A 144,179-nucleotide genomic window follows, 5' to 3' on the forward strand; every position below is an offset into this window, starting at 1 on the left:
AAAAGTAGCAGAGATACCAAGTGCTTGGGCCCTGACACCCAAAAAGGAGACCGATATGAAGGTCCTGGCTTCTGGATTTAGCCTGGACCAGTCTGAACGATGGCAGCCATCTGAGGAGTGTATCAGCAGATGGAAAATCACTCCCTATCTTACCCACAATGCCCGTAACTCTTCCTTTCAAAGAAGTAAGCAAATAAATCCCTCTTGAAAAATGATTCTTGCAAAGGTTGTCATTTTACCTAGATTCCACTTCCAATGCAGGAGTATGAAAGAGCCTCGCAACTTCGCCCAGGCATAAGTGAACCTTGGCCTTCCCCTCAATCAAAAGCAACGAGGCCTGCCCTGTAGTGAGTCTCAACATGCCATCAGATCGGTCTGTAGGTCACAGTGGGTCCTGTGGCCTCATCCTTTGGTGTGCCAAATCCTTTCACAGACAGAGGCCTCCAGTGAGCTTGCTATGAAGTCCAAAAGCTGTCTTACAAAGTTTAAAAGGAATAAATGATGTCCATGTAAGAGCATTCCAAAAGCGTATCCATAAGGAAACAGGAAAACCTAGAACATTCTGAAGATCCTCTGGAAATAGGTCACATTTCCATTTAGGGGATGAAGAACAACTTCCCACTTGTAATCTTATTAGATAGTGTTGTAATTAAAATGTCTTGTCAAAATACAAATCTAGTGATACTCGGAAGACATCAAGGTAAAGTGGTTGGGTTCCTATTTTTAAAGTCTTAGTTTAAAGTTGGTTTTAAAGTGGAATTCGTTTGAATGACATATATGAGGGGCTCAAAAGAGAATCCGGATTTCCCAAACAGATCATTTGTTGTATTCTGAAAGACAAGCTAACTAATAGGAATCCAATTTTACAGAACGAGGTTCTAGTCAAATCTAACAAGTGAAACTACGGCGATTACAGCTGATATGTCAAAAATGGCCTTGATCTAACGTGAAACCCCTTCCAGTGTGCTTTACGATTTAAAACTATCTTCATGAAAAACACATATATAAGATGAAAAAGAAGAACTCTGACACTATCTACCCTAATACCTGGATTGTGAGCTGATCAATAAATCCCCTTGGAACGCTCCCCTGGGTCTCCACCCTCCCTCTTCCTTCCATTCTGAATCTCCTACGTTCACCTTGGACAAAAGCAAACCTGAGGTCTAGGCAGTCGCAGTCACATCCAGACAAGCTCCGTGGTTTAAAGCGAAACATGCTTATCCCTGTACCTTGACACAAGCAAAGTTTCAATACAACAGCCTCAACTATTGGCAGGATCAACTGAAGATGATCACTTCTATGCTGAAATGGTTCATAATGCAACCCTTTTAAGTAACAGCAGAAATTCGATTTAAAATTGATTCTTTGAATAAGCATTTTGCTTTTGTAAGGATCTTAAACACCAAATAAATTGAAATAAGATGATCTATATTGTCATATACTCTCGCTTGTTCAATAAATACTCATAGTGTACCCAACGCATGCCAAGAAGTGCTTGGCACTAGACAGGGAGAGTAAGAAGTACCCTATACCATAATTCTCCAAATAATCACATTTCTTAATAAGGTAATGAACAGCTGCTTGAGAAAGGTAAGTACCTTCACAGAAATCTATTCCACGGATGGGCATGCAAGAGCACTCCTAGTTCACACATTTGTGTTGCCTTGCTGCATAGAAATATTCTGTTCCTGGGTCTGCTTGCATCCAGCTCAGAGAGCTATCCCATGGGAAGGGGATTTGGGATCACTGGTTCACCATAACCCAGAAATCTCCAAGAACTAAAAAACTGAAGTTGCCCCAATTTATATGAAGGAGATCATAAATCCCACCAAGTCAGATCCTCAAAATACTTTGATTGGCACAGCTGAGCAGAAGAATTCTATCCAGTTCTGTGTCACAACTCTAACCACACAAGTCTTATTAGTTCATCAATACTTCCCAGTTCTGCTACCCTTGCCATTCCCAATATGCACACATTAGGATAAATCTTAAACTACCTTGGTATGTATTACCAATTACTAACAGATACGGATGTTATTGTTATTTTGGTTGCAATCAAATACAAAATCAATTCTGATTAACTTAAATGAAAACATAGTGGATGAAATAAATCATTAGACGAGGAAACCTTGAGAAAGAGAAACATAAACGCTCCCTGGAGTCCCCAGAACTGTGCCAAAGTTCTCACAAAGGAACTAATTTACTCCCAGGCTGACTCCACAAAGCCACGGGTCCCTGACCGTTCCAATCCACAATTCAGATTCATGGAAACCAGCTGGCCTAGCCCAGACAAATGCCCAGTTCTAGACCCGTCAAGCAGCAGGATCCTGTTTATCACGCTCATTGAGAGGTAAATGTCTGGGATCCAAGAAATTGTCTTTTACATTAAATATTCATCCTTTTTAATGAGTTAGGCTTACCGGCTTACCATGCTGCTTCTTTTTAAAGATTTGCTTTGGATATACAAAGTACAATACAGGACTACGTAGAAGCATCTGGAAGGCGAGAAGGAGGATGCACGCAGCATGCACCCTGACTCGCCACTCATCTCAGCACATAAAAGCTACGTCATGACTTTTTCTTCATCCTGTAAGCACAGGGAGCTATGAAAGTCACAGTCATCTGCAGCAATCAACAGGTCAGAATTCCAGAATCAACATTTTGGAGTGAGTTTACTCCAAAAAACTAGAAGCCCTGTGTTCCATTACATAGCCAACGGAGTGATTCTTCCGTATCTGTGATGTGTCCAATGTTACTTGGAAAAGAAGACATTGTCCTTCTTTGGGATGGATTAAAAACAAAAACAAATAAAAATCGTGACTCCAAAAGCATGATAAGGAGGAAGCAGTGACTCTAGATGGATAACATGAAGACTTCTTAACATGCAGGAATGGACATCTTGAAGCAGGAAGTCAATTTGCTGTCTGTGTTGGAGAGGCTACTTGATGAGGTAGGTTTTGAGTTACATAAGAAGACTTACACACAGGGAAAGCTTTGAGTCTAATGAGACATGACACTTGGAAAATGTAACAAAAAGAGTCTTGTTGAAAAAAAAACTCCCTGCTGATGAAATCTGAAATCAATATTGATGAATTTGGCTCGCCCAATTTCCACTGAGAAGAATGAACAGGGTTGGTAGAACACATTCTAGCTCTCTTTCCTCAGCATGCCAATAGTTTTTTTCCAGCATTCTTACAGACTCACATGTGGCATGCATTTATTATTTACAATACACACACAGGAAGCGCTTGATTGATGAGATAACCCCTTTTTCAGAAAGATCTTTTCCAAATGGGCCTTTACACTGGATGTGTTAAATGAAAGTACCATAAAGTAAGATATAGTTTTTCACCCTTATATTTTATTCCTGGTTAAAAAAATAGTAAAAAGGGTAATTTTTTGGTAGAGAGTAGGATGTGAATTATGGCTGCAGATAAATATAGACTGTGCCTCTATATTTTTTCCTTGCATGCTATCATATTGTGTACAATGTGTACAAAAATGTATACTAATGCAAAATATGAAGAGAGAGGAAGTGGGGGTGGGTGGGATGGGACTCTCTCCAGGTAAAACACATTAGTTTAAATTGCTATATTCTCAGGGATCTTTACCCATATTTAAATATTCACATTGTATTTTTACGTTCAATGAGAACAATGAACATTAAAAGTGGTTTTTGAAAGTTTAACTTTAAATGCTTTAAATTTAATTTGGAAACATTAGTGTTGCCATAATAGGAATGTTCTCATTTAGTGTTAGAAAGCAAATTATTTTTAATGATGTTTACATAGTTGACAAGGATGCATGCCCATATGGACCACCAATTAGAAAGGGTAGAGGGTTAGGGAAAAGTGGGTGAGACCATTGTTTCCAGATTTTTCTGTCCTCTTCCTGAATCTGAGGGAAGGGGAGAGAGAAGGGGAGAAGCCACACCCAGCATCCCAACCACCTCAGTTCCCTGGCGATGGGGAACAGCCACCTGATGTCATCCCAGGGTCCCTGACGTGGAGCATGCTCCGGGGGTTCCGCTCAAGTGGCTTCGGTAGTTCTGCAATGCTGTCGATGCCACCAATCCAAGGATGAGGAAATTATTCCAAGGTCCATTGGATGACATAGCCCATGTTAGAGTCTCCGTTCACCAATTATTTGTTGTCAGTGCTTGGCCGTGGTAATTGTCCAATTTGCTGTGCCTTCCTTCCTCTTCTATGGCACCAGATGTCCCTTGCAGGCCTCAATGGACTACCATATCTTCCATGTGCATCTGAGTATGGTGTCTACTGCTCCATCTATTTGTTTTTAAGTAGCAATGTCTAAATGCAGCTCTGCTGCTAGACACTTTTTAAGACACACATACAAATCATGCGCACACGTATCCATCTAGGAATTTCCTTTTCAATAAAATAAGTCTTTTCCCCCCAACCACTGCATTACACAAGGTTCCTTCCAACTGTACTCAAGGAGTACACTTCATGAAAAATTGTCTTCACAAAACATAGTATGTATGTGTGATTTTCATGTATGTTTATATGGGCATACATATGTATATATCATATAAACATATGCTATGCATATTAACTTTTTTTTTTTAAATTATTTATTATTTAACTTCAGTAATTACATTGTATTATGTGACACAGTTACATAGATACTTGGGTTCTCCCCACCCCTCCCCAAACCCTCCCACCATGGTGGATTCCTCCACCTTATTGCATAACCACAGCTCAAGTTCAGTTGAGATTTCCCCATTGCAAGCGTATACCAAACATAGAGTCCAGCATCTTATTGTCCCGTCAAGTTCAACGGTTTCTTAGGTATACCCTCTCTGGTCTGATGACAGAGCCAGCAGAGTATCATCCCAGTCAATTGAAAGCTCCAACATACCATCAGCAAAAATTTACATCATTATGGAATAATGATGTAAATTTATGCATATTAACTTTTACATATTACTACTGATGGAAAATTACTGATATGAGCATGTATTCATGTATGTGGTTTGTAAGCACATCTTAATCACCATCATTCTAAGTGGTTACATCTACTTACTCATGTATGTGACAGCTCTACAAGCCAGGCATTCTGAAGCAAGCACACGGAGGGATTTTCTAGCTTGCCTTTCAGGATGGCTGAGTCAGACTAAACATGCAGGGGGCACTGGAAGCAGCACCTTCATGCTCACACCCCATGCTATAGAACAGGGGCCAGGTAGTTTACCCTTGAGATGTTGTGGGCCACACAACAATCTCTCTTATCTATTCTTTTCCATAAAATTATTTTGAAGAAGGCTTATTTGTTTTATTGGAAAGGCAGATTTATGGAGAGAAGGAGAGACAGAAAGATCTTCCATATGCTGGCTCACTCCCCAAAGGGTGGCCAGCTAAGCCAAACCAAATCCAGGAGCTAGGAGCTTTTTCCAGGTCTCCCACAAAGCTGCAGGGTTCCAAGGCTTTGATCCATCCTCTGCTGCCTTCCCAGGACACAAGCAGGGAGCTGGATGGGAAGCGGAGCAGCCAGAACATGAACCAATACATCTGTGGGAACCTTGTGCTTGCAAAATGAGGATTTAACCACTGAGCCATCACACTGGGCCCCATAATAATCATTTTCAATGTCATTCATAAGTCATTACAGAAACAGCCCATGGGCCAGACCCGGGTGAGAGCAACTTACCAACTCTGCTTTATTGCCAAAATTTCTCACATAACATGAAATAACTGAACAAACTGGGGATTAGTTTCACAGACATCTTTGTTGAAGGCCCAGTTCCTTGAAACACTCGCTATTGACCTCTTCCTGAAGCTTGCCTTCCCCACCGCTGAATAACGCACGTGGTTGATCTCCCAACAACCCCGTTCCCAGAATGTGATCAGCTGGCCTCAATTGTTTGGTCCAGGATTATCATGTGACCCAAAAAATTCTTACCTGGCATAATCATCTCCATTGATGGTAGTAAAGGGCTTTGCATCAGATCAATCTGGAGGTTTTTCGATGGCCTCAATTTCTACATGAACTGCAGAAACAGGAAAAGCCATCCAGTCCTTTGGTGAGTGTATCCTGAAAACACCACAGCATTATATACTTAGATTTCTTGCAAAAAAAAGTATCATATTTTCCATGCAGTAACTGCCACATATACTGTTATCTGGCATTGTTTTCTGTTGCTTGCAACCAAAACTAATAACTTCTACTTTTCTTTAATCGTTTTTAGTTTTCCGATATTTTTGCACAGTAAAGCATTTTTAAGGACTGGCTCAATAAAGTTCAGGAAAATGCATTCTTTCACATGACTCAGGATGATTTTAGTTCATAAATAACTACTTATATATTAGAATGCACCTTTACAATAGATCCCAAATAAAATACGTTGTAGTTTACCAAGAACCCTTGTCCTCCTCACCTCCCATAGTCCAGTGGCAGTCATGAAATGGCTAGAACCTAGCAATGAAGGAAGTGCAATGATTTTTTTTTAAACTTCCACTTTTCCTACCCATTACCTGTATCAGTGATTGTGCCTTAGTAGTCATTGCACACATGCTGAGTTTGTTAAAGTGGTAAACTGAGGCAAAATACTGATTCAAAAAAAAAAAAAAAAAGAGTTCATTTAAGAAAACAATTCGCAACCTGGGCAACTTCAAGCCAGAAGTTGTTCAGCAGCTCCACCAAAGCAATGCAAAAGGAAACTGTGAAGCAATTTCCCATTGGGAAGCACCTAGTCAAGGAAATCTTCTCGAGTTGACTGACTCCAATTGGTCAGTCTTACACTTTTCTTTTTCATTGACATGGGTCTTTACAAAAATTAACTCCAGTGCAGTGAAGTTTGGCTCCTGTTTGCAGATCAAGCAAGGTTGACTGCAAATTCAAAGTTCTGAGACCCAGCCATAGCTGGCTCAGGGACTTCTCAGGCTTGATCTCTATTCTGGATGAACTTTAACAAGTTGGAAGAATGAATGAGTGTATCTCTTAATAGTTATGGTTTTTTTAATATCTAATAGTTAGGAGAACAATTTCTTTAAGCCTGAAACCCTCTAGAGAGAGGAGCAAGCAAGCATAGGTAGAGCCAAGGAAAAGAGAGTCCCAGCATTACTGCGTAACAGGGTTAAGCTGCTGCTTGTCCAGTTTGCATCCTGGCTGCTCTACTTCCAATTTAGTTCCTGGGAAAACAGTAGCAGGTGGCCCAGTTATTTAGGATGCTGCTAACATTTCTCAGTTTCAATTTGGCTAAGCCCATTCAGAGAGTGAACCCAGCTAACAGAAGTTCTCTTGTCTCTCTTTGTAATTCTGCTTTTCAAATAAACAAAATCAGTCTTTAAAAAAAAAAAAAACTAAAGCAGGAAATCAGGCCAAGGGGAGTCTATTTTTTTTTTTCCTGAATGGCTATGCTTAAATGAAAACACAGTGAATATGGCAACTAAAGGACTAAAGGAAAGTTTTTTAGTTTTGTGTTATTTTTACTTTTTAAAACAAATCAAGCAGCAACACTGCATACACAATTTCCAACTACTTTAGGAACATCAAGCAAGCTATAGAGTTACTAAGGGCTCTAACCCCACCATGTCTCCTTTTGGAAGACACGTAAGCAGTACACTTGCAGGGAAAATAGCAAAAATTATCATTCCATTTTGGAAAAAATATAGATTTTGAAGAATGGCCAAAAACCCAACAACCTTCCTGGTGAGATGAACATCACCAGCTGCTTTCCAGAGTACGGTTTCACCTGCCAAAGGAGTTGACTTACATGAATAGGATGCTATATGGCAAAGCGATTCTTTTAAAACGTTCATTGGTGTGTGTGTGTGTGTGTGTGTGTGTGTGTTTAAGTAATCACATGTAGTTGCCAGACATCTACCCTACATTGTTTTCCAAAGGGGCCAGCTTCATGGTGGCTCCCTGCAAGCAGGAGGTAATTCGCCATAAAGCATTTGGTGAATATAACACCTTTATAACCTCTGCATTCTCTCATATCTAGACTGAGGACTTTTTGTTTCAGAAACAGAACACCAGGCTACAGATGGTACCAGTTCCACATCTACTCTCATCCCGTTTTCTTCTACCAAACAAGGACGTACACATGTTCTCTTTCCCTACCCCTCCAAGTCAGCAGGTCAGTTGGATACAGTCCCAACAGAAAAGCTTTCAAACGCAGAGTTTGAAGGGATTTGTCAGAGTTTGAAGGTATTTTTATTGGAGCCCTCAGTTCTTTCATGACTGCTGCCCATCAGTTGCCAAACTACTTTCTCATGGGAGCCTTGTTTTTTTTCTGATCACACAGAATAACAGCTCTTTGGTACTCATTTCCTGAAAAAAAAATTACTTTTCAGTATCAGACTTCTCCAACAACCCTTTCTCCAGCCTCATCCTGCAAATCGATGGTGTGACTCAACAGGGTGATTTTCCAGGCAAGAATGACTGTAGTAGAAAACAAATAGGAGTGGAAGAATTGGCCAGTCCTTTCCACTGCATATTTATCATTGCGCATAAATCAGCATTGCAGTGGGTAGCCTCATTTAACAGAGAAGCGGTTAGCCAGGACAGTGACATAACATACTAACCAGGACCTGGGAGCTCTCCAAAAATAGGGGGAAACAGCATCCATGACCAGGCGTGAATCCATGTCAGTTAGAAGAGGAATGTGTAACATTTTTCAAAGGCTTTCAAAAGCTTCCATTTCATTGCAGGTGAGAGGCACTGGGGCATGCTTCAGACCCCCCATACAGATAACATCAGGCAGATTCAGAACCCTTCAAGTGGTCTTCCCCGGAAATCACTTACCATGTAGCCATGGAAACAAGTGGGAGTTCCACCAGTCACCAGAGCTATTCATTGTAATTACACATTCAGAGACCAAGGAAATTATCCCTACTCACAGTGCCAAGCCTGGCCAGTATCTCATTTAAAATGTGTTTTACAGACAGCATTCTTTGAACAGCACGGTAATCAATGATTGTGTTTCGGGGCCCTGGGAGTCAGTGTCAAATTGGTCAGTGCGGCCAAGAGTCCTCAAAATATTTGGTTCCTGCCCTTTCTCCAATGCATGGTTTTCCAAGCAAACAGTTCTAGGTCCCATGGGCAAATGACTAGGAATACAAATTAGATAGATAGATAGATAGATAGATAGATAGATAGATAGATAGATAGATATCACATATATATTCCTATTTATTTGTCTTGGTGTTGAAAAATCTTTCTGAACAATTGGCCGTCCCGAGAGCTAACTCAATGCTGAAAGCAGAGTTAAGAAATACAACTTTCTTATCCAAAAAAGGTTATAGGTTCCTAATTATCTACCATGGTTTTTTTTGCTCAAGCAGTCATCTTGTTGGATACCCACTTCTGCTCCTATAGACTCTGCATTCTGTTAACCACCTGCCTGATTTTCTATAGCCTGGGCTCACCTGCTCCCATTACAACACTGCTACACGTTAACATTAAGTTATCCTACTTTGCTCCAATGGCCTAGTGTCTTTCCCCGGTTCTTTAAAGAGTTTATGGAAAGGAACTTTCTCAAGTCCCCTTGCATATTAGGCTGCTATCAACCACATTCACCAGAGTGATATTCTATCACATTATATCAACTATAGAAGTTACTCTCTTTTGAGGCCACACTGCTGTGGCCCTTCTGACCAGTGTATTCCTCTTCATTTTGGTAAGCAGGGTACCCTTTAAAGTCTCAGTTGGTGGCTGGATGTTTTCATACATGTGATGTAAATCTTCCATTCTTTCCTGCCCACTTCCTCCAGCATTTTGAGTCCTCTATCTCCTAGAGCATCTCTGGTATTGGTCTCACTTACCAAGGGCAATCACTTCCTCCAAACTCTAGCAGCAATTCTGACTATGGTAGCGCCATCATCTTCTTAGGCCATCTTCTTAAGTCTCCTGTATCAGGAAGCTGCCCTTGTATTTCCTGGTAGTAGATGTTCACTTTCCTTCTTTTTGGCCCCTTGGTTATATCCTACAGCTTTTTGACAGTCAAAGCTCTTGAAATCTGGAAGAAGATGAGAATTCAAAAGTTTTGGAAATTAATCTGTGTATACAAATATACCACGTTATTTATTGCATTATAAAAGACATTCAAGTACCCATAATTTAAAGTAAATATTAATCTCAGGAATTTTAAAATGTCACTTAGATGAAAATGGATTTGCAGAGCTTTAATGATATGATGCATAAATAACTAAAGAAAAAAAGAAGAAAATATGAATTTTTCAACAGGCTTCAAGCATTATAATGGGAGGTAGGAGCCTTGCTCTACAAAACTAGTGTGCGCTTTTCAAAGGAATTCAAAGACATTTATTCCGCATACAAATCTATGACTTACTTATTTACTTACCATTTTGAAGTGGGAAAACCAACACCCACAGGGCTTAAACTATTTTCCAAAGCTACACTACCTAGCAAGTATAGGTCAGTGTAGGATCTTGGCTCTGAGTCCCAGCCATCTGGATTCTTAATCAGTATGCTCACATGCTTTCATTGATTAATAAGTGTCAAATTTAGACTTCAGGATGTTACCAAAATTAATCACTTATCTGTCATGAGGTCAGTTCTATTAACTCTGCTCTGCAGAGGAGAAAACTCTGACCAAGCATTTCTTTTGTTCAGGAAAGAGGTCCCCTGCTTCTCAATTACTTTACTAAGTCATCACGTCTGGAATTAAGCATCCTGACGCTATCAGTCATGAGCTAGGTGACACCATTAGTGCATTTGCTCTTGCTATAATCAAATGCTTGAGAGTGGGTAATTTATGAAGAGTAGCAGGTTGTTTTGGCTGACCATCCTGGAGACTGGAAAGTCCAGAATATGGCACCATCTGATGGGAATCTTCCTGCTCAGCCAGACAATGGTGGGGCATCAGTTTCAGGTCTCTTGTCTTCTTATCTCATAAAGTCCAGAAAGCCATCATGAAGGTTCCACCCTTGTGGCCTCATTTAATCCTCATTACCTCCCAAGGTCTTCACTTTCAAAAACCATTAACAGATATGAGGATAAAGTTTCCAATGCACAAAGTTTAAGCGGATGTGTGAAACCATAGCTATGACCTCAGACAAATTGCTTAGCCTTCACAAGTCCTGTTTTCCTACAAGCAAAACAGAGATCTACCTATTGGAGGAAACATTGATATGGAACTCCCTCTTCCCACAGGAAGAGCTCAACAACTGTGAACCCTCGTGTATGTCAACAGCATCACTGTTACATGATCATCGTTTTACCACTGTGAAGAGAATTTGTCAAATGTCCAAATAAGTATTACTGTTCAATAGAGGGTTGAACGAGCTTTTCACGGACCAAGTGAGTAGCTTTCCATTCTAATTGATTTCTTGGAATCTTTTAAAGTCATTTACTTGTCAATGGGTCTCCATGACCTTAGGTGAATTGATACAATGCTGAGTTCACAAATAATGCCTTAGGACCAAGCCTTACATTACAAAAGTCAGTTCTGTGGGAACCAGCTTTCCTGCTTCTATGGAAATCAACAGGCTGGCAGTACCAGCAGGCTCACATTCCCTTACAGCTCAGTCACCTTCCAGAGGCCCTGCCATCTCAGCAGAGAATAGGTTTCAGCCTACAAATCCGGGCAGTAAACAAAATATTCAGACCACAGCATTCAAAGAGCGGATAGGAAATCAATGCAGTTTCCGGAAAACGTGTCACAATCACTCACAATCCCTCTCCTGAACATCTTGCATTTCCCATTTCAGGTTCTCCTCTGGCCTGGCCTTGCCCTGCTGTGTGGTCCTAGGATTTAAACCCACAGAGAGTTATCAGTGACTCCAGCGCCTTCCCATTTTCTGCTAAGCTTGAGCAAGGGAGATGAGAGCGCCAGAGGAGAGTGAAGTGAGAGTTGTGCTGGGATGTCTTCCGGTGGCTCCTTCCCTTCCAGATCACCCTCATGGGGCTACCTTGTGACTCACAGTGTCTCCCGTACCAGACCAAGAGTCACTCTACATGGGTTTCAGGACTGTGGGTTCTTTCTGGCCCAGGGAAGGCTCCATGGCCACCAGTCCCTGGGAGTGGCAACATCAATGGCAATGTTCTCTGTCTCTTGGACAAACCTTTGCAAACATCTCCTTTATTGAATTGTCAACTACCCAGCTTGCATGTACTACCCACGTTCTGCTGGGACTCCAACTAATACAGTAAACAATGTTGATTCTTTCACTCAAGGTTCCATATTTATACCCCACCATACCCTCACCCAGTCTCTTTTATTCATGCTTAAGCACTCACTAATCTTAACACTCTCAGTGTCAGTTCTTGAAAACTCTTACTTACTCCAATGCTATTACCTCTGACACATAAAGACAATTATTATAATTATTACCAGGGCATAGTTCAATGCATCACTTAGCTACTCCTCCTCCTTCAAGTGCCGAGATTTAATGTTCATGTCCCAGTTGCTCCACTTCCAATCTGGCACCCCATTTGTGGTCTGGTAAATCAGTGGAGAATTATCTAAGTCCTTGGGATCTTGTACACACATGGGAGACCCAGAGGAAGCTCCTGGATCCTGGCTTCAGATCAGCTCAGCTCTAGCCATTGTGGCTACTTGGAGAGTGAACCAGCAGATAAAGGATCTTTTCTCTGTCTTTTCTTCTCTCTGAAGATCTGCCTTTTCAACAATAAACTGAAAGTTTTTTAAAAACTTACTACCAATCCATTCTTTTTTCTTGAGCTACCACTTGGTAGGAATTTACATGCAAGACTGATAAATTCAAGATAAGCCTCTTTTTTATGTTCAATCATTTCTAAACTGTTTAGATCCACACCTGAATTTTAATGGATGACACATCTTTCCTGCTGGAACTCAGCCTTAACTTTTCATCCTGTCCCCGTGTTAACTCTGTCCATGCTGTGGTCATAGCAAGCCTGATCTAGTCTATCCATGCCCTCACTCCAGTTAGTATTCTGACTCTTCTTATTACTTGACCATGCAAGCAAAGGACAAATTGCAAATGGCAATGGACCCAGGCCTATGGGAATTAGGACCTAGTGTTAACTCTGCCACCAGACAACATTGATACGTCACTTCCTTCCCGCTGAGAAGCTGTTTCGTAATTTATAAGCAGAAGGTAATAAAGAAAAACACAGGCAGTTTGAAAAATAAATAAATAGATAAAGGGTTACACCTTCACCTTCTAACACAGATTCCTTAACTTCTGCTTTCTTTTTGAATCCCTAAAGCTTTTGCCATGCACTCGCTCTGGCAATTTAATGTCCTTCTTCTTATCTTTGTACTAAGTATGTACCTATTTACTCTTAAATATAAGTATATATTGGTATACACACATTATGCATATTGACATATAAAATATCACATTATTGCTTTATTTACCATGTCTTTAAAGAATAAGTTATGCTGAAGCTGGAATCATTAGGTTATACTGGATATCTAACCATATCCACCCACTGTCCTACCAATTGCACACATGTCCTCCAAAAGCCTCGTTAACACTTCAAGTCATCAGTCTATTACAGATGCTGTTGGCTTTTAACCACTTATCAGAAATATGTCAGGTGTCAAAGAACATTTTGGGGACCTCTTAAAAGAGCCAAGTGTAACAGCTAACAAATAAAAGACCTGCCGAAGAATCAAGTTTCTTCTCCCCACATGTACCAAGTGTAATAAAAACATGAAATGAGCAGGTTGATTTACAAGGGGCACAGGGAGATAAGAACACTTTCTCAGCTTATGAGTTTAACAGGGATCTGGTTTCTGTACACACTCTCTGGCATTATTGGAGTTTTCTTCTCCCATAGTTAAAAAGTGGATCAATATCCCAGAGAGCCCAATCATCTGGCCACCTCGTGGTCTCCAGACTTGGAAGTATAACTTCTTTGTCTGGAGTCGAAAAGGGTGTGCAGAAGATGAGGTCTAATAATGCTGGGTGAGTCAGAGACAAGATTGTGCACAAATTTCCCCAGACTGCTCTCCAACAATTCTGGTTTTCTGCACACAGGTTGTAACATTTAAAAATGCTAATAGTATAGTTTGAGAGGAAAGGTTGCATGTGTTAAAAACCTGTGCCAAATGTCTGAACTCTAAGGAATAAACAAATTGTGTTTGCTATGATGCTATTCATGTCAAAATGCCCCCTCTCACTCCCCAAAGCTGGTAAGTATGGGCATGTACGTATTTTTCTGGGCTTTGACTCCAAATCAGGGGGGCACCAGTTACTGATTCGCTGGGTTGGGGTCTGCTGGCTATGATGCAGCTGCCTTCCCATGGGTAAATCCTGTCACCAAATGTACTGGACCTGAGTAAACAGTGACTTCACGGACAAGAGACGCCATGCGCGCCCTGTCTTGTGTCTCCATCCTACTCATCGGTTCATTTCTCATCTTCACAAAATGGATGCCGACTACTGGGGTTGCCGTCCTGCCATCCAGAAACATTTCTCACTGCTTTGCTGCATTCCATTTGCTGCTCCCTGGGCCCCCCACATCTTCCTCAGAAACAGGGAGAGCATGTTCCTTGAGAGGCTGCATAAAGCAAAACTGCTGTCTGTTGTAGCCTGATTCTTGACTAGGAGTCTCTCTAGGGCTGGAAGTCATGCTCTGCACATGTTTTTGAAAGTTTTGTTCCATCTCCTTCCGACTGTTTTCCAAGGTTGGTGTGGAATGATGCCACTGTAGCTTCTCATCTTGTGTTTTGCTCTTTTCAGAATATCCTCCCCATTCCTATCATAAGCATTTATCTAGTGCTTTGGGAAACTAATTGGACTTCTGCAATATGGAAATTCATGCTTCCTCCATTACAGAAAAAAAATATATTTTCTATTTGAAATATATATAATATACATATATATGTTCTTTTCCATTTACCCTTTTGAAAACGATATTACTTTTTCATAATAATTTTAAACTATTACCTTGAGTCAGTCTCTAACTTTCTACACCAATTCTGTAATGTGCTTAAGTACTCTCTCCTTTGGCTATCTCTTCATCCTTTTCCATACTTTCTAGGAGCAATCCTTAGCATCATCTTGAATTCTTCCTTTTCATGTAGATCTTAAAACTGTCATGGGTTCATTTTCTAACCAGTTTTTTCCTTCTGATTCCTCTCTCTGGAACACTGTTTTCTCATTTCATAGATATAATATCTCTCCTTATCTCTCCTTGTCTCTGACTCATCTGTTTTATCTCCACATTCCTGTTATCTCTTAGAGCCTCAGTCTATAGTATTTTTGCTAGGCTCAGCATTTCAGATTTTCCTTTTTTTTTTTTTTTTTAATCACGTGTTCACACCGAAATAGAAAGAATAAAAGCTCTACTTGCCTGAGCCAAGCTTGTAAGCTGCCAGGCTTTATTTTCAGGCTTCCTTCCCCATGACAGTATTCAGATGTCTTTTCTTCTAGGCCTGATCCTCCAGGGAAACACCCTCTAATTCCAGACTCAGAAGGCTGTGAGCGGCTGTCTTTACCTGAAACTGGATAATTCGTAAAGTCACTCTACCTGATATGGGATATTTTATAAAGAATAGACATTTATTTTGGCCCATGCTTCTTATGGCTGTGACATTCAAGATTGAATACCCACAACTCCTAAGGATCTTGTGCTGTTTTGATTCAGGATGGAAACTGGAAAAGCAAGCAGGTGCTTGTGAAAGAGGAAAAACACAAATGACAACCTCACTTCCCGACAACCCACTCTGGCGATAGCTAATGTAGTTAGTAACCTGACCATCTCGCACCACCACCCTCTCTCACTACACTAGGGACTTAGCCACAGGATGAGTTTTGACGAGGATAAACCACCTGCCAATGCTAGCACCTGCATTCCCCTCTAGAACCATCTTTAGCCCCCACATCTCTCCTGAACTAAGGTGAAAGGTTTTTACACCCCCATCTTCAGCAAGACACTTCAAAGAAAGACCCCAAAAGGGACCCATGGTGTCCCCTTTCATTTTCTTCAAAAATTCTCCCCCAATTTTTGCCCTGTCATGGTCCCCAACAACCTCCACATTGACCAATACAAAGGTCAGTTTCTTCTTCGCCATCTTACTCAATCCAATTCAGCAGCATTTCAGATAGCCTTTCCCTTAATTTTAACACTATTCTCTCCTGATGATTTCACTGTCTTCTGCACCTCACTGGCCCTTGCGGGTTCCTCCTTCTCTCCACACCTCTGGATGTTGAGGTACCCCAGGCCACAGGGCCCAGCTTACCCCTGTCCACACTTCCTTGGGAAGTGGAACCACAGTTCATCCTGTGGTTTCAGGTAGAATTTACAAACTGACATATTCCAAAAGTATATCCACATTTTTTAACTTCTTCCATGAAGGCCACATTTTTTTATATAAAACCCCTGCTAACCACCTTAGATATCTAAGAGGGGTGTCCAACAACATCCTGAAAACCAATTCCCAGTATTAGTTCCTACGCTCTTAAAAACCTTTTGCTCAGTAAATGGCACATTCATTCTTCCAGAAACTCAAAAATCCTAACCCTGTCCTTGACACCTGTCTTCCCCTCATTTATCACACCCAAACCATCAGCAATATCACCATCTCTGTCTTCAAAGTATTTCCAGAGGTAACTATTTCTTCCTGTCTTTTCCACCACCACGCTGGCCCAGGACATCATCAAACTTTATTATAGCACTTTCAGATTGCCTTTTTTTCTTTTATCCTTGCCCTTTATTCTCAAAATAACAGTCAAAGTCATTGCCTAAAATCATAAATTATATCATGTCTGAAGAAAACCCCCCCCAATGGCTTCTCATGTTACTCAAAGCAGAAGCTCAAGTGCTTACACCTGCCCTGAAGACCCAACACCTCCCCACTGTGCTATCAACTTCAATTATCTCTGTCCCCTTGCTGATTCCACTCCAGCAACGCAGACCTTCCGTAGGATCCGATAACACTCTAAGCAAACTCTCAGCTCTGGAAACTTGATCTTTCTGTGCCTTCTGTACAGAAGCTTCTTCTCTAATCTCTTTATGTGGCAACTGCCCAAAATCTATGCTGTCGATGGGGATTTCTCTGACTGTCCTATGCGGAACTGCAGTGTTCTCTCATATTGGTACATTCTGCCTCCTTTATGCTTTCATTTTTCTCTGTTAGATTTACTACCAACGAAACACTCTACCCAGTAGTCCAATGCCTATTCATTTGCCATCCGAGATGGGGGATATTTTCTTTGTATTTTTTTCTCTTTTCTTCCTATAATATTTACCAATAAGAGGCAATGCCTGGGGCTAGTAGATTGTCAATATATTTGCAAAAAGATGCATGAACAAATGAATGAATAAGAGAGAAAGGGAGAGAGAGAGACAAAGAGAGGAGAGAGAATACAAATCCAAATCACACAGCTCACTTGGCTCACAAAACCAGCCTCGCCTTCTGAGGAACCAGACGGGAATTTGTGATCTGCAAAAGCCCCCACCACCTCCTGGTCTCTTTGCTGACCATTTTCTTAGTCAGTAAAACCTTTCATCTCTTTTCCAGCTGCCCAGAGGGAGTCATTAAAAAGCGAGGCTAGAGAGACACTTCTGCCCATGTAGTTCCGCCGGAGGAACCAAGTCCTCCCTGGCAGAGCACCTGAAGCCTTCAGCTGGGTGTCTCCACAGGACTCGAAGGATGCGGCCTTCCAAACTTACTGAGGCTGCCTAAAGAAGGAGCTCCCCAGAGCAGCCTGACCTAGGGAAGCAAGGTTGTCACTGGGTTTTCCAGATGCACCAGAGCAAAGGCTGGAAGTCGAAGGTAAATACAGCAAAACAGAACCAGGGAGCGCCACGGGCGCTGCAATAGAGGATGCAGCCGCGGAGACAACAGACTTTTCTTCGAGGCTCTGACCACTGGGTTTGAAAATGAAATACAGGGAGCACCTTTACTCCATTTCGATGCCTCCCTGCTCCCTTCCACGGCCGAATTCTGCCCAAGTTCTAAGACCCAGGCCAGGAAAAAAAAAAAAAGTATCAGCTACCAAATCAAAATCCGCTCATCTTTCCTGAAGACATTGTTTTGTATCTTTAAAAAATGGTTTATATTTTTGACTTTAATAAACAGTTTCTTAAGTTCAGATGTCACGTCCATTGGGCATATAACCACGATTGTATCTGCCATGGTACTTTTGCCTGAAATAAGTCCTTAACAAAACCATCTTCAATAAACATACAAAAAGCAAAAACAGAAGGCAAGTAACGGAGAATTGGGAGTAATCCAGTGAGTGTGCTGGTGAACTGCGTAGTAAGAGCCACGCACTACCTTCTAAAAATGAGAGAAATAGCATACCAGAGCGGAAAAAAAATCCAAGCAATTCCAGCATGGTCCAACCATTAAGGGGGATTTCCAGAAGCAGGCTGCATGGCATGTGTTCCCCTCCGACTGCAAAGAACGGGAATGCGAGCGTCAACCAAGACAACTGGACAAAGGCAAGGGAGCTTTCACTAGGAAGGGCAAGACAGCAGCCTAGGCAGCCGGGATTACAAGAGTCCTAACACACTCACAGATGTGACACTTCTTAGGAGCTGAATATATTTTACAAAGGAGCACTGGTTTGGGGGAATGACGAAGGGTCTCTGGAATACCTCTAACACAAACCCTGTAACACTGGGCTCCAAAAACCCATTTGATACACAAGATCTTCATGGACTAATCTGAGACTCTAAAGTCCCTCTCAGCTCTAGAATTCAAAGATTTTCCATCTGTTGCACATCAGCAAAACATTTTGGCTGTGTCCAAGATGCAATCAACCTCAAAACAATTTTTTTTTTTAAAAAAAACCCATGTCTTCAACATTCTTTGGACTCTGTAATGGTTTAGCATAGCCAAGAAACATATGAACATTTAGGTGGCTCAACCTCAAAGCTTGGTACCTCGTATACCTCTTGGTCCCCAAGTACCCTCCTCATAGGTTTCCTGACAACACTATCATGTACCTGGAATCCCTTGTTAATGTATGTTCTCCTTAGCTCATGGAACTGTCTGGCCCACTTTGGGTAAAGCTACCAGTAAAAAGTTCTGAAATAGAAACCAGATGTACGCAGGCACCTTGGGATGTATGTATTATGAAGATGAAACAGACACATCCCTTCCCAGTTGGCCTCACCTCTTTGCTCCCCACCTGGTCATGTGGTGTGCACCTGCAATATGTTGACAAGGCTTTAGATTACAGAAGGAATGGTTATATTAGGTTCCAGGATGGCCTTGGGTTTTACTCCCAAGGGAGTTATGCATGTATCAAGGATTTTTTTATTCCCATCTCATGTTTATGGTGCTCCTGGCTTCCTCTTGCACGCAAGCTAATATTTCATGTGGACAAATCAAACCCTTGTTCCTTCCCTTTCTCCTTCCAATTTTTTTCTAAATTAATTACTGCCCACTATTAATTGTCAAAGAAAATATTAGGGAGCACAGAAAGAAATTATGCTTCTCTCTCTATAATTGGCCAGTTCTTTTAACAGGTGTATAAGACTGGAAAAAGATCTTCAAGCTATGGGCTAGAGGAAACCTCACATAGAGATTTCAATTCTACCACCACCAACAGCAACCATGAAAATGCCCGTTGAGCAAAGGAAAGGAAAAAGGAAAGCAGTGGGGTTCTAAAAAATCCCATGAAACCCAGATGCCACAGAGAGAGCCAAGTCAGGATGACAAATGATCTTTAAGCGCAATAAGCAGTTTTTATTTTAAAAAACCTCTCCTAAATTTATGTATTTGATAAGCAGAGAAACAGATAGATCAAAAGAGAGTGGCCCCTTCTGCTAGTTCACACCCCAAATACCCTTAAGGGCCAGGCCTGAGCTGTTCCAAAGCTGAGAGCCAACAATTTAATGCAGGTTTCCCGCATGGGTGATAGGAACCCAATTACTTCCACCACATTGCTGAAACTGAAATCAGGATCAGCTCCAAGTGCTCTGAAGTAAGACACAAGCAGAAATCTTCACCAGAATCTTAGCGGCAAGCTTGTTGCCTGCCCCTACTGACAAGAATTTTTGAATCAGAACATAGGATTTGATTTGATCTACAAATAAGAAAAGAATGAGAGAGCAAACATTTTGGAGAAGATCATCTTTACTGCATCTGTTATACATCATACGCTGAAAAAACCTGACCCATAAATTGTAAGCCAACCATTGTAAAGCCTTACTATGAGTTAAGCACTGTCTCTTTGCCTTGACTTATCTCTATTTTTAATAATCCGGATGTCATATCACAACCCTACGTGGATGCAACACTGAATTCCCTTGCCCCCCATGGTGACCAAAATGTTTCGCAACTCATCCCTTGGTAACAAGACTCTGCTCCCCTTAATGCCTGGTTGAGTGGTGACTTCCTTTGGTCCATATGAAATGATGCATCTCAACTTTCTAATCCTGGGCCCTGTGAGAATTGTAATTTCCATTTTTTCCCTTAAGCCCCTTAGAGGCCCTGTTAAAACTATTGAATAAGAAGCACACACCATATGGACAAGCTACATGAGAGAAGACCAAGGCCAATTCTTCCAGCTTATAACAGCAAATGTCAACCACGTGAGTGAATTACCAGAGAAGGACTGGTACCATCACAGCCCCTGACATCACAGAAGAACTTCCCAAATGAGATCAGTCAACCTACAGAATCATGACAGAACACGGGCTTTTAATTTAAGTCATTGCATTTGGGATGTTTTGCTTCACAACAATGCATATTGTAACCAGAATAATTTGTTCCTTTTCCTTGATAGTCACTTATGCTTATGTCTAAATATACATACATATACTTTAAGCACAGCTCTTGACTTCCAAACCTACATCATACTGCCATAGAAGTTACAATATGCATTGCACATCTAGGCTCCTATCAGCACAGTTAAACAGGAAGGCCCCCTTTTCTTAAACAAACTTCATAAGGTGCTGATGTCAACATAAACGCGTCTGGTGTCGGGGAGGGGAGGTGCTCAGGTGATGCTGAAAATGACTGGATTTGGGGGTATGACCCACTATCTTGATCCAGTGATACAAAGATAAAAGTCACAGTCTGTGTGTATTGCTGCTCTCTCCCAACCAGTCATTGTTGCTTGTCAAAGTAAATAGACTCGCCACTTTATAAGACTAAAAATGTCCTTAGCTCCAGATGGAAAGAAATATTATAAAATCAATGCCATAGGAAAAGGGAAACCAAGATATACAAGCACACAACATAAGGGGAAAAAATCATTATGTTCATGTTGTACATAAAATAACAATAATAGCAATAATACTAATGATGATGATGATGATACAAGTTAGGCATACAGGTCAGGTGACTCTATCTCATTTTGACAGCCTCCTGTACATGTTCCATACAGCAAAGTCTATAAGTCACATGGCCACCATAGAGCAAGGAAGTTAAAAAATTTTTTTTCTTCTATTGGTTCTCGCTCATTTTCTGTCTCTTTGCCATCTGTCCATCCAAAACTTGGATTTTGGAATTAAAGAATAAGAAGGTATACAGCTAGGTAGGCAACCAGCCTCAAGGGTATGTGTTTGCTGACCGTTAGTCACTTGGGCAAAATAACCCTTTCCATGAGCAAGTGATCAGGAGGAAAGGGTTCCCTTTGATTTTAGCCCTCTGAATTCACTCGCAGACTATGAACCTGATCAAGCATTGAAATATTTACTAAAGCCAATGCTCTGATTTGAATGTGTCCTTCAGAAGTGGCTACGTTAATCTCCAAAGTCACGCAATTGATGGCACTGGGAAGTGAAGCTTTGGAGCGTGATCAGGGTTAGACAAGGTGGTGAAAATGAACTTCTTCAGAAGAGAAACAAGCTTGTGTCTTACATCCTATGGCGCCTCCCACCAGGAGTAAATGCAGCGCGAGGGCCCTCTCCAGGAGCTGAGCAGTTGCCTGTGTCAAGTTCCTGAACTCCCCTGCCGTTACAACAGCCAGTCAAGTTAACCTCTAGTTCCTGCAAGTGACACTGGTCTCAGCTGTTCACTAAAGCAAGAGAAAGTGCGCAGAGCAAGGCAGGAGAGCCATTTGGATCAAAACAGAACTTCCAAACTTCTCTTCCCAATCTCCTAATGAAGTAATGGTCAAAGAGGAATGAAAAGAGACAGATCGATACCTTGCTGTATTCATTTTTCACTGCCCACAAACACCAACTTGATATTTTTTTCTTTAACATTTATTTATTTTTATTGCAAAAGGCTGATTTTTTTTACAAAAAGGAGAAAGATCTTTCATCTGCTAGTTCACTCCCCAAATGGCCACAATGACCAGAAAGGAACCTGTCCGAAGCCAGAAGCCAGAAGCCTCTTCCAGGTCTCCCACCTGGGTGCAAGGTTCAAGGACTTGGGCCATCCTCGAGTGCTTCCCTAGGCTATACACATAAAGTCGGATGCAAAGCGGAGTAGCCAAGGCATGAACCAGTGACTGCAGGCGCTTGTAGGTGGAGGATTAGCCTACTGAGACACCACATCAGCCCCATCACTTGATATTTTTAAATTTACTTCCCATTAGGAAATAAGTAGCTCCCTCACTTAAGATTTTTAACTTACCTACTGAATGGAGATTTAATTTAATATTCAGACGTTGGCCACTAGGGGTCACAAAGCGGAGGCCCCCTGTCAGCTTATCAATGTATCTCACTCAGTCCACAGTGTTCTGGAAATAATTGAAAGGCAGAGGTTTGGCCTCTGTGTTGAGTTACTGGTCAGTCTGGGCTTCCAATTCCTGGCTTCAGCTTCTGGCTCCGGCTTCTGGCCATGGTAGACCCTGGGAGGTGTCACCCTGTGGGGGCCCTGCATTCTGTTCCTGGCTTGGGACTGTGACTCCTAGTTCTAGCCCTCCGCTTAGCCCTGGCTCTTGCCAGGATAACGGAGAGAGATATCAAATTCAAAAACCAGAAGTTTTAGCTCAAAATTCTTGACTTCTGCCCTTTTGAATATGGCAATCGTAGCTCGCATCTGTGTATGACAACCATCTGTGACTGGCAGTTAGCTTATATGCAGTTAAGAACACAGTAATAAGGGTTGGTGTTGTGGTGTGGCGGATGGACCACTGCCTGCATTGCGGGCATCCACACGGGTATTAGTCCATGTCCCGGCTTCTAGTCTATTTGCAATTCAGCTTCCTGCTAACGGCCTGGAAGAAGTGAAGGATGTACCAAATACTCGGGTCCTTGTCATCCTGGAGGAGACCCAGAAGTCCCTGGCCCCTGGCTTTGGCCTGGCCCAGCCTGATTGTTTCAGTCATCTGGGCAGGTGTACCAGCAGATGGAAGATTCTCTCCCATTCTCTCTCTTTCTCTCTCCATCTCTCCCTTTTTTTCTGTCCTCCATCTCTTGCTATTTGTGTAACTCTGAATTTCAAATCAACAATTTTGTTAATGCATTCACAGACGGAGGCTAAGATTTATGATTGATCCTAGCCTTGTTTGAATTTATCCTCCATTTATTAGTTCACTGTAATAGAAATCTACATGAATCGATTCATCAAGGACTTCCTCAGGAGGGGTAGAAAGTAGCATAAGACACAGTCCTTGTGTTGAAAAATTTCACAAAATCTCAGAGAGCTGGCATTATAAAACAAAAACTTGGAAAAGTGTGATGATGTATACAAACGGTGGGCAAACAGCAAGTGGAGAATGATAATTCTGACGTAGCCAGAGATGTACAGAGATGTCTTTGTAATAAGAAAAAATAGGTAACAGATGTTAAAATAGCATCTAAGTGTCTGATCACATTTCTTCACTCAACCTTACATAGTATCTATCTTTCCTGTCGGGCAATTTCTGAAGCATTCTGCTATCAGCACATCAGACCCCTCAGCCTGCTAATGGAGCAGATTTCCACCACGAGGCAGAGGTGGGCAGGCGACAGAAATGAACCCTGACTGAGCGCTGTCGGCGTGCACTGTGTTGCTGGCCAAAGGACCCGACAGAGACGATCTCAGCTACTTTACTCTTCATAAAGGCCCAGGGAAAAGAAAGAAAAAAGAAAAAACAGAAAGAAACCTAAGACAAAGACAGTGAAGTGAGTGGCTTTCAGAGCGCTTACCTTCCCAATACAACATTTAGAAGCTGGCAGTTAGCTTGAACGTACGTGTGTATGGCAAGAGCATTTGTATTTACCACTACACAATCATCGGAACAACACATTCTATTCGTTTGTATTAGTTAGCTCACTTGATCCTAACCATCCTAAGGAGGCTGATCTGTTTCATAAACTAGAACTAATGAGTGATGTTTACATGTATAAAGGGTTGCCAAGTACGTGATGTGAAAATACAAGAGAAAAGAGATTAAGAAGTGGCCTGATCAGATACAAGTAATCACTAAAGCAAGAAAGAGGAACTCCCAGGATCCTGGGAGAATTAAAATACAACTTTAACTAGAATATAAGTAGCATTGCCATGGGAGCTCAGGGGACTGAGAGTTCCTGATGGACTGGAGGGATTCAAGACAGGCTGACTCGAGCGAAGCAGAGGACTCCGATCTGCAGGGACGGGCAAGTGGCAGATGTCCAGGTTCCCCCAGGAGTGTGAGTGGGCGATGGTGCATCAACAGACAAAGAATTCGGAGCATTGCAATCCAATGCAGCAAGAGCAGACGGCTAAAGGAGCAAAGCACTGAGGTTTTATGACATTTTCAACAGGCCGGGACATACTAGGGCCACCACAAACTCCATCGACTACTCTCCCGGGTCTCCGTGTGTTTGGCGCTTCTTTTGTGGTGGCCTGTTCTGCTTGCACAGTTCCCAGTGCTTGGCTCCACACAAAGTGATGGACATGAAGCCATTCAAGAGTTTTAAGCAACAGTATGCTGTGATGGGATGGGGATACCGAACATTGCAAGCTATTCAGCCTACCTTATAGCCATGATACAGAACTTACACAAAGGACTTTTTCCTCAAATCAAAATCGCCCACAACTTCATCTAAACAAATCAAGGTGTTGTATGTTTTGTTTCTTATCTGCAAGATCTTTCTCCTAACAGTAACGTACAACCTAATCTTGCCCTACAAAGGCTTGGGGAGGTAGTTTGTGGATGCTGGCAAGGTGTCGTTCATTTTTAACCTGTTATAAGGCCGTACTGCCTAAAACTCCAGCTTAGGACTAGAGATTCCTTGCACAGCAAATATGCTGATATTACCCTTTGCGCCTCTGGCTTTTACCTGACTGCTCAGTTGAGTTTATTCCCAAGGACTGAGAATTCACTACCCAGGGGTCCAAGCCTTAGTGCTGATGGTGTTTGGGGCCAAATAATTCTCATTTGGGGGATATCTTGTGCATCCAGGACTGTACAGCTGTAGCAGTTTCCCAAGGCCTCCACTTGCTGAATGGCAGGGCCATCTCCATGTCCCGCAGTTATGAAAACCAAAAAATGTCTCCAGACCATCGTTCCAGGTTGAGAGCCTCTGCACTAAAAATAATGCTAATTGTAACGTGCTCAATCCACATTTAAACATGGTGACTGGCACTGTAGAACAAGACATTAAACTGTTGGCTTCAGACACAGGCCTCTCATACTGGTGTGCAGGTGAGAGGTCAGGCGGCTCTACTTCTGATCCAGCTTTCTGATCATACATCCTGGGGAATGCAGCAAATGATTGCCCAAGACGGAGTACCTGGCTCTCGGCTTTGGACTGGCCCAGTCTCAGCTATGAGCATTTAGGGAGTAAATAGCAGGTGGAAGATTTCTCTCTCTCTCCACCCCACTTGCCTTCTTCCCTCTCTCCTTCCTCCATTTCTCATTCTCTGTCACTCTGCCTTTCAGACAAATAAAAAAATCTAGATAGATAGATAGATAGACAGACAGATAGATCTAAGTAAAGGGGCAAGCATTGTAGCATAGCTCACTCTTAAGACACCTACGTTCCATAACACAACACTTTTGACAGAATCTCGGCCTCACTAGTTTCCTGCCCAATGCACATCCTTGAGGCAATATTTGACAGCATAGGAACTTAAGTGCTAGACACGGATGTGGGAGACCTGGATCATGTTTCAGACTCCTGGCTTTGACCTGGCACATCCTTAGCTGTGGTGGGCATCTGGGGGGATGGTGTAATGCAGGAAAGCTATCTGTGTCTTTGCCTTTCAAATCATAAAAAATGGGAGGAATCAAGATAGCAGAATAGGGTAAGGACACATTTAAACGGACAGAAAAACATTTAATCAGGATGAAGCAGAGAGGACACATTCCAGGAAATAGGAGAGGACAACAGCAGAGGGGTACCTGGAGACTGACAGACACAGCAAAGCAGCGGACACAACAGTGTGGTGTTGCAGTGACTGATACTCCAGCGGCATTCAGCTAACGGTGATCAGAACTCCACCAGCAGCTGGAACTCCACCAGCAACCAGGTGGGAAGGGACTTTCACTGGGAGCTTGGGAAGTAAACCCAGACAAAGAACTGTCCGTCCTGCTGGTCCGTTAGATTTGACCAGGAGCAGAGACAGTGCAGCAGATCCCAGATGGGCGGTGCGAGAACAAGGTGGATTTCATAGCTCGGTCAACCCCCAAGAGCTGAATTGGGCACCGTTTTGCATAAGGAAGCAAAGGAAAGGGAAAAGACTGAGCATACGCTGAGCTGGGAGTGAACTCATTTCTGACTCAGTGAACTGCAGCAACGCGGCATTCTACAGGTTCCACCCAAGACAGGTCTGGGTAGCCCTCAGACCTGATGGCCAGCAGATCAAGAACTGAAGTAGTGGTACGTCAGGCGCCATTTTGCACACTGTGGCAATAGCTTCAGGACTGCAGAGGATAACAGTGAACTGCACATGTGCTGAGCTTGCAAGAACTCTCTGAGTTCCATGGATTGCACTGGTCCTGCAGGAAAATAATACCGACTGTGGCACCATACCGATCAAAATAGGTCCATGTGGCCCCCAGACCTAACGTCCAACAGGTTCTGACAAGATCAGCACCACCAACAACTTAATTATATAGGACACCTGGTCTCTCTCTAATCCTGGGACCTGCTCCAACTGGAAGTGGGAGAAAGGTTGCAGAGACGATGGTGTAGCCTCAGCACGGTTTCACAGCAGGTGGAGAGTGGTGAGCCAAGAGCTGGGGCTGTGGAGACCACGGTGGAAATCTGACATAAGAACCCAGACCTGGAACTTGCTGGAGGTTTTGGCACAATTGACTGCAAGCAAAAATTTGTGTACCAACTGCAATAAGTAAAGTCGCATTGTAGACCTGTGGGTGACACAGCTTAGAAACCTGCCCCAAGGAGAAGACTCTGCTAACCAGAAGTACAATGAGCAAGAGCAAAAGAAGAGACAAAGCACAATGAATATTATGGAAAACTCCCCTGCAAAGGAGCAAAACCCATTGCCAACCTCAGAGTTAACTGAGGAAGACATGGAGAAAATGGGGGATACAGAATGCATAAGACTCACGTTAAAGCTTCTGATAAAAAATGAGAAACACATCCAAGAGTTCAAAGAATTTAAGAAACCAATAAAGCAAATCAAGGCTGATACATCAGAAATTAAGAACACAGTAGAGTAAACTAAAAGTACAGTGGAGAGTCTCCAAAGTAGAATGAAGCAAGCAGAAGAAAGAATCTCAGAATTGGAAGATATTTCCTGTCATCAGGGGGAAGCAAGCAAAAAGCTGGAAGCAGAGCTGGATCAGGCCAAAAAAAGTATTCAGGAATTGAAAGATTATTAAGAGGCCAAATATAAGAGTTATGGGAGTCCCAGAAGGTGCAGAAAGAGAAACTGAGTTTGCAAATGTATTTAATGAAATAATAAAGGAAATTTTCCCTAATCTGGAGAAAGAATTGGGAAACAACATCCAGGAAGGGCACAGAACTCCCAACAGGCATGATCAAAAGCGATCTTCACCAAGACACATGATCTTCAAGTTCTCTTCAATTGAACATAAGGAAAAGATCCTTCTATGTGCACGTGAAAAAAATCAATTGACATATAAAGGAATGCCAGTTAAACTCACAGGAGATCTCTCACAGGAAACTACAGGCAAGAAGAGAATGGAGTGACATATTCCAGATTCTAAAAGAAAAAAATTGTCAGCCTAGGATAACATATCCAGCAAAGCTTTCTTTTGTCTTTGAAAATGAAATCAAATTCTTCCAAAGTAAAGAAAAGTTAAAAGAATTTGCCTCTTTCAAGCCTGCCCTACGAATGATACTTCAAGATGTTCTCTTGACAGAGAAGAGGAATAGCACCCACCAAAACCAAAGGCAATGTGAAGAACATTCCCAGTAAAATGACAACAGAAGACTAAACCAATGAACAACCCATTGCTAAAATGACAGGACCAAATTACCACCCATACATATTAAACTCTGAATGTAAATGGCTTAAGCTCAATCAAACGTCATGGATTAGCAGACTGGATTAAAAAACAAAACCCACCTATTTATTGTGTGGTGCAGACACACTTCACCAACAAAGATCAGCGGAAACTATATCGCATGGGTTTTGTTGTTTTCTGTAGGTTTCATCTCTTCAAAACCCTTTCTTCTGATTAAATCATTCAATGACTCGCAGATCATGCAGTGGTATCATTTTCTTCAAGAAGGTTCTTGATTTTCATTTCTTCAGCTACATGTTAGTCATTTAATAGCATGTTAATTAACTTCTTGGTGTTGTTAATTTCTTTTTCCTCCCTGATGTTGATTTTGTTTTGTGGCTCTTTATTTAAGGGGATGTATAGTAGCTGTGTAATGGAGACCATCGTATCTAGTAACATGTCATTTAATTTCATGGCATTGTAAATTCCTATTTTTCCTTCTATTGTTGATTTTGTCTTATGACTTTTCATTTAAGGGGATGTAGAGTAGCTGTGAAATGGAGACTAACATCCAGATGTGAGGATGCAGTGTGGTATGCATTTCTGCTTCCAGACAAAGATGGACTTACAATGAAACTGTTCACTATATCTTGACAATAGGATTCTGGACTCTCTACCATTGTCCATGCCTGCAATGATGGACATATAACTGTGTATGAAGAACTATATGTTAGTAATGATATAGAGGAACTAGGTCGGGGGGGGAATTGGGGAGGGGCTAAGGGAATATGAAACTGTATCATAAAATGATGATAATAATAATAAAATGTAAAAAAATCATAAAAAAATGAATGCAAAATGAAACTCTGCACATAAAGATAATATAAATGAAAACTGGGAAGAGACAAGTTACAGCAATAAAAAATCAGGGTCCTATCCCATGGCGAGTGTTTGGTTCCTTGAACCCAGAGCTGAAGTCCGCCTGGAGAGCAGTATTCTGGGCTTAGGTCCACACAAGCATCTATGAGTGATTCTGACATGACACAGAGCATCCCAGGTCTATTTTTATGGCTGAGGCTGCATGAAGTTTTCTAAAATCTGCTTAGATCTGATTGGATGGCCCTTTGAGTTTTCTATTCATCTGTTCACTTCAAATCTCTTTCATGCCTAGATTTTTTTTTCTCAGTGCATTTGTAACCCAGCCATCATTCTAGCCATATCACGAAGGATAATGTGGCTTTGCTTTAAGCCAACACACTCCACAGTGAATAAGCAGGAGGCTGGGATTTAGCTGAAGCTTCTGAAGGTTGTGATCACAGCAGGAGACAACAAATACTAGGACGCCCAGGCTTAGCTTCTTCCTCTGTTTGCAGACATAATGCTTTCCTTAGATCCTTGTCATTAAGTTAGACTTTCCATGCCAAGTGTGCCCTGCACTCAGCCCTGACTGCTGTTTGCAGTGGCATCTGGTAGCTGACAAAGACTTTAATACGCATCATCTGTTGCCACAGTAGCTCCAGGCATCAGCCCCTGTTAGGTTCCTGGAAGCATCATTCTATGAGCTGCTAGGAACCTGCCCATTTCCAGAGAGGGCTATCCTAACTCAAGAAACAAAGGCAGAGAGATCATCACACCGCACTCAGTGTTGCTGCTGCCAGCCAGAAGCCAAACTGCAATGTGCCATTTCCCCCATGCCAGCTGAAGAATTCCAACTCATCTTTTACTCCTCTCAGCATCCTGGCCTGCCTCACACCCGTCCAGCAGCCCAACACACCTCTGCTGACTCCCCACCCCCCAACCACACCCGTCACATGGAGTGATGGCAGAAGCATCTGACCAAGTCAGTTGACTTCTTGACCCTACCCAATCATTTGGTGGCTGTCACCGGGATACCAAATGTGAAGCAGAAGGTTGTCAGAGATGTGCCAGGTTCTGAGAGAAGTTCTGAGGGCATTCGAGAGCCTAAAGAGCCTCCAGGGATCCATCCATCTTCCCAAAGACTCTTGTGAACTGCCGTTTAGCATCAGGTGCGCCATCTTGAGAAACCATCCCACATTCCAAGCCAAATTAGTTTAATGTTCCCAAGTAAAAAGGTCCCGAGCCAGGTGGGGGATCAATGTACGTGTGCACCCCAGTGGAACTAAAAAGGTCTGCATGCTGCTGGGAGGGATTTATGGGGAAATTTATCACAGGTCCACTTATGTAAATTGTCTGTCCGTATGATAAGTTCAGTGGAAGCAGCAAGGCCAAGAAAGGTTACTGAGACCAAATGTCCTTCGAGTTGCCGCTTTGAGAAACAAGATATGCTTTATGTAGATGTTTGCATGTGTCCCAAGAAGGGGAAGAAAGGCAGAGGAAAAGAGAACAAACTTTCTCCCAGCATAACTCCTTTTGCCTCTGGGGACAAGTTCTGCAAACAGGGCTGAAGGCTGGAAAGCACAATGGGTTGGCAAATCTCGCAACACTGGAAGGGAAGAAGGTCTTCATATCAGATTCTTCACTTTTATCCCATTGGAGGTTCATGGATACTCTGAGTCCTTCTATACTGTAAAAACTCTCAACCATGGACAGAAAAGTGGAATACCAAAGCACAAATTTAGAAGTTAACCAGATGCAGTCTAATGCTGGCCCTGTATTCTTCTACCCAAACCTGCAACCATGAGATGGGTGACTCTGGCACTTCATTGGGACCTGGAGTGAAAGCCACTGTGGTGACCATGAGATGCTACATGAATTAGCCCCCTACTCTTTCTCCAAACTATTCTACTCTCCCTGGCTTCAGATCAGCTCAGCTCTGGCCATTGAGGCCATTGGGGAGTGAACCAGTGAAAGGAAATTTTTTTCTCTCTTTCTGCCGTTCCTATAAAATTTAAAATTAAAAAAAATAGAAACTTTTAGTTTGGGGTCCCCACAAGACCCTGAGACAAGAATTAAAGTCCAAATAATTTATCCGCATGGGAGGGGATGTTCAGGGATCTTGGTGTAAGTGTGGAAGAAAACAGGACAGGAAAGCAATTGAATAAAGGATTAATCATGAAGCCAGTTACCACTGTGGACACAGTCAGTAGGGTTAAATACCACAAGGAAAGGATGAGAAGATATGCATCACATATGCACAAGGGAACTGGGTTATTTATGCAGTGGTTCCCAATTGCCATTGGTTGAGCACTGTTCCTATCACTGACCATGCAAATAATGATGCATCTGAGGTCATTTGGAAGTCAGCCACCTATTGGCTAGGGCAAATGGGGCCCTTGGTTCCATCAATCACTTGTTCTTCAGGAAGTCTGGCCAGGACATTGGCTGAGGAGCCAGAGCAAGCCCAGTGTCTGTCTCTCTCTCTCTCTCTCTCAATTCTATTTCAGAATAGTTCTAAATTTACAAAACACAATCTGTGAAGTAGTAACACAAAAGAGTACCCATATGTCCCATACCTCACTTTCTCTATTCTGAATATCTCATTGGTACATCTGTCACAATTACTGAACCCAAACCAACTTCCCTATCTTTTAAAATCCAAACTCCTTCTCTCCTTCCTGCCTCTCCTAGACTCCACTGCTTCCTAAACCTGTTTGCATCTGCTTGAAACGTGTGAGCATCCCTCTGTCTCAAGAGTAGCAATTACTGGAGAAAGCTGTTGCTAGTTGCAAGAGGCAGTTATCACACACTAAAGAACTTTGTGAACTGGCTACTCAACTGCTAGAAGACTGAAATTCTAAAAATCTAGATTTTCTTTTTTTTCTGGAGAGCTGGTATACCCTCGGCCCAAAGCAACCCCATGGCTGATGTCAGTGTAAAGAGGGATCCAAGATGCATCCAGAGTGGACAGCTCTGCAGGATGCTGCGGGTAAAGGACTGGACGTGGGGAGGGAGGAAGAACAGGCCCACTCAGGGACATAGCCCAGGTGCCCAACAATGCCAGGCTCGACGCAATGTGGAGACCAGTTAAGTCTCTTCTTCTTGTTACTGACTTTTTTTTTCTTTATTATCCAAGTCATTTGAAGCCTCAAGCTGACTCTCTGTTTTGGCCAAGTTTGTTCCTCTCATAAGGATTCATGTGGCCTTGGAACTTAAAAGGGCACTTCAAGTCTTTTCAAGGACTACAGTTAATAAAGAGAAGGGAGCTGCTGAGTTCCAAGAACTGTATGGGTTGGGAACTGAGTGACTGCAGAGATGGGAAAACTGAGAGGTGGAACCCAACCAAAATCAAAATAAGAGCTGGGAACAGGGCTCCCCAGTTCAAGCCCTTGCTATATTAAACAATCATGTGTTTAGACAAGTGGACAGCAGAGGGTTGCGGGGTGGGGAGAGACTCAGGGATCAGTAAATGCAGGGAGAAAAGAAAATTTAGGTGAGTCTCCCCATTATTGTATCGAAATCCAACCTTCCTCATTTGTCAGGCAAACAGCTTACAAGTTGCATATAAGTCTTCTTTGAAGGGAGTAATTTTAAAACCATCCTAGCCTTGGGCTGCCTCTGGCTTGGTTGTGTGAGACAATGTGGTGTGAACAACAGATAGAAAACCTCATGCATTGGAGAACTGGTCTAATCTTGGAACTGCCTCCAGCTTTCCAAACAGAGACTGCATCCCACATCCTCATCCTGGGAGTTCACATGCCCACTAACCTGCAGGGGCCTAGAGAAGTCTCGCAAAAAGTGAAGCTGTTCCACCCTGAAGAGTCCACCAATGCAGAGCCTTGGACGACACCTCAGTTGCATGAAAAATGACTGATCTGAAGACCATGACTTGAGACTGTCCCTTCCTGGGTGATCCACAGACATTGAGAATCCAGGGACCAGTGCGGTACACCCACAGTGAATTGTTGCAACTATAACAGGGTCATTCAAAGAGTTGGTTTACTTTAGGCCTAAGGCAACCCATGGCTGAGATCAGAGCAAAGGGGGAATCCAGCATGTTCTCAACTCAGGAGAGGATAGCAAAACTGCCCCCAAAGCGCAGGAGCTTTACATAGTGAAGATGATTTCTTTTTTCAGCCATGTTCTTACTCTGTATGTGTGCACAAGAAACTCTGCTCAGCCTGGGCCAGCAGAGCCCCAGATGGTTGGTTACGTTTCTGTGTCAGCTGGACAGGGTTGCTCAGAGAGCTCTCAGGAATGCCTGGGGAGCTTGCTACAGCAGTCTTTCTGAGTGTGCCTACAAGAATATTCCACAAGAACCTACCATTTGAAACAGCAGGCTGAGTAGATCATTACCTTCCCTGAGCGTGTGGCAGCCATCATCCAATCCACTATCTCACCCCCTTATTTCATCTTGAGCTGGCTAGACAGAATGATAATGCTGAGCTTCTGATGGGTTTTGTCCCAGCCGTCTTATTACCCTGCTCACCAGAAGTGTACCTAAGGAACCCTACCAACCTGCTACGGCAGGATGTTTCTGACTGCTCACTGCTTTGTCCATGTGGAAATTCTTCTATCCTGAGACAAGATCCAAAACTGTTGACTTCTTTGTCAAAGTTTTCCCCAACCATGTGGTGTAATTACATAATATCATACATTAAAAATCCTAAAGATTGTATCCAAAAGCTATGAGAACCATAAAGGTCAGTACACAAAATCATCAATAGTGTTTTCACACACTGACCATGAACTATCCCTCAAACATCAAGGTAACAATCTCATTTACAACAGCCACAAAAACATAAAATACTTAGGGATAAATTTAACCAAGGAAGCAAGATTTATTGAGAATTATAAAACACCAATGAAAGAAACAGGACATACAAAAATAAAGGTAAAGATATCTTGTGTCCATGATCTGAAAGAATTGGCACTGCTCAAAGTCCTTACTACCCACAAGTGATCATAGATAAAATGCAGTCTTTGAAATTAAAATGACATTTCTAACATAAATATAAAAAAATCCTAAAATCTATATGAAACCCCAAAAGACCATGAATGGCAAAATCATCTTTAACTCAAAGAACAAAGCAAGAGGCATCATAGTTCCTGGCTTGGAAACATATAACAAAGCTCTGGTGATGAAAACAACATGGTAATGACATAAAAAATATACATCAACCAGGCTAGAGATCACAAATGAATCCACAGGTTTATGATCATGGGAGAAATTATTTGCAAATTATACATCTAATGAAGGATCAATGGCCCAAATTTATATGGAACTCAGACAACTCAGTAACAACAAAACGAAATAATCTAATTATGAAACTGGCAAATGAGCAGGAAAGACATTTCTCAAAAGAAGACATGCAAATGACCAACAAGTATATGAAAGGAGTTTCCACATCACTGATTATCAGGGAAAGACAGGTTAAACCATTAGAGACATAATATCATACCAGCTAAAATGGCTGTTATCAAAAAGATAAAAGAAAGAAAATGTTGAAGATTCAGAAAAAGAGGACCCTTGTATACTGTTGGAATGAATGTAAATTAAACAGCCATTACAGAAAATAGCATGGGAGTTTCTCAAAAAACCAAATATAGAACTAACTACCATATGAGCCAGATTTCTTATTACTGGTTACAAACCCAAAGGAAATTAAAAAATATATGTCAAAGAGATATTGGCATTCCCATGTTCCCTAAAATTTTATCCACAATAGCCAAGACATGGAATCCATCTAATAAAATCAACATGTGAATAAATAAAATGTGATTTATGTACATAACAGAATATCACTTAGCCAAAAATGAGAAGAACATTCTGGCATGCCAGCAATATGGATGAACCCAGGGGATATTCTGTTAACCAAAGTAAGTCAAGGGTGAAAATATAGCTAACACATGATCTCACTTATATGTTACATAAAAGGGAAAAGTGGAATCAATGGATCAGAGTAGAAAAGTGGTTATGGGGGAGTTAGGAATGGTGGAAGTCTTGTAGCATTAGGGTGCTGTTGAACAAGGTAACCAGATCTCAGTCACCTAGGAGGAATAGGTTCAAGAACTGCATTACACAACACTGATTGCCGCTAATAACAGGATACCATATTCTTTAGGTTTGTTAAGAGAACAGATTTTCAATATACTCAGAACATAAAAAAGGATTTTACATGTAATATGATGCATAGTTTAAATAGCTCAATTTAGCTATTCCACTATGTATACTTATTGTTGATCCTGTCATTTTTTAAACCTGAATATAAACGTCTTAAATTCATCAACCAAATGTGATAGATTAGTAGACTGTACTAAAACACAAAACACATCTATCTGTTGCCTACAGGAGACACATCTGACCAACAAAGATCAGCAGAAACTATAACTCATGGATTTAGATGTCTTTGTTTTTACTTTCATTTCTTCAAAGCATAAATAGAAATAGAAGCCCAGCAGCTTATCAGTGTGTATTCAGTCACCCACGGTATTGAATTCTTCTCTGGCTTGCAAGTCATACAGTAGCATCATTTTCTTCAAGAAGGTGCTTGATTTTCTTTTTCATTTCTTCAGCAACATATTAGTCACTTGGCAGCATGTTATTTAACTTTATGGCATTGTAAATTCCTATTTTTCTTCTTGCTGATTTTGTTTTGTGGCTTTTCATTTAAGGGGATCAATAGTAACTGTGCAATGGAAACTATCATATCCAGATGTGAAGATACAATGCAGTACGCATCTCTACTTCCAGATCAAAAATGGACTCCCGATGAAGCTGTTAAATATATCTTAACAATAGGATTCTAGACTCTCTGCCATTGTCCATGCCTGCAATGATGGGCTTATGGCTGTTTATGAAGAACTATATTATTGTAACAATATAGGGGAAATCAGTGTTTGTGTGGAGAGGATTTGGGGAGGTGGATAAGGGAAATCCCAGAACTTATGGATCTGTATCATACGATAATAATAATAATAATAAAATAATATTTTAAAATATCATGATATATCACAAATTAATACAATGTTTACTTATTAATAAAAATAAATAGTAAGTTGGAAAGCGTGTGAAATGGAATGCACTTAGTAACTTCCAGCTGTTTCGGGAGCCCAGCAGCTTATGAATGTGCATCCAGCCTGAAGACCACACTGAGCTCACCCAAAACTCATATGCTTACGTCCTAATCCACAATGTGACAATATTTGTAGACTGGACCTTTAAGTCCTAATTGGAATCAAATGAGACTGTGAGACTAGGACACGTATCATGGGAGTCATGTCCGTATGAGAAGATGCTAGATGGTGGCCGTTGGGAACGTGGGAGGACCGGATCCTCACAAGAGCTTCACCACACCTCTGACTCCCAGCCTCCATAACTCCACAGGATGAATGCCTGTTGTGGAACTCACCAACTTCACAGTATCTGGGGACAACACCCCTCGAAAGACTAAGACACAACCCCTGGAAGGATGTATACCTTTCCATCTTCCTCAAATACAAAAAAAATGCTTAGAGGACAGAGAAAGAACACTCCAACAGCAACAAAGCCAGGACCTGTGCTTGGCTCTGATGGAGTAAGTCAGCTCAGGCTGAGTCCTCGGAACACGTGACCCATCAACCACACCTGTGCCTCAATTCCTCTCCAACAGAAATTTACAATATGCTAGGATATGCCTTGAACGTCTGCTGCAGGCCTGGGGGACGCTGCAGGTGACAGAGAGAGGAACACGCAACCTAAAAGTCATCCTGGCATTTTCCGAAACTCCACGTTCAGTCACGCTCCGTGACTCAATTTTGAAAAGCAATAGATTGTTTGCCTCTAGTCAACTCCAGGTATGCTAGAGGTATCACAGGTTTCACCGAAGTAATAGAACATTCGACATTTCCAAAACTCCTTTGGGCATATACTTACTCAATTTTACATACCAAGTTATTTGATTTAACAAACCACAAAGAAGAGAATCTTCTTCTGGTGTCCCTTAATCATGAAAAAATAAATTAATTAATTTAACTGATTACCTTCTACCCTCATCTCTAAACTTCTTCGGTGTAAATTATCCATGAAGGAAAAAGGAATAAAGATGATGTTAAATTGTGCACGTCTTTATGTCTGAAACCAAGTAGACGTGCTTTATTCAATAATACTAAAGATGAAAATTAATTAGCTTTTTCTTAATTTTTTACATTTTCTTTTTAATGCTGTATACATAGCAGAGAGGGATGCATGCCCATGTAGACTTCCTATTAGGGTTCAGAGGGCCACAAATGGAACAATGTGGGTGGTACAAATGTTCAAGCTTTCTCTCTCTCTCTTTCCCTCTCTCTCTCTCTCTCTCTCTCTCTCTCTCTCTCTCTCTTCTGTGTCCTCAGGGGAAGTGGAGCAGGAGGCAAAACCTTGATGGTCAAAACCTCAACAGCACCCAGGGATGGGGAACAATCCTTTGGAGTCCTTAGGGAACTCGATGTGGGAGTGTTTCAAAGGCATTATTTGAGTGGTTTTGATAGTTCTGAAGCGTTGTTGGTATTGTTGCTCCAGGGTTGAGAAAATCTTTCCAATCTTTCTACTGGCTGATAAAGTCCACCTTAGTACATCCGGAGATCCAGGGATATGCTGGATCATTTTTTTTTTTTTCTTGGTTGGAGGGGCTTGTCTGACTTCTTTAGTTTCCAGGATCATATGCACAGTACCCTAAAGTATGGTTCTTTCAACAAACAACGTAACTGTAAAAAGTGTCCCCATCAACTGCTCCTTGTTTTCTGATGTAGTTGGGCCCACAAAGCATGAATTTCTGAGGCTCGGATTCGGATTCCCAGGGGTCAGCCACTTCCCTCTCAATTAGTTATTCTCTTATTAGTTAGTCCTGATTGCCCCCCTGGAAATCTTTCAAAGATCCTGATGCTGGAGCCACAGCAGGTTATTTAAATTGGAATATCTTGGGCAGCGGGGAGGAAGGAACCCAGACGTCAGTGACAGTCAAGTCCTGTGCATTCCAGAATCATCCAAAGGACATGGAAAAATCAGAGACACGCAGGCCCTGCCCTTTTTTCAATGAGACAGGTGATGCTGACAAACATGGTTGAAATCACTATTCTAAGGTCTGTCCTGTTTGAAAAGAAGAAAAAGATTCTTGTTTCTAGGTTAAGAAATGTCTCCTCCCTTTATAGGAAATCTCAAGCTTATCTGGAGAACAAAGATTCAGGTTAATCATCTAGATGAGGGTTGAAAAATGCTGAAAATAGCAACTCTTGATGTTATCAACCGTGGGTCCAAACCGTGGGTCCCAAGTAAATTCTCAGATCCAGAAATATTCTCCATGATTCTGAAGCCTAATATGGTTTAATACTAAAGAAATGGAGTCCTGTATTCTACATGGTGCTTGGGGACATGTTAAGTAGCGATCAGTTCAAGTCGTAATAAGCACCCGTGTCCGTGTGATCGCACTTTCTCAGTCTTGGCTCACCTGTCAGTTTGAATGTCTGGCAACACTCCACCCATGAGACATCAGCAGGAAAGCCCCCTACAGTTGTAACCATCAGAAATGCCTCCAGCCACCACCAAACGTCTCCTGGAGGTCCAAAGTGATGGCCACTTTTGTAGGAACTTTCAGATGAGATTTTTCCAGACTCTCCACGGGATGAATATGGAAAAAGTGAGGTCTCCCATCACTTTGTGCCTTTTTTAGGAAGAGAACAAGATTTAAACAAGACTTTGAAATGCTGGTCAAGGAAAAAACTGTTTCAAAGACACTACTCACAAAATATGTATCAATGTTTTTTATCACAAGACACAGAAAGTGTGGGTTTACTGTAATTAGGTTGAGATGTGAAAGTAAGTAACCAAGAGGATATTTTGTATACATACTTAGGCTATTCCTGTCCCAACTGCATACCGGAGGCAAATTCTCTGTAGGATATAATCACCACCCAGAAAGGTGAGAAATGACTGAGCTGGCCCATTGCAGACATCAAAGTTCTTTCAAATACCAATGACCCATAACTTAACTGTAAAGCACTTACAAATGCTTGGTTCTACTCTTCATGTTAAAGTAGTTAGAAATCATTTTAACTCCCCATAAAAAAAAAAAACTAGTAATGATATTATGAGTGTGGACAGGAAAGTTACATCTTCAAGAAAATGGAAACAAGTGATTTGACTTTTTCAAGGTGAATGATGTTATCTTAAGTTTAAAAAGCTAGCATGTTCTGCCTACTGGAACTCGAACGAGTATTGGGTTACTTACAGAGTGGCTTTGGTTGTGAACCGTGGGGAGACATTTCCATAGGGGTCATGGCCTGGTGTGGCTGAAAAGCCTGTCCTGTCATTTATCCCATTTTTTCCTCTGTGTGCTATTTTAGCTCATCCACTTGCGGGGGGGAAGAAAGGTACAGCAAGGGCATCATGGAACATAAAGGGTGGCCAAAGAGGAGGCAGAAACATCAGAGATCCAAATCTGCAGGTAGGTGTGGAAAAGCTCAGAGCGAGCTCAGCCTTTAATGCAAAGAAGAGAAGCAAGGCCACCGGCCAGCTGTGACCCCCCCTGTGTCTGAAATCTGCTTTTCAAGAGCTGAATAGAACTGCAAGCTTCATAAAGCTTCTTAATGTTGCAGAAGAAAACTAAGAACAAGAAATGTTTTGTTTGCCCCAAATCACAAACTTTAAAAAAAACTTTATGCAGAGGGGATCTGGTGAGCTAAAATACTCATATCCCACCTCAGGCGGCCTGGCTCCAGCTATTGCTAATGTAGACCCGGTAAGCAGCAGGTGCTGCTCCAGTGATGTGGGTTCTTGCTACCCACAAGGGAATCCTGGATTGTGATCCTTGTCCCTGACTTCTGCCAACTCCATGCTGGCCATTGCAAGCATTTAGGAGTGAAGAAATGGAAGGGAGTGCTTGCTCTCTCTCTCTCTCTCTTTCTTCTCTTCCACTTAGGTAAATAATTTAAAAAAAAGTTACATCCAAAATGGAGCATTTATACTCAACCACAATTTTACTAAGCCAAGTTCATTCTGGGGTTCGGATGAAACAGGAATCATGCCTATTTTTAAGAACTTGGAAATATCATGTTATTCTTTTGAATTTCATCAATTTCATTCAGGGAATGAGAATTATGTTTGTAAAGGTAAGTGTCACCTTTTGGTTCTAGCCGTATGTTTGTAGGGACCCAAAAGCGCAGAGGATTCACACCACATCACTTAAAAGAAGAGAGAGTACATGAAGGGACTGCCTTCACTCACTTCCGCTGACCCCACCCACTTGGAAGCCACCAGGCACCAGATCCCAGCTAACACAATTATGGGGATCAACAGCCAAACACTGCCAGTCTGAGCCAAACAGGAGAGAAAGGCTCATGGAGGATGTGTCATCAGTTCCCTGTGGAAATCAACCAGGGTGCACCATTCTCAAGGTAGTCAAACCCAGAGACACCCTGGACATGGGACTTGGGTAGGATCCTTTCCAGTGGGATTTTAAGATACTGCTGGGAGGCCTGGCAAGGTAGCCTAGTGGCTAAAGTCCTCACCTTGCATGCACAGGGGTCCCATATGCACCACAGTTCATATCCCAGCTGCTGAACTTCCCTCCCAGCGCCCTGCCTGTGGCTGGGAAAGCAGTTGAGGATGGCCCAAAGCCTTGGGACCCTGTGCCCATGTGGGAGACTCAGAAGAAGCTCTTGGCTCTGGATCAATTCAGTTCCTACATGGCCACTTGGGGAGTGAACCAGTGAATGGGAGATCTTTGTCTCTGTCTTTCCTCTATAAATCTGACTTTCCAATAAAAGTATTTTTTTAAAAAGACACTGCTGGGGCAATATGGGCACAGCTCAAAAGTGGTTTGTCAAAATGCAAAAATAACAGACCACAGGTAGAGCATTAGAAGTGGTAAAGGAATATTAGAATTTCACGGAAAGAATCATCACTGAAACAGAAATTAGCAAGAAGCCAGAGAAGGAAAAGCAGGAACCACGGGCCAAGGGGGTGGGGAGGAGATATCGAGGAACCCTTTCCAGAAGTAATCTAACTCACAGCGTGAAGTATGGAAGAAGAAAGAAGGTGGAGCTTCTTTATAGACAGGGCCAGGAAGCAGCGCGCCGGAAATGATGCTGTCTAAACAAACCTCACGCCCATCAATTGTGGTGAGTTGTAAGCAGGTGTAGAAATGAGCAGGGTGGTGCTGCTGTGACAGGTGCAAACAGATGCAGGCAGCAGGGCACTCGGTGAATGGAGAGCTGGACACAGACGAGGTATGAGACTCAACTACAGCGGGCCAAGTGCATCATAGCAAAGGGAGGCAGGAATGTGGTAGCGAGCATCACACACACCCAGATGAAGGTACAGTGAGGTAGCTCTTTTGCCTTGTTTTACAGATAGAGAAACAAATAGGGGAGCTGATGGTTCAGTGCATTGGGCATGAAGGCATAGGAAGGCAAATACCACTTGCCCTCGCATATGTAAACTGAAAAGCTGACTGCTTTAGAATCGGTACTAAAAAGTGGGGGTGGGAGGGACAGAACCTGACCACGGGATGCCAAGACACAATGACACTGAAGAATCAGGTTCTAGTGTTCTACAGCATGGCAGGTGATTACAGTCCACGGGTGTGCATATGTGTTGTATAGATGATAAGAACAAGAGAATTTACCAGCTCCAAACACAAAGAAATGTTTAAGAAAAAAGAAAGTGATGCTCACTCTGATTTGCCTACTATTTATTAGAGAATCACACTGCGCCCTGCAAATATCGACCAGTTATTATGCATGAATTGAAGGCAATTTTCAAAAGAATATGGGCACTAAGCTTAATTATAGTATCTTCCTCACTGACTACTTATAAATAACAAAAAGTTCTTGTAAGTTCATGTTTGCAAGGTGACAATATCTGATCAGTATCTGCTATGCAGTAGAATTTCAGGAATTGCTGGTTGTGGGTCTGATGTATTGACTAATCACATGGGTGATCCACGGAGAACCTGGATTTGATGCTAGACTGATCTATTTCCAAAACTCCTAAGTGTTTTTACTGCTCTGCTATGTTGACGTCTGTCCCACTTGGCACCAATATCCCTGTTGCTGCAGAAAGGCCTCTGGGTGCTATACCTCCTTGAAATTTGCTTAAACCACCCAGATCTAATTTTTTTATAGCCTCCAAAAGGACCTAGAAACACTCATTTGGATTCCTATGAGCCTCAGGTACAACAAGGAAGGGAATGATTGGTCCAACTGGGTAAAACTCAAGGTCATTGGAAGAAAGTGCTAAGTACAGTACCCGTGTTGGAGCTGATGCTCATGTAATTTCAGTTGGGCCTGAATCTGCCTCATCTGCGCAAAATGCGCACCTTGACCCCCGCACTTAGCCACTTTATATGAAATAGAGTTGCAAAACCTCTAACGTACAGCTAGCAAAAGTGGTAGGCACAGAATAGGCACTCCCTACCACCCACTCATAGGCTTGTCTATCCCCACGTTTGTCTACCCAACAATATAGATAGCCTCTAGACCACCTCAGCAGCACCATGAAGATCTATAAAGTTAGTAAATCTTAGGCTCCGGGAGTCTTCTGCATTTTGACCACAGACTAGACCATCAATCTCAGGCCTGCCATTCCATCAAAAACCAAGCTACAAAATTGGAAGTATCCTCAATTTGCAATTATACATCAAAAGCCTCTGATATCCTTCCATGAGATTAGCTATGGAGTAACTGACGCCCCAAAATTCATATCTTGAAGCTCAAATGTCCCAAGTAAGGGTATTTGCAGGACATGAGATATTTAGGGAAGATAATTAGACCATGAGAATGCAGTCCTCATGAATGAGTACCACTATAAGAAGAGACACAGGGAAGACTACCTCTTTTGCTTCCCACAAGGTGAGGAAACAGTGGTTTACAAACCAAAGGGAGGACACACCCTAGACATCAACCTGCTGGCCACCTGGTTTTGGACTTCCCAGACTCCAGAAGTATGAGGAAAAAATGTATGTTGCCTATGTCATCCATGGTATCTGTTACAGCAGCCAGAACTAACGCAGCATCCAACATTCGGAGGGAGAAACAGAGCAAGTCACTGGTTCTAAGAGATGCACCATGAATGGGAATGATTCAGCTAACAGTTCTGCACCTTGTGACTGGGCTCCCTGCAGCTCTCTGTAACTCCCTGATATGCTTAAAGCCAAACTTGAAGCAACTTTCTTTAAAAGTAATTCCAGAGCAGTACAGGTGCTGACGCATAACAACATCAGATCTCAGTCTTAATCCAAGTCAATTTGCAAACTAACTCAGGGAAGCTAAGTTGTATCTCAGCCTCAACTCCACTGCCTGCATTAAATGGGAACACTACCTCCTCCTTACAAATAAGATGTTTCAGGCACAGCACACACACACACACACACACACACACACACACACACACACATTGTCAGTAGCACAGTCACTCTGTGGTGCCAACAAGGTGTAGCAGCCAACTTGGTAATCTTGTCAGGCATCTGCCTGAGGGTACCCTACCCACAAACACCATGACAAAAGCAACGCATCATCAGGGGTGGATGACCTGTATGTCAGTGGACTGGAGGGGAGCGGGCAATGCAGATGGCAAATGACCAAGCAATGACCTCACCCCTGCACACTTTTCTCTTCTCTAAGCCCTCTCTGCTTCAGTAACTTCTCACATCCTTAACCTGCCTTGCTGCAAAGCCAGTCCTGCCAATGAGTCTTTTCTTCTCAACTGGGCTACACTCTCTTTGAAGATGAGGTTCTTCCGTGTCTTCCTAAATTTCTGGCTTAATGTCATGGTCATGAGAGGGAATGTTGCATTAATGACGTTCCAACTAACTGACAGTTTTCAGATTTAAGTCAATGTATAACGCTGGCCAATACGTTTTAAAAAAAAGAATATTATTTATCATGTATTATGCTGCAAATGCTTAAAAGATTTGGATCCTTTCTAAGATATTTTCTGGAAGGAAGTCAACTAAATTACAGCTGAAGAACTTTTCCACCCTCAGAATCAATGATGCTTTGCCATAAACAACCCCAAAGTCCCCCCAAAAATTCAGGTGATAAAAGTTAAGAAACGATCTCGTGGGAAGAATGAAGTATACTTAATATTTAATAATGTTATCCAGGAAATGCAACAAGGAATTCCCTGTGCTATTCAGATGGCCACAAGGAAACCATTCATCCTGCCAAGTCTCAAAAAATGGGAATTTCAGAATTACAGCAGAGAAGCCATGGTCAACAGAAAAAAAAAAAAAAAACTTAGCACAGAGAAAAGCTATCCTGGGACAGGAAAGTGGCCACAGAGAGACAGCTGTGGGGCGGTGTGGCAGGGGCAGTGAGGTGGGGGAAGGAAGGGCTTGTTTTTAAAGGTCACCAGGGTTAACAAGTAAAGCAAACTGATAGCATTTTTGCAGGACACACTGCCAAGCATCAAAGCCTTCCTTGTAAATCATCTGCTAAACGAGTCCCCTTGGAGCAGGTTCAAAGGCAGACACTAAGGAGCCATGGCCTGAGAACCAGCAGAAGAGGGCCACAGCCTGGCCTCTTTGGGGCAAGTGCCACAGAGTGCACGCCCAAGAGCCTCAGCAGATTCTGGGGCGAGAAAAACCCAGGCAAAGCTATATGTGTGTGCCTTTTGTGCTGCTGTGACGAAATACCGTAGGCTGGGTAACTAATAGAATAGAAGCCAATTTCTCCCCATTCTAGAAGCTCAGAAAACCAAGAACAGGACACAGGCAGGAGTGACTGCCTGCTCTCTTTGCCTAAGACGACACCTTATTGTTGCGTACTCCAGAGTGAAGAAATGTTGCCTCGTCACATGGTGGAAGGCAGGTGGGCAAGCTAGCCAGCCTCCCTCCCTCGGGTCCTATATGAGGGTACCTAATTCCATTCGCTGAGAAAGCACTCCCCAGGAGCCTGATCACCTCTCACAAACCCCACCTGTTAATACCATCACATGGGGAATGTCGAAATTTTGGAGAAGCCATTTTCAAAAGTGACCACGATTTCACCCAACTTACCAATTCCTCTCAGGGAAGAGGGTCTGTGTTAGGCTGTATGTGTTCGTTCCACTAAACATACACCACAAACTACTCTCAAACCAGAGTAGAGATTCATGCAAACTTCACAAGATGTTTTGCAATAATTATAATAATAGTGAACTCACAAGTTTCATGAGTGTTTTTGAATGAGCCAAATATTAGTTCCTCAACACGGTTTTATCCATTCTCAGTACAACCCTAGAAGGTGGGCACTATCACTGATCTGATGACAAGAATAAGAAAAGTGGGATTTGGGGTGGGGTGGGGGTTCCTGGGAACCTTTCTAAGTGGCACAGGCAAAAGGTGAACAAAGTAGGCTTTGAACGTAGACTAAATTCTTGGTCTTAAGAAGGTGAGACGAACTCCAAGAAGAGACTGCCAATCTTCAGTGGCTATCCGGGGGTCTCACTAACACTACAGGATCTCAGAATTCCACTCCTGCCCCGGTGTTTTGGATTCAGTGGAACTATGGTGATTCTAAAGCACTCTGCCTCAGTTTGGTAAAGTCTGGAAGCACACATTGCGTATAGCTGCATCATGCCACAAGCAGTGGAAGTTTCAGTGTGGGGCCGGTACAGTGGTGTAGCAAGCTAAACTTCTGTCTGCAGCACCAGCATCCCATACGGGTACCAGTTGGATATCCCCGGCTGTACCGCTTCTGCTCCAGCTCCCTCATTATGGCCTGGGAAATCAGCCGAGGATGGTTCAACTCCTCAGGCCCCCGAGCCCACATGGGAGACCCAGAAGCAGCTCCTGGCCATTGAAACCATTTGAGGAGTGAACCAGTGGATGAAAGACTTCTCTGGTTCTTCTCTCTGTAACTTTGTCTTTCAAGTAAAAGTAAAATAGTTTTTTTTTTTTTTAAAAAGTTTCAACCTGAAATTTCAAGAGTCGGTGCATCATCATATCATCATTTTTTACACTCAATAGCTTATTTTAATTGAAAATCTACAAACAGAATTAAAGCAAATTTTAAGGCGTATGAGGTTGTATCATTATGGTCTTTGCAAGAAATAACTTATAAGGGTGACAGGGAGAGCCCTGTGGCACAATGGGTTAAACCACCATGCAAGACACCCACAACCCATGTTGGATCGCTAGTTCAAATCCAGGCTCCTCCACTTCTCTTACAGCTTCCTGTCGCTACTTCCTGGGAAGTAGTAGCTCATGACTTGGTACTAGAGCTAGGCCCTCTGCTACCAAGATCGGAGATGCAGCGGTAGTTTCTGGCTTCTGGCGTTGGCCTGATCAAAGCCTGGTGTCGCAAACATGTCAGAAACAAGCTATCAGATGAAAGATAATTCTATTTCTCTTTCCATCTCTCTGCTTTGCCTGCCTCTCTACTTTTCAAGCATATGAAAGTAAATAAGTAAGCTTTTGTTTTTAATAGCACCTTTATATAATACTTGAGGATGGTTTTATATGGTCGGGAATAGAATGATTTTTGTCTGGTTTGTTTGGTTATTTTAACCCAGAAAGCTGTCTGCCTCTCCCTAATTGAGCTTTTAACGTTTCTGAGGATGTTTTTCATGCCAATGGCTCACAGGTTTGGCATTTTTTAAAAATGGATTTTCTAAGTAAAATTCCATCCAGAATTTGCTATTGCCACTGCTGATGTGTTTTTAATCAAGTACACAAGTCACGGCTGATAACACAGACATGACTTGGCTGAAACGCTGGTTTTCTAACTTGCCCTGCAATGAATACACTGCTCTTAGAAAAGCTGAGCAGTTATAATCATCTGACTTGCTTCTTAGGTCTAACAGTTACCATTCATGTTGAGTTTTAAAAGGGTCTATTAATGTTTTTAGTGAGGTAACAGCTTTTGGCTTGTCATTTAAAAAAAAAATTGATGCTTCCTCACACTGCACAAAAAAAAGGAAGCACAAAACAGGGGTCATACTGACAAGCTCCTTTCTACCCGTGCGCCCATCCGTGTGGCACACGCCAGTGTCCTGGCAGAGCTGTGCTGCTCCTCAAATCTGGATATCCAACCCCAGGAGGTGGCATTCACAAAGCCATGATTTACCATTCATCCTGCTCTATTGCAACAGTTATTATTATTATTTTTTTAACCATCACTGGCTATACTTTTCAGTTAATCCACATTGTAATAACTCCTGTCACCTCTCAAAATTCTACAACACTCAATACAAAAGTCCAGCCATTTATTGTGAAATCTGAATGTGGATATAAAGCTTCTCAAATTGATTCCTGACCACCTGTGCCAAGGTTGAACTTACGGCCTTATCAACCTAAGAGCTTGAGGCGCAGACTGGCGGCCATCAGTTCAAAGTGTGAACTCTCTTGGGCCCTGCTCAAAATTGCTTCCTAACATGTACTTTTGTGTAACTGAAATGCCTTGGCTTAAGAAAACGAAACTACTGTTGTTGTGGGGAAGCCTGTGGGACAGATGCCATGCAGGTTGAACTGAACAGGGGGTGCAACTGTCCTTTAGCAGCACTAGTTGGCTGATGACCTGACCACATACCCCCCAAAAAAAGCTTCAGGAATTTGAAAGTGACATCAATGCGGAGGTAAGGAGGTGCTCACCAGTCAACTTTAACACTAGGCTGTGGACACCCCACTTCAAAAGGGACAGTGTCTTACTGTCCTGTAACAAACAGACTGCATAGGGGCTGAAAAGCTACCCCTCTCCACTCTCTCTCACACACACACATACACACACAGAGATTTTTAATATGTTTACAATAACTTGGATTAGGGAAACTGTCCAAACCTTTTCTGAATTGCAGTGTTTTTCCAAAATCAAGTCACAAAAAAATGAATGGGCCAAGCAACAGACAAGATGTTTCACACTTCCATCATAATTCCCAGTGAATTGATGGGAAGGAAAAAAAAGTTGAAATGCTTGGAAAATTGACAAAGGAGACTACAAAAATAAACAAACAACATAAGCTTCTTCCAAATCTAAGACCATCATAATGCTGTTCAAGTGACTTGGAATTGCATAGCTTAAAAAGGGCTTCGGGCCCGGCGGCGTGGCCTAACGGCTAAAGTCCTCACCTTGAAAGCCCCGGGATCCCATATGGGCGCCGGTTCTAATCCTGGCAGCTCCACTTCCCATCCAGCTCCCTGCTTGTGGCCTGGGAAAGCAGTTGAGGACGGCCCAATGCTTTGGGACACTGCACCCGCGTGGGAGACCCGGAAGAGGTTCCAGGTTCCCGGCTTCGGATCGGCACGCATCGGCCCGTTGCGGCTCACTTGGGGAGTGAAACATCGGACGGAAGATCTTCCTCTCTGTCTCTCCTCTGTATATATCTGGCTGTAATAAAATGAATAAATCTTTAAAAAAAAAAAAAAAGGGCTTCAAAGAATATCTAATCAAACCTCCTTGTAGTATGAACAAATCCAGTAGATTATGAATGGCCCAAAGTCCTCTTGCTTCTTTTTCACTTAACATTAAGCCACACTTAAATCAAAGGCAAGCAAAAAGGAAGAGGGTCTGAGTCAGGAGCTTGAGCTGGCATGGGAGTCTGAGCACTCCACTACAGGACATGGGTAACCGCAATGACAGACCCTCTTCCTCTCAGAGACAACAGGCACAGCTCATGGGAATCAGCTCCTGCTGTCATATGGAAGAGGACCTGGTCCAGCTCCAGCCACTGGAGACACCTGGGAAATGAGCCAACAGATGGATACTTTCTCTCTGTCGCTCTCCTGACACTCCCGCACTTGCCCCTCAAATATTTTTTTAACCTTAATAAGAGAGTAAGAGATTGTCAGGACTTTTCCTCTGCAAAGTTAGCCTTGAAAGTATGAGTGAAGGATATGATTTCAACACAAAGGAACTGGAGGGCATCAGACTTGGATATAGAAGTCACAATGCTAAAGCATTGGGGAAAAACCGCACTGAAGCTGGGCTATTTTCAAAAGGCTGTAAGCAGACAGGTTGGAAATCGGCCATTTGATGTGCCTCAAAGACATCCTTAGAAACTACAGAATGTTGGACCAAGGAAACCCTAAACTCACCCAACTGAACACCCTCTTTGCTCTTTGAGGAAAATGAGGGTCGTGGAATGAAAAGAACAAGTTTATTCACCCATACAGCCAACCTCAAGCAGAGTCTGGGCCACAGCTCTTGTCTTCTTATAACTCAGATCAGGGTGCAAGCTGCCTTGCAGAGTCCACTCCAAATTGCAGACAGGAGACTAAAGTAAAGAAGTTGGATTGTAAGTTTAAAATAAGCAAGAAGATAATTACACAACTTGCTCAGCTCCATACCAGTAACACGAGGTGCAATAACTTCTCAGTCTCTGTGGAAACGCCATTGGATTTGGACTTGAAGATCCAGCTTCAAGTTCCGTCTCAGTTGGCCTCTCCGACCCAGTTTCCTCACAATCGGAATGAAAGATTTGGACTGATCAGGCCCCAGGGAACCAAGTAAGGAGGAAGTTGTGGGGAACCAGAGAGCTCCTGCCCGGACACGCGGCAAGGCCACAGCTGCTCTGAAGCAGGGTTCTGCCACCCACATGCCAAGTCTATAGCCTGTTTGGGAGAAGTCTGAAATCTGCATCCGAATATGCTTTTTAATCTGTTGGCAACAGATTGTTTTAGAAAAAGAAAACAGAACTTCTACATCTGACCAAGATGGTAACAGGATCACCCATACTTGTACACCTGATACAAAGACATACTCAGAATACATGAATCACTGTTTTTCAGGGAACTGCTAGCAGTCAACAAGGAACAGTGGCCTTTGAGAAAGGGAAAAGGAATAAACCTTCTAACTGTCCCCACTGGAGAGAAAGGGCCACTGTATCTCCGGAAAAAAGGTTAGTCTTTCCAATAAATGACACAAAAATAATTTGTTACTCATATCCTGTGGCCTTTCTACATCTGTGGCTCGTATAAAAAATTAACTTAAAATGGATATACACCTTAGTAACAGCTAAATTATGAAACTGCTGGAAATAAATGTGCAGAAAGCTTTTGCCATCTCCAGTACTCTGAATGACAGAAGTCAAAATACATACTGTATGATTTTGTTCATAGAAAATTCTGGAAAATGAAAACAAACATAGGGTGAAGAAAAACAGGTCTATAATTGCCAACAAAGTCTAGGAATGGACAAAGGGTATTACAAATGACCACAAGGAAAACTTTGGTGGGGAGAAATACAGGAATATGTTAATTGTCCTAATTATGATAGCAGTGTCACCAATGCATAAACCCTACCTGAATCACACAGATATCACAGCACTACACTTTAATCCAAGCACATGAGACTTTATATGTGCAATGTACTGTCAATCATGTATTAATAAAGTGCTATTTTCAGAATAGACCCAAAATCTGGTATGTTGCCAGTCATTTTTTCAATTTTGTTATTAAATGGGTCAAGAGCCACCTTCACAACCTGCAATTGTTTTTTTCTGATTTTTTAAAAGAAGATTTACTTATTTGTCTGAAAGGTAATTTCAGACAGAGAAGGAGAGATCTAGCTCCAGCTGCTTTACATTCTCAAAATGGCCTCAGTGGGTAGCACTGGGCCAGACCAAAGCCAGGAGATGATGCAACTGAGTCTCCCATGTAGACGGCAGGGTCCCAGGCACTTGGGACATCTTCTCTTCCCTTCCTAGGTACATTAGCAAGGAGCTGAATCAGAAGTGGAGCAGTCAGAACTCAAAATGGTGCCCATCTAGGATCCTGGCATTGCAGTTGTTGGCTTAACCCACTGTGACACCACTCGAGCACATTCTGCAGTCCTTGAGAATTATCCAAGGCTAAAGCTAAAACACCACTCTCATAGATAGGAAATGGAATGACAGAAAATAATTCTAGAAAATATCTGAAGCCAAAAACTTGCACGTATTAATGTGTATATTGGAGTATATAATTGCCGCAGAATTATAGTGATTGTGGCATCATTTGTAAAATACAGAATAAAAGTATTCATTTTAGTAGTTCTTTATCTGCTTGCCACTTTAAACAGTCTCTAATTTTCTCAGCACTCAATGGGCGGAAAAGGCTGTAAATCTACACCTTTCCTGTGACTGGGCACTGTACGGTTACCATCAAGCCAACAGGCTTGGGCCTTTGTGAATGCTATAGACTCTCATCGGAAAAGCTCTATCTTGACATCTATAGCCACACAAACACACAGGAGCACACAGATAGTCATGGAAGCACAGATGATCTTACACATCATTACGGTGCGACGCCTAATCTCTACGCAATCTGTCAGCGTGCCGCTTGCAGCAAATGGCAGTTAAAGGATAAGTTTATTCTGGAACAAAAAACTTTGTCTTTGGCATGCACGCCTCTTTTCTTTTTTTTTTTTCAAAATACACATTTATCACGAACTCTCTCAAGATCTCTTATATGTGTGGTTTTCTCCCAAAAAGAAAGCTATTAGGAAAAAAAAAAATCACTACTTCTGCCTACAGCACAATATAACCCAGTTTGTCCATGAGCTTTTGAGGTAACCTCATCTATCACTTAAAGAACGCACGAGTGCAGGGTTTCCTGTTTTTCTTGTATCCATATGTTCAGAGAAATGTGGGTCCATCATTGTTCATAAGCATTTTTCCAGGCTTAAGTGCAAACTGCGCCGACTTAGCAACGGAGAGGAGTGGCGCATATTCACAGCTGCCACAGCCCTCCCTGCCAGCATCGACTTTCACTCGCCATCAGATAAGCCTCAAGTAATGGAGTTGATCTAACCCAGTTCTGCAGGTAGAAAGAATTCAGACACATTCTGTGGCAGACTGTTACATGAAAAGGGGCCTGAAGAATGTCACTTGCTCGGTGTCAAAACAATACCATAAAGAGATCTATTGTCCCTGGATCACCTCAGTCAGGTCAGCTTAGTGCAGGTGGTGTGGAATGTTCTGCATTTGTGTGAAGAGGCCCCATTCGCAAGCTGCTTATTTTCCTTTTCTTCTTTAGTTGTGTTCTTAAAAAAAAATAATAATATATGCTGGTAGCATTAAGGATGCTTAAACCTGGCGCAATGTTCATAGCTCAAGCGACAAGGGAACTGTCTTTTGAGCACTGTTCATGGAAGCCCAGACATGCTCTTGATACGAAGAGAAAATAACACCTCTCCCCAAGTGTCCACCATCCCCTCCTTCTGAGATCACTAATTAACACTGATTACCAAACACTTTGATTCTGGGTCTGAACCACTCACTTGATATCTAGCCATGGAAATACTTTGATCACCATATATACAAGAGATCATCAGGGAAATAAGTTTCTTGCATAAGGCGCATTGAAGAAAGCTGATCCAATGATATCTGAACAGTTAAGGCATGTCTGAAAGTCTAGTTGAGTCTTTTCTATAAATACAATCTATACTGAATTTCCTGCTTAAGGAGGATATGCATATTGAAACATACATGTATAATTAAATAAATATATATAGCATTAAATCAAAATTTATAAGAATGAAAACATTTAAATAAAAACATAAGTATCAATTAATAAGATTGCTAATCTACAAAAGACTCTAAAATGAAAGATCTTCCTAACAAAGTAAAAAAAAAACCTAACGTCAATAAACATTTCAGTAAATATGTTGACAAGATGATATTGGGAATATAATAGTTGCTCTGGTAAACAACTCTCTCTTCTGAAATAGCAGAAATAGTTAATATTGAGGTACTGCACTTATTACCTGCTGGCTGCTATCAGAAACATTCTTTGCATAGGAGCCCACTGAAATCTCATAGCAGCGTTCTACGGTAACGACTATTGTTAGCCCAGTTTTACAGATAAAGAATCTAAGGCTAATGGTGGTTGGAGAATTGACCCATTGCACAGTCAGATCTAACTCCCCTGCTCTCAAAAGCAAATTCCTTAACTACTGTACCCTCCTGCCCGCTGAACCTACAGAGTGGCACTTTGTAAGCAGGACCCCAGCCCCCTTAAATGACCACATGCGAGCTGAGCAACTCGCCTTTGATCAGCCAGTCCCCTGACAGCCTGCCCCCTGCTCTGCAGGATAACTTTACCACCTCACCTCTGCCCATTGGTCTCGTTGCAAATAAACAATGAGACGTGCAACGGGGCTCTACAGAGCACATTTTGACAGGAGAAAGATTGAGAAAAATAGAAACCTAGGTCCAAAAGGTGGCAGCTCCAGAGAAGAGAACCAACTGGAAGGAGAGGACATTCATCAGGACCAGTCCAACCTGACTCAGAATTTTTCAAAGTCTGATTTTTACAGGGTTAGCACAGCTGTGGCTATTGGTTTGTTGATGGCTATTCACGCGGCTCTACGTGAATCGCTCAGTCCTCCACCCAGATCTGGAATAAGTTTGACAAGATGTGGTGAGAGAAAATCAGGAGCCTTCAAGAGAGTGGCCTGAGATTTCTACAACAGGGATAAGTGGGAGACTGTGTCTCAGGGCAGGTGACTTCTCCAGGTGGAATCAGTGTGGTAGTGTTCCCCTTACAGTGTCAGGCAGACACACCTGCTCCCTGCAGCAGAGGCCCCTGGCTTCAGATTGACTTGGTTCCAGCCATTGCAGCCATTTGGGGACTGAACCAATGGATGAAAGATGCCTCTGTATCTCCTCTCTCTGTAAATCTGCCTTTCTAATAAAAAATAAATGAATCTTTTAAACATTTATTTGGACTGTACAGTTACAGAGATAGAAGAAGAGACAGAGAGATCTTCCATCCACTGGTTCATCCTTACTGGTTCGTTCTTCAGGTGGTCCCTACTAGACCAGGCTGAAGCCAGGACCCAGGAGCTTCTTCTGGGTCTCCCACATGTGTTCCCAAACTCTTGAGCCATCCTCCACTGCTTTTCCCAAGTTGTGTAAGCAGGGAGCTGGATCAACATGGAGCAGCCGAGACCAAAATGAAGCCAGAAGGAATGCCTATATTGCAAACAACACCTTCCACCCACCACATCACAATGACAGCCCCAAAAAACTTCTCCTTCAAGGTTCTAGGTCAGTGTAACCAAGAGAAATCTTGACATTTCAAAGTGAACATTTTTTGAGAATTTTATTTTGAAGCCATTAAACTTTAAAGATTTTCTCCACACCCTAAAACCAAAACACATTGTAAAATACAACTTTTTAAAAAATATATAAAACCTGATCTGATTGCCATATACTACATACACTTAAAATATCACATTGTAGAAATAGCATATTGTACCACATAAACATGTAAATTTACTGTGTAAAAAATAATGATTTTTTTTATTGGTTACATTGCATTATGTGACACAGTTTTATAGGCACTGGGATTCTCCCCACCCCTCCTCAAACCCTTCTCCCATGGTGGATTCCTCCATCTTATTGCATTACCACAGTTCAAATTCAGTTGAGATTCTTTCATTGCAAGCATTTACCAAGCATAAAGTCCAGCATCTTATTGTCCAGATAATGATTTATTTTTAATGAAAAAATTTAGAGTGTAATTGTAATTTCAGATTGTTGAGGCTCCTTGAAATGGCTTCATTGATTTTAGGGTAATAAGTGACTCCAGAAACTGTGAAAGTTAAAATATGATTTCAAAAAAAAAAAGATACCTACTAACAAATTCAACAAAATCCCTCCTTGGGAAACTAATCCTCAAGCTTTGTCAGCTTTGGAGTTAAGCTCTTCTTCAACATTCCTGTCCTCTGTTGAGCCATTTCAAGCCAGTTTCCAGTGCCATATCCCACCACCCTCCGCATCAGCACCTCCACCAACCAGACATTTGGGGTTGTTCCGGGGTCACCTGCTCTCTAGTCTGATGCTGGAGTATTTGCCTTTTGTGAGTGCTGATAAAGGGGAGGATGGCAGGTTAAGCCAGTCTCCACAGATAACATCTTGGGTGGAAGAATAGGCCTGGGGTAGGACTGACACCAAGATGGAAAACTTCTAACAGAAAGAGCAGTGGTCAGAGCCTTCATTATGAGGACATTCGCAGTCCCTCGCACACCTTCCATCTGAGAGTTGACAGCATGTCAACTCCTCCCCTCTCTCCAGCATTGGGCATATCCTGTGTCTCACTGAACCCAGAAGTGCCAGGCATGTTGGGGAAGCAATGGCTACAGGGTCGGGTCTGATGGGGTTTCCAGCACATACCATGAGGCACGTGAGTCACAAAGAGCCCTCGGTGACCCCTTTCCAGAGCAATGCAACCAACAGGAGAAAGTCACAGAAGTCATTTTGGTTTCAGAATAGAGAAAACTAGAAAGCAAACAAAACTAATTCTCTTGCAAGAGTGCTTAGGGCACGGAATGATCAAAACATGAACTTCTCCACAGGGCAACAGGGTGATGCCCGTTTCTTTATAACCAGGCAAGTGCTGATTAATTAATTGGATAACATTCAGCTCTTGGTTGGTGCTGCCTTTCAAGCCTTAGCCTGCCTGACCCAACAGCTGTTCGACTTGGCTCCAGGCATTGATGACTTTTGAACAAATCTCAAACAATATGGTTTGATTTTTTTCTCAACTCCCAAATTTGAAGGCAACCCAAAGTTTGTTTGAAATTTAAAGTCCTACAACAACGAAAGGAGAAAAGCACTCCCCCTTCTCTTTTTCTCCTTCCCCTTCTTAGAGGAGCTAGGGAATTTCAGTGGGTTTTCCTTAGGCAACGGCAGACTACAATGTGGAAGAAAGGAGCTTTGCAGAAGCGATGGGGGTGCACAGAGGAGGAGAGGGAAGGTCATTTTACTAACTCTTTGGATCCCCTCAGCACAAGCTAAAACCTAATACTATATAAATAGTGAAGCACGCAAGACAAAGTATTCAATAAACATTTACTGTGAATGGAGGCATTAGGGAAGGCTTCAGCCCCGCCTGAATTCCCATGAAATTTGTAAATATTTCTTTCATTTGTTCTCCATTTACAATTAGTTGCGGTCAAGCTGATCAAAGCCAGAAGAGGCCTGTTGCCTGTGAACCCGCATCCCTCACAATGGCATCCGCAAAGCAGAATGAAATATGGAATATCGGGTTTCTGTGGATGTATGAACTTGTAAAAAATCTGAAAGAATAGGAGGTTTTTCACACTGAGTAATGTGAAACATTTGGTGCGGATGGTAGGGCTCTGCAGAGTGAAAGGCAAAGCCCCAGTCACTTGGTTCATAAAACACAAGGAAACCCATGCCAACAGGCCCTTCCCAGGCACCCGGGAAGGACACAGTTACAGACCCATCGCCCTCCAGAACCCTGGCGAAGAAGGGTAGGGAAAGGAAGAGGCACTGGGTTTTACAGTGATCCCAGCTCTGTTCCATCCTTCTCTCCTCTGCCAGTTGCTGGGTTGTTGAAATACTGCTCTTCAAACCAATTCTTCCTCTCTCTCTCTCTCTCTCTCATACACACACACACACACTTTCAAATAAATGCATATATTTACAAGGTTTGTTTCAAACCAAACAGGTGTCCAGCTTAAATGGGAAAGTAGTTCAGTAAGATAGGCTCACTTTTTAGACACTGGGTAAATAAGTAACCTCAAGGGAATCCAGAAGTATACACTACCAAAAACCTGAGTGGCCACATGGTTCCTCTCACTCACTTACCCACTCACTCACTCACTTTCTCTGAGATCTGCTCCTTTCACTGTCTCCTCCTGGGCTCTCTTTCATAACTGGTAAGTGGAAAATGGGGTCTGAGGCAGGGTCTCTAGCAATCCACACTCTTCCATCTTCAGAAAGGCAACAACTCCTCCCTCAGTTGGAAACTCAGCAGCTACCACTGGGGCTAGCATTAACACCACCAACAACAAACACGACAGGGGCAGCGGTCAGGAGGCCGTGGTGCCTCGGACACACATTCTATCTCCAAGTGCCTGTGTTCCAGTCTTGGCTCTGTTCCTGACTGCTACTTCCTGCTGATACACAGGTAAACAGCAGGGGATGGTCCCAGGATCTGGCTGCTTGCCACCCAGTTGGAATTCCTGGCTCCTGGCTGTGGCTTGGTCCATCCCTAACTGCAGCTTGCATTTGGAATGAGAACCAGCAGATAAAAAGTCATTCTTCTCTTTCTTTCTCTCTTTCTCTCTTCATCCCTTTCAAATAAGTAAAATAACTGAATAAAACTTTTAAAATTTTATTTTATTTTGGATTGAGGGGATTTTGTTTTGGTTGTTGTTATGACTTTTTTTCTTTGCCAAAGATCTCTCATCAGAAAAGGCAGTAAACAAACACTTGTAGTTCTCTTGGAAAATACAAATAATTCTTCCCTATTCCTCCTACTTTTCACCCCACCCCACACCCAAGGAGGCTATAATTCAATCTCCTCCCATCCTTGAGATGGATGCATTTGATCCAGAATACATTCTAGCACCCAAATATCAGGAGACAGAAAAAGGCACTGTATCTTACCAAGCCGGGGAAAGGTATTTGTCAGGATTCAACATGAAAGCAGAGCAAGGCTTTACAAATGGTTAAGATAAGAACTGAGCTTTTTTGAGAGCTCCGCCTCCCCTAGCCCATTAAAAACTCCCTCCCCAGCCCCAGCCTCAGCCCCAGCACCCCTGCCTCTGCCTATATACTTTCAATGCATCAAACATTTAAAGGAAGAACCAATAGCTTGAAAAAACAGTAGAGGGTCTTAGCAGGGGTAAGGAGAGTTACCTTTGGACTAAAATCCACTGCGGGGTATCAAGCTCTGTGGTCAGAGGGAGATTTTCAAAGCTCTTACCTCCTGCAGCTTCAAGAGAAGACTGCGCCCTAGGCTCAGGCTATTCTGATAGAAACAAAGCAACCTGGACACGAACAGAACCCAATTTGAGAGAAAACCATAAGTCAATCTTAAATGAAGATCTTTAAAAAAAAAAAATCTTGATCATCCCATATCCTTCAGAGTGTTCTGGGAAGGGCTGGGAAACAACTTTGGCCCCAAGGAGTTTCCAAAGGACTACACAAAACAAGTCATTCTGGCAAAATCAGATCTGAGTCATTTGATTACAAACGATTTGAAATGTCATTGCGTGAGACTGATTTTGGATGAATATCCGTTACAGCCCCGAAGAGGATTACTCTCAAAGCAAAGCTTCTGCTGAGGATTTGGTTAGAACCCAACTGGGCTTGACAAACGGAGTTTGCTCAGATGCACACCTTTTGCCCATGCAGGATGAGGGCAGACTGCAGGGATGATGCGACTGACCTCTCCACAGAGGGGAAGAGTCACTGCAGTGTGTTGTTCCATGCAAACAGCCCATGCGTGCATGCCAAGAAACCAAACCCGAGCACATCCCAGAGCCACGTCAACACCATTCTGCTCCCTTAGAGGTAGCTGGTATAGTGAAGGCTGCTGTACCTCCTGAACCAGTATCCCTTGAGGTGACATAACAAAATCTGAATTTCACAAACATGAAATGACAGCAATATTGTCTGCTTTAGTGATCTGCTTTTTACTTCAGTATGTGCTTATAGGACTGGTCTTTGTTGAAACAGATACGTATGTTTCCTTACTCATGGCCATGTAATCTAGGTATATATGTATTAAAATGTATATCTATATAAATAACAAATAATATGGGTAATTTATAAAAATATGTATGTAGTTACATGTACTTAGGTATGGATATATACTATATATATTTGGTGTATATATACTTAAATATATCAATATACATACTTAGATAAATGTATCTCTCTATATATACTTAGATATCTATACCTTTCTACTGACAATAGTTATTTACATGTTGTATACGTTATTCATATAAATTTGTGCCCCAGAAAAGTCATTATGAATATCTCTGTTTCCTTGTGCACACATACAATGGTTTCTACAAAGCAGGCACCTGGTCATGGCATATGGCATTGCTCATGATTCAGCATTTACAAGTTCTTTTCCAAAACAGTTTTACCAGTTTCTATACCCCAAACCAGTACACTAGGTTTCTTGTACTTTCAGGTTCCAGGTAACCTTGGTATTGAACAATGATTAGGTATATAATGGTAAATTTTTATTTACATGGTAATGAAATTGATCATCAATGAATTTGTTGCATGAAATTGATCTGCAATATTCTAATTTATTTCATCTGTCCATGTTTCTATTATAAACCTTGTCTTTTCTTTAGGTTACTAGGAATTTGTACCTTCAGAGAAGTATTTTCACTCAATTTATGGTTAAAATGAACAGATATTTGCACATTAATTTAATATTTTTCTTTGTGGGTTTTTGCTTTTGTATCTTTAAATAATCCTTCTGTATCCTGATGTCACCACGAAATTAATTTCAAAAAATTTTATGAGCTTGTTTCTCACATTGAGGTCTTTATCAAGCCTGAATTTTTAAATATAGTGCGAGAAGTCAAATTTTGCTTCTTTTCCAATGGATAACAAATTGTCTCCACATAAGTTATTGAAAACACACACCTTTTCTTCCACTCTGTCAAACAACCATGACAAATTCTGAATGTTTACAGGTCCATTACTGCTCTCTCTACTCAAGAGGTCTATTTTCTACGCTGTGACGGTAACCTCCTACTGAGTGAAGCAAACCAGAAGAAAAAAGACTTAGTCCTCTCCCAGGAAATCCGAGGAACAGATCAGAGACGAAGAGAGTAAAACCAAGTCCACAGCTACGATCATCTTTCCATTTTTCTTTTTTGGGGATCATAGCCTTTCTTGAACCTGTGGCTAGAGACCTTAAATCAATGTTTGGGAAAAATTCAGTCTCTGACTACTGCTTCCTTCAAATTCTCTCTCAACAACTTGTGTTGGTCATTCTTACTGTCTCCCATTTACCCATATATCTCTTATATTCTTTCCATAATTCTTCATGGTTTTTATTTCATGTTTCAATATAAATATTTCATTATGTAATCTTCCAATTTGTTCATTTTCTCATTTGTTGTGACTGATCTGTTGAATACAACAACTGTGTTCTTAATTTTCATATGCTTGTTTCGTTCTTTTTTGCTTCGTACCCACTGTTTGTCAACATTCTCCATTTAAAATTTTTTATTGATATCAATTGTTTTAAATTTTATATCTATATATCATATATACATATATATATATATATATATATGATGGCTTTACTAGCTCAACCTTTCTGTATTGCTGACTTATTTTTTTATTATTTTCTCTTGTTCTTTTGGCCAAATCTTATCTTTTGGTAGGCCTGATTACGCCACACATTTTTAAAATGTTTGCCCTTCAGTCTCTCTCTATTTGCCATCTTCTGTAAAACATTACTTTTTTCTTATGTTTGAAAGACACTATTCACCCTCTTAATCTTCTGTAAACACACTAAATGAGACAATCCCCTTTGCTTTTCTTCATGCTTGATATTTACTAGTCTTCCTCTGAAAGGATCCCAAAATTCCCCACAATCGCACTTCAATCCCAGCACCCTACCTTGGGCAGGACGGATGTATTAAGGAGGTATCACTAGCAGGGAGCTGCAGGGGTATGCCTGTCCCTGTCAGCTAGTACAGCAGTCCCAGCCTGAATGACAGATCCACCTGTACCACCCAAACTCCCTTCCCAGAAACTGCCCAAATCTCTGTTCCTGTGAACCGCTGAACTCCACTGCCTTTGCAGTTCAGAACCAGGACCAACTAGGGACACCCTGTATAAGCTGCAGGCTGCATTCCCACAATGACCTTTAGGTCACTCTAGTGTCGTGATTATAAAATCGCCATGGCCAACACTCAGATTCCTATCATGCACCTGACGCTATCGGACTTTGAAGATGTCCATAAGAGGGCAAGGAGGTTGCCTGGTGCTCAAGCCCTGCCCCAATCTGCACCGATTTGACAGCCGGTAAAAGCCTACTCCAGACAGCACACCTGTGCCTTTAGATCATATCAAATCACACCAAATCTTACCAAGCATAGCTCTCTCCTGAGTGAGTGCGCACTGTGAACATTCACCCTGCATGTAAGCAAAATCTTGCTTCCCTGTTAACCTTTATCTACATCCCCTCCCTGAATTTTTTTCTTGTAATGGGAAGAAGAAGTCACTCCCAGCCTAGTAAGGGGGCCACTCCATAACAACAAACTATGAAGTCGCAATCGCCATCAAGTACACGGAGAGAATGGATGGTGGTCTCCTCCTTTATATTTTGCATGTTTTCCCTCCACATTTCCTCTATCTTCTTAATCATAGCTCTCTACTGGTGGATCATTTTTCACTTGTAATTCACTTTGATCTCTGGGTACTTTTCCTTTTTCAAATATTATTAATTTGAAAAGCCGAGAGATAGAGAAATTTTTGCATCCACCAGTACACCCCTAATACTATTCACAATGGCCAAGGAGACAAGAACTTAAACCACATGTTCAACGTGAGGGGCAGGGACCTGATGACTTGACTGCTCACCACTGCCTCCCAGGGTCTGCATTAGCAGAGAGCTGGAGTTGGGGGGAAGACTCAGTATTCAAACCCAGGTACTTCAATGTGATATGCAGGCATCTCAGCTGCTGACTTAACCAAGCTCCATCTCCGGATCCTTTGCCAATAAGGCAGCATGGATATCTTAAAACCGTTACGCTGTGAAAGATAGAAAGAACGTCCCAACTGTGCAGCTGCTTGTCCATTCTGTTGGATTTCCCTGGCTTCAGACTTGGAAGTAAATAAGCTTCTATTTATAAATTACTGGCCTAGGATATTTTGTTTCAATAGCAGGAAGATGGTTTTAAGATATCCATGCAGCAACGGCTGGAACCTGGAACCTCTTCCGGGTCTCCCACGCGGGTGCAGTGTCCCAATGCATTGGGCCGTCCTCAACTGCTTTCCCAGGCCACAAGCAGGGAGCTGGATGGGACGTGGAGCTGCCAGGATTAGAACCGGCGCCCATAATGATTCCCGGCGCGTTCAAGGCGAGGACTTTAGCCGCTAGGCCACGCCGCCGGGCCCCCTACTCTATAGTCTTGAAGAACAGTGTTTTTCTATTTACTACTGTTGAATGCTTTATTTGTGGATGGTTAAGCTCATGATTATACCATAAAAATATGTCACTGTAAAGATTAAAAGCAAAAATAAGAAAGAAGGAAGGAAGGTGGGAGTGTGGGTGGGAGAGTAGCATGGGAAAAATCATTAAGCTCTTAAATCTATGTGTAGACATTTCATGAAATTTGCTCACTTTATATAAATAAAAATTAAAATTTTAAAACATTTATGAAAAGGCAGAATAGGAAAAAAAGATGCATGGATTTCATAAATTGTATACACCAAAATCAACTTATCTTTAAGTCATTTCCACAGACTCTTTGAAGTCTCCTGGGGCAAACCATTACAGGTCTTTCTCAAATGCAGTTTCTGCTTCATTAGACGTGGGATGGAACATGAGGGTTTGTGTTTTCAGCCCATTTCTGGCTGCTGCTGATGCCATGGACCTCATTTTGAGTAGACAGCTGAAATTATTACACTCATCTCACTGTTGCAAGCCCATTCTCATCTCCAGGAAGCAGGACCACACTGGATCAAGTGTCCTTTAAGCCTAAGCTGAATAGTTCATGTGAAACCATTTCTGAAATACAAAACCCTCGGTCTTTGCTCATGTAACGTGGCCGCTTCCAGAATTCTCTCTCAACCTACCGGCCTTTTGTTTTATTTTAATGTTATTTGAAAGGCAGAGACAGACTGAGATCTCCCATAGGTGTTTCCCAAGTGCCTGTCATGGCCACAGTCAGGAGCCTGCAACCTGATACAACCTCCCAAACAGTGGCAGGGACTCAAGTACTTGGAGTCAACCTCTGTTGGCTTGTGCATTAAGCAGACGGCTAAACTGGATGCAGAGTGACTGTGGCTCGGACCGGGCACTCCTATATGGAATGCAGGTAACACAAGAGGCAAGTTGGCTGCAATGCCGAGCGCCCATGTGTCCATGCATTCTGATCCATGGGATACAGGTGTTCTGGGTTTATCAACTGAATGAGCACACAAATCGGTTTCCCAACCATTGTGTTGGTAGCATCTCCCGGCTGCAACCTCTATGTTTCTGACGTGGGACAGATGTAGGCCCAAAAACCGCCCTCGAGAGTTTGCTGGGTAGCCCAGGTGGAGAAGGCAGATTGGATACACTCCATTTACGACAATGTGCACGGGTCTGCATTGTATCGCGAACTTCACACGCCAGGCTCGGTCATGCTTCAGAGACGAAGAAGCACTTCAGTTCCAAGGCCGAAGACACCAACCAGGGTCAGTGCCCTTGCACAAATAAACACACTTGGCCTATCAGTTCCCTACATTTTCTAGAAACTCTAGGTTCAGGAATATGGAAACAGCTGCTCTCCAGGAGAAGACCAAGACACCAAGTATGAAGGGACACAATGCAAGACTCTGCCTAAGGCCTGTCTCTGTTGGATCCCATTATACATGCTTCCCCCACAGGAGGCATTCTTTTCCACCTCGGTGTTGGGGCCAACCCCCAGGGAACATACAAGCATCTTGTTATATCTGTCAGTGGGTTAGGAGAGCTGATTAGGTGGAACTCCCAGGAGGTTTAAGGCAGACAGGAAGCCGGCTCACTCACATGTCAATTATGTTGAATTTCATGAAGTTGTTTTTTTTTTCATAATACACATTCTCCATGAACTTTTGTAAGACTTGTTGTATACATGATTTTAAACTTTCTAGGTGGAAACTAAACTCATTTGTACTTCCACTTTCCATGATTTTTGAAGTATGCTTGTAGGATCTATCGTGTTACAGAAGCTAAATGAGATTCATATGAAGTACTAACACAGTGCCTGGTATGTAACTCTGGCCCAATCAAGGTTAGTAACACACAGGAGAGTCTAAATGAACCCTATCTGGAATATCCCCAGTCTTATTTTAATTTTGTGCAGTCCTTTAGAGGCCTAAGGGAGAGCATATAACCCTTGCTTTTGGATGATGTCTCCTGTTTATATACCTCTGAGGTGTGCTGTTCACACTTCCATTTACTGAACCACAAGAAAAACAAATGTGTGAGAGAGAAATCTTCATCACGAAGACAAAACAAAACTGAGATTTCTTTATCTTTCAGTCTATGCTAACTCATGTCAGGCATTAATTGTGAGCATAACAGACCCATCAAAGACGCTCTGATTTACATTTCCATCTTTCTCTCTAAGCCTGAGGATGCTACACAATGCAGAGGACAGAATACGATGCATGTCTTCCCAGTGGACAGAAGCCAAAGCTGGGCTTGCCTTCCATCTTGGGGCAAAGGATGACAGCAGCCAGGTTACATGCAGCAGTAAAGCAGGTTGGAGGTGTGACGGACCACCATTCTACATTTTCACATCCAGTTTGGAACAGTCTGGATGAGGGTGCAGGGTATGGTGAACTCCGTGGCCAAGCCCTGGCATGCTTCAAATTGGACAAGCACATTAGTCGCTAGACCAAAATCTTGTGAATAATATCTAAATGCTCAAGACCTGTCCTAGCTAGCTCTAGCGCCTTTATTTATCACCTAGAATGTCATCACATTCACTTTGCTCAACACACAGTAGGACAAACAATGGGGAAAATGCCTTCCACGGTCTTTTATGGCAAAATAATGCAACTGGTACTGTGCAAAGCAATTAGTAAGATCCCTAGGAACAGTCCCTTTAACCAAAAGACGTCTCCAAGGCTCCTTGTGTTGCACATGTCCGTGTGAGAGTTGTGGCTCAGCCAGTTGGCTGCTTGGGACACTCACATCCCATAGTGGAGTGTCTGGTTTTGAGTTCTGGCTACTTCCCATTTCTAATCATGGTTCTTGCTAAGGCACCTGGAAGGAAGCAGCTGATGACTTGAGTGCTTGAGTTCCTGCCATCCATGTGGGAGGCATGTATGGAATTCCTAGTTCTCAGCTTTGGCTGGCCACACCTACTGAGTAAACCAGCTCCCTGCCATCACTGTGGGAGACCTGTATGGAGCTCCCAGCTCCTGGCTATGGTATGCCCTCCATGTCCCCCGGTGCCCTGTCCCCAAGACCACGGCAGTCCCTTGGAAAGCGGAACACAACATAGCAGCTCTCTCGCTCTGCTTTCTCTCTTTCCAATAAATTAAGTTTAAAACAAGAGTTCACACATGCACAAATATCCAATTATTCAAATTTCCAGGTCATGTAGGTTCTAGTGAACGGTGTCAATCACTTCTAGCCTGATTTTGTCTGAGTTTGCATGCCATGAACGAACATCAGCTGTTGAGAAGGAGATGGTTAATGGACTCGTGGATAAGAAGAGGAAGCCAGCAGAGGTTCCAAAGTGTGCTGCAGATGTTTGGCAAAAGCAACCATCCATAGGCAGACAACCCGGTGCTGACAAGGGGCTACTGTGGGTGCTAGGCCCACGTGGGCTACTAGGGCCACCCTTGGAGGTCCTTTTCCTGGATAGAAACAAAGCGTATCTGCTAGAATACCAAATTGAAGTTGCAGGCTTTGCCTCAGCATATCCGGAGAATTCTACAGGAGCAGTCTGGGCAACGAGCCAGTCTCACTCAACTCAGAGAGTTTGACAGATTAGGAGATGGAGTAACTGGAGTTCTTCTCATCTGAAGCATGGGAATTATGGGTAAGACCCATAATACACAGCATTAGTACAATGTAAGCCCCTTAAGCAATAAACAACATGCAACAGGCATTCAATAGCTACTAAATACTACAAATAAATATAAAATAAAAGAACATGTTTTGAAAAAGATGTATTTTGTATTGGAAAGGCAGACATACAGAGAGGAAAAGAGACAGAAAGGAAAATCTTCCATCCATTGATTCACTCCCCAAGTGACCACAACAGCCAAAGCTGCGCCGGCGATCCAAAGCCAGGAGCCAGGAAATTCTTCCAGGTCTCCCATACCGGTGCAGGGTCCCAGGGCTTTGGGCCGTCCTCTACTGCTTTCCCAGGCCACAAGCTGGGAACTGCAAGGGAAGCAGGGCTGCTGGGATTAGAACTAGCACCCATAAAAGATATAAATTTTAAAATCAACGCATAGTTTTTTTCTTCATAATACACATGTCTAAGAACATTTCTGAAGATCTCTGTTCAGGATAGATTTCAAGTTCTTTTTTTCTACCAAGTTAAATTTATCTTTTATTTTCATTTTTCCACAAACTTCTTGAAATACCCTCTACAGTAATTGCACACATTTTGTTTTGTGTAACAGAAAAAGTCTTAATTCACATAGTAGATTAAAATGCTGGGCTGCTCTCTCTTGAGTGTTGAACTGTATAGGTAAAGGAACAAAAGCAGACCAGGAGTGATACACTTCCCCACAAGGCCAGCTTGAGGCTGCTTGAGTCTCCATGTGGCCTCCAGGACTCACACGGAACACCAATACTATATGACAGACACGAGAGCTTCAGACACACATCCATAACAGTGAGAAGAGACAGATGCACTCCCACACTCACACAGAGGGCACAAAACAAATGCAGATAGGAACCCACACCTCCAAAGGCCACAATGTGTGCTGTATTATGAAAACACACAATATCCCTAGGGGGGAAAAAAGATAATGTGATGGTGTTGAACACATCACAAACAACACGTGAAATATACCATACCACTTAAACCTGCACAAAAGCAGCAATGAGCATACATATATATGTTTGCTTAAAAACACACACCCCTCCTTTAATCTCTGAGATCAAGGCTGGCCTATTATTTCTAAATCTCATACCCTCCCATCCCATTTGCCTGTTCTTTACTGATATACAATTGTATGGCATGAGAGAGTAAGAGCCATGAATGATTGTGGGAAATATTTGAGCCTTGATGTCAATCGCTTGGTTGTCTCCAAGTCACTAATTACTAGAGGCACATTTTTCTTTTGAAATGTAAGTAAAATTGGCTGCAATCTTCATTACCTAGAACATATTGGGGAACCTGGAATTCTTCCCAATATAATCCCAAAATACCTGAAACTTCCAGTTTTAGCATCTGTGAAATTCTTCCACTGTGCTGTGGGTTTTTGCCAAACACCTTTTTAATCCCATGGTACCCCCACATCACCACTGCGCTGTATACATATTAGATTGCTTCTAAGGGCTTCTAAGCCAATAAGAGCAGGTGGAGGTAAAGACAAGACTGACTGCAGTGCACATGGCAGAAGACCCAAACTTAAGACAGAAGCTTCTGTTAATCAAAGTCCTCAATCACTCCTTCCTCCAGGAAACTGTACGCCTTTTTTTCTCACGGAAAGACTAGACTCTTACCACCATACTGGAACCATTTCTGATCCTTTTTTAAGGATCCTTTATTTTTATTGGAAAACAGATTTACAAAGAGAAGGAGAGACAGAGATCTTCCATCTGCTGGTTCACTTCCCAAGTGGCTGCAACAGTAGTAGCCAAGCCAATCCAAAGCCAGGAGCCAGGAGCCAGGAGCTTCCTCTGGGTCTCCCACATGGGTGCAGGGTCGCAAGGCTTTGGGCCATCCTCTATTGCCTTCCTAAGCCACAAGCAGAGAGCTGGACGGGATGTAGAGCAGCTGGATATGAATCAGCATCCATATGGGATCTCCATATGTGCAAAGGGATGATTAACCAACTGAGCCATCTCTCTCTCTCTCTCTCTCTCTCTTTCTCTCTCTCTCTCTCTCTCTCTCTCTCTGTCTTTCTTCCTTGCTCCTCTTCAGCTTGACTCCCACATCAGTTCACAGATTCTTCTGCATTACCCATGTAGTGCAAGTGAGCTTTCTTGTAGTCCTGCAACTAATCATCCTGTCCATATCCTAAGGCAGTATTTTTCAAGATATTTTGACTAATATCCATAGGAACACTGGCTCTTACACAGTAAGTATATATGTGTACACACCCATAGATATGTGTATCTACCATGCATATCATATATGTTTACATATATTTGGAATACGTGATCTGTGACAAGACCACTTGGGTCACACACTCCAGTTGTCCCTGTCACTGTGTAACACCTCGCTGACATGAACACTAAAATGACGACCATAGACAGGGATGTTGATCTGTAGAAACCAGGTCAGACCACACTTCCCCATTCCCAACCCCATCCAAATCCCAATCCCATTGGAAACCATCATGACCGGTCAAATTTCAGAATCCTAATCCAACCTCAGAAGACCATGCTGAAACCACCTCTCAACTTCCTCATCCCTACACCTGACACACTGCACACCATCGACAACCATCATTTGGACCAAATTGACTTGACTTGTACGGGGCAATAAGATGCAAACAGAGCAAGTTGGAGCATTTCAAGTCAGCGCCCTTCTCATATTGACTTTTATTATTAAAATTTAAATCAAAAGCAGGCGTGTAAGTCCCTTGAACTCTCTGACAACACTGCATCCTCTGACCCACCTAGCTCTGCCTGGCTTTCATGCACATAAATCAGACCCCGTGGTATTTGAATGCAGTTTTTGAAAGGTATAATATTATCTCATGACCATATTAAATCTGCATTTATTAAAAGGACATCACTTTATGGGTGATTCCAGCCTTAGTCCAGCTTGTAAGAGGATGTAAGTATGAATTTATGATTAAAATCCTTTCGGAAAGCACAAACAAATGATAACCAGTTGTGATACTTTTCCACATTTTTACAATATTTAAAAATATGTTTGGAGATCCAAAACTGATCCCACAATTTGATTTATTCACGAGTCCCCCAAAGTGCTTAATAAGTACAATATGGTACAATGAGAATCATGCTTATTACTGCTGTTGGGCTGGTAATTCTCCAAGATGAAATCATACTTTTCAGGTTATAAATATACATTTTATTGTTGATCTTTATGCTGCATTTTGAAATACTGCTTCTCTGCTTTCATATTTTCAGGGCCTTACAAGGGTAGTATAAATCATCCCCAAACTAGAGGAATGCTAATTGATATCAGGTGATTTAAAAATGAAGGTTAGTTTCAACTTGCTTTGTGTTCCATGAATTCCAATTGTCATGAAACTTTCTCAAAACCAAGACACACAAGAGATTTAGTTGCTAAGATTGATTGGCTAAATAAGATTAATTAAACCAATATATACATATTAGCTCTTTCCAAAGCTTAAAAGGGAAGCTAAAGAAAGTATATGTGCAACTCAGCTCCAAGGTAAAATGTAGAAAGATAGTGGGACATAGGCAATGCAGTGTCCAGGAAACTCGCACTTCCTTAGGTAAGCAAGGGAAGTTTGGTTCCCCATGGTTTGATTAAAAAGCTTTTCTAACTTTGCTTCCACGCCTCTCCTGGTTTCACCTGTATCACACAGGATGGCACGTGTCGATTGGCAGGAGTTACTGAAAGGAACGAGATTATCATTCCAAGGCTTATTAGAGGAAAATCACCAATGTACTTCAGTGTTGTTGGTTTTTTTTTTAAATTTTTGGTTGAAAGAAAATATCTCACAGGCAGAGAAAACAGTATCACATCAATTTATAATTCCCACCAGATAAGGTCTCTCCAGAGATGAAAACCAAAGTAAAAATAGTTCCATATTAATCTTTCTCAAAAACAAATAGACCAAATCACTGTAAGTAGCATTTCCCAAAAGTATGCTACTGCATAGAAGAATAGCAAAAAATGGCTTGTGATTTTAGCGTGTAAATATATAACAATATATGTACTTGTACATATCATCAAATCAGTAATTTCAGTAACAGTACTGAAAAAGATAAATTTAAATAGTGATTGAAAACAGGATGAATGTCTACATTTAAACACATAAAGGGGAAAGCTGTGAGGGTGACATGTAAATTAGTGAGTTCTGTGATATATCTATATCTATATAAATATAAATATAGATATAGATATATATTAGAATACATTTGAGAAAAGTCCTATTAGCAAACCACATAATGTTAGCCTTAAAGATCTTAGAATTGGTGATATTCAACTTCTTTATCTTAAAAAATGTGAACACAGATGCCTGGGAGATTTAAAGATGAACTGAAAGTTGCAAGCTTTGATGAGTTCCAAAGCCAGGATAAGAATGAGGTCTTCTCCTCCTACAGAAACTCCTACTTTTCCATCCATCTCATGAGAGTGGGAACAACCAGAGGCCATCTGCAATCTCTCCCCTTCCAGAAAGTAACAAGGTCAAAAAGGGACATGGGAAACTATTCCTCAGGCCAGTCGGCTCATGTGTCACACCAGTGCAAGTTCGGGTCAGGGAACTGAATGTGAGACTGTAACTTACACATGTAAGGACATTTCTGTCCAGTTTTTCCTTGATGATGTGTAGATTTATCCTGACACCATCAGAGCTTCATGGAGCCGATGCAAGAACCCCACCTTTCCTCCTGGCTTTCCCCTTTATTATTACACCAAAGTTATCAAGAACATCAGAGAGACCCACATAACAACTAGCATGTTCGCACTGACACCGAGTTTGGCGTGTGTGGGTATATGACTGTATGTGTGTCTTCTGCAGAGAGCTATGGACCCACTTGCTACGGTGCTCACAATGTATGTAATAAATGATGGATGAGAATTTCAACACAAAACCCTTCCACGCATATTGGATCACTAAGGGAATAGCACACTCCTGCTCTCCTCCCCTCAACCCCCTACACACACATTCCACACAGGGCTCCAAAAATCTGACTCCCAAAAGGGGAAGAAGGAATGCTTTCTGCTATGGTTCTCCCCACCAAAACTCATACCCAAGCTTGGCCCCAGGGCAGCAGTGCTAAGCTATAAAGCAGATAGGCTGGGCAATGTTCTGGTCACGGGATGGAACCCTGATGACAGACTTATTTCTTCCTCCTCCAGGGGAGTGACAGCTATCCCAGTGGTTCAACTCCTTCTCTTCTTTTCCTCATTTCTGAGTTGAAGCAGTTCCCTGTTCTCACCAGATGCAGCTGTCTGATGTTAGACTGCCCAGCTTCCAGAACCAATAGAACTTCTATTTATTTTTTTTTAAGTTACTCCGTCTTGGGTATTTTATTATGGCAACAACAAATGGCCTAAGACAATTCCCATACGTCCCACTCATCTGGGGTTAAAGTGGTCAACTCTCCATACCATTTGCAAATGATTAAAGCAAATGATTAAACGTCCATTGTGAACACTGGGCCTTGAGACATTTCTCGCTCATGCTCATCTTGATTTTGAGAGGCAGAAGGCTATGTGTTGGTGACATGAGCACATGCCAAAGTCACCCAGATCCTTCTGACTCCAACAGCTGTCTTCTTTGTGTAACTGCATTGTAGAGAGAAGGAGATCAAGACACAAACAGACAAGACAGCATCTAAGCTCACACATCAGCTAGTGGTAGTAACAAGACCATAATCATTGATTGGTCCAGTCCATTTTCTACAGCTCTTAGAAAAGTCTACAGTGTACAACAAATCATATGCGGAGCTGATGTCAAAAGTGAGGCCAGCAGGTTAGTCCAAGATGATGAGAAACTTGAATGCAGCAAGACAGAATGTCCACCATTACCAGCCCACGAGCCATGTCAGCATAGACCCTTCCGTGTGTTGATAGACATGCACACATCATCTGCATGATGCGTCTACATGACTCATGTGCATGGCCGGGGCAACACCTCAACATGAATGCACTCATTGTATTTACAGTTCCAATGCCAAGAGCTAATTGTCTGGTTTAAAACATTCATAGCTTAAGAGATATTACCCATGGATCACATTAATAAATAAAAGGGCATACTGGACAAAAAGAGGGCTCACTGTAGCCGCCAGTCTGGATTGAATTTAATATGTGAAATTCAAAGATACTCCTACAAAGTAAACAATTTCTCTAGTGAAAAAAAAAATAAATCAGTGAGTGAATTACATGGAATCCGTGAAGACTAAACATGGGAACATACTGCTGGGTATTTCACTTGATATCCTTAGTGTTAAATGTATATAATCCCATTGCAATGACTTTTTTTCTATGACAACCTTCTCAGAGCATCTTATGTGGTTATTAGTTTTACTTTACAATATGCGTCCACCTTTTCCACACGGTAAATGAGAAGGAAGAAACAACCCAAAAGGGCCAACATTCTCAGTGGTCAGGACAAAAGTAACGTCTATAGCAACAGTAAAACCTCAGTAGATCTGTCCATTTCTCACTTGTGCCTTACTCTACCAGGAGTCTAAAACCAAGTCTGCTCCACGTGTTTCAGGAACATGAGTTTATTCCATTCAGTGGTTCTACCAGCTTCTATAGATTTGAGGTCCTCTTCAAGAGGATCTAGACCTTTAAGAACGAAGGTGGCAGATATGGGAAGAGTAAAAGTTCATGCAGGTGGCGGCATTGCGGAATAGCCAATGAAGTTGTTGCCAGTCACGTTGGCATCCCAGGTGGAGTCCCAGCTGCTCCACTCTCAACTCCCAACCCAGCTCCCTGATAATGCTTCTGGGAAAGCATCAGAGGATCCTGCAGACAGGAACATGGAGCAGATACACAGAAAAACAGACATGAGAAAACTAGCCCCTCAGAAGACAAGAAGAGGGCAGCTGCCCGAGACCAAAGCAGCCCAGCTGTGCCTCCTGACAATGCATCCAACAGTCTTTCCTACAGCCTTTCACAACCCACTTCTCTCACACTAATTCAGGTGGGTTCATCTTTCTTGAAATTAAGTAACTCCTGTCTGAAACACACATCAGTTCACCTGTTCCTGTCCACCCTGCCTTCTTGGATTTACTTAACCAAGTCAAATGATCCCAGGGGCCACTTGCTCTTGATGAACAGAATGCTCAGGGTGTCAGTGTTGTCAGTCTGTGACACAAAAGTAGATGGGGAAGGTGCGGGACTACTTCAAAGGATTCAATCAAGCAAAAAGGAAGCAAAGCAACATGGTAATGGCCTTGGGAATAATACCAGCGCTACTGCTGCTTTTGTAATTACCCATGTCTTCTTCTGATTCTTTCAGAGATATTCAGATTTTCTGCTTTCTCTGTGTGTGACACCTGTCCCCCTAGCTCTCCACGTCTCCTTTTCATTCAAGTGTGTGCTCAGATACTGCATTTCCGAAAGGACTTCTTCACTTACCCCCCGTACTAATTGTCCCAGTCATCCTTGTCACCATCCATCACACAGCCCAAGCACTGATTGTCTGAACTTATTTTGTTTCTTTACCTGCTTGTTTGAATTCTCAGGAAAAAAAAAAAAAAGAACTCCAAAACAGAGTATTCATTATCATGTTCCAGCTATCAGACGGCCATGAATAAGTATTCTGAAACAAATAGCTTTGTTGAGTGATCCAAACTCGTATCAGTGTTCATCGTTTGAGACGTGCACACAGATACACACACACACACACACACACACGTCTGTCTGGATGAGATAAGATTACACAGCTCATGTTTCCAGTAAATAGAACACCCAAGACGCAAAATAAGACAAAGATGAATTTAAAAACTGGGAAGAGAGAATGACACAACTTGCCGCACAAATACTACTTGTTAGAAATGATTTAAGGGATGGATATGCTTGCCCCACACCTTAAACAGCTGCATGTTGTTAGTAAACCCTGAGCCATGCCAACAAAATGATTCCAGGCTAAGCTAGGACACTGGGGAAGATGAAATTTTAATAAAATGTCACTCTTGGACGACACAACGGGAATCCATAGCCAACAGCTTCTATAATGTTGACAAAACAATATGGTTTTTGAAGTGGACCAATTCTTCCTTGTTCCTATTTTTATGCTTCTCCAAATGTTTGTTCCTGTAAGTATGAAAAAAAAATGCCATCCAAATACGTGGAGATGATCAGTGTGGGATTCTCTGAGAACAATTCTGGAGAACAAACCTGGTGGAAGAATAGGACTAATGTGACTCCTGCTTGGATCTCTCACATGCCTGGTACAAGACAGACACTCCATGGGCCAACAAACGGCAACTGAGCATCACAAAATCCTACTGTGAGATCTGAGAGTGGGCGGGGACCTCAAAGACGATCTCGATGCATAGGATCACACTGTGCCCAGACACGATTCAACATATTCTTCTTCATTACACCCTTCCTATGCTTTGGTTCACCACATTCCAGTTGGCAAACACTTTCTGACGTTTTCTCTCACTTCTACTGAGGCAGCAGCAGGAGGAGAGTTACTACTCTTATTTTACACTAGGAAGAAAGCAATCCCAAAAAGTTCAGATTCTTTCCCATAATAACACAGTTCATTAGTGACACATGCCAGGGATAGTTCCGGCCCACGTTTCTGGCCCAAGTTTCTTTAGGTTTTGCTGAACGTTGTGGAAGAAGACAACTTTGACCTGAACATCTAGGATGGCTGGTGTACTGATTTGCAAAGGCAGCCATAATAATGGACAGCAGTCATTTTGGGGTCTAACCAACAGAAATGCCTCATCTCATAGGTAGGGAGGTTAGAGGGCAAGAGGAACAGGAACCTTCTGAGGACTGAGTGAAAGAATGACACAGGTCCTTCCCTCTTACTTGTCGATCTCCGCATCCAAATTTCTGCATCTAAATGTCTCCCCTTCTATAAGGATATCTATAATAGTAAGGATTATTCTTACTTGAGATAAAGAGAATACAAAGCTCCCTTTTCGAGCCGAATCAGGTGCCATTTTTAGTGAGGAGACAAAGGCTATGGGACAGGGCTGCACATGCACTGAGCTGTGGTGAACTCATTTCTGGTTCAGCGAACTGCAACAATGAGGCACCCTACAGGTTCCAGTCAGAAAATCAAGAACTCAATTTGTACAGTGTGGCAAAGGCTTTAAGACTGCAGGGACAAGAATGAGCTGTGCATACACTGAGTTGGGAGCAAACGCACTGAGCTCAGTGCATTGCACTAGTCCCACAGGGAAAATAATACCAACTTTGGCATCATAGTGGTCAAAATAGGTCCATGTGGCCCCCAGACCTAACAGCCAACAGGTTCTGGCAAGATCCACACTACCAACAACCTAGACATATAGGACACCTGGTGTCTCCCTAATCCTGGGACCTTCTCAAACCAGAAGTGGGAGAAAGGTTGTACAAACAACGGTGCAGCCTCAGCACACTATCACAGGAAGTGGAGAGTGGTGAGCTAGAAGCTGGGGCCATTATGGACCTTGGTGGAAGTCTAAAATAATTGGCCAGATCTGAAACTCACTGAAGGGAATGGCAAAGTGACTGTAACTTCCTGTTGTTGATTTTGTTTTGTGACTTCATTTAAGGGGATGTACAGTAACTGTGTAATGGAGACTATCATATCTAGATGTGAGGATACAATGCAGTATGCATCTCTACTTCCAAACAAAGATGGACTCCCAATGAGACAGTTAAGTATATCTTGACAATAGGATGCTGGACTCTGCCATTGTCCATGCCTGCAATGATGGACATATGACTTTTTATGAAGAATTATACTTTAGTAATAATATAAGATAATTCAGTAAGGGGAGGGAACTCGAGGATGGGGTAAGGGAAATCCCAGGGCCTGTAGAACTGTTTTATAATAATTTTTAAAAAGAATTTTAAAAATAAGATCAATAGCTCTTTCAATACTGGTTTAGCTACATCTCATGTGTTTTTATATTTTTGTTTTTATTTTCATTTCTTCAAAACAGTTTTATCTTATTAATTTCTTCAGTGACAGGTAGGTCATACAGTAGCATTGTTTTCTTCAAGAAGGTTTTTGATTTTCATTTTCCTTTCAGCGAGTCACTAGCTTGCTGAAGTCATTCACTAGCTTCAGGGTGTTTTTAACTTTCAACTTCATGCCATTGTAAATTTTCTATTTTTTCCTCCTGTTGTTGATTTTGTTTTATGGCTTTTCATTTAAGGGGATGTACAGTAACTATGTATTAGAGACTATCACATACAAATGTGAAGATACAATGCAGCGTCCATCTCTACTTCCAAATCAAAGATGGACTTCCACTTTATTTTGACAACAGGATGCTGGACTCTCTGCCCCAATATCTTCTGAACATATGGGTGACCACAATCAGAGAATAAATGCCCTCACCTCCACCCTTAATATGAATAGCTATAGAAGCTCCTTTGTACCCTTTAAATGGATTCCACCAAAATCATACCCCACTTGTCACCTACAGCAGACGCCTCCCTAATGCTGTTCTTTCTTCTCTCTCACTGCTCGTTCCCCGTCCCAGCTCACGCTAGCTTTAACTCTAGCTCTCTCTTTCTCCTCCCCTTCTTTCTCATCTCCATTATCTGGAATCACCTCCAAATTACACTCTGTGAACTCAAGCCCTTGCTGTCAACTCTGCTTTGATGAGACTCAGCTAGGGGGTTCTCCGCTTGTCCCAATCCCACACTAGTTTCATGCACCTGCTCCCAGGGGTTGGAGCTCGGTACACGACTGAGGTTTCTGCTCTGTACCAGGTACTTGCCAGGTGCTAAGATAAGAAAGTGAAGGAACACTTAGCCTCTGCCTTCATAAAGTTTAGAATCTTCTGGCCGGAATATACACTCCTAAACAATTTTCAACCTTTTCTGAAACACAATGATCCATTTTCATTTGCTATTCCTGATCCACGAGGCCCCGATAATTTCCAAAATGTCCATCATCATTCTTCCCTCAGAACATCCCAGTCGGTTATGACCCAGGTTCCCAAGGCGCCAATTTACACTTGATTCACGCAACATCTGTTTAATTTTAACATTTATATGGCAGCTTTTCAAAATCCCAAGGATTCTCTCAACTCTTTCTCTCTTTCCTCAAACACAGAGAGGATGGAGAAAATTAATTTCCTGTGTAAAAATGCAAGATGACAGAAGGTCTAAGGTTAAACCTATTTACCAGGAAAAAAAAAAAAAAAGTTCCAGCCAATGTTCAGAAAAATCTGCTTCATTTGAAAAATTCAGTCATCTACCTGCCTTCTTGCTTCTCACGGCTTTGCATTCCGCAAGAGTTTTGAACTATAAACAGCAAGGGAGAGGAAAAGAGTTCATATTTGTTTTCCCACGATGAGCCACGAAGTGTTTTACCAAAGAGCCACTGTAGGAAGTTTCTCCACTTGGCTTCCTCCAGGGTTCTGTGAGAACAGCATCATTTGGAGTTAGGCAGGCTGGCCGCAAGGGCCCTTGCCCTTCTTAGGTTTTCTTTATTGAATGCTGGGAGAATAAACAGGACTTGACTTTTGGAGCAAGCCCCAGTTTGGCTCATTAGCATGCACACATCCAGTCCAACTCGTGTGGTGGAGAGGGCAGGGAAAGGTTATGCCCTCTACATAATCCAACAACCAAGGCCACCTTGCCTCTTCCATACTGCTGTGCACATGGCAGCATTTTTTTCTCTTTCATGTCCCCCACCCCCCCCCAAAAAAAAACACTCTTTTCATTTACTGTGAGTTTGGGGGCACCTGCTCAGTGTAGCTGATACAACCACTCCAGCATTATCGTGAGGTTCCTGGAAACACTATGTGCCCACGGAGCCTCCTGTACTTCTAGCCTTTGCTCAGCCACAGAGGAGGAATCCTACACACTCCTCCTTTACAGCTAAGGCTCCTCCTTAGGCACCTACAACCCAATCATTTCCACTCTAGTGTCAGACCATCTGCCAGAGAAAAGAGCTCTCAGTCCTCAAACCCCATCAAGGATTGTGTTCAATCCTGAGTTCTGGTCCCTCTACAGGTTTGTTAATTGAAGTCCTAACTTCTAGTGGCCCAGAATGTGACCTGATTTGGAAATAAGACCATTGGCCCTGGACGTAGTTACAAGGCAGTCATTGCATGAGCCCTAATTCAACAGGAGGAGAAATTGAGCACAAAACATATATACTCCTGGAGAAAACCATCTAAAGATGCTGCTGGTCCAGGACAGGGAAGAACAGGTGGCCAAAAAATGTCCAGAAGCAAAGCCTGAGGTCTGGAATCAATCCTCTCTCAGGGTCTTCAGCAGGAATCAACTCTACCAACATTTCTATCTCGGACTTTGAAACTCCACATATGTGAGACAATGAACTCCCATTATCAAACTACAGTTTGTGACATTTTATTATGGCTACCCTAGCAAGCTAAAAAGGACCTCAGCACTGCCAACCATAATTATCACGCAACAAAGCATTATCTTCTACCTGCCTGGATGAAATAAAAATGAAACAAAAAAAAATGTTGAAGTAAATATCAAAAAATACTAGCCTGCTGATACTTCATACAATGAAAGAAATATCTGTGCAAAAAGGATTATTTCATAATTCAGTCAGAAGAGCATGAAGCACTTTAGGATGCTCTTGGTACTTTTCAATCTTGACAACATGGCTCTTGGCAATAGTTTGAACATGAATTGGCTCCTGAACGATTAACTCCTAAGTTATCATCTAGGAGGGTGCAGAGGTGCGGCCTTTGGGAAGTGTTTAACTCGGACTGCGTTGTTAGGGTGGCACCTCACGGTCAAACCAGGATGGCTTTATAAGATTATACACCGACACACACTAGCACTCCTCACACCGTGTGATGCGCTCTTTCATGCCAGGACACAGCCGGCAGGGACACTGCTACCAGATACCCAACCAATCCCAACGTTAGACTGTGAACCTTCAGAACGAGGAGCCAACATAAACATTTTCTCCTTATAAAGTGAACATCTCTCCGGTATGTCAACTGTAGTAGCAAAATACAACAATGCGAATCTTGAGTGGTTTTAATTTCTAAGATAATATACATAAATTACTTGCTTGCTGGAGGCAATAGAAAAACATGGGCCTATGTTAGGTGTACTTCCCTTCGAACTAGCAATTTTGCTGCATTCTTTGTATACATCTGTACAGTTACTGCATGTAGGAGGTACCCATGAACCGCTTGGTTAACTTACTGAAACCTCATGACTGGGGCTCTGACTTAAACAAAACCAATGTGTATTGCGCAGGATCATTGTACAGGGGAAGCAGCATTTGAAAACCACCTAGAGTTAGCAGCAGAGAGACAAGATGTCTCTGATTTTATTTATGTGCATATAGCTGTGAAACTTCACATTTTGCAGAGCAGGGATTTACTTTAGCGCTAAATAACAACTGAATCTTTTTTTTTTCATTTTGACACTCTCTTTATGAAAGGGGAAGGAGAAAGCCCACCTTTGCTGTTATACTGAAAAGTTCAGCGTGTAAGATAAAGGATCGAGTGCTTTGAAGACGTTTCATGAACTCGGAGGCAGCATTTGACCAGTGAGTTGACAAAAGCAAAGATATTTTCTGCTACAGACACCAAAACTCCTTGTGGCAAGAAAACTAAACGTTGGACTGAACCCCTGAATATGATGGAGAACGCTATACAGTCAAGTTTTCACCTAACCCTGGCAATACATAGCTAAGATGCATCTCTACATACACCCAGGAAGATAATAAACAATATTCTTAAGTTCAAAGACCCCTGGAGACCCTCCTTATACCTTGCCAAGGACTTCACGTAATCACATCATATCTCATAGTTGTGTATGATGATCACATGTCCATTAAGAACAAATATTTTGAAAACTGTTTTAAAAAAAATCAAGCCCAGAAGTTTCCAACCTAGATACAAGACACATGTAGGTCAAATGTGGGTTTTCAAGGAATATCATGCGCTTTTCATGGCTCGAATCTGGGAACACTGAATTTAAGGCTTAAGAAAAGTAAAATATAGCCGGAGCCCAAACAGATGCAGGCTAGACTAGTTTATTAAAGCGCAGGCGTGAGTATCCTAACCAGATGATAAACCATGCAGAGTTCACGTTTAAGAGTTAACCCAGATGGATGGGGTGGAGCTGGTTAAAGACCCATCTGTCCTGGAAATCATTTCCCTTTCATTTCCACCCATAAAAGCGCAGGTGTGCCTCTGTGGCATGTCAAGAAAAAGATTCTTCCCACATGATCCTCAGGCCTTTGGTCACCACCTGTGCCCCCCAATCCCGCTTCCAGCAGGCATGCAGTTGTCAACACCATGAAGACAGAAGCGTTTCCTATAATAAATGCAGAATATTCTGCTAAATTCCCTTCTGTGTTAGATGGATGGGATTTTTGTTCTCTGGAGAGAATAAGGTTAAGGCAAGCCAGTGCTGACAAAGTGGAAGGGTACAGGATAAATGGATCATGGCATCAATTAAACTAATAAAAGAAAGTGCAAGATCAAACTAAGTTAACCCCTTATAACATAGATGGTTTGCAAATATTTTCTCCCATTCTGTAAGCTATCTCTTCTTCGTTTTTCAAAAGTTAATTAAAGAACTGGGATACATATATATAAGAGAGAGTTTCAGAAAGGCATTCTGTGAGCAACCAGGGATAGAAAAAAATATTCCATACTCTTCTTCCCCTTCCTTTATCTGTGAAGAGAGGAAACTACTCCATTTTTTAGAACTCTGAACTACTTGCTGCAGTTGATTTGAACATCATTTCATTAAAATTTACACAAAATTGTTTTTTGAAAACTGAGAATTCCATACGAACGGGAGGAATGACAAGAGTCTGGCTGGGTAATATAATGAATGGTTGGAGTTGTGCTCAGGGTGATCCTGTCCTCCCCAAAAGACAAGCCTGAGCGTCCTGGTCACCATGCCAACCAGAGAGAGCTAGCCAGTAGGGAACAAGGGCAGGAGCCTAGACGTCCTGGTCACCATGCCAACCAGAGAGAGCTGACCAGTAGGCAACAAGGACAGGAGCCTAGGCATCCTGGTCACCACGCCAACCAGAGAGGGAATCGGCCAGATTCCTATACTGTTACCTGCCAAGGTCCAGGAGCGAGCAGCAGCCCTTGAACATGGTCCAGGTTGGAAACACAGGCCAATCATGGAAGGGCAATTAGTTCTCACATTTCTCCAGTCTTTGAAGACACAGCTGCAGCTTACAGCAGCCACAGAAATATGCAACAACTGGTGCAGCGTCTGCTTGATCATTACCGCTAAATACACACTTATCCATGCTTATCATACCTTTGAGCTAGGCACTGTGCAGGATTGGAAATTATTCACTACCTCCCAAATGATCAGAGAAGCTCACCTTACCCATGTTAGAAACAGTGGAGATTTACTCATAAGGAGAAAAAAATAAACCCAGGACGAGGGGAGACAGGGGTCTGAGAACTGAGAGCATATCCCAGCTTAAGCGATAAAGCCCAGGACAGGAGGGCTCAGCTGGGAGCAGACCAGCTAGGACAGTGCAATGAGAAAGAAGCATTTGTAGCTTGCCATGAAACATCAGCTTTGGTGTCTGCAGAAAGATCTAATTCCTGAATATAGGCTTCCTGAATATAACAGTGCTGAGATTGGCCAGAGAGCAAATCAACTTATTATGAATTACGGGCAAAAAAAAACTCAAACAAAAGACAGAACCATCTTCATGTGTTAGACACAACACATTCTTCTGTCAGTACAAGTTGAGTGGTGTATTGAAGAGCGAGAGGCTGATGTGGCCAGAACCCCAGAGTCAAGCAGGATAACAGAATGAGCAAGAAGGAATCGGGGAATGGAAAGGGTTTTATTAGGCTGGACCAGGGGAAAGGGTAAGGATGGTATTGCTCAGAGCTGCGAGTGCAGGACATGAAGGAGCGCCTCCTGCCTCTCCTGTAACACATGGTACTGTTCCAAGCTCAAGGCTTTCTCAAACACAACAGGAGAAACCTTCTTGACCTTCGCAAACTCACCCTTCCATTTTAGAAGTTAGAACACTGTGTTGTTGCTGGTTTTTTTAAAGATGTATTTATTTATTTTAAAGGCAGAAGGAGGAGAGAGAGAGAGGGAGAGAGAGAGAGAGAGACCTTCCATCTGTTGGTTCACTCCCCAGATGGTCGCAGCAACAGGCACTTCATCCTGAACTCCCACCTGGGTAAAAGAGTCCAAGTCCTTTCAGCTGTCTTCTGTTGCCTTTCAAGCTGTGTTAGTAAAGAGCTGGATTAGAAGTAGAGCAGCTGAGGCCCCAGCACTGTAGCCTAGCAGCTAAAGTCCTTACCTTGAACGTTAAGGGATCCCTTATGGGTGCTGGTTCTAATCCCAGCAGTCCCACTTCCTGTCCAGCTCCAAGCTTGTGGATTGGGAAAACAGTTGAGGATGGCCCAAAGTCTTGGGATCCTGCACCCATGTGGGAGACCCAGAAGAGGCTCCTGGCTTTGGATGGGCTCAGCTCCAGCTGTTGCGGCCACTTGGGGAGTGAATCAGTGGACAGAAGATCTTCCTCTCTATCTCTCCTCTTCTCTGTATATCTAACTTTCCAATAAAAATAAAATAAATCTTAAAAAAAAAAAAGTGGAGCAGCTGGGAATCAAACTGGCCGCCATTCGGGACACTCGCATCACCGGCGGGGACTGTGCCACGACGCTGACCTCACAGCACAGCTTTCGTTCTAAGACCTGCTGAGTCATCAGAGCCAGCCAGTGGAAGAACCAGGTCTTCAGCTCAGATTCCAAGGACCTTCCCACCACACACACTGTCCTGCAGGAGCTCCAGCACCCAGTTCTGTAACATACCAAAGGGGTGACGGAGCAGGCAGTAAAGAGGAAGAACTCAGAGCAGGAACAAGAGGAATGGGGGACATGGAAGAAGAGACCAGTCAGAAAGAGACCTGGAGGACAGATGAGAGATTTGACCTGTATCCTGCAAGCCATGGAATGAACACTCACTCTGCAGAAATAGCCTCGAACATTCTAAACAGCCGTGCTGTGTGGGTCCCTGGTGCAGGCATGACAACTATGTAGCAAGGCCCATGAAGTCATTTGGCCTGGCCCTAAGGAAACCAGAGATGAAGCCCAAATTTCAAACTGCAGCAGGCCAACTTCTAAGTTGATGATTTTGCATGACCCTTGAATGATGTTTTAAATAGCCAATGATTCTTGACAGGGAAAAAGAAAAAAGGCTCCTCACTCATGTAACGGCACACACATGCCTTCAGAGAGGGGCCCTGCCCTTGCTCTCCCATGCTAAAGAACGAAACTATTTGTTCCATAGAATTGCCTTTTGGAAGCAAGCAATCCATCCATGCCGAGAAGAGCAGACAGAAGCACACACAGAGACAGCTTGCCTATTCCCAGGCGGAGGCACGTTAGCATGCCATCAGCCTAAGCAGCAAGCTAAGACGTGTCAGGGAACCTGAGAAATCCCGTGTGCACTACCCCGCAACACAAAGCCACAGGGGAGGGAGCTGTGCTTGTGTTCAGCACCGCAAAGCAGCTCTTTCTCTTTCTTCCCTCCCAAGGCATTAGCAGCTTGGGACACTGTCTCTGGCCTGTGTTGAAAGGCCAGTTCTGTGCCCTGACCACAGGCACAACCCTGGCTACATACACACACGCAAGTCTGTCCAAATCACTCCACCTGATGGCCAGGGGAAAAAACATAAAGCAAAAGAAAAATCACTGCTTTCACTGAAGGATCCCTGGGTGCTCACTTGACCTTTATTTGTTTGTTTGTTTGTTTATTGATTGATTTCAGTATTTTAAGCAAATGGAAGAAGAGAAATCAAGTGAGCTCCCACCACTGATATGTTTTAAATTATTTTTCATTTTTGATGATTTTTACATAGCTGATTAGGGTGAGAAGGGTCAAGGACTACGGGAAAGTGAGTGAGATTACCATCTCTGCTCTCTCTTTTTTTCCTTCCTGTATCTGAGCCTATCCCTGATATTATAGCCGTGGCCAAGAACAGTGACTGATGAGGAAGAAAAGCACAGAAAAATGAAAATGGTAGACCCAGTATCTTCCCGGATGACGTTAGGTTCTAGAAAGCAGGTGTGATCATTGCAACTTAGTCTGTGGTCCTCGCCCCACCCTCTAGTGCTTTCTGTTGCCTCTTCCAGAAGGGGTTCCTCTGGTGCCCCCAGGTGTTGAAGAGCCCATTACTTTTCAACCTGTTTTCCTGCTACTTGCCAGCCAGGGGACAATGGTTACAAAGACAATCCCCACATGTATGCAGAGGTTTGCATCCTTGATCAGCAGTATTCAGCAGATGAAGCCAGCAAAGCATGGTCTGATGAGAACTGGGGAAGGACTACTTACTTAAGGAAAACTTCAACAATACCAGGAAGCTTAACAACTAAAAACACATTCACCTTATCTCGAATACCCTTCATTCTCAGGAATTAACAGGAACTCCCAGAATAATATGCCAGTATTGTGAAATCTCCACACACGCCCAAAAAAAAACAGAAACAGAAGAGGAGACGTAGCAGGTTTTGACTGTCTGGACACCATAGCAGGGACACTGCTCTCCACGGGAAGCCATGGGAAGAACATGGCTCCCTGAAATGCAAGGGCCACAGTTACTCAATTCTTTAAGATTTATTTTATTTTTACTGGAAAGTCAGATATACAGAGAGAAGGAGAGACAGAGAGGAAGATCTTCCGTCCGATGGTTCACTTCCCAAGCGATTGCAATGGCCCCCGCTGAGCCGATCTGAAACAGGAGCCAGGAGCCTCTTCCATGTCACCCATGCAAGTGCAGGATCCCAAGGCATTAGGCCATCCACCATTGCCTTCCCGGGTCGCAAACAGGAGCTTTGGGACATGAACTGGCACCCAATGGCATCCCAGTGCATGGTGAGCACTTGAGCCATTAGGCTATTGCACAGGGCACAGTTAACCATATGGATGCCAGTTCATGTCCTGGTTGTTCTATGTGCATTCAAGCTTCCTGCCAATGGCCTGGAAAGAGCCACAGGGGATGACCCACATGTTTGGACTCTGTCATTTGTGTAAGAGACATGATGAAGCTCCTGCCTGCAACCTGCAGCCTGGCCCAGTACTGGCTGTTGTAGCCATTTGGAAGTGAACCCTGCCATTCTCCCACACTCTCTCTCTCTCTCTCTCTCTCTCTCTCTCTCTCTCTCTCTCTGTAACTCTGACTTTCAAATAAATTAATTAAACTGTATGTGTCTAGAAAGTTCTAGAGCAATATTAATAATGGGTGTGTCTGGAAAGTGAAATCACGGGAGATTTCTTATGTATTTTGCCTACCTTGTATTTTTGAAATTTATAAGCAAAAAATCAACACACACATTTAATAAAGAACAAATGAATGCTAGGCAAAAAAAAAAAGAGCAAATACTTACATATACTATCCCCAACACTCCTTACTTACTAAAATGACAACAAAGGAATTTTTATAAAGACATAAACCCATTAGATTTAAAGAGAACGAGATACAGGACAACAGCAACAACATTTTGGAAGCTGGAAAGCAGGTGGCCATGGTAATTGACTTAGCAGACCCAAGAAAGCTGACTCCTACACTGACAGTGTGAAAAGCCATGAACGACCCAATTTACCCTGTGTAACACCCAAAAGACTCAAAAATTGGCAGCACCAGGTACCTTTTCTGGAAGACAGAGGCGAAGGTCAGACTAAAGGAGGATTTGTATGAGTCGGCTTAAGACTTAATTGGATCCCCAACTCTCCTCCACTACGTTAGATGGCTGGCAAGGACCTGTTGCTTCTCCCAATTCAGATATAGAAAAGGAAGGTTTTTTTTTTTTTTTTTTCCTTTAGAGACAGCATAACAAAAGACCAGACAAGAAGTGTCAGACACAAGTGAGGGCGTGCGTTTCAGACCAGACCAAAAAAAAAAAAAAAAAAAGAATCTCATTCTGACCACCACCACCACCCCTCCTTGGCAGGCTCATGTTCTGAATACTTCCCTAATGTGACTAACCAGGTCCTCAAGGAAATAAGCCAATTAGGTCAAAGCACAGCAATCCTGGGGCCGGCACTGTGGCACACGGGATTAAGCTGCCCGTAGCAGCACCAGCATGCCATATTGAGTGCAGTTTCAAGTCCTGGCTGCTCCAATTCCAACCCAGCTCCCTGCCAATGCACCTGAAAACTCAGCACAAGATTCCCCAGGGACTGGAACCTCTGCCACCCACATGGGAGACTAGGGTGAAGTTCCTGACTCATGGCTTCCACCTAGACCAGCTCTGGCCATTGCAGCTATTGGGCAGTAACCCAGATGGTAGTAGATTGTACATTCCTTCCATCTCTCGCATCTCACTACCCATCTCTCTGTATCTCTGTCATCCAAACAAAATAATTTGTTTACATAGATTCATTTGTTTTATTGGAAAGCCAGATATACAGCAAGGAGGAGAGACAGAGAGGATGATCTTCCCTCCCCAAGTAGAAGCAAATGCCAGAGCTGAGCCAGTCCAAAGCCAGGAGCCAGGAGCTTTTTCCCAGTCTCCCACATTGACATAGGATCTCAAGACTTTGGAAAATCCTTGACTGCTTTCCAACTTCTCACCCAGCTCCCTGCCTATGGCTTGGGAAAGCAGTCAAAGATGGCCCAAAGCCTTGGGACCCTGCACCTGTGTGGGAGACCTGGAGGCTCTTGGCTTCTGGCTTCTGTCTTTGGATCAGCTCAGCTCCAGCTGTTGTGGCCACTTGGAGAGTGAACCAGCAGATGAAGGATCTTTGTCTCTTCTCTCTATGGATCTGACCTTTCAATAAAAACAGATAAATTTATATATTTTTTTAAAAGACTCTTACCTTGGTTCCTATGCCACATACTTTCCACAAAAGGTAAAAGAGTCACACAATTTTTCTAAATCTAGCTCAGGGAACTATAGAAAGCTATTAAAGTCGCCTGAAGTTAATGAGGTCTATGTAGAGTGAGAAATTCTAGTCAAACCACAGCATAAATTTTGAGATACATGGATTCATTTTTCTCTCCTACATGTGTAAAAGAATCTAAATAATAGTAAATGTTAAAAGATCAATTAGGGAATATCATTAGCTAAAACCATGAGTTAGAGCTAAAGTCTAAATTTTGAATCTTCACAGAGAACTACAGAAAAACTCTAATGCATCCACAGAAAAAGGAAACTCCACGAACAGAAAACTCTAGGGAAAAAAATGGTAAGTCATTCAAAATGCAAAAAAAAAAAGAAAGAAAGAGAAAAAAAAAAGAAAACCAGTTCAGTTCAGTCAGTTCTTTTATCACATATAAATTAAAATTCTTATCAGACTGAAGTATATGTTAAGGTAATATTTAACACTAAGAAAAGTGAGAAAAACAAGTATTCTTATATATGGCTATTGGACATGCGAGTTGGAAAGCCATTTGGCATTACGCATGATGCGTCACAAAAACGCTCCTACATGTGAATCAATAATACACTTGTAGAAATCCATCCTGAGTAAATGAGATGTAGTAAGAGATTTATGTACAAAAATATTTATCACCCAGTTATGATCCCACAATAGGGAAAAGATTCAGTAAATTATAGAACGGCCCTATCATGGAATGGTAGAAAGAAATTAAAAGTCATATTTTTAAGAGTATTTAGTAACATAGGTAAATGTTTATGATGAAATATCACATTTAAAGACATATGGTACAAATTATATATAGTAATGATTCCAATTTGTAATACACATATATCAAATTTTTCTATATGTGCATATATACCCAGTTATATGCATTTTACAAGACTGAAAAGAAACTTGAAAGTTAATAGCAGTTAACCCCAAGTAAAAGGATCATAGGCAAATCCTGCTTGGTTTTCTATTTCTTTTTTTAAAATATTTTTATAATCAACACAAATTACACACATGTGTCCCATACAAGAGAAATAGACCAATAAACATTACTATCATAAATATAAAGATTATTAACAATCAAAACTCAAATGTTCATAATCCTGAATGCACAAACACTGGTTAGACTGAAGTTTGATTTTGCTTATCCGAAAGCATGAATATGACAAGTAAGATTATAAAAAGAGATACAACAATAAAAGAAAGCTTTAATAGTTGTTGGTTTATCATGTACATAGCACTAAATTCCAATTTTTCACCAGGACCTTTCTCTCTCATTCATGGAACACATTTCTGTTCTATAGATGAGAGTCCCTCTCAGACCTGAACCACCACCTCGGTGAACACGCCTGAGATGCCCTGATTTTAACAAACGTGAACCAGGTAACAGGACAAACACGGACAGCACCTCTGCCTACACCACTCCTCTTTCCCCCCTCCATTCACACTGCCATCCCTCCTCCTCACCTGCAGTGGGCATGCTGCTTTTGTGACATGACACAGGAAAAGGCCCTCTGTGTGACCATGTCATAGGAAATTCTAGCCCTTCCCTTAGAAATCTCAGGGTTTCCAAAGATAGGCTGTAGGCTTTCTCCAGTTGATCCCAAAAGAAAAAGATGTTGTTCATTCTTGAGACAAAGGTGACCAGTCACAGATAATGACCACACATTGCCATTTGGTTTTTATCATCTTGAAAGAGATAACATAAAATTGACCATCTTGGATATATTTTTTTTTTCCTGTGACAAACAGAGCTGCCATCTGCTGGCTCACTCTCCAAGTGCCCGCAGCAGTGGACACTGGGCCAGGAGAAAGTTAAGAACTGGAAATGCAATGCCATTACTTCGCCTGGCATCTGCTGCCAGGACTTGAACCCAGGTATTCTAGCGTGGGCGTATCTCAAGCACACAGGCCCATGCCAACATACAGGCCACGTCTACCTTAACCACTTTAATAGTACAGATCAATGTTTCTAAACACATTCGTGTTGTGGAACCACAGCCATGAGACATTCCCAGAACTCTTTGAATCTGGTCAACAGAAACTTTACACTCACCCAACTGCAGTCCCCCTTTCTCCTGGGACCCTGGTAACCGTCATTCTAATTGCTGTCCATGCTTCTGACTAATCCCAAATCCAGTGTAAGTGGAATCACGGTATTTGTCTTCTGGTGACTTGTGACTCACACGTATTGCAATGTCCTCATAGCGCACTCCTGCGGTAGCCCTTGTCACGATCCCCTTCCTTCCTAAGGCTCAGTACTATTTCATTGTATTGTACAGTCCATTTTGTTTGCCCTTTCATCCATCCATAAACACTTCAGTCACATACATATTTGAACTGCTGGGAACACTGTCCAAATCCTTGAGACTTTGCTTTCAGTTCTACTGGATGTGTTTACACGTGCAACAGTAACATTGTTGGCTCATATGATAATTGTATTTTTCATTTTTGCGGGGGGGGGGGGGTGGATAGGTGCCATGTAGCATTCCATAGTTTGCTGTAGTATTTTTTGTTCCCAAACAGTACACAAGAGTTCCAATTTCACCATAACTTTGTCAACACTTATTCCTTTCCATGCATTTTTTTCAAAGTAGCCAGGTTAACGGGCGTGAGGTACTACCTCATTCTGGTCTTGATTTTCATTTTCCTAATGACTAGTGATGCTTGAAATCTTTTTTTTTTTAATAAAGCAAACATTTATTAAACTATAATAAAAACATTCCATCAAATTACAAAAGCTTGAAATCTTTTCACCTGTTACTGGCTAGTTGGACATTTCTCTGAAAAAATAAATTAATCAAGTCTTTGCTCACTTAATTCATTGTTTATTTTTTACTGTGGAGTTTCAGGAGCTCTGTATGTATTCTGTCTCTCAACCCTTCGTTAAATATATGATTTCCAGATGTTTTTTCCATTCTGTGAGTTCCAGCTTTACTCAGTTGATACTTGTTTTGGATGTGCAAATTATTTTAATTTTGGAGGTGCAAATTATTTTAATTTTTAGGAAGTCTAATTGTCTGATTTTTTTTTTCTTTCGCTGTTTCATCGGTGTCACGCTCAAGAAATCGCTTTCAAATCTAACACCATAAAGCTTCTGATTTTTTTCTAAGAAGTCTGTAAGTTCAGATCTTTCATTTAGGTGTTTTGGGGTTACTTTTTGCAACTTATTCTTTTGTTAGGTATATCCAGATTCCCCAATAGCATTTGTTGAATGGAGTCATTGTTTTTCTATTTTTTTTATTTTCCTTAATAAATAATTGAGAAAAATACATTTTAAGAAAGCCCCTAACCTTGTATTTGTATTACAAATATATATATTATACATTGTATATTATATATTACATTAAATATTATATATTATATATTACATTAAATATTCTATTATATATTACATTAAATATTCTATTATATATTATTTATTATTCATCATATATTATATATTATATAGTATATTAAATATTATATTATATGTTATATGTTATATGTTATATATATTTGTTATTACAAATAAGTTACATATTCATATATAATACATATTATGTATATTTGTGTGTATAATTATAGGGATTTGTAAATATATATTTGTGTATTATATATTAAGTATATCATATGTAAAATATGATATATATTTATATAGCCATATATACATACACATTTGTGTGTTATGCATGTATTTATTTCATGTATTTATATATATAAAGGAGAAAATGCTTAGTGCCCTTAGAAATTTTTGAACCATCTGCATATATAGAAAGCAGCAATATGACACTTATAAATTCACCTTATATCTTACCATGACAAGCCCCTTCAGTGCAACTTATTTGGATAATCTATTCTGAATGAGTGAGTGAATGAACAAGAGAGAAAATTAATACCTCCGGCCACGATTATGTCACCATCAACTGAGACTTCATCTGTCATATCACTCCCTACATAATATTACTAGGGTCTTTTTCTCAGTTACTTTCAGAATGAACATTGCTACATGTTCCTATCCCCAAGAGTCAACGTCATTGCACCTGGAATCGAGGTGGCAGCAGTACAGACTTCCCCGACCGTGAAACGGATTTACAGGCATGTGCAATTGCTCAGTGATTCCTCTGATTCAGATAAAAGGTCTAGCTAGGAGGGACTAACTCCATCAACAGTTGTTTCTCTATGGAGTGACGCAGAGAGAGCCCAAAGCCCACATCTGCAGGGAGGAAAGCGGATGCAACCATCTCAGATGAGTAACCTTCGAACTAAGGGCAGTGGCTGCGGTAGCTTAGCGACTTAAGTGGCTAACTGTCCTTTCAACAAAGCTCCAAAGGGCTTTAACCCCCAGCACCTGCTACGGAAAGAACAGATGACTCCCGAGCCAGAGGTCTTGGTTTCCAACAGGATGCTTGTGGCTCAAATTATTCATGGAGTGACTCTGCTCTTGTAATTAAAGCAAAGTGGTAATACTTTGCATATGTTTGTGCTACAGGAATGTTTCATGGAACAAGTGAAAATTTCTTACACAAAGATCCAGACTAGACAGTAAAATAAGAGGGGGTTGACAAGTTGGGAAGGAAAGTCTTCTGGGTTATAAGTGACAAGCTGTAGCAAAAGAAAAACAAGATTTTGTGCGATGACATGTGTATTACTAAAGTAAAATATTTCCTCTTGACATGTCCCTATGTGTATATTCTCAGTATACCTAAACATTAGGAAAGACCCACAGAAGCACCATGCTAAACTCAAAATAGATGTTGTCTTCTAAAAACCTAGAATTTAGTCTATTTCTTTCCCCCAGAGGAAGGAATGGCTTAAATGTTTAAAGGAAAACATTTCACAGTAATATTTTTTCACAAGTTAATAGCTATTTTATATATGAGATTTTTAAATCTGTATTGGAAAGTCAGATATACAGAGAGGAGGAGAGACAGAGAGGAAGATCTTCCATCTGATGATTCACTCCCCAAATGCTGATCCAAAGCCAAGAGCCCAGAGCCTCTTCCGGGTCTCCCACACAGATGCAGGCTCCCGAGGCTTTGAGCTGTCCTCAACTACTTTTCCAGGCCACAAGCAGGAAGCTGGATGGAAAGTGGGGCTGCCGGGATTAGAACCGGCGCCCATGTGGGATCCTGACATGTGCAATGCGAGCATTTTAGCTGACAAGCCACCACACAGGATCCACAAGTTAGTAACTCTTCATGGCTACAGCACAGATATTCTGACTTTGAGAATATCCTTGAACGAGTGCTACCCTGGGCCAGCACCATAACATAGCAAGTTGAGCTGCTGATTGCTACGTTTGCAGTCCACATGGGCCTGGCTGGGTTCCTCCTGGCTGCTCCACTTTAGATCCAGCTTCTGTTAACATGCTTGGTAAAGCAGCAGACAGCCCAACTGCTTTGGGCCCCTGCACCCATGTGAGACACCTGGAACAAGTTCCTGGCTCCTGGCTTAGCACGGTTCATGTCCTGCCATTATACCCATTTGGAGAATAAACTAACAGCTGGAAAACCTCTCTCTCTCTCTCTCCTTTTCCCTCCCTCTATTGTAGCTTGTCTCAGATATTTCCTATTGCACTAAGAAATGGACACAGCTATGGCCATGAGAACACCAGGTACCACAGCATTTTTGAGACAGAGACACAAAAGAGGGCTGTGTTTGCCCACAAAAGAGGGTCGTCTGGTTTTTCAATGACAGCTAAAGAAAGGTCTTCCCTGTGGTTTCTTGCGAAGTAATGGCTTATCCAAAATCCACTAAGATGAGAGAAGGAGGCTTAGGAACTCTCACAAAAGGATTTATAAAAAAGAAGAGGTACAGGAAAGAGGGTGAAAGAGATGTCACTGGGGGGGTGAGTGCTACAATAACAAATGAAGGCACCCCTTGAACACCTGCATCCCAGCGAGGACTACCCGGGTTCATTGGCCCTGATTCCAACTTCCCTCTAACATGTACTCTGGGAAACAGTGTTGATGACTCAAGCACTTCCGGTCCTTCCAGCTTTGTGGGAAGCCTAGACTGAGTTTCTGGCTCCTGGCTTCAGCCTGGCCCAGCACCTGCAGTTGTTTCTAGTGAATGAATCAGCAAAAGGGGAATCAATTTCTGTCTTTCCTGCTTCTCCATTCCCCTCTCCCTCCCTTCCTGCCTCATCCTTCAAATACATTAATTAATGAAAAAATTTCAAGATTTGTTTTACTTAAAATGGTTAACACAGAGAGAGAGAGAGAGATCTTCCATCTGTTGCTTCACTTCCCAAATGACCACAAGAGCCAGAGCTGAGCTGATCCAAAGCTGGAAACCAGGAACTTGTCCTGGGTCTCCCACATGGGTGCAGGGTCCCAAGGACTTGGACCATCCTCCACTACTTTCCCAAGCCATAAGCAGGGAGCTGGGATCGAACCAGCAGCCATATGGGATGCCGGTGCCACAGGCAGAGGATTAGCTTGCTATGCTAATGTGCGAGCCCATAAGTTAAAAAATTTGAAAACTACATTACTCTCAAACATGTGGGTTTTGAAGGCACTAATTAACTATTATGGAGAATTTCATTATCTGCAAAAGAAATGTTTTGCTTGGTCACTTAGCACGGCTGCCAAGTTCACTTATTCATAAACCATATCAATAAGTCGGCACTTGACAGACACTTAGGACGACACCAATCACGTCCATCTTTTGGCTCCAAACCACCTAAAGACAGCCTAAAGGCAGTGTCTACAGTCTATATTTAGGGAATAACTCCAATATGAGACGTCCCATGTCAGAACAAACCAGGTCTGAGACATGAGCAAAAGTTACGGAACCTCGTTTGTATCACTCACAAAACCTCACTCTAAAAGAAAAAAAAAAAGCAAAAACAAATAAAAACACAGCAACAAGAGGGAGAGGACCACTGGATTCATATCAGTGAAGAGGCTGATTCCGGAAAGGTCTGAACAGAGAACCAACGGTGCCAAAGGCTGACAATGCTGACCCTTCAGAGTGTCAACAACAACAACAAAAAAATAACAACAACAAAAACAGAGTGAGAAGGAAACACAATCCCACCGGCGCTTCGGGCTTGCCAGGGAGATGCAATTGCAAAGCTGAAATGCTCTAAAGGTAGAAGCTAGTCTTTCTCATTCATATTTTGATTTGGGGAACCATTTTGTAGAAATCACACAAAAGAAAAAGATGTCCCAGCCAGCAACATGAGCTGTGAAGTTTCAGAAGGCAGAAGCCTCTACCTAAGCACTAGGAAGAGGTTCTTTGTTCTCTCTGCAAAGATGGCAACCTTTTTACTGGACCTAAGGTCGGGATCCCTTCACACAAACAAGGAATGTTTTCACAGCAGTGTCTTCTTCCCGCCCCCAACAGGTGGCTGAGCTGCAATGAGAAGGCTGAGCGCTCCCTCCCCAGGTAATGGTGGGGCATCCTCACTGGGGCTTCAGACAGCTCACTTCCCACCACCTGCCGTCCCATTTATTTTCCAAATCTCTTTTATGAGGGACTCAGCAAAGCTTTTACTTTTCTGCCTTTCGACATCAGAGGGCACATCTGCAGATGTAATTTTCAGATTAAGGAAACACCCATCTCATCCTGATGTGAACTATTTCTCTTTTCACACACATGCTGGGAAGAGAAGTTTGCAGGGATACTTACAAAACCTAAACAGGACCAAGGAGGATTTACAAGCAGATGATAATAATGATAATAATAATAATAGAGAAGAAAATGACAGGGGTGGGGGTGGAGACAGGGTTGGAGAGAGAGAGGGAGAAACAGAGGAAAGTGGAAAGAGAGAGGTGGAGAGGGGCAACACAGCCCCAGGGGTGTAAGTTTTTGCGAATTTTGACTGTGCCCATCAACATCTCCCTCTTGTCAAAAATTCCTCAGTAGGTTTTCACATGTGAAACACAACTCCAGCCTGTTTAGTTAATTATAAAAAGCCAACATGGAAGCCATTACGTTGGTGTGTAAGTTTATTCACCAGGTGTTCTCCACCCACTCCAAGGCCCTCCACTTCTCAAGCTGACAAGCGTAGCCCCAGGCACCTGAAAGAGTTGGGGTGGGCGGAGGCGCCTCCACAGGGAGTCCAGAATTACATTATTCCAGAAGATGCCAGCCATGCTCTATGTCCCCACCCTTCTGGTTCCAAACGTGTAAAAGATAACTCCTTGGTGAAGCCAGGACAGCGACTCAGGTTTCACACTAAGAGGGAGACAATGTGGCTTGAAGTCTGGTCCACTACACATCCAGGGGTGCCTTGGGAAGCTACCCAGTGCTTCTGAGCTCTTAAAGAAGGAAATGCTTGCTGAAAATCTCTTCTGTTGGCTGATGGTCTCGGGTTCCTAAGGAGAACAAAAGGGATTCCCGGGGAAGCTCAAAGGAACCTGTAAGGCAGTGAGAGAAACAGAGCAAGAAGCTAAGCTCATGTATGCTTTCAGCACAAACTGAACCTAGACCTACTGGGTGCTTTGGAGCACAAACTGCAGCTCCGCAGGCATCTGGCTGAGACATCTGCAGCTAATCATCTGAGCTCATTTCCAAAAAGTCCATGGAAATTTGATTGACAGAGAAGTCTCGGTGCTAAGAGAATTTTTGAATCCATGCATACAAAAGGTCTTCAAAAAAGTTTATAAAGAAGGTATGAATCGAAAAAAAAAAAACATATGAATTTCAGTTTTTTGGAACCCAAATCCTCTGTCTTAATTCCATCTCCCGATAAACTTATGGAAGTTTCCTTATGCCGTGACGTCACTGGTACACGGCAGAAAGGATGCATACATCCCCGTGCAACAAGGAGATGCTCCAGAGGCGAGTGAAGTATGAACCCTTAGCAGCCACCGTGTGGAAGGCAGTAGGGCACCAGTAGCAACTCCTGCAGTCAGCTTCGTGTATTGCTCAGACCCCTCAGTTTCTGAAATCAACTTCTGTCTTTCCGGGCACAGCTTCTCCCAGATTCTAAGTGGTCAACCTTTGTTTTTCTTTATTAATTTTATTTTTGACGATTTTTACATAGTTGATTGGGGTGTGAAGGGTCAGAGCTAGAGTGCTCTATGTTTCCTCCTCGTATTTTCACGTATACTTGCTCTACGTATCCAACCTGTAGGTTCATACAACCCATAGCTGTGGAGACAAGGCATACATTCCTGAAGTGGGTCACTGGGAGTGACAGGGAGCAGGCTATTCCCACACACAACACTAGATAACAGAGATATATATTCTACCCAGTGTTGACTGGTAAAGATGTGTAGGTGTCAGGAGGAGGGTCCTCCAGCTTCACAGGATATCATGTGTAAGCTGAGGCCACAGTTGTTGTCTTGAAGGGGTCATACTATCGACATACCAGACCAATAATTTGCAGATGGCACATTCTGGGCTATGAACAGTGGAACCCTTTGTCCTGTCTTCGCTCTGCCACGGAATGAGGAGCACCTCATTTGATTTGAGGCACCTGTTTTGCAGGACCGCCTATTTTGTGAGCTCTCACGTAGCAGTGCTGATCAAAGTCCTGCGTCATCAAGGGAAAACACGCATCTCGAACACACAGATCCTCTGCAGGAGGTGTTGGCATTGCCAAGATGAAAGGTTCCCATCTCATCAATGTGCCAGTCAACTGGGCAAGGTGGAAATGGCCAGTACCCTGTCCACTTGATTTTTCATGCCCTTTTTACAGTGGATATTCTCTGGTGGGTATCACTATAAAGGGCCAGGTTCCTAATTCTTACTGCTACTCCAATAGGCTCATCCACACACTTCTTCACAAGACTTTTGTGTCTGTTCTTAACACCATTCTATTCCTGTCCCAAGCACCAGCTAAACCAAATGTTTATGACTATACAGCCAGGTATGCTTACTTGAGATCCCTTTGCTCTCCACAGATTGGATGGCCATATCCTCTGGCTGAACCTTCACCTTCCCTGAGTCTTTCCCATCAACACTGTTCATTATCCATTCTTGGTGGCTGTGGGGTGGGGAAGGTGGCGACAATGCAACAGGTGTCTAATCTGCTTATAACAACACAAGTATCCTAACCAAGCTCAGATGTTTCCTTTTGTAAATCGACAATAGAGAAACCCCCAGGAAATCATAGATAGGGGAGGCATTATTGGCACAGTGACAAATGACATGAGATCCACGTGATCTGCTCAGGAGGTTACTTGCACCCTCTGAACTTACTCAAACCAACCCTAGATGTAATACTTTCTTCTTATAAAGAGGTGTCATAGTCTTAGGGGGTCTGACATGCCTTGTTGTCCCATGATCAGACAGTCTTTCTGGGGGGGGGGGTCCAATATCTTGCCAGCAGCTACTTTTCAAATGACGAATAGTTCTCTACTATACTTTATATGGCCTCACTTAAGAATCACAGGGCAGAGCCCACTGCAATAGCCCACTGGATAAATAATAGCTTGCATGTGCTGGGATCTCTAGTGGGGACCGGTTTGTGTCCTGGATGTTCCACTTCCCTTCTAGTTTCCTACTTGTGGCCCGGGAAAGCAGTAGAGGATGGACCAGTGGACAGCAGATCTTCCTCTGTTTCTCCTTCTCTCTTGTATATCTGCCTTTCCAATAAAAAAGAAAAAAATAAATCTTTCAAAACAAACAAAGAACCATGGGGATCCATGTTGTAATTTTCTGTCTGTGGGGTGAGAATTTCCATATACCACAGATACCTCTACATGGATGGTATCTGCTGAGTTACATGCCTGAAGAGGCAAACCTATCTGAATCACAGCCTGCACCACACAGATCTCTCCCTTCTCTGAGACTCAGCCAAGTCCACTGGCCTTCTATGTCACCTGGCACAGTTAAAGCAGAATACTTAGGTGTGGAATGTGGTATCATCCTTCCTCTAATATTTTTCTTATAGCTAGAAGGACATAAGAAGATGGAGCTGGCTATGAGAAGCACCAGAGCCCAATTCATTAGGAAGTTTTGCAACTTGTTCTTTCCTCCAGGTACATTAGTTTCATAAATTCGATCATAAGCTTGCATAGGAAGTTATGCCACGACCTTCTAAGAAGGATGCAATTCAGACGAAGGGCAAAAATTCAAACACACACACACACTATTACACCTGCAGAGATCTGCCAGAAAACAACATTCAGAAATTATGAACGTAATTCAGAATACATCCTTATTACCTTGCTTAACTCTCATTCATGGTTTTCCAAGCTTTCCTAAACATGCATTCCCTGCCCTTCCTGATTTTTGTTGAAGCTCTACTTGCCTTCCATCTCTCACCCATCATGCCTCACATATGATGACAACAATGAGCTACTACCTGCTCTCCTCGGGTAGTATTCTGGGGCATTTGTGTTTCATTGATTCATGCCTAAACCAGGTGGTTCAAGCAGATGAATGAAGAGGACTGCTACCCATCCTTCTCAATACACCACAAACGCCATTCTGATCCTCTGAGTCTATCTAGAGCAGCATCTTCCTTAGATAACTCACCACCCAAAGTGGAAGCCTCATGCAAAATATCCAGCAGATGTTAAATTAATAAATGTGCTGATGTTGCACTTAACAGTTAAGACACCACATTGCAAATGAAGACATCTGAGTTGGATATCCAGTTCCAGCTTCTGAGTTTAAATACTTGCTAATGTAGGTCCCGGCAGGGACTGAGGATGGCTCCAAAGTTTGGTGTCTATCACCCATATGGGGCAGTATCTCTAGTGTGTTGTGCAGCCTGGCAGAGCCCAAGTCAGGCAGGCATTAGGGGAGGAAAGTAGCAGAGGAGTGCTCCATGTCTTTCTTCCTGTCTCTTGAGTCATTTTCAGAATCTAAATTAATAAAATGCATAGAAGTAAAAATGACCCATACCACCAAAAAGAAAAACCCATAATCATACAAGGGCACTTTTAAAAACTGGTGAAAACACTAAACTAGAAAATGAGTATATGTTATTGCTAAAAAAATGTGAAACTCATGCATAATTTCTTCATCAGATGCATTTTCCCTCAGTGTCTTGAATTTTCCTCAGATGAATGTACTCCCATATCTTTGTACCAAAATACACTCATCTTTTAACTCCATTTCCCACACATGTTCTGAAGTGTCTTCATGTAACTTAAACGCTCCTCCTGCCCCTAAATGGCTAGCTCTGAGAACCTGAGGTGTTTGGTAGAAAGCAGAAGATTCTAGACATTTCTGATCATTTGCAAGTTGTCTAAGTCAAATGCGGAAACTCTCAGGTTTTCTAGTTGTGATAATGCTTCGGTTTGTGTCTTTACTAATTATCACTAGCTATCCCATCCCCGAACACCCAAAACAGTCAACATTATTTTTTTTTCCCCAGTTGACGACTTGCACTGGTATGAAGAAGGACGATGCTGTGGGTTTCACCTGTTCCCAGGAATCACTCCTGCTGTCTTATTGGCCACGTTCCCCTCATTCCTCTCCACTGATTCCCAGCCAATGATCGGCTTCAACAAGTCATGACAGAGGGGAAGCCGGGCAGTTTTGGTTCGTTATTCCTTAGTCCCTCTCATTGAGTGCTGTGTTCTACCAAAGCACTGTCATGAAGAACACGGCTCCCTTGAAGAATCTGCAAACCCTCAAAATGTCATTGTTATCTGGCCACAGAGGAGCTGCCACTCCCTTGACCACATCTTTGAGTTGCCTGTTCTCGTGAGTGGGAGTGTTGGATGATAGAGAACACTATGGTATCACCCAGCCTCAGAACAGAACCCCAGTCTGAAAAATCTGCACTGATCTTTCCACAGAAAAGATGGAAAATGAAGCTTAAAAAAAATTTGTTCAGGTGCAAAAAGTTCAGAATTCCACACACAGTGTTTTTTTTTTTTTTTTTCAGAATATTTGTTTCTCATGAACTTTCTGAAGATCTCTCAAAGAAACTGGATCCAAGATAAAACCTTAACATCTCCCCTGTGGTAGCTGCAGCTGTAGAAATACAGGTTGATTGAGTCTATTACTCATCAAAAGCTTACAGATTTCACTATTCTAACGCTCACTTCTAGTCTTCCCAGATGGAACAATGGTGTCCAAATCCCAGTTTCAAGAAATTCCAATGTTGTGATCATCTTTATTTTAAAAAGGCCTGGGCCATGGCCACTCCAAGGAGGCTCTCGTCATCCTGAGGGCTGCCACTACAATGCCTGCTGATCTGACTACCAGCCATGGGTTGGTTAGTACTGTCACAACAGGGATCCCATCCCAGGGAAGTCTGGAAACAAGGAGCCAGACCAGTGGCTGGATCTGAGAAAAGGTTTGGGAGAAGGGGTGTACCAGGAACTGGCATACAGAACAACATGGGTCCTGCCCCACGACAGGCAGTGACTCACTAGGCTAAAATCATATTTGCAGCCTCTGCTTTAATTTCTTCGCGAGCTCTAAGGTTCCTAAAGAAACGTGTGACTTTCAACAAGAGACAATTTCATTGACTGGCTTCCCTTAAAGGTTTCAAGGGCTTGCCAGAGAAACAAGATTTTAATTTACAGCTTTTCAAATGTGTTTTGTTTGGAATGATTTGCACAGTAAGGACAAAGCTACCGGTCGTCTCGGCTTGTTTAAAAGTTTAAAACTTTAAACTTCCTTGTTGGTGATCATCACTGTTTGGACTGCCTGTATGTAACAAGCCAGGTAACCAGTCTGACCAGTTTTCCTTGAGGGGTTCCACAGTTGATGTGGATGTTATTGTGGAAACAAGTTGAGAGCTCTTCTGGCTTCCAGCTCCCTAAAAGTTAAACACTGAGGGCAGAATGCATATTTACATAATCCACCTTTAAGGTCATACCTGAAACACATCACCATTACATTTTTACTTTGCTTATTAATATTGTTTTTAATTGGGAGGCATGGAGAAGGATAAGGAAAGAGAGAGAGATTCCATTTGCTGGTTCATTCCCCAAATCTGCAATGGCCATGTTTGGACCAAGTCACTGGAAGCTAGAAACTCAACTCAGGTATCCAAGAATCACCTACTTGAGCTATCACCTGCTACCTCCCGAAGGTCTGCATTAACTGGACACTGAGTCAAGACCTAGAATCAAGTATTGATCCTAAGTATTCCAGTGTGGGATGTAGGTATCTTTATCAGCATCTTAACTGCTAGGCTAAACACCATCCCCACACTCCAGACTTCATCGGTTCTCCAGATGGATTTATTACAATAAGACTATGGGGACTAGGGGGATAAAATTTCTATTCCCCTGTTGTCATTACTTAATGGCAGATGAACCCCCGACTCTTAGTCCCTTTATCTGTGAGAATCCATGAGGTGGAAAACAGAATTCCAGGATTGCCAGGATTCCAACTTCAGCTAAGTGAACTCACAGCCGAACAATATATCCTTCTCTCAGAGTCAGTCTGCCCTGGGTCATCACAGTCACTTGGGGCAGACAAATGATTTTCGTTCATCTTAAACACATAAATTAATTTCCAACTGACAAGCAACATAAAAAGCAAAAGAAGTCCCCATTATTTCTCTTTTTGTTGGCCTCTCCCTCCCTTTTATTCTCTTAAAGATTCAATTCATTTATTTAAAAGTATAATATAGAGAGAAGGAAGAGGCACAAAGATTCTTCCATCTGCTGGTTCACTCCCCCAAAGACCACAATGGCCAGGGCTTGGCCAGGCAGAAGCCAGGAGCTTCGTTGAGGTCTGCCACATGGGTGCAGGGATCCAAGCACTTGGGTCATCCATCCCTTGATGCTCTCCCAGATCACATGAGCAGGGAGCTGGCTCAGAATAGGAGCTATCAAGACTTGATCTGGAGCCCATATTGGATGCCAGCACTGTGGGTGAACTTTTCACCCACTGTACCACAGGACTGGCCCTACTCCTTCCTTTTGTGATGCAGTGAAAATAAACTTTTTCTTTTAAAAGTAGCAAGTTTTACAAATTTCTTCTCATGGTGCATTTTTACTTCTCTGGTTTCTTGCTTCATGCTGCCAATCCTGCACGTTATGGGATACGAAGATTATTGTCAATGATGGTATCTAACATTGGATGCACTGCTTCGTGGGAATGACTTATCTGTCTTTCAAGGAGTCATGTTCTCATGTAGATCCCAGAGTGTGATTCTGATACGTTATATAGTGTTCAGTGAATACTGTTCCTGTTTGGGACTCATGATTCTGGGGCTGAGTCAAAAGAGCCTCAGGATAAATACAGTCTCATGTGACATCATATCTTCTTTCTGACACTTCTAGATGAAGTACTCTAAGTCCTTAAGGTCTCCACGCCTCAATCTCTCTACAAAATGGAATAGCTACCCAGGCTGTAGGCAATGGCCTAGGTAATACTGTACTTACTCAAGTTTTACACTGCTGGGAGAAAAGCATCTAATAGTTGTTAGGCATCCTGGGCCTGGTGAATGCCAAATTTGTATTAACTATGCCAGTGTGCCAGCATAGTAGTCTATTCTATTTTTTTAAAGCACCTATTTCTAGCACGGGGCACTATTCATGGCACCTCACTCTTATCTCCTCAAAGTGAGCCCAGATATGGGAGCCTACCTTTCTAACCACACTACTGAGAGAGATGTAGGATCGATCCTTCCCTATCTTGGCATTTCTTTCATCTTCTATTTTAACTAGATCAAATAACCAATGCAATCACTCAATAATTTTACAACGTAACAGTGTCTCACTTGGTCATCATTAAATACCGTTCAGCTGCCTAATGATAGTTAAAAAAAAAAAAAAAAAGGGAGGGGGAGTTGAATTGACCCAAGTAGTAAAAACTAAACACTTCTTTAATTTTGTTTTTCATTTTACTTTCATTTTATTTGAGAAAGAGAGAAGCAAGCAGAGAGAAATCTTGCACATCCGTTAATTCATGCCCTAAATTCCCAAAACACTCCTGGCTGGACCAGGCTGAAGTCAGATGCTAGAAACTCAACCTGGGCCTTCCCTGCGGGTTGTAGAGACACAAGTACATGATGCATCGGCTGCTGCCCGCATGAGCTGCACACGCGTGAATATGGGCGGAAGTACAGCAAGAAGGGCAAAGAACCAGGTCCTGGCTGAAGAACGCAGCCATCCAAAGCAACAGCTTAACTAACCACTGCATCCCCACCCTTAGACCCATCTTTAACAATCTGACACATCCAGTAAAAATTTTTAAAAGTGGGGGAATGGGGGAGGGGGGATGAATTCAAGAACATCAGTACTCTGAATTAGAGTCTGATGACGAAGAATATATATGTCACCACAAAATGTGGATAGATACCAGTAAAATGTCTTAAAAAAATAACGCTTGAGTTTTACATATAGCACCTAAAAATTAAGGCAAGGAGTATAGGGACATAGTTGTACAATGAAATTCTACATAACTGTCAAAAAGAGCGGGGCCTAGCAGCTAAAGTCCTCACCTTGCATGCACCAAGATCCCACATGGGCGCCGGTTCTAATCCCAGTGGCCCCACTTCCCATCCAGCTCCCTGCTTGTGGTCTGGGAAAGCAGTGGAGCACAGTCCAAAGCCTTGGGACCCTGCACCCGCGTGGGAGACCCTGAAGAAGCTCCTGGCTCCTGGCTTCTGATTGGCTCAGCTCCAGCTGCTGCGGCCACTTGGGGAGTGAACCATCAGACAGAAGATTAAAAAAAGAGAGAGAGAGAGAGAGAGTCAACCGCTGATACATTCAGAAGCATGTATAAATCTTAGATTTGCTTTTGAGTTAAAATGGGGGGAAAAGGACACAAAAGAGTTTCCAGCAAATAACCCCATTCACATGAAGTTTAGGAAGCACAGAGGCTCACGTGTGGTCAATGAGAGACAGAAAGCACATGTGAGCACGGTCCTGCCTAAGCAGAGGTGTGAACCACACGGCAGGGAAGGCAGAAAGGACCTTGCCAAGCCACGGGAGCCCATGATGCCGATAAGCCACTCCCTTTTTCCTAATTCCTCTTCCAGTAACACCGATTTAGCATCTCTCATGTGAATTTCATAATGCTTCCAACTCCAAAGCTTCTGACGCCCTCACGAAACAACACATTCTCTACCCCATCTCAAGTGTCTCGACACACAGGTACTGTCTAGAATTACCTTGAGGCTGTGTGAAAAAAAGTCAGTCTAGAACATAAATGGATTTTCTGTTTAGACTTAAGTCCCATCCCATATCTCATCAGAGACTGTAAATACTCCAAACCTCCCCCCACAACAAAAAGGCAAAATAGGAAATACTTGCTGTCTCAAACATCAAGAACAAATTTATTTAGTTGGAACTTTTCCCCAGTCCAGTTAGGAGCTTACTGTTTATAAAGAACCTTGCCTTGATCTCTGCTAGCGCAGAAGGTTCCAATGTGTCAAGTCATTCAATCGCAGTGGAAAAGATAAGAAGAAAAAGTAATTCATGCTGCCAATTCCAGGTACTATAGCCAAAATCTTAGGTAAGATGTTAGGAAATACTTACACAGCACTTAGGATATTTGAGTTCATTTAATCTTCCCAATCTCCTGGGATATTTTTAATAGCCCACTTTACGGATGGGGAACTTGACACCAGTAAGTAGCAGAACTAAGTTTTAGACTGGGGAATCTGACACCAAGGTCTGTATTCTTAACAAATATATATAATATTGTCTTCATCCTGTTTGATCTTTCTTTATTTCCTGAAGTATAACAAGTTGGCTTCATTCCTAGGCTTTTCTATCAAAAAAAAAAAATTGTATCATTTTGCTCCTAATGCTTTTAGGTTCGTGACAGACCTGGACTACAGAATGTCTGTATCTCTTTTGTTCTGTCCATCGTCTTTTTGTTGTCATGACAAGAAACAACAACAACAAAAATCTCTTATTTTCCAAAGTCATATACCACTGCTCCCAAGGCCCAGTTCGCCAGCCAGCCAACCTTGGCATTTTCAGTGGCATTGCCAGCAGGAACCTCGTGTGCTATAACATATTCTTTTACTCCTCAGAATGCTGTTTAAATTCTCCTGACTAGACTTACACTGACTTTTAGACCACACTGGGACCAAACAAGGGAAGGACTGGGGGTCTCTGGTTCAAATCAGTGATCTGAGCCTTTGGCGTCTGCCCTCTGCAGTGGAGTAAAAAGTGCTCTAATTCCTAAACATCATTGTCAATGAGAATTAGAAAACTTAACTCACCAGAGGGCAGGAAGATCAAAGCTTAGCACCTGGGGAGTGCCACATGGTGGAGATTATTAATAATAAAAAAAATGCCCTCCATTACATAAATCTTGAGCAAGATTGCTCAGAGACACACACACACACCCCCAAAAAATTATTGTACGGGTCAGGTAACTGATACATAATCCTTGCGGTCTCCCTAGCAGGGAGTGTTCCCTCGCCCTGGCCCCACAGCTGACACGAGAGAGGGAAACTGTTTTATTTCAAGCTTCTTTTGTCTAAAATGGACATTGCACATTTGCAATCTGGACACAGCACATCTGCAGGCCGGCGGAAATACCAAGATTCAGCGTGCTCCTTTGATTGTTACATTTAAGATATCGTGTGCTACCAGCTCAGCTCCTGCAAGGCACTAGACGCCAAGACACTCGGCTCGTAAAATACTTTAGAAATTCTATCGATCAAGCTTAGAGAAAATGAGTATTCCACATGGCTTCAGGAGAGATGATAAGCAAGGATGGGGCCGTATAGTTAAATTGATGCCTGAGCTACCTGTGGGAAACAATAGCTTAAGACTCCCACTGAAGGTGTGCCTGTGTCTTAGTCATTTTAAGACCAACATGCTCAGCAAGTGCTAGAAAAGGAAGAGGGAGGAGCATGCATCAGTTTAGCCTCTCTCAAGTTTTTTGAACCATTTGGAAGCAAAACCAATCCAGCTCGATCCAGCCCTCCACTGCCGGATGTCACTCTGGAATGTGGCTTACAAGTTCTGTGACTTTTTTGTAACACAGAGGCACATCATGTGGAAGCTGTGAGCCCAAGCATCAGGTAGCAGGGGTTTCAGTATTACATTCTGCGTAGGAAACTTTAGCATGTGTTGATCATGTCCTGGAAACTTTCCCAGCGGTCAAAATCAGATAACTTACTTTCAAATGGGCCATGTCACGCAGCTAGATCTGAAACAATGCATAAAGGTCTATGTAGGTATGTCTAAGAACTATATATTAACGATTATTTATGGTCATATGTTTTATACATGCATGGGTTATCCATACATGATCCTAACATAGTAATCAACAAGCATAAGCACGGAATCAAAATGCCATGTGATAAGTGCCTTGCCCTGTGCAGCACAGTCCCTCAAATGCTTCTAGCAACTGAATCTCTTAACCAGCATGTAATTCAGAAAGACTGTTATTATCATGCAGAATTTACCCGGAAGGAAACTGCACCCCAAAGCAAGTCAGAATTTTTTTCTCAAGTTTTCATAGACCAAAAAGTGAGAGAACTTAACAGAACTCCAACTTGCCTTTGAACAAGCCCAGCATACATTTTATTAATTGAAGTACAGCATACAATTCGTACATAATGAAGTAGAATCCATCTGCTAGCCCCAAGCCACTGTTAAGAAACTTTGGGACTCTCCAATACCATGAGAAATGGAACTTGGTAAAACTCCCCCCAAGGTCAATTTGAAATCTATTTCTGTTGGAACAGACACTCCATCATTTTGTGAGAGGGGATGAGGCCAAAAGTAACAGGTGGGTGTATGTGGCAAGGATCTGGGTTTCTCCCTTCACTCTGTGAGCAGGATTTGCATGTTAATCTTTTGTCGATTCTTACACAACAAATCCTAAGGTTTATTTGGTTCTGAGGTGTTTGAGAGCAAGCAGAAGGGAAAGAAAGCCTTGTTCCAGTTGAGTTTTTTACTTCCTTCTTCATGGTTCCTTATGAGTAAAGAAGCAATAGAAACTCATTCCAGGACCTCAGAACACAAATCAGTTTGTATATACTTGTCTACACTAGTGCATTGACATTATAAAATACTGCTCAACTTTTTTTAAAAAAAAAAAGGTATTTATATTTTCCCACAGGAAACAAAATCGGGATGGCCCCATGGGAAGGAGTTTGAGAAGGGGTGAAGGGCACTGCAATAGTGCACCCAAGTTCACAGGAGATTTTAATGTTTTCACGTGCCCAAGGTGGATAAAGCAGCTGCTGTACCACCTGGAAAGGAACCTCTCAACTGGAGGATGAGCGTGGAATCCCTAGGTTCCTAAGGAACCGAGGGCTACGGACGCAGTCACAAACCTCAGTCATAATTACATGACAGAACTGTTTGCTTTCTTTTTTAATCTTTGCCAAGTCTCTACTAAATGTTTATTGAATGTCCTTGACAAGGCTTGGAGGAAGAATACTACTAGCATTTTGCTGATGAGCCGAATAAAATTCAGAAAGACACTAGCAGGTGGGGGAGCTAAAAGTGAGCCCACCTTGGAAGCCGTGAAAACGGAACCCTAGAGAAAAATGGATGCATATATAATTTCATGATTATTAAGGACCAGGTAGTTTGCTTTTTCCTCTAGTTTACAGTTCCTTTCAATTAATCCACATCCAGATTTCTCCAAGTGGACCCCCTTCACCCATTTTAAGTGGAGAAACCGAGATCTACAGAGTGTAGGATTCTTCAATGATCCTGCTGCAAACTGCTCAGGCTGGATTTGAACCTCAGACCTGAGGAAAACTTGGTTCCTTCCTGGGACTCCCTCTGTGGGCACAGAGGCCAAAGCCAAGACTTGTTCTGTGTAACAAGTCCGTCCTTAACGATACTGAGCCAAGAACCAGTCATCTGCAAATTGCCTCCTTCTTTGCCATCAACCAGAAGGCCACTGTTTTCAGCTCATTATACTCTCATTTAACAGCGGTGGAAATATAGAAAAAAAAACCTGGAGAAGCATTTTAAACCAAACCTTGTTACACAGGCTGGAGTTTCAACTGTCTTGCCACTGCTGTTTCGGAAGGGGCAGGCCTGACTGTGGAAGGCTGTAGAACTTGGAAAACAGCTGGCCTATGGAAGGCTGATGACTTTGATCTACATTTCTGCAGCTCCAGGCCTCCCTCCTGTGAGTGGCCCTCCCATTGAAATCTTTGAGAGTCGGGAACCCCTGGGAAAACAGGTAATATAGAATCCAGCCCTTTGTTCTTTGGCTGGCCTGTCAAAATTCTTTAATTTTAAATATATCTCCTTTCGCACTTGCATTCACTTTACTCCTTTTTGACAAACAGGAGTGTGTGTTATTTCCTGCTTAGTCTTTCAAGGTTTTTGTTTAAAAAATATATATTTTTTAAAAAGTCTTCCTACTTGGAGAGTAAGTACGACTTGCACAGTTTGAAGCAGAAACCATACTGACAAAAAGCTTTTCATTTTTTTTTTCAAATACATTAGCTGCGGTTGTAACTTCAAACCCTGGTAGGGTTTCAATCACATTGGGATATACTCAATTTATGACAAATATTTTTTTAAAAAAAAGTAACAAGCATATTGGGTCATTTGGAAAAAAACAATACTCTTGATGTATCTTTTTCTCCAGTATTGTAAAAATACGCCTTTCTGCATACGTGAATATGTCAGTTTTGAAACGTTATTTTCTCCATGATCTTAATAAGGGTCCAGGGGTAAAGGCTGCAAATGTCTTTTCCACAAGTTTTGAGGAAACTCAGGTTTCTATCCAAAAATCAGCTGTAGAGACATTTTTGCTGAGCACGCCATATTTCCATTTGACTCCTGCCTCTAAATCCTGAAGGACACAAATGACTAACCATAAATCTGCCCTCTTTGCTGAGACCAAATTCAGCGGCAAGGGACGCCCACGTCATTTCGGTGATGCTCTGCTGTGACCGGGTGTGCTGTAGGCATTTCATTCACTGATCTGTTGGATAAGCTGCTTCTGAGTCCTCTAATGATTTCAGTTCCATGTCCTGTGTGTTCCAGGGTGGCTAGGCCTTTCCATCCTGGCTGCCCTACATCTGCTCCAATTAATATTCATGTAAACAATGCTGAAAAACCACATTGACCATACAGTACGCATTTCGATGCTCGGTAAGCTTGGATGGTTACATGATGTAAATTCATCAGGCCAATAAACTTTTGGGACCGGAAATACAGAGCTCAGTATTAAGCAATCAATGTTCTCACTTTCCTTTGAGGCTAACACAGTCTCTTTTTTTCCTTTCTACACTGGCGAAAAATACAGAGGGTAATACTGGGCATGAGCGAATGTATGTTGTTATTTGTGTATCTATTTATGAACTTATTCAAAGAATAAATAGACATAGGCATGATTTTAACTAAAATGTAACTATACATAACATAAATAACTCCATATTACATTTATGAGTAAATACACGGAGTTTTCAAAAGTTCATATAAATACATATTATAAAAAACTGATTTCAAAATCTTCACGGTAAAATTTAGATTTTTAAGTTCCGTTTCCCATGAATTTTTTGAACTTCAATCACAACCACCTGATCATATTCTTTTACTCGCTTTAGAGCAGGAATCGAGTTTATTCTTATCCCCACCAGGACACCAAAGTTATTTCCAAATGCCTCGCCATGGGATTGCGTCTTTGCCAGCTGGTCCCAGCCTCTGTTAAACCTAGGAACCTACCAGGCTGTCCAAATCCACCCCCTTCTACAGCTCTGCCACACGTCAAGCCGCGGGCTTACTTACTTAACAGAGATGTAGTGAAAAAGCAAATGCCTTGGCAACCATTTAAAATGTGTGTGAAAAAAGCCCTGCGTAGAACCTCATCGGATATCACTTTGGCATCTGAGGAAGCTTGAATCCTGCCCGGCACCGTAATTTATTTTTGCCAGGAGGTAAGAAATTGACCAGAATTCAGAATGTAATCCTTCTCTAAATATTATTTCTGGGAAATTTCTCACCAAGCCTGACCCCACAAATCGAATCTTATGTTCCCATCCTAGGCTAGATGCCATAAGTTCTGCTCAAAAAGTAAATTGTTTGTACAGACAACAGAAAGTTGGTCTTCTTAGGCAGCAAAGAAAGATGTAGGATTTTATTCTAATAGCTTTTCACTCCTTTCCTTTCATCTGCGCTGGATCACCACAACAATTTTTGGATGTTTTAAGTGGAGCCTGTACAAAGCGGCCCACCTGACTGAACTTGGCTGTTTTTCAACGAATCATGGATGGTTGGACAATCTGGCACCTTCAAACACAAAAGCCTCAGGTAACTGAACAATTTCATTTGCTTTCCTTTGCAAATATCATACAGATGTGTTCATTAGCAGAGCATCAAAACGGAAAAAAATAATAAGTAAGCATAAGAATTTCAGCCAACAAATATCACAGTTAGCATTAAAATTCATAGCTTGCTGTTTCCCGGTGGCTGCTGGCTTTTGTTGGTTCTTAGGTTAATTGTCAGAAGCAAAGTCTAAGAGCCTTTTATATCCCTGTTTTACATGTGAGGAAGCTAAGCCACAGAGCTGTAAGCAATGTCATGCGACACAGTAACCCACTAGGGACAATATCCACTCCAAGAAATGGTTAGAAGACAAGCAAATGGTAAACAGGTGGGGTAGATGCCATAGGCTGATTTGGTCACAAACACATTTCCTGGAGGAGAAGTCTTCAGCCAGGTTCTGAGGATGAGGAGTTTTGGGAAGACAGAGAGACGAGCTCAAGGGTGGTGAGTAACAGAAACTCCCTCTGTGGGCAGTTCCACTACGCACAGGTACAAGGACAATGGCGTTCCATTCCTCAGCTGAACTTAGCCGATTAAGATGTAGAATGTTCCATGCGTAGGTGCCTGCTTTCAACTCGAAAGCCAACACACAGCAAAAGGCTGTGCCTATAACTATCCTGTTAGGTTATTACAGATTTTCAGTGAAAGTTAACCGTGCTGATCAATCCCCTGTTGATCAGATGTCATTTTGGAAACGGTACTGAAAGAGGAAAGGAGAAAACCAAAATGCTCCCCCATTTTCCACTCCACGCAATCAACCTTCCCAAAACCCCACATACATTGTCTTTGCACAGCGGTCATGGATCTAAACCACGTAGCTCCACAATCGCCCCCTCGTGCTATCATCCATGATGGAGCCAACATAGTGGCACAGCACACCAACCCTTGCTCTGTGGTGTCAGCACCCCATATGGGTGCCAATTCGTGTCCCAGCTTCTCCACTTCTGATTCAGCTCTCTGTGGCCTGGGAAAGGATCAGACGATAGCCCCTACGCCCTGGGACCCTGCCCTTACATGGGAGACCCAGAAGATGCTCCAGGCTCCCAGATTCAGATCAGCCCAGCTCTGCTCATTGTGGCCATTTGAGACATGAACTAGCAGATGGAAGATTCCTCTCTGTCTCTCCTCTTTCTCTGAAAACATGGCTTTCAAATAAATGTAAGTAAATATTTTTTTAAGGTAGCTGCTGGTATTATGAGTTTTACAGTAAAAAAAAAAAAAGAAAGAAAGAAAGAAAGAAAATATTCCATGATTCTCCCTGCAGCTGGAGTTTTAAGTCCAGTGTTCTAGTTGGGGAATTCCCCCAACAAACCTCACGTGGGTTGACCCCCAGGCCCTGTCAGCCAGTACAGGGTCCAGTTCAGTCTGTCATCCATAACAAACTACATATACACTGGCAGTATAGTTTCCTGGTCAGTTCCACTCCCACAATCTATGCAAACTGAAGAATGTTGTGGCCCAGTCCAGTCCAGTGTGTCACAGACTGGGCCCCTGCCCACACCAGCAGAAACTGCAGCCTAGTTGGAGTGACCCCCAATAACCCCGACTAGGCCTGCCTCCAGCCCCAGTTCCTGTGCATGCCAGTATGTGCAGGAGACTAGTCTGGTCAGTGCCATGTCCCAATCGGGCTCTGAACCTATGGGTGTTGCACCTTAGCTCAGATCATCCCACCCTACAAACCAGTCCACGGGTATACTGACAGGTACTACTGCTTTGTTCAGCCAGACCTGCACCCAGCCCTGCCTCTCATGCACACCAGTGGGAGCTGCAGCCCAGCAGAGAAGTGCCCACACTTTCCTTACTCAAGTAAGGAAACTTTTCCTTAAGTCTAGTCCCAGTCCCAGATTTTGCACTTTCCAGGGATCACTGTGATCCAGTCTGACACAACTTGTACCCTGTCCCAGCAGTTGCTAGCAGATGCTGCGGCAAAACCCGGTCTGTCAGCGCTTAGCCTAGCCCTGGTAGGTGTTGCAGCCCAGTCTCACATTGCCCGTCTCACCTTGGCATTCACCAGCAGCTGTTGCAGCCTGGCTCTGCTCAGCCTGCCCATACTTCCAGCTCATGCTAGGGCATACTACAGCCTATCTCAGCCCAGCCAGCCCCCAGTCCTGACCTTCATGTGAATTAGAGGGTACTGTGTCCCAACCTGGCCTGGCATGCAGCTTGGCCTTTCTCTTATAGTCACAAGCTGGCCGTTGCAGTGTTAGCCATCATGTTCCCAATCCATGGTGAAGGGATGAAGAACAGAAGGACAAACACAGGAACGAGTATTCTGCCTAGTGTTTAAGACAACAGGTAAGATGCTTGCACTCCACATTGCAGTACCCGACTTGGACTCCTGACACCAACTTCCTGCTACTGCCAACCCTGGGAGGCAGCAAGTATTCCTGTCTCTGCTACCCACACAGGAAACATGGATTGGGATCCCAGATCCCAGATTCAGTCCCCATCTTTTTGGGCCTTTGCAAAGAAAACTAGCAAACAACAGTTTTGTATTCTCTCTCATCCTCTCAATTTCTATAAAACGAAAGAGGGCAAATAAAGTTGAATGTGGCCTCTCAATACCCAAAAACTTTAGGTGAAGCTGACTGGACAGAATCACAGTGCTGTGGTCACTCCATCTGTTGAGTGAGCGTGAGAAATAAGGCTTTCAGTCAGGACACCTTGCCACTCTGCCTCCAACAAAATCAGAATTCAGTTGTTACAGCTGACTCCCGTTTGCTGAAGGATCACTCCCCACCTTCAGCCTTGATCTTTCCAAACAGAAAAAACTGGTAGAATTATGCTGGGATTTTGTTGCCTACTTCCTAAGAGGACTAAGACCTTTGAGCAATTGAAGTTTTAAACTCTCCCATTCCAACAAAAACCCCTCCAAGCTTTAGTACATGCAATTGTCACCCTTGGTTTTCAATTCCTATGAGGGAAGCATGGCGTATTTGTCACTCCTATGAGAAACTGGAAAAGGTTTTATGGTAAAAAAGACTAGCTTCTTGACGCCCAAACTGCTGAAAGACCACAGACACAACAACAAACACAAGAATGGTTACTATGAGTCCACTGGTCCATTTGCCAGAACTTCATGCCAAGTGTTTCCTAGATATTAGCTTATGTAATCCTTGCATCACGGGTAATTAAGGGGGCATTGCTCTCCTCTTTTCATAAAGAAAAAAAGAGGCTAGCAGACCCACATATAGACAACGAGCAAAAGGAAGGTCTAGTACAACTCCAACCTGCTGGACTCCAGAACCATGTCCTCAAAGTGAAACCCATAAAAGGTTTTATTATCCTGCCTCCTGTTATATGGAGGAAAAAAAAATTGGAATCCATTGCCATGAACCTCCAAGTGAGGAAATCCAAAACTAAGGGGTGGGATTGAAGCCAAGATTTCAAACATAAAAAGCAGAGTACTGAGGCCATCCATATTCTTCCTGCCTGTCCATGGCACTTCCCAATCCCCTCAGCACATCATCGCAACGACTCAAGATCACAGTGAACTTTACAATGCTTCTGAGCCCACCATTTCTAGGCTTGTGTCATAAAGTTAGGATCTACACAGTGTCTCATTCGAGGCAGTTAATAGTAGAACTATAAAAGGAATTTCTGATTTTCAATCTGTTGAAGTTTTATGGGTAGGAGTAGCTATTAATTTTGTTAAGATATTGAAAAAAGCACAAAGTACACACAAAAAGAGATTAAATCCTGGCTCAATGTGACTTTGGGTAAATAAATAAAACCTCTTTGGGCTCTCCTGTCCACATCTATAAAACAGAAACAAAAGTCATTAGTCTAAAGCACTTCTGAAAAGATCATATATGACGACAAATGTAAAATGAAGACAGAGGCCAGGGCCTGACATACAGAATGCCCAACACAAATCCACTTTCCTTTAGGGAAATCATAGGCTTTCCTTCCTAAATCAAAGTAGAGATCTGCACATATCCTGCCACACTCTCATATCCAAAGACATCACAGCACAGTGGTTATGGTGGCTACACAGCCAACTCTCTGGGTATTGAGACAGATGAACCCACCGAATTAGGACAGACAGAGGTCCACACTCAAAAACATGACAAGTTAAAATATTTTCCTCTGTCTGCCTCACTTTTGACGTTAATAACTCCTCAGACAACTGGATCCATGACTTTGAAACATGCAGAATAGTATAGGCCCCAAGCAGCATAATCACGCTGATTTCTGGGTGGACACTTCTGGCATCTTGATTTCCCAGGGTATCCTGAAGCCTCTAGGCTGGCCCAAGAAGCCCTCCCTTCCATGATCTCGGGGCACAGAACTTGTTTTCCCTCCTGACACTTCACTGCCTCTGGGCACATGATAAGGGTCAAGTACAGCCCCACTCAAGAAGAAAAAGTTCAATCCTTGCACCAACAGGACACAGTTTAGACATCAAAGGAATTACACGATCTGGCTAATACTTGTTCCAAGAAGAGAGACACAGGAACAGATAGGATTCTTCATTGTATCAGACCAAAGTGAAATAAATCAAGGCCACACTCAGGAGGACTTACTGACAAAGAATATGTAACTCAGAGTACATTCTAGGCTAGATACCTGGTATCTGTTCTAACACTTATTTCATGATACTTTTTTTTCTTTTAATTATTCATTATTTTTACTTCATTAATTACATTGTATTATGTGACACAGTTACATAGGTACTTGGGTTCTCCCCACCCCTCCCCAAACCCTCCCACCATGGTGGATTCCTCCACCTTGTCGCATAACCACAGCTCAAGTTCAGTTGAGATTCCCCCATTGCAAGCGTATACCAAACATAGAGTCCAGCATCTTATTGTCCAGTCAAGCTCAATGGCTTCTTAGGTATACCCTCTCTGGTCTGAAGACAGAGCCAGCAGAGTATCATCCCAGTCAATTGAAAGCTCCAACATACCATCAGCAAAAATTTACATCATTATGGAATTAATTGACATAGTGATGAGTAACCAATATGTTAAAAGTAAATGCGAGTTCCCAGCCACCTTCTGTGACCACCTCACCTACACTTCAATTTTAGTTTATACACAACATATAACATTCAAAACATAACATGTTATACATAACATCATATCATCTTAAATTAAGGCAAACATGTGGTATTTAACCTTTTGGGATTGGCTCATTTCCCTTAGCATTATGGTTTCCAGTTTGGCCCATTTGGCCACAAAGAACTGCATTTTGTTTTTTTTAATAGCTGAGTAGTATTCCATGGAGTAGATGAACCATAGCTTTCTTATCCAATCCTCTGTTGATGGGCATTTTGGTTGCTTCCATGTTTTTGCAATTACTGATTGTGCTGCTATGAGCATAGGAGTGCATGCTGGTTTCTCATAGAACAAGTGTTCTGGATATATTCCTAGGAGTGCTATTGCTGGATCATACGGTATGTTGAATTTGAGTTGTTTGAATATTCTCCATACTGATTTCCATAGAGGCTGTACCAGCCTGCAGCCCCAACAGCAGTGGAGTAGGGTTCCCTTTTCCCTGCAACCTCGCCAACAAGTGTTGTTGGTGCTTTTATTCATGTGGGCCAGTCTTACGGGCGTTAGGTGGTACCTCATTGATGTTTTAATTTGGATTTCCCTTATTGCCAGGGAACTTGAGCATTTTTTTATATGTTTATTTGCCATTTGGGTTTGTTCCTTTGTGAAGTGTTTGCCCATTTCCCGTGCCCATTTCTTGAGTGGCTTGTTTGTTTTGACATTTTGGTTGTTTTGTAGCTCTTTGTATATTCTGGAGATCAGCCCTCTATCACCTATGTCGTGTGCGAAGATCTTCTCCCATTCTGTGGGTTGCCTTTTTACTTTGTTGATTGTTTCTCTAGCTGTACAGAAACTTCTTAGTTTGATGAGGTCCCAATTGTTTATTTTGGTCTTGATTTCTACTGCATTTGGAGTCTTTTTTGGGAAGTGAGGGCCTACCCCTAAGTGTTGCAGTGTGTTTCCAACATTTTCTTCTAAAAGTTTGAAGGTTTCTGGATGTAGGTTTAGGTCTTTTATCCATTTAGATCTGATCTTAGTGTATGGTGAGAGATGTGGATCTATTTTTTTGTTTCTGCAGGCTATCAACCAGTTGTCCCAACAGCATTTATTGAACAGACCTTCCCATTTGCCTGGATTGTCGTTTGTCTTTTTGTCAAAGATTATTTGGCTGTATCTGTTTGGGTTCCCTTCTGGTGTTTCTATTCTGCTCCATTGATCTTCCTCTCTATCTTTGTGCCAGTACCACGCTGTTTTGATAACCACTGCCCTATAGTATGTCCAGAGGTCCGGAACTGTGATTCCCCCTGCTAACTTCCTGTTCTTCAGGATGGTTCTAGCTATCCGTGGTTTTTTGTGTTTCCAGATGAACCTTTTTGAAGCCTGGATAGAGTAACGGCTTATAGTAAGAATTGGAGGAAACAAAACTTGCTTGCTATAGTATAGAGAAAGATTGGAAGTACAGAAGGTGGAAATTTCACAATATATTTACTGCATAAATCCTGAAAACTCACGATTTGACTGTTTCTGGAAAGAGTTCAAAGGATCCCTTGATCAGGAAGGTAGTAGGTCCTTTACTGGTAAGGAAAGCACAGGCACGTTTAACAAACTTGGATGTGAACGCCCTGACTACACGGAGGTGAAGATTGAGAAGAGCCACAATCTAACAGATATCCTGAGTGCACTGGGGTGGTGGGACACTGAAGGGCAGGAGCCAGGTGGAATCCCTTAGCCACCAGAGGCAAAGCAGAGGGAATCACTACAACAGCATGACTTCACAGACGGTAAGACAATGATGCACTTCGGATTGAAATCTTTGGTGACTACAATGTTGCTGAATTTGCATGATTAGAAGGAGAGAAAGGACAGGAAGGCAGAAGACCAACATCAGCCATCAGAATGGAAAACCTGTTATTTGTCAACATCAATTTTCCAGAGCTTTCAGGGCAACTACAAACGTAATGGTCAATATTCTCCTGATAGTTACGTCAAGGAGTTTATATTCACTTTAATAAATGTTTGCAAGAAAAGAAATACTCAGATTTTCGAAAACCAACTGATACAAAGACTGAGAATTCACTTGTAAGCGGATGTTTGGATGCTATCATGAATCCCTAGTTAGAACAGGAAGTTTCGGAGGCCAGATGTCTAACGGCTACAGATCCTAATTTTATCTCACAGTTAGTACCCTGAGTTCTTTCCCAAAAGCCTAAATGCAAACACTTACAAGATTAAATATTTAAGAGCTTCCCTAATCCTCACATTTCCTTCTTAAACTGTGGATTAAGAGCCGCTGTGGCAGTAAAGACACCAAACACCAGTTCAGCTCAACTATCTGACTTCTCTATACACTTGATCAACTGTGGCACATTATAGTGAATTACCACAAACTAATCCACAAAGCTATTCCCAAGATGCTCTATTTTCACAGGAGAGATCCGTTCCGTGGCACTTGATTTGCAGCTGTCAACTCAGGTAAACGTGTTCTCAAGTCACAATGCAAGGGTGACTCAAAAGCAGATTAGTTGTCCTAACTTCACGGGATGATCGTACATGCACATGGTCTTGCCACACAGCAAAACAGCCTGGAGAGACCTTGACTTTCTCGACAGTTTATCAAATCGTCCAGATGTTCGCTGTATTGACAATGTGATATCAATTCATAGCAGCAAGACACCCTACAAATCAACTGGATGTCTGAGAGGGCACTCTTGGGGATGTGCCACATTAGTTAAGTCATTTTCAGAGTCTGCGTTATGCTGGGTTAACTCTTCCAAGATAAAGTATTGGTTACTGCATGTCACATATTCAATCAATAACAGACAGAGTATTTTCTAAGCATCTGTGCATTTGGGGAGCAGCATTGCTGCACATGGAAATAACACTTTTATCCAGTTATTGGATGTCTTAGGTTTGGTTCCCTAGGAACCGATCCTTAAGGTTATGACTGGGAGTATCGGTAGTTTACTGGAAAGAGAATTCCAAGAAGAAGTGAGACAGGAAAGAAATGAAACCAATCAGGAGTGTTAGCAAGAATGCCAGTACTGGTTTGGAAAGGGTTTTCTGAAGTTTCCACATATATTATTATCTTCCTGTCTTAAAGCTGAGAAGGAATTTATTCTTATATAAATTGAGTCCTCTTATAACCACCACTGGCAGACACCAGGCACTATATGTCTTATATATGGAATCCTAACCACGACATCCAGGTCCTTTTAGTTTCTACCTGCTGGAAGCATCAATTCAATAACACACTCCAGAAATCCTCTGCTTAAACAGAGCCTTCAAACAAGCCCCTGGCACAAGCCAGGAGTGATTTTGCCTTTTCATGCAAGCAAGTGGGACCCCATAGGCTGTTTTGACAATTCCTAAATTTCCAAGTAACTTCAAGGTACTTCACACATAAAAAATCCCAGAGGTAGGCAGTCTCCAATCAGCAAAAAAAGGCACTTCTGTCTACTTCGTTGTCTACCATTCTGAATACACGGCTGCCACCTCGCCTCTCAGTCTAAAACAGACTTTGAAATTGTTGCATTTCTTCCTAAGACGCATCCGCTGAAGAAGAGGCAGCTGTAAGACATTCACAGCCTTCAACTGCAATGGGAACCTGCAAAATCATTTGACCTGGCACTGAGAAGGCAACTACAGGTGGTACATGAAACTAAAAAAAAAATGTATAGCAGACTATTTTTTAAATATATTAATTAAATAATTCTTGCAGTCATAGTTACAGAGAGAGCAGGTGAGACAGAAGTCTATCTTTCAGCCACGGGTTTACTCCCCAGGTGGCACCAACTGCCAGAGCTGTGCCAGGCTGGAGCCAGGAGCTTCATCCAAGTCTCCCATGTGAATGGTAGGAGCCAGAAAACTTGGGTCATCTTCTGCCAATTTCCCCAGGTCATGAGCAGGGAGCTGGCTCAGAAATGGAGCAGCCGGGACGTGAATCTGCTCCCATATGACATACTAACATTGCAATGTTGGTCCTGGCAGGATAAATTTTTTAAGTTAATAATTTCATATGGCCTACGATTGATGCTATAAATATCAGAATTGCTCTTGGCAGACAGAAGGTTCTCCACCCTGGCTAACAGCTTTTGGAGGGCTGTTCCAGTTCAGTGAATGAGAACTGGACAGAGCATTAACATTAGCCGCTGTGTGGTCCACCAAATCCACATCCTAGACAGCCCAAAGGAGAAAGGGGCTTTCTCATTGTGTTTAAGGCAGCTTCCGGGAAGGGAAGCACACTGCTTCAGCATCCATCCCTTTTATGGGTAGCCAGTCACACGGCCACAAACAGAGAAAAATGGATCCACGGGTTCCGCATCCATGCGTTCAGTCAAGTGCAGATTAAGATCAGTCCCCCACCCCAGCAGTATGGGTCCATACTAAATATGAACACACTTTTTTCCTTATTACTATCCAAGAAAAAGTAAAGCTTAACAGCTATTTACTTCTCATTTACATTGCATTAAAGTTTACAGGTAAGCTAGAGATGATAACTAGGGATAAATGAATGTATACAGAAAGAGCAGGTCCCTTCTATGCATACAAGAGGCCATTGTTTGGAGGGATTTGAACACCTCTGGGTCTTGGTACCCAGGCAGGGTCTTGGAATGAATACCCAAGTACATAAGCTGTCTTTAAGGGAGGCTATCTGTCCTGTTACAGATTGCAGCGCCCTTATTCAAGACGCGGAGAGACGGCCAGCAAAAGTCTACAGTTCATGTGGCCAATGTGGTCCCCAAGATTCCTCCCCAGCAGGACAGCTACACCTGCTTATGATTCCAGGTCTTTCCTGGCAACTTGCATGCCTTCTTTCCACCTGCCATGATCCTTCTGACACCCAACACTTACACTCTTGACATCTTTGTGCTTAAAAATCATCTTCATCCTCTACTTCCCGCTTCGGAGACCATCCCTCTGTCCTGGTTTCTGGGAATCTGAGACATTTATCTTCCTCAAATGATTCCAATAAAACACATCATCATTTGAGGGTAAAGTAAGGCCCTATAAATATTTTAACGTGGTTTTTACCCTTATTAATAATAGCTCCTATAATCTTGTAAAATTTAAACAGAAGTTATCATTTCATACTCAGAGCAACAGAATGATTTTCTACATGTGGATGAAGCAACTCTAAAATTATTTTCAGATTTAGGACCAACTGCAAAGCAGCTTATGCACTAGAAAGAGGTGGAAGCAGAGGGTACATCCTGTGCCTGACTTCCAGATTACAAGCCATTTTACGCTGAGATATAAAAACGTAAAGGGAAAACAAGCTAAGGAACAAAAATAGCAAGACAAGAGGGTAACACCTCTAAGGAGAAATATTCAACTTCATTGATGATGTAAGAATAGAAGCTCGCCCACCTGACTGGGGAAGATTAAGAACTACGTATACGTGGCAAAGAGGCACCATCCAGCTTCCCCAGGCTTTCACTGAAATTAGTACAGTCTTCATCAAGCCAATGTGAGAAAATATGACTCTTCAAAAATACCTTCATCCTAAGACTCTCCCCTCCCCACGGCTAGGGATAGACAAAGGCGGAAGACTAGTACAACTCTCTCTCAGATGCGTATAACAGGAAAAAAAAAAAGCCTTAATGTCCAACGCTAAAGAAAAGGTTCACTCTGTGACTTCTCTTCTTTCTACGTCAGAAAATCCTGAGAGAGCTCAACGGCCACTAACCCAGAGCCATGTCGCTGTTGCATGGTAATCTAGCGGGGAAATGGGCATGCTCTGTACTCCAAACTATTGAGAAAATATTTATCTTTGCTTATTTTATATGTTTATTGTGAAATAGGTTTAGAGTATATAAACATATCTATCAAAATGTTATCTATGATTTTCCCTGGGATGTAGGGTTTCTGGTTCGTTTTTGTACATGTGCACACATGTAATAAGCTATCCAAAAAGTTTCTAAGTTAAGGAAATGCTTTTATTATTGAAGTCACAAGAGAGAGAGAATATAGTGTTGAATATTTACCTACTATTCAAAGAAATGACTTCCTATACAAAGGAAATGACTGATTATTCACGAGAAATAACAGCTTGGGTATGTCAAAAAAAAAAAAATAAGATGAAAGGCAAGAAGTCTGAGGAAAAATAGTATTCACAGCAAACCTTGTACCAAAACATTACGTATTACAATCTGAAGAATGTTACTCTGAAGTAAAACAGGAAAAGAATACAAACTATGCAAAAAGTTGTCAAAAAGAGATAAGCATTTAAGAAGCACATTAACAAATCAAGTTCATGATTAGCTTAGTAAAAACACAGTTATTAGATTTGTAATTGTCAAGCTGAGAGTTGTGTGACACGCTCTTGTACAACGTTTTAACTTTGTAAAGGGGCACAACGGCCATGTGGCAGTAAGCATAGGGAGCTGCAAAAGTGATTAACCTTTGCCACAGTAAAGCCTTTAGAGAAATAATCCAGTTAAAGAAAAGCTACAGGCAGGAAGATGTTTGCCACAGCTTTTGGAAATATCAGATTGGGGAAATATTCAAAAAGTCAACAATTCAAGATTGCTTGGATACATTATAAACTGACTAAATGGAACATTAACGTTCTGTATAGGATTAGTACGTGATAACGCAAAATTACCAAAAAGAGGACACTGCTCTTCGTGGTATTTTTATACTAAGGATAAGAAGTAGACTAAAAATCATTCAGATCTGTTCATAAAATTACATTTTCAGATTGTTTTTATCAGTTCTTTAAAGAGTCTGTATTTTAATAAGGCTCTTCAGTGGCAGCTATGGCAAGTAGGCAGCAACAGGAAACATCATGAATGTGTTATGTGAAGGCAGTATTCCATGGTGTGTATGTGTGTATTAAAAGACAATCTTTCCTAGGAAGACTATTCTCTGCTATGATAGCGAGTTAATGGGTAAAGGCTGATGTCATCCAGTTAACAAAAAACTGTGTAAATCTGTAAATAACAAAAATGCTAATTAATAAATAAAAAGTAGATATGGGGAGGTATGATGATATATCAAGAAATGTACCCTTGGAGCAAAAAATAATTTAAAATCTGCAAAATATAGATACGATGAGGGGACAGTGTTAGAGTCTAGGTTGAGCCACTGCCTGGGAAAGCAGCAACAGATGGGCCCCTGCACCCTTGTGGGAGACTTGGAAGAAGCTCCTGACTCCAGGCTTTGGACCAGCTCAGCTCTGGCCATTGTGACCCTTTGAGGAAAGAACAAGAAAGTAAAAGATTCTCTGTTTCTCTTTTTTTTTCTTTTCTCTTCCTTCCTTTCTTCCTCCCTTCCCTCTCTCATCCTTCTCTCAATTGTTCCCTCCATTCCTCTCTGTAACTGCCTTTCAAATAAGTCTTTTTTTTAAAAAAAAAAAAAAGGTATTAATAAAAGCTATCACTTGCTCACTGAAAGAATAAGAAACACAGACCTAAGTTTAAACATCTTGCTTTTCATAATCAAAACTACAAATCATTAACTAGCAACTCTTAGCAAGCAAACATAAAGCAATTTGGCCTGGGTTTTGATAAGACAACAGAAGAGACACAGATATTGGGACTTCCGTAAACTTATTCCTGAGAGGCAATCAATAATCAGAATTACCACTGCTAGGTACTAGGGCTAGGAAATGACAAGAGATACAATGTGCCACTTCCTAGCTCCTGAACATCGCATAATCCATTTTCTATGATCAATCTTCCGCCAGGCTGACCTGGGTCCCAGAAAAAGAAAAGAAAATACGTGAACTTTCTACTGTTTCACTGCGCTCCAGTGCAACTAAGCCAGAAAGAGAGAATGCCTTGGGACTGCTTCCTTCCTTTAGCTGTTATTTCCAATGTGCCAACCTTGACACAACCATCTCTACTAGAGAGAGCAAGAAGGAAGCTTTGAACCAGTTTTGTGGAAAGTTCGTGGGGCAGGACAGAGCAAGGGAACAAGAGGAAGAATTCATTGTGTCCCTCTTAACCTCTCAACAAGTATTACCAGCACTGATTCCAATTTCCAACCATCTGCTTCCAGGGCAGAACAATCAAGACAGGCTCTTGGCTAACTCAAGCTTGCATCAGGCTGCAGATCCTGTGGAAACACAACCCACCCTCGATGGAGTAGCTTTCCAGCTTTCTTGATGATGGAAAACAACTGGAAACATGCTTCACAAACCATTCTTACATCCAATGCACACATTGAAAAAACAGGTTCATAAAGCAATGCTTATCTTCAAAGAAAAATACGGCAAAAAGAAAGAAAACTGTCTTGGTCAGTCCCTTGCTGTTTCACAAAAAACACAAATTCATTCGCTCGTAGTCCTGGAGGCAGGGAACTCCAAAACCAAGGAGCCTGGAAATCGGATGTCTGGGGAAAGTTCTCCTGCTGATTGCCAGATGGCACCAACTGGGCCTCAGCTCATTCATGCAGACAGTTATCATGATGAAATCATTTGACACAAGACGCCACCTCTGAATACCATTATCTTAGGTAGCAGGTTCCAACATATGTATTTTTGGAAAACTACATACATTCAAAGCACAGTAGACATGATGTGATCTAAAAGTATGCAAGTGCAGGAGATGCCCTTTGCCAAGCCTGGGCACCTACCTACCAACACCTGTGATGGCTTCACTGCTAATGGCTTACAGCTGTAACCCTCCTCTGAGTGATTACCCCTGTCCCACAGAAGCCACGTTACCAGGAAAAGACCACGATGTTACATCCCACCTCCCTGCTCCTCCCCAGCACTCCCCCACCCTCAGCCAGGTGCAGCCTCCAGCCAAGAACTGATGGCTCCACCGCTTATGTTTGGAAACCTCTGCCATGCCACTGCCCTCCAGAGCCCCCCCGAGGACCAGGCACAGCTGGACTCTGGCTGAAGCCCAGCTGCACTTCACTTCTTTGGCTTCTCACTCCCTGGTTTTCCCTGAAGTGTTCATAAATCACTGGTGTACGTTTCTTCATTTCAGACTCTTTCCAGGGAGACGATAGCCAGGGAGGGGAAAGAAGTCAGTTGAAAATGTTCCAGTGCCTCTCAATCAGCAATTGCAAAAACTTGGAAACAACCTAGATGCCCACTGACAGAGGACTGGATAAAGAAATTGTGATTCAGCTACTCTGCGAAGTTCTACTCAGCTATTAAAAAAGAATGAAATGGGGCCCGGCGGCGTGGCCTAGCGGCTAAAGTCCTCGCCTTGAAAGCCCCGGGATCCCATATGGGCGCTGGTTCTAATCCCAGCAGCTCCACTTCCCATCCAGCTCCTTGCTTGTGGCCTGGGAAAGCAGTTGAGGACGGCCCAATGCATTGGGACCCTGCACCCGCGTGGGAGACCCGGAAGAGGTTCCAGGTTCCCGGCTTCGGATCGGCGCGCATGGGCCCGTTGCGGCTCACTTGGGGAGTGAATCATCGGAGGGAAGATCTTCCTCTCTGTCTCTCCTCCTCTGTGTATATCTGGCTGTAATAAAATGAATAAATCTTTTAAAAAAAAAAAAGAATGAAATGCAATCGTTTGCAGCCAAATGGGCTGAATTGGAGACCATTGTGCTAAAGGAAATGAGCCAATCCCAAAAGGTCAGATACCACATGTTTGCTCTAATATAACATAACTCCCATCAAAATTCTCGAGGCTGGTAAGGCTAGGGGTTGTTTTGCTCATCTTTTGCAATGGGCCTTGCTTGTTTCAATTTGCACTTTTGTAGAGTCAAATCTAATTATTTTTGCAGTGAGTCTTTCCTTTTTGCACTTCCTAGTTATCTGTATCTCTCCCAATAAGTTCTTGGGATTCATTAATCGATCATTCATAAGAGATGGCTTGCTTGTAAACACTTGAGATTGTAAATGTCCATTTCACCACTGTCTTGCTACATAACATGAATAATGAAGTTCTAGTTATTAATTATAATCCCTCTAGCATCTTAACAGTCATGCACTGGCATCTATTCCTGCAAGAAGGTTTTTGATTCCTGTTTTCACCACTCTTGTGATGCATTTTTATTTTAGCAACATAGCTGTTAACTTCACATTGATGAAAACTTATTATTTTCACCCTGATGTGGGCTGTGCTCACTGATTCTGTAAGTTAGGGGATATATAATGGAAGTGTAGTGGAGAGTGTACACAGTAGTATACACAGATCAGAGATGGACTTCCAGTGAAAGAACTAAATACATCCTAACAGTAAGATGACGGACGCTCTGACAATGTCCCTGCCTACCCTGTTGGGAAACACTTCAACAACACGATGGATTTGTGACTGTTCATGAAGAACATCCATTGTAAAACTAGAAGGGAAATCAATGTGGAGGAGTAGGGACCTTGGGGAAGGGCACAGGCAACCCCAGAACCTATGAAACTACATCATAAAACAAAATGAAATATGCTAAAAAATTAAAAATAAATAAATAAAAATATTCCAGTGTCTCACAGTAGCACTGCCAATTGATAAGCTAGGCATTCTATTCCACTCCATCCTTATTGGGGGTTTCCTGGTTTTATCATTCATCGGGTCTATGAATCACAGCAATTGGCTGCTGTATCTTGACATCCATATTCTGCTCTAATTTGGTTAGCTGACCATTTCATTTTTTCTCACACTAGTGGCTACTCTGCCTTGTATAAGAAATATATATAACCAACCAAAACACAACACGGATGAGGTCGGGAATGTAGAAGGCCATGCTTCATAAACAACATATCCCCTCAGTGAGAGTCAGGGAGAGGCAGAAAATACGGTCTTTTACATTCCAGCGACACCCAATTCATTTATAGGATAACCAGATGGAAATCAGAACAGTTAACCAGTTTTGATCGCCATAGCTCCACCTTCCTTTTACAACTGAAATCCTGAAGTCTTCATGGATGAAATGCCAATGGCCATCAATGACCCATAAAGTATCTTCCACTGTAAAAATAGTTTATCATGAGGAATCATATTGCCAAAGGGCGTACAGACCACAACTAAACTCTTTTATAATTTACAAGGTTGCTTAAAAGGTAAAAGTCATTTTTTTTGTCTTTCATACCAAGAATAGGAAGCTATTCATTTTCAGGAATGTGAGTCTTGGAGACACGCTGACAGTTTTCCAAGTATCAACTGCCAAATCATTTATAAGTTACTTTAAATCTTTGAACTCTTACTTTCCACATCCATAAATGTGAAGATAATAGTTAGCTCTACTGGAAAACAAAACCACTTAATGTTATCTGGCATGTGGTGAATATTCAACAAGTATATGTTGTTACAGTCACTTTTCAAGGCTCATGTTTAGGATTAAATTTATCCATATCTAATCCTACTTTATAGATGAGAAAGGCTGAGCATCAGATGAGTTCAACGAGTTCTCAAAAAGCACCCAATACCAATGGATGGCCATCTATACTTGCAAAAACCCACCTTGCAAGTGGCAAGCACAGAAAGCCTTCCTACCATAGATCATGGCCAGTGCTTACTCTACTAGGCTTCCTTCAAATATGTAGAACATATGGTCAGTCCACATGTCAACCTGTCAGCACTGTTCAACCCTATAGCAAATGGATCCAGATGATTGTGCCAACACACAAAGGCAAACTGGTTAATGTGAAAAAATAATAGTTACGCCAAAGACTTGGTAAAAAAAAAAAAAATACACGTCAAGTCACTGGCTTGTAAGAATTTAAAATGCATTCCCCACTCTTCTTTTTTTAAAATTCTGATTCATTTTAAGCTAGTTGCTCTTGTTTGATGTTACTTGCCACAGTAAAACAAAACAACAAAAGGTTACAATCTCATCACGCAATAGCGATGCAAGACCATTTTCCAACATGGCTGCATGGCGGTTACAGCCACTATTATTGTCTAATAGTCAGGGTTCCCCAGGAGGCTGGCTCAGGTTGGACTACATCACTGTCCTCCCTGGTAACTGCTGGTTGAGTTTAGTCAAAGAAAGGCACTCACAGAAAATCAGCAAGGAAGGGAGAGAATGAAGTGGGGTGGGATATTTATTCCCTTCTCCTGTCTCCACACTTTCCCAATTGAAAGTCCTAAATCTCCCTCTGCTCTCTCCCCGCCAACCACCTCCTCCCACACATACCCTTCCTCTTTCCCTCCTCCTCCTCTCCCCTCCCTTTCCCAGAAGGTTCCAAAAACATCTCCTTTCATTCTTTCAGACCCAGGGACGGGGATGACTTCCCAGTGTTAAACACTCTTTCTTCCTTTTGCTAACTGCTTTGTTGTAAATAGACCCTTTTTATTAGACTCTGCGCAATTTGAATGTTCCACCTGTTTCTGTCTGAGACTCTGATATATTAATAGAATTCAACAGGTGGTGTAACTTAACAGTCAGGAGCAGGGTCCGTTTTAATTGTATTTCTAAATATTGCAGGCCATTGTTCTCTGAAAATGGAATGTGCATGTCTCACCATTACTTCCTTCAGTGCCAACAGAGAGCCGTTCTTAAATTATGTCAACACTCAAAACAGTTTTGGGCTTTCACTGTGGGGATAATTGATCCACGTAAGCAACTGATGTGGAGATCCAAATCTGAGTCCATAAAATCAGATCTGAAAGATATGGCACAGCTTTCTTTCCTGGACATCTATTTGAAAGTTAAACACAGCCTTTGCAGAGCTGGAGCCGCCGCGGCTGCAACTCTCTTCCGTGAGCTCTGTGGTTTGGGGATTTGCACTAGGGCTGTCAGAGTGGGCCTGAGATCACACATGTGTGGGGAGAGGGGAGAGAAAGGTCCCAGGCTAGAGTGATGTGCTCGTGGGCTGGGCCTGAGGTCTCGCACATGCACTTGTGTCCCAGACGTTAAGTCCCATATCTGCACACCTGCCAGACACCGCATCTGGGAACCCAACTATGATCTTGGGTCTTTGGTAGGCAGGCAGAACTCCAGCCAGCAGACCACCATACCAGAAGTCTGGGCTTGGGAAGACTGGGCTGGGGAACCCTTGTGCTCTTGGGTACAGGGACTATGGCATTGCTCAGGAAAGGGAGTATGGGGATGTGAGAAAAGAAGGGAGCATGTTGTAGGTGAAGAATGATTTGTGGGGGATTTCAAGTGACATGATCACTGTACTTGGAGGTAAGTGAGGGGCTGAGACCAAGTGGTTAGGAGGAGGGAAGCTGGAGGAATTTTCTGGGTCACACTGATGCATCCACCTAAGCAGGGGATCTGAGTTTGGTAAGTTAGCATAGATCACTGTTGATCACAACCTACCAAGTGCACACAAAAGCATACCTGGCGGGGTAAGATCACAGTACCCACCAGGGAGTATCAGAACAGGGGATAGGTAATGTTAGGCTGGGCCATGATACTAACCAGCATGCGAGAGAACCAGATCTGGGGGCAGATTCTATGGGGGAATATATGGACCCACCCCTGCAGAACTGCAATTTCCACTGGTTTGGTTAAGAACTAGGGTTAGTGATGGGCTGAGCTACACATGACCATGGAACCACCTGACACTCACGGATACTGGAATTAGGGATAGGTTGGGCTGGTCCAGGCTACAGCACCTGCAGATACACCCCAGGATTGGATGTGGACCCACAACATCCACCAGCTCAAAGAAAATCCAGGACAGAGAGGGAAGACTATGCTGGGTAAGACTAGCACCTGTCAGCACACGTGAGATTTGGGTCTGGGAATGGGCCTATTGGGGGAACCTGATAAACTCCCCTGGTGGGTCACAGCTCCCACTGGTGAGCATGTGATTCAGGCCTGGGTGTTGGTCCAGCCAAGCAAAGCAGCTCCACCCATCAGCAAGTGTGTGGGTTTGTTCTGGAAGGGGGTGGACCATGTTGTGCCAAGCCAACCTTAGCTCAATGGTATTTTCATGAGACAGGCTGGAGTGTGGAACAAGTTGGGCTAAGCTATCATACCTTTCAGCTTGCATAAGCCAGAAATGAGCGAAGATTGGGCAGGGGAAGGCCGCAGCACCCACCAATGAGAGCTGGGACTAGGGACAGGTTGGTACAGGTCTTGCTGCAGCATCCGATGGCAAAGGCCAAGCTGGGTAATCAGCTATCCTGAGCTGGGTCAGAGAAACCACTAGCACATACAAGATCTGTGGCTGGGAACAGGCCTGGCTGGGGAGCTATGGGCATGTGCCAGCTGGGTTGTAGTTCCCACTGGTGAGTTTGAGAGCCTGGATGGGTGTAGTGATTTGGGCTGGACATGTCTGCAATGTCTCTCGGCATGGGTGTGGACTGGGTCTGGGGTGTGCCACACTGGGCTACACTCCATCATCTACTGCTGCTTGTGAAAGCCAGGCAGGGTGTAGACAGGCTAGGCTAGGTCTCTTACTGAGCCATGGAAGAGCTGAGTCTGGGAGTGGACCAGGTATGGCTGAGCTGTAGCACCCAACAGTAAGATCTGAAATGGGTGTGGGCCATTTGGGCAAGGTCAGTGTTCCTGCCAGGATAGGAGGCCGACTAAGTCAGCCTGAGCCAAGAACCCACTGGTGTGCAAGATCTGCCACTGAGAGAAGAACTGATAGAGGACCTTGGGGAACTTCTCTGTCAGAATGCAGTCCCTGCAGGCGAGTGCAAGAACCAAGTCTGGAAGCAGCCCAGACCAGGCCAGGTTATAGTACCCACCAGCATACGTATGGGTCAGGTCTGGGGATAGACCACGCTGAGCCAGTTCATACCATCCACTGGCAGATCTGAGAACCAGGATGGGGTGTGGGACAAGGGGCTAGGCTGTAGTACCCACCAGCAGAACCTTTGGAGCATGCTCCACATCGGAGAGCCTAGGATGACATCAGGTGGCCATTCCCCATCCCTGATTACCGAGGCAGTTGGGAGGCTATGTATGACTTTTCCTCTTTTCTCCCTTCTTCCCCCAGACACAGGAAGAAGAAGATGAAAATTTGTAAACAATGATCTTACCCACTTCACCCTAATCCTCGACCCTTCCCACCATAATCAACTATATAAACATCATCAAAAATAAATTAAAAAAAAAAAAAAAGAATGATAAGCATGCATCGAGCTGCTTACAAAACAGTCTCCATGGTTCTGGGGTTGCCCCTCTTTCTTTAGTTTGTGTCTGGGTCCTGAGGAGAGAAGGGAAGCAGCATTTTTGATAGGCAGTACTTTAGCTACACCACTTGCCAAAAGAGTCTCCAGGCCTCCATCTCTCAGTGTTGTTGAGATAGTGCAAAAATACTGGTGTCTGTGAGAATGGCTGTTGTCTCTTCTGGGACCTTGCTCCCTCTGCAGGATGCTTTCAGTATCCAAGACCTTGGGACTTCTCCTTCCCTCTGGCTAGCCCAGGAGAACATTCCTGTAGTCTGCAGCAAGCCCTCCTGGGAATAGTGGCACTGTCATGCCCATGTCCTTCTAGCCAAGCACTTTCTATTTTTCTCATCCTCTTTTGGATACATTCCTCTCTCCTAGAGGTGTGATCTTCAAAAACACAAGAGAGAAGGAATTGAGAGCTTCCTCCCTGCCAGGGACTTCTCCGAAGAAATCGTATAATTTTCCAAGCAAAATAAATAAATGACCAAAACAAGCAAACATAAATTCAGCTCTCAAGATACATGGCCAAAAGCAGGTAATTCAATGAGGAACAGGTCACGTGGCCTGGGCCTTTGGGTTTGCAGTTCCATGGGGAGCATAATTTTCTGTGGGCCATACTTCTCCACCGCTGTGGCGCCCGAGCCTCGAGATCCAAGCACACAAGGCTATCAGGGGACACAGACAACAGGGATGGACTGAACAAAAGAGCTCCACCCCAACAGATTTGAATAATACTGTTTAAGATAAGCTACCACTGCTTCATGTAAAAACCAGTATCGTTTAATCATTGTTTCAGGGATATATTCATTTGTTCAAAAGGCAAAATTACAGAGAGAGGGAGGAACACACACACACACACACACACACACACACAGGACTGCTTGTTTACCCCTGCCAAACAACTCCAAAGCCAGGAGCCCAGAATTCCATCCAGTTCTCCCAAGTGAGTGGAAGGGGCCCAAGCACCGGGCCCATCTTTTGCTTCCTTCCAAAGCACGTTAACAGCTAGTTGGATACAAAGCAGAGCAGCCAATTGGTGCTCACTGGTGTTAGAGTAACAAGTAGCCACTTAGCCCACTGTGCCACAATGCTAGCCCCAAGAAAACAATTTAAAACCGGATAGGTAGCCCTTAAAAACCTGGTCCACTTATCAATGCCAAAACCCCTATACACCTTCTTTTTTTTTTTCAACCAGAAAGATGTTTTCTTCCCTTTTCAAATTGGATTTCTTCATGATACCTAGTACCAAGATAAATTAAATGACTGTTGAGTAATTAGCCTCCAAATCTTTGCCCCAGCAATTCATTTCCAAAATGGTCTTTAAGCTTCAAGGGAACTGTGGCCTGTCACTTTTCCTGTTTTATTTGGGGGGTGGGACTGGTAGACAGTTTTCACCAATTTTAAATAGGATAAATTTTAACGGAATTATACAGATATTCGAGAAGAGACTTCAACATAAGCTATTACCCACCCACAACATCAGACTTCTTTTTCTAACTCGTCAGCAATTGTGCACTCTTAGCCTTTGCCAGGCTGGCAAGAAATGTGAGCAGCCTCGCTTGGTGGCTCCAGGCCTCAGCCAGGTCCAGCGGGCTTTGAAGGTGAGCATGAAAGGGCTACAGAAGGATTCCAATATTTTAAACCCAGCTGGAGAACGTTATAGACTCTGTTGAGCTCCTTCAAGATGTGACAGGATTCCTTGCATTTCTGGCTGTAACTGCAACCTCTCTCAACCTCAAATATCCTGATCTTCTCATATGTTTGACTTAACACACCTCCACGTGCGGCCAGACGGCCTCCCTAAATCCATCTCACGCTTCCGTTTCTGACCGGAAACAGCAGGATCCAAGCTGCGCTTGTCTTAAGCTCAGAGGCAAACTCCAAACATCATTAAGAACCACGTTAAAATGACCAGTCACAACAAGAGGACCCCAGAGGCCAAAAATCTGGAGAAGTACAAAGGTCCTTTGGTTGCCTTGAGGCAAAAAAACCATCCCCAAAGGGCACCCTCTTCTGTGGATCTCAGAATGGACAGTCAAGTTTTCTCGGTCTCCGTATTGGTGCTTTAAACAGCAGGTGCAGGTATAGGTGTGTGTGAGTGGCCAATGAGCAACCAAGACACGGGGCTGTCATGAATTCCAATGAGGGCCACAGATACAACGTGGGGCAGTTATTTGGCACAGCAGTTGAGACACGTCCCCCCCCCCACCCCTCAGACAGCAGCATCCAGTGTCACAGAGAGCAGGCTCGCGTCTCAGCACTGCTTCTGATTCTAGTTTGCTGCTGTGACACACCAACGGACACAGCAGATGAAGCCTGAAAAACGTAGGTCCCAGCTCAGCCTCTCAGGTGAGAGACGCAAGTTAAGTTCCCAGGTCCCGGCTTCAGCTTGGCCAGTCCCAACTACCATGCACAGTGGGGAATACATCAGCAGGTGGAAAATTAATCTCTGTGTGTTGTGCAGGTGTGTATGTGTGTGTTTGTTTTCAAACACACAAAGTATATCAAATGTTCAGATGAATACTTATTAAATCTGACAAGCAAGACGCTTTCCATATGCAGGATATGTTTGTCTGTGTTCCTTGAATCCTACGGAATCAGATGCTGCAGTCCAACAACGCTTGTTAAGAACCTGAGTCATGGGGGCCAGCATTTTGAAGTAGCAGTGAACTGTCCCCCTGTGATGCTAGCATCGCATATGTGCACCAGTTCAAGTCCAGGTTGTACCACTTCCCATCCATATCCCTACTGATGTGCCTGGGAAGACAGCAGAGGACGGCCCAAGCACCCGGGGCTCTGCACTCACTTGGGAGACCAAGACCGAGTTACCAATTCCTGACTCTGGCCTGGCCCAACTCCAGCCACTGCAGCCGATCCAGGAGTAAATCAGTAGTTGGACGATCTCTTCCCCTCTCTTTCTGTTTCTGCCTCTCCATCGGTAACTTTGCCTTTCAAACAAATAAATAGATTTTTTTTTTAAGCAGCCAAGACATTAATCTTGCCCTGACTTTCTAAGTTCAATTCTATGTAACTGATGTCTTTTTCAGTCATTTGTCATCCTGGAAGAAGCAGGATCATTTTGGGTATTCTGAAGTCTATAAAAGCAGGCATTCATCAAATTCCTTCCATTTGTTGGGGCTTATTTGCTAATTTTGTAAAAAAAAAAAAAAAAAGCTTCTATGTGTAACATTCCACAGACTGCTCCACCAACACTGTTCTCCAAACACCTGACTTTGCTGTCGAAAGCAAAAGAATGGCTCAGGGCACGAAGACTGCACACAGAAGGGCCTGGCCTGTTTTCATTTAGGAATCTCCTCCCCACTAGCATGTGGATGGAGAAAGAAAGCCACAGAGCCTGCTGCAGGCACCAAGTCTGCTTGCAACCATGTGCTGCTACGTAGAATCTCAATGTTGAGCATTAAAAAAAAAAAAAAAATGGGGGGAGAAAGTGCCATGTGGGCTTGGGTATGCTGTGCAGATGGACAGGGAAACAGGGGCCACGGTCGACTTTACAGGGCATATCTGGAAGTTATAAATCACCAGCACTATGCGTGTAACTTAGAATACCTCTACAGGGGGAATAGAAGTGTTAATACAATGTTAGAACCATCTTCCCTTCCAGGTTTTTTTATGATTAGCGTATTGAATTGATTATACATAAATCTTTTCTGTTAGTTGCCTGCCTTGTTGTGTTCCAAAATTAGTCATTCATATACATTCATACCCCAAAATTAACTGAAATTCAAAAGTATCTAACACAACATCCATACCCAAAATTAAGTAGCTTTTCTACTCAACAGCAAAAAAAAAAAAAGGGGGGGGGGTGGGAAATGAAAGGAAAACTGAAATCTATTTAGATGAACCAAATGAGGACACTTCTAAAGTTCATGGAAAATGGAATTAAATGGTGAGTTTATTTTCACACAGAACTTTGAAAAGCCATAGGGTCTCCAAAAAGTTTATGAAAGTGTATTATGACCAAAAAAAATGTGCATGGGTTTTAAAGTCTTTGCATTAAAGTAAATGTATTATGTATTATGTATTATGTATTATGTATTAAAGCAAATGTATGGAGCTAGCATTGTGGTACTACTGTACATTAAGTCACCCACTTCGAAGCCAGCATCCCAAATGAGTGTCACTTTGTGTCTCAGCTGTTCCACTTCCAATCCAGTGCCCTGCTACTGCTCCTCAGAAAACAGCAGAGGCTGGCCCAACCTTGGGCACCTGTCACCCACATGGGAGACCCAGATGGAACTCGAAGGTTATCCTGGCTTCTGCCTGGACCAACTCCTGGCTTTGGGGAATATTTGGGGAGCAAATCAGTAGCTGGAAGATTTTCCTCTCTCTTTTTCTCTCCTTCTCTAACTCTGCCTTTCAAATCGATATATTTTAAGAAATAAAATAAATTTCTGCTCCAATTCCATTTTGCCACAACCTCTTTTTTGAAAGATTTATTTTATCTTATTGAAAGGCAGAGTTACAGAGAGAGAGAGAGAGAGAGGAAGAGATGAAGAGAGAGACATTTTACATCAGCTGATTGACTCCCCAGAGGGCTGCAACAGCTGTAACTGGACAAGTTTGACACCAAGAGCCAGGCGCTTCCTCCTGCTCTCCCACACGGGCGCAGGGTCCCAGTCTCTTGGACTGTCCTCTGCTACTTTCCCAGGTACATTGGTAGAGATATGGAACAGATGTGGAGCAAGCCTGGATTCAATGGCACCCATGTGAGGATGATAGGGTGTCAGGTGGTAGCCTAACTTGCTACGCAGTAACACCACAGCTCACTCCAACAACCATACATTCAAACGTATTCCTCGAAAAGAATTTTAACAGGAAATACAAACAGACCTACAAGGAAAACTATAAAGCTTCACTGAGGAACATTAAAAATGTCTAACTACATGAAGATACAGACCACACACTTAGAAGGAAAATTAGAGTTTTTACTTGAAAAATTGAAGTATGGGGAAGTACTAATCAGTGCCTATTTAATATTTTCTAAGTTTACAAAGTGATTTTAAAATTCATCTGGAAGAGTAAATAGGCAAGACTAACTGAAAACTAGAAAGTACACTGTAAACCAGGAGGTGTTAAAACATAACATAACAAAATATAAAATAATTGTATCATCAGCAAAAGAATATAAATTGGACCTGGCACGATAGCCTAGTGGCTAAAGTCCTCACTTTTGTACACCCAGGATCCCATATGGGTGCCGGTTCTAATTCCAGCTGCTCCACTTCCCATCCAGCTTCCCTGCTTGTGGCTTGGGATGACCTAAATCCTTGGGACTCTGCACTCACGCAGGGGACCCAGAAGAAGCTGCTGGACCCTGGTTTTGGATTGGCTCAGCACCAATCTTTGCAGCTATTCAGGAAGTGAACCAGTGGATGGAAGATATTTCCCTCTGTCTCTCCTTCACTCTGTAAATCTGACTTTCCAAAAAATAAATAAATCTTTTCTTAAAAAGAATATGAAAGTAATCGCACAGAATTGATTGCATAATCCAGAAACCGATCCTACAACCAAACTGTTACAAATACAGTGTAATACATGAGGAAGCAGCTGTCACCAGTTATTGGTTACTAAGTCTCATGTACATTCTGTCTGTATCTTGATAATTTTCCATACTGTGAGGAGTGCTTTCCTAAATTCCTAGAACTGTTTCCTCAATCAAGAAAAAACACATGAGATTTTTCCTCAAAAGTAAGTAAAGAAGGCTTCTCTCCATAGTCGCTGAGACGGGCAGCAGCAGGAGCATGGCACAGCTGGCTCCTCTCTGGCTCCTCTCTGGCTCCCAGCTCTGGAGGTAATTACCAGAAGGTTCCGCTCAAGCTTGGTGACTCGGTGAACCACAGAAAATCCAGAAGGTTTTCTGTGTCCGCTTAAATTAGCCAGAGTGGATTGTGTTGTTTATACCATAAAAACTGGTTGCTGAGTTTTAGGAAAACCCACTTAAACCCTTACCTCACACCATAGACATCAAAAAAAATCTCATGCGCATCAAGTAATAAACTTGTTTGAACATTAAACCGTTTTAAAACATCTTTCAAAAAATTCCCAAGGGGGAAGAATGAAAAAACAGGGAAAGGAGAAGCATGTTTTGGGACTTAAAAATGTTACATTTCGTCCCTATTTGAAAAGATGCAAGAGGAGAGAAATACGTATCTATTTCTTGCATGAGTAATCAGGTACATTAATAATAATAATATAGTTTCAATTATCATTAGTAATAGGAATACTTAATTCTAATAGGAAATGTATTCATTGGTTCAACTGGCAGGAATATGATTCAATGTAACCTTCCTGAAATATTTTACAATATGCATCTTCAGGGTCTGTAAAATGTCTATGCTCTACATAAGGCCAGTACTTGCAGTTCTAGGAGCTGTCTACAGAAATAAATCACTTGTGCTTTTCTATATTACTTTTATTAAGCAGGAAAAACAAAGGTATTACAAAAGCTACTAAATAAGCATTGATCGAAAAAAAAACAATCTATGGGGAAATCTCTTCTAGCCAAATTGATTTTATGTAATACTTTCCACCACAAATATTTCAGACGATATATGAATGAAAGAACACAAAGGAGGATACATTTAGGCTTCAAAAAACCTAGAAAACCAAGCCCAGTTCCACCCTGACTTCCAGCTCCAGGCACTGCCCAGGACCTAGGATATCATCACAACCATCCCGCTCCCACCCCTTAACTCAGCTCCATCTAGTGCTCTGAGCATCCCTGGTCCTTCCACAAGAACAAGGAGACAGAAGCCAAACGACTTGCCACTGAATAATAATTTCCTCAAATTCTAGAACATGCTGTGTCTGCAAAACTGAGCTGCATCTGAGACCTTATATAGGAGCCTCCTGGTCCCAGGTGGTCTTGAAGAAGTTACAGTTTCTTCTCGAATTCCGTGTTCTCTGGACCTAAAAGCTTCTTTATCTTGCTACAGAGGCCTGGGTGACTAATTCCTCCATAGATTACTATACCCAGGGCCTAGGAACCAGCTCTGTGATGGCAATATCACACCCCAAAGGCAAACTAAATGCCACCTCCCCCGCTTATTGGGCACCTGTCTCCCCACGCTCCAAATTGCCAATTCTGCAAGCGCCTCCAAGGCCACTTCTCCCTACCAATCAGCCCTCCTGCTTCATCAATAATTTCCACCCCTTCCTTGTCTTCCCTTGCCATGCTCGCTCATACACTGGTGTTAAAGAAAGGTGGAGGCAGAAAACAACAGCGGGGGAAAGAAGATAACAGGACTTGCCCGGTGTTTTCTAATCAGGTCTTTTTCAAAAGTCTGGAACAAATTTCTTTCAAGGCTGTTTAGCCTGTCTTGTGCTTTTTCCATTACCATTTTTATAGCAGAGATTCCAGCGAGGATTCACAGTGAGTCGTTTTATGAGGCAGCTCCATGGGTACCATCTGCAGGCATCGCTTTCCCGTCACTCTAGACATTACGTATCACCTTATGGAAGCCCAGATAGGGGGTGGAGACTGCCAAGCCAAGTCACATGTCAGAAGCCCATCACTCATCTGAAGGGGGTGGGCAGGGTCTGCTTACAATTAAGTTTAACTCCTGGGTCTGAATAATATGTCCCCCTGGCTCCAAATTCTTTCCTGCCAGCTTCCTGCCGGGCTCAAGAGGAACAGGGGTCTGGCCTTCTTGGAATCTCTCTCTCTCTCTCTCTGTCTCTCTCCCTCTCTGTCTCTGATCCCCACATTTCTTCTCCTTTCTTACTCTCCATTGTCCCCATCTATCTGTCCAGTTCTTTTCCCCTCATTCCGGCTCTCTTGTTACTTATCTGTCAACCTCTTTCTCCATCTTTCTCCCGCTGCATCTTTCCTCGGCATCTGTCTCACTTGGTCTCATTCTTCATTCCTCTTCCTTTGTCTTTTCCTTTTCCTCGTCTCTTTTCTTTCTGTCTTGCAAAGTCTTTAAGTCTCAGTAACAGAGGACACAGCTGTTTCTCGCAGTGTAACCAGAATGTCAAGATACAGAACAAATTTAAAGACAATCCATCTCCCAAAGGAGAAAACCTCATATTGAAAATGTTTTTAAGACTAATCAGGGCTTGTATATGATGTTGTTTGGAAAAACAAACCTAAATATTTGGAGGTAGGCATGAAAACAGGAAAGTTATCCGTAAAATGAGGATTAGGGAGGAGAGTGCATCCACAAAAGGTCAAATTTCTCAAAGCTACCTACCATTAATGAAGTCCAAACTGTAACTTAAAACAGGTTTTCCTGATGTTGATCATTCTGCTGGATGGATGGTAAGGCATTGTAACTAAAAATGTACTTCTGATCATGGGTTCTCTCTGTCACTCATTCATTTGCATATCGTTTGCTTATTAACTGTTAAAGCTACATAAATCATAAAGTCCTGTGACTCTTCAACACCATCCAATCAATTTAAAGGATTCCTAACGCTGGCCAAAAGACCTTTTAAAAGCTCAGTGGAATCGATGTGTCATTAAACAGATAAATCTACTGCATGATTTCTTGACGCCCACACCAAAGTAAATATTTTAAACATCAAGGGGGATTATCAGGGCTATCCTTGTTTTTTTTTTCAGCCTCACAAAGATCCTCATGTAGGTAGCATAGGAGATATATAAGTTATTATCAAATAAAAATTCATAATACCAACTTTGCTAGTTTACATGCCACCTAAGAGTGGACTTGTAAGTTCTAGCTTTTTCATCTGTAAAATGGGCATCATATTTCTTACCCCATAGAATCTGTAGGAAAATCACTAACTAAATGCTCTTTCTACCCATCCGGGACTTAGACAAGGCGCAACACCTCAGAATCTCTCAGAGAAGTAACGCTGTTGGAAAATGAACTATCAGTGTTTTTCCAGGGTTTTAGAACTACATGACAGCCTTCTACATAACTTCCTTCATCACCTCACTCTTAGAACTGTCAAGAACAGCAATAGCAAGAGTGCTCTGCCAGATTCTATGTGAGGGAGCTGGTATGAATTGGACTCGCAACATCTTAGAGCAGAGGTTTTCCTTCTGAAATAGAGGATAAGATGCGTTAGATAATTTTCCCCAAATCACCCAACTTGTAAGGGACACAGCTAGGGATTTTAACCAAGTCTGATATCAAGGCAGGGAGTTCAAAAAAAAAATAGTTCCTCTAGAAAGTAGGGTCATAAAAACATAGTCATCACACTTGATTTGGCTAATAAATGCTTGAATGTTTAAAACACACACATTATCGGCAATTCTAGTCTGACCTTGGGTAAAATATAGCACTTGTCCCAGCCTCTCTTCACCATGGAAACCATCATCACCAGCATGGTTAGCAGAAGACCATCCTGGGCTCAAGCCCCGCCTCCATGTGTCAGGTGCATATCCTCAGTGAAGCAACATCACCTCTCCGAACGCCAGTTTCCCCAGTTTTCCAATATTGACATGTAACTAGAATAAGAACTGAAGGCTGAACGTCGTGTGTGAGAGCGCATTGCATGCTGGGCATGTTCATTTTCCATCAGAGCTTTTACAAACAGTAGACAGTTTGATAAAGCTGAGAAACCTAGGTAATATGTGTTGGGTTGAGAGATATTTTGTTTGCGGGCCGTGAGGCCAAAGCAAGGTATTCATATCTGCCATTATCTACCATCCAAGACCTAGCCCCGGACGGAATGAGAAAATGGAGACAGTGGAACATAGGATAACACACCATTAAGAAATAGAACGCATATGTTAATTCCTTGCATATAAAAACGTAATTCAGGGAGAGGGAAAAATTAAAATTCTATGCTTTTCTCTCTATATCAACATGATCTATATATTTTTAACGTGTTGTTTACCATCACACTGCCATTACTGGAGTTTAATTTGATTCACCTGCCAGCTCCTCGGGGGTAGGGTGTGAGTTACCTTTCTGTAACCCTCGTTTCTTCCCAAAGGATCGGAGGAGCACCAAATGCTTCCCTGGGCCCTATCGTAATGAGTTGCCACACTGAACCACTCCTTCAGAGGTTTCCAACACAGATATGGGCCTGATAAAGAGACAGGAATTCAGATTTGTGGTTGTTTCAACGTCTGAAAATGGAACAGTGCTCTTCCTGAACTTTCCGTTGAACCCAGGTGGAAAGATTTACTTCCTAACGACTCTCCACCAGAGAGTAGCCGGTCTGGGATGGAAGAAGAGGTGGGCTGATAGCCAAGAGAATAGAAAACTGTACTCGGATGACACCATCCAGTAGGGCTAGGACAGCAGAGCAGAGCTCCAGGGCCTCCGCGGCAGCTTGAAAAGTCCCTTAGTCCCAACTAGAAAATTATAAGGCTCAACTAAACGATCTCCTTATAAGCCAGACACTCTTTCCAGCCATTTCAAATAGTCATGGGGTTAGGCAAAGCTAAAATGCTTTGGTTTTTGCTTTAACTCTTATAATTGGTTATTCTAAAAGAAAAAGGAAGTTCTGCTTTTTTTCTAAAAAAAAAAAATGGATTGAAAAATAGAATGCTAGTGTTGGGAAAGACAGAATCTCTTTGCTTCTCAGGTTAGGCCAATTCACGGTGGGCAGGATAAACTAAAATCTTCGCCCCCAGTAAATGTTATTTCCCCCGCACAGTCTTCAGTGTATGCCCCGAATTTTCAAACAGAAACAAGCAGACTTTTTTTTTTATAACTCATCCATACAATGCCAAAAGAAACCCCATACGTAATTTTAATGCAGATGTTGTAGGCAATAATTTCCTCCTCCTCCAGTGGCACGGAAAGTGAGAACCAATTCTCAAAGCATTTTTCCTGAGTACAAGATGATCTTTGGGCTCTCTGCTTAGAATCAGCTACGGTGATACACTGTCAGAATGGCATATAAGAAAAAAAATTTTTTTCAGCAACGGCAGTTTCTTTTTGCTCTATCAAATGGTCTTAGGGGTATTTCTGTCTGCTCAAATTTCACTTCTCTAGGAGTAGGGTGGTGGTATGGAATGAGAAGAACATGCAAGATTAGGGCGACTTTGGAAGCTGTTGATATTAAAAGCTGAGCCCTTCCACTTCGTGTTAAGAGAAAAGCACCCACAGGGCCTATTGTAATGGCCCTACTGGGTAATCCTTTCCCTGTAAGCACCAGGATCCCATACAGATGCCAGTTTGTGTCCTGGCTGCTCCACTTCCCATACAAATCCCAGTTTGTGGCCTGGAAAAATCGATGGAGAATGACTCAAGTCCCTTGGTACCCTGCATCCATGTTGGAGAACTGGAGGAAGCTCCTGGCTCCTCTATTTTTGACTCGGCTCAGCCGCGGCTGTTGCGGCCATTTGGAGGAGCAAACCAGCAGATGGAAGATCTTTCTCCCTTTCTCTGCTTCTCTGTATATCTGTCATCCCAATACAAATAAACCTTTTAAAAGAGAGAGAGGATCACACAACGGGGTGAAAAAACAAGATGGTGTTTTCTGATAAACTACCACACCGCAATAAACAGACAGCTCAGTGTGCATCATTGCGCCGACAGCTTTGGAGCCAGCTGTGGAGGAGAACCAATCCATGACAGACTACAAATGCCAGATGGTGACAGTTTTTCGCCGACTCCCGTTCAGAATCAAAGATTTGTGAAACTCTTGAAGCCACCCATGGATGAATTCCATAATTTCGATAAGCAAATCTAGAGAGGAACAGAGAAGGCAGCCTGCTGGCACCCTGACACCTGGCGGCAAGTGACACGATGCAGGTTCTGCCGGCAACTCCAATAGAGCGGGCCAAGATCAGCTGACAAAAGATAGCAGTGAACCAGCGACGCCTTTCCTGGCTTATACAGAATTCAAGAGGAGTTGCCTACCATCTTCTTTAAACATCTTTACTTTGGCAAAATACAGAACCTGAAATTCATATGTAGAAAAGAAAATATTATGGGAAAATGTGTGAATTCCAGTATTTTTTTTTTTGCCCCCAAAAAATAAACCCACCATTTTTCACAAACTGTTTGTATATATGGGTTAACTAAGAGTATTTTTCTGCCAGAGCCATTGTGGCATTGCAGGTAAAGCTACTAGCTGCCACACAGGCTTCCTATATGGGCATTGGTTTGAGTCCCAGCTGCTCCACTTCTAATCCAGCTCCAAGCTGATGGTCTAGGGAAAGCAGTAAAGGACAGCCCAAGCATTGGTCCTTGGGTCCTTGCCACCCACACAGAATATCCAGATGAAGCTCCTGACTCCTAGCTTTAGCCCACTCTAGCCCCAGCCACTGCAGCCACGTGGAGAACAAACCAATAGATGGAAGATATCTCTCTCTCTCTCCCTTTCCCGCTGTAACTCTGACTTTCAGATAAATAAATCTTTTTAAATTATCTCTTTTTCTGCCTTGATAACATCACATTCTACAGTACTTTAAAAAAACATCAAACTTCCAATTTTGGCACATTTAGGTTGTTCCAAATTTTATTTGTTAAATGTGTCTGCACACCTCCCTCCACGGCATTAACATTGTGGAAGGTTTTAAGCTAAAGCTCTCTGAACAGGCCTCTTTTCAATCACATACTCTCCGTGATTTCTTTTTCTCTGATATATCCCAAAAAGCAGGATTACAGATTCCCAGTCTCCTCACGTTTTAAAAGCTACCGAGACTTATCCCCAAACTGCAACACATTTTTCTTCCGGGGGAGCCCCTGTGCTCAGTGTAGCGGCATGGAGAATGCCCAAGATCGGACCCTGAACAGCATGCAAATCCCAACTGCCAAGAAGCCCATGGGAAACAAATTGGAACACTTTCTCAAGCATTAAGGTGATTATTGCTTAGTGCCCAGAGATCTTTCAGCAATTTCATATAAAATATTCCTTCATGTCAGACCCATAATCACCTTTGCAAAATTGTGCCGTGGAGAGTCATGGATACGCATTCAGTGTGCAGGGCATAAATCTCTCCAATCCGCACTGCAACCTGCACAGCCTCCCTTCCCACAGGAGCGGGTTGCTCCAGGCAGCCACGGGCAGCTGAAAAGCATATGTCAGGTCCCTGATTCCTGCCTTCTCTTCCTCCGCACCCTTCCCCCCTAGCTTCCTTCCCCCTTTGGACTCACAAATTTCTCCTTAGTAAATTCTTTCAGGAAAAAAAAAAATATTAAATGAAATGTTCACTGGTGCAAATATGTCCTCTAAGACGTTGCCCATCAGCAAAACTAAACTACCGAAAGGACCACTGTGCTCGCAAGACCACGGTTGGGAATGCCATGTTTTCTCGTAGTAGCAGCCAGCATTTTCTTGGTGTCAGTAATGCACCCTGGTGTCTTACCAGCCTTTGTCTTGAGTCCTGAAACGTAGAACACAGAATGTGTTCACGTGAACTGGGGCCTTCGGGAAAGGACCAATCAGGTCACATCATTTTCCAAGGTACTGACATGAGAACCGATGTGTGAGGATATTCCTTTGCACCACACAGTCCTGGGGTGTTCCACCATTGGCCTTGACAGCTCTGACTGCAAAAGTGTTAACAGCTTCCCAGCTCGGGCTAAGGCTTCTGGCTCCTCCAAAAGCTGCCAAGATCCCCCATTCCTGTTTACCAGAGTCTTACGCATCAAGGCCGGCTGAGTTGGACTGTCTCTTAAAGTACCACATACAGACTTACCAAATCCCAGCTTGTTCACCTTTACCATTTTCTGATGTGGCAGCATGTGAAAAAGCCACCCTCTCACTTCCACTGGGTTCTTACTATGTCCTATGCCAAGTGACCCATAAGCTCCTGAAACACATTCTAAGCCCCTGGCATGTGGAGGCTATTTCAAGTCCCTCTTTCGGCTGGAGAGACCGGCAAATGTCCCAATGGTGTGTGCTTAGGTCAACGCTGGTTTGGAGACACCTGCTGAGTGAAGGGACAGCTGGTAATGACTGTGTTATGGCAGCTGGACAAAGCCAGACTTTCCACGCCCTTCAGGGAGGTACACTTCTTAAAGCAAACTCCCTGCCTCCCCCGTGAGAAGGTGTCTTTCTCCAGCCAGGCTCTCAGGAAGGCGTGAATGCTTTCATCTCTGCTCAGCACAGCCAGGGTGATGAAAAGTTTATTAGTGAGACCGCACACTCAGAACAAACTCAGGGCTCAGGCACCCAAGTCCTCAGGGTCCCAAACTTACTTGATGGGCGCAGGGCAACCAGGATAGGCAGCCAGGCAGCAGGCGTGACAGCAGCTGTGCTGTGTGGAGTGTTCTGTGCCACTCAACACGTGTTGGTGAATGAAACTACCTGCACGTAGCTTTATGTAATCCTAATATCTTGGAGATGCTACTTCACTATTTATTTCACAGATGGCTACAGGGAGGCACGGTCTGATTTCTAAGATGTGACACACAGCTAACATGTGATAGAGTTGGAGTTTGAACTCAGATTTGACTCTGAACCATTGGCACCACACACACACACACACATTCACACACATACACACACACCTCCTGACAACTCCAAGCTCAACTCCAAGGCATTATTGAAGGGGAGACAAGCACACCCTCCAAATGTTTTCAAGCTGAAGTCCCAGCATAGCTTGTCCAAGCACAGAGAAAGACCGGGGTGAGCTCCACAGCTCTTGCCGCACAGCCAGTGAGCAGGCCAGGTTGAGGTCTCAGTTATCTGTAACCATCGTCATGGGGTTCCCCCCGGGATACGGTGTGCCATGTGCCTACAAACTCCCACATAGACTCAGCAGGCAGAGATCCAGGGACTATCTCCCACATTTGTCACCTCCATGCAATCAAATCAACGCTGCATTTTTCCCCTTCAAAAATACTTCCGGAGGGGGGGGCAGGGGAGGCAATTATTGTCTTTGTTGTCATTGAGTTGTACTTCCTACTTCCGTTCCCCATCCCAGAC

This window comes from Ochotona princeps, chromosome 31 (genome assembly GCF_030435755.1).
Source record: "Ochotona princeps isolate mOchPri1 chromosome 31, mOchPri1.hap1, whole genome shotgun sequence".
Taxonomy (NCBI): Eukaryota; Metazoa; Chordata; class Mammalia; order Lagomorpha; family Ochotonidae; genus Ochotona; species Ochotona princeps.